Below are 140,332 nucleotides of genomic sequence, written 5' to 3'. Positions count from 1 at the left end.
GTTTTTCATTTTTTGCCCTTAAGGGCATGGCAATTAAACTTTTTTCCGAGACGCTTCATAGATTGTTCCTGGAAATTGCTGCCATTGTCGGTCGTATTTTTTGTTTGTATTTGGTCGTGAATATTGCAGAGAATATTCTGTAAATGACATGCTATAATAAAACATCGACATCTAAAGAATGGGTTTCAACTCTTTCATCAAAAGAAAACAAGGAAAATTGACATTTTTAAACGAATTAACACCACTTTCCCATTAATCCTGTTTTTTTTTTTTTTTTTTTGTTTGTTTAAGGACTGCGCAAGTGCCGCGAGCAATGGCCGGCGCACAGCCTCAACTACGAGCGGGCCTACAACCTGTTCCTGCTCCTGGCCCTTCTGGTCCTGCCCCTGTTGGCCCTCAGCTTCACCTACCTGTTCATCACGCGCACGCTGTACGTGAGCATGCGCAACGAGCGGGCCATGAATTTTGGCAGCAGTGGTCCGGAGGTGGCCTCCGCCTCCGCCTCTGCAGGAGGAGCTGGTGGAGCAGGAGGAGGAGGACCCGGCAGCCAGAGGCGCTCCATCGGAGGCCACTGCCACCAGTCCCTCGACACGATGACGCCGCACCAGCACCAGCAGCAGCAGCAGCAACAGCATCCAAGCCAGCCACACCATTCCCAGTATTACTACGGTGAGAGGTTTTATGTTAAAATTCTGACATTTTTGTCCCCCTTTTTGCAGCCACAGGGGCAAAGGGTTTTTGTGGGCTCGTGGGTGGGTGTGGGCGTGGGCGTGGGGGTGGATGCCTCTCGTGGGAGGTGCCATTCCAGATTAGTCCAACGGCTGCGCTTCACCAACTGCGTCACACACAATTTGCACGGCAAAGTTTACCACGCACGAAAAGCTTGCCGCTAAAATCGAGGAAGTGAATTGGATGGGTATGGGTGCTTGGAGGAGGAATGCTGGAGTAAAGGGGGATTAAGGTTGGAGGTACACCCTAAAAAAAATTAACAACAAATGGAATTCATTAGCTTAACATTGCAATCTACTTGTGACTTAAAGTTATGGCCGATAAATGTATTCTACACACTGCCTAAACTGTGGGAATATAGCCCATATTTTGGTATTTCTATAATGGCTTATATTTAAATGAAACAATGGGAACAATAATAAAGTCTTAGCATTACCTAAAAGTACAAAAACTGCCCATATTTCGCAGGTAGTAAACGTAGGAAATCCAAGTAATTCATACCCAATTTTTGATTTATTCCCTTTGATTTTCATTGATTGCCGTTTAAGTTATTTTAAATATGGAAATATTAAATATTTTCTAGGTATTTTGTTTCACTATATTATTTTTTATTTGGGTTTAGTATGAAAATTTAAATTTGTGGTTTACTTAAAAATGAATTTTACTTACTTTACTTCATTTTTTTTTTGATATTTTAAGGATATGCATGGTCATGAGTTAGTCTGCATTTTCTCAGAGTGTAGGAGATTTAAGACTGGAATATGAAGGATGAAGATTGGAGTGTTAGCCAAGTGCTCCGAAAAGTGGAGACAATGCCCGCCCAAAAAAAGCTCCAGGCGTTTTTGCTTTCATTTGCATTCGCATCGACGGCTTTAAGAGCACTCCCCGTGGCTAGATGGCTCTGATTTCCACAGATGCTGCGATGCTGTGATACTGTGAATAATCCCCAGATTAAGTCAGCCCTAGGCAAAATGCTGGTCCAAATCAATTCTCCTAATTCGGCTTTAATGTTGGCTTAAAGTACATTCCTAATGTATTCCAGAGTCTGCAGTGAATGTAGGCTGTAGGCCCTAAAAATATAGCACAGTGGAGAGGCTGTTTGAACTTGAGATAACGTGACGTGTATGACAACTGCAAACCCCTCTCACACAGCGAACTCATCCATGAGTCCCCGTGGAAATCACACTGAGACGCTTTCATGTTCGGAAATATTACTCTTGTCCTTGGTTCATTCAGCCATGGAAAGAGGTCCACCTCGATGAAGACGGTGTTGTCCCGGAGCGACTCATTTGCATGAAAGGGTTCCGTGCTAAGTCCTTCAAAGTCGGCATTCTGAATGGAAATGGTGGAAAGTAAGCATTAGCATAGACGTCCACTAAGAACTTGAAATTATCACGGCATTCGGGGGCAGCCAGTGATTCATTTCCGGCTCCTGGCATTCCATTCTAGGTGGCTGACCCCCGGACAGTCCACTACACTGCCACTGCCACTACCACTACCAACACTATCTGTCGAGGGCCATGGGAGCACGGCCTGCTGCCGAAAAGGTCAATTTAAGTGCCGTAAATTATGCACGAGACAAGCATTTAAGCGCTCGTTAAAGGCCGTTATCCCACTCCAAGGATTGGCCATGGAGGCTGCCGCTTCACTTTCACACATACTACTTGTGCTTTCAGCATCGTTGCTGTTTGACAATAAATTTGATTAAATTTGTAAACTTTTTCGGTTCGTTTACGGCCATCGCATGACATTACTCTGTCATAAATTTCAGGCCCAGTGCGTAGAGTCTGTATATAGTATACTATATGCGCAAATGTCCTATTACGGGTTGTAATGGCAATTGCCATATTATTAGTACTAAGAACTCGTTTGTTATCGACCGCAAACAGCGCTTTAAATTGCAATTTAAATAGGGTTCAACTCAACTACTTTTCAAACCACTAATGGCAGTGAAATTGCGAAATGATAGGAGGCTTGACGATTAATGGGAACTAAAATCTCTCATTAGGTTTAAACTTACAACCACAATGAAATTAAATACAAGCTATTTGTTTCATGTCGCACCATATAATTTTAATTGATTTAAGTGCACTTTCATCTATCTTATCTAAATAATGTATGTAGTTCATGTTACACCATGTAATTTAAATCGGCCTCAAACAATTTTAAAATGGATTTTATGGGTATATTCCTAGTACTAAATACCCGAACAATTAAGTATAAGTATTATCTAAAAAAAAAAACCCAGATCTATTGGTGAATTGGAGGCAAGAACTTGTTCAATTTCTCGGATTCAATGATGCTCCCTATTGGTGTGACCTCCTTTCCAAGCGCAACCAAATGCCCCGCTTGCTGGCGGTGAGGAATGTCAGCGGAGACACCTCCATCCTGGCCTGATCCTGGTCCGCCAGATGGACGCAGTGGTCCTGCAGGAGTGTGGCCAGGGCAGCCTTGGTCTGGAGCAGTCCCAGTCGCATGCCCGGACACATTCGAGCTCCAGCGCCAAAGCCCAGGAATCGGCAGCCTACTGGTGCCTGGTTTAAGAATCGCTCTGGACGAAACTGCCTGGGTTCCGGATACAATTCAGGATCTCTAAATCGAAGGCCATTAAAGGTACTCCCATACAAAGTGGATTGAAAGAGGTAGCTCACAGATGAATAGCCTGAACGGGCAAAACCAGAACGGTGCCCAAATCCACCTTGAGTTTGCCATTGCAACCTGATTTCTGCGGAGGCAGGGTAAATGATTTGGTGCAGCGCTTCTGCAAGGCCTGCATGGCCGGATGAAGACGCAGTGCCTCCAGGAGGGCCGCTTCAGTATAGCGAAGTTCGCCCAGGGCCGATTGTCCCAGCAAATCTCGGTCCTGGCCTTGACCCACCCCATCCAATTCCAAGTGCAGACGTCCTTGTACATCCTGATTAATGGCCAGTTCGTAAAGGGTGACGGCCAAGAGCATGGCCGAGGTCTCATAGCCCTCCAGCAGAAGCGTGGTGGCATGTCCGGCCAGCTCCTCCTGTCCCAAACTCCTCTTGCCCTCCGCCAGCCACTGAAGCAGGTTATTACCGCTTGTCCTTCTGGCTGCCACCAATTCCCGGAACCAATGCTGTAGGTTAAGGGGTACGTATCTGTAAGGGAACAATAGCTTGGAAATTAGAAAAAAAAAAATGGGTGATTGGTTCACCCACCGATGGCCTATGAGCCTGCCCAACCGGGGTGAGTGCAGAAGGGCAATGGTTTCCAGCAAACTCCAGCCATTTGGCTGGAAAAGTGGGGCCAGCCACTCCAGCCAGCGACTGGGTTGCTCCGACTTTTGCTGGCCACCCAGGCAATGGGCATCCAAGCCAAAGACCACGGAGGCAATCACCTGCAACGTGTAGCGAGTGGCCAGCTCTTTGGCCTCAAAGCATCCCACACTCACTTGATCCCGGAGCAACCGGCAGGCTGTGTCCACATGGGGCAGCATCTGACGCACTCGAAGGGGCGTAAAGAGGGCAACCAGGTCGGCGCGAAAGATGCGCCACCGGTCGCCACTGGCTATGAAAGGATTATGGCTAGCCAGGACATCACGTCGATGGTCCACATAAGCAACATTGTCTGCACAGTCGGCAAAGTTAGTGCCCACCAGGATCTGGCGCAGTAAATCCTGATCCCGGACCAGAAGGGCGGGTTCATTGAACAGGCGATAGAAGCCCACGTATTTCAGACCGGGATTCGTCCTATCAAAAACAGATTATCATCTGTCATTGGGTAATTAATCGGACGACATCGCTCACCTGTATATCCACTCGTAAACCTCTCCATACGATTGCCTTGCCAGAGCAAAGTTCAGCATATTGCCAACCAGTGGCCAGCCGCAGGGTCCTTCCAATCCCAGACGTCGCCAGTGTCGACCATGCCACACCAAACGCACCACAGTGGCCACCAAAAGCAGGCTCAAACACAGTGGCAGCAGCATCGAGTAGGCTTATGCGATTGAGTTGGGTAGATTAATTGCACTACCTTTGCCCCAAAATAGTCGAGAGTTGCGTGACTCCAACCCATTAGCCTCGTGATGGCTGCACTTTACCCTAATGTTTCAATCACGCAAGATTAAAGCTAACCAGCGACCGTTAACATTCTAAGTTTTATTTCAAAAATCAATCTTCATAATGCTCTTTAAGAACAATGGCCATCTTTAAGCAAAATTGTATTATATGAAAAAAAAATTAAAGCAATAATAATTAACACAAAAAGAACTCTGAAGAAATCTGTTTTGCTTTAAATATCAAGAAACCCAAAAACATATTCACAAAATTTGTTCTTATATCAAAATCTTGGGAAATAATGGTCTAATGTTGGAATGTCATACACCGTTAAATTCGTAATAAAATTTCCAATCAAATGGCATTTTGGAATTTCTGCAAAAAATGATGATGTACCCCCTTACAAAAAAGTCAGAAATTTGGACAAAAAACGTATAGCAACTCTTTTGACTTTTGGGTCTTATTTTGGAAAAGTTACAGCAAAAAGACCCGACGGAAATAATTTTGTTTGAAAAATCGCCAAAAATCCCAAAAAACACTTTGAAAACTTGGTTTTTGTGTCAAAACCCTGGGAAATAATGGTCTAATGTTGGAATGTCATACACCGTTGAATTCGTAATAAAATTTCCAATCAAATGGCATTCACAGTTAAAATTTTTTCAGATTTTCGAATTTCGGCAAAAAATGATGATGTACCCCCTTACAAAAAAGTCAGAAATTTGGACACAAATAAATTTTTCAAAAAACGTTTTTCAAAATTCGGTTTTTTTGTCAAAACTAAATTAATTGTTTTCAAACGATCAGGTATAAATGGTATGGGTTGCCAGCTGTTCAAAATAGCAACTCTTTTGACTATGGGTCTTATTTTGGCAAAGTTACAACAAATAGACTCTTCATAAATAATTTTGTTTGAAAAATCGACAAAAATCCCAAAAAACACATTAAAAACTTGGTTTTTGTGTCAAAACCCTGGGAAAAACTGGTCAAAATGTGGAATGTCATACACCGTTGAATTCGTGATAAAATTTCCAATCGAATGGCATTCACAGCTAAAATTTTTTCAGATTTTCATATTTCTGCAAAAAATGATGATGTACCCCCTTACAAAAAAGTCAAAAATTTGGACAAAAATAAATTTGTCAAAAAACGTTTTTCAAAATTCAGTTTTTGTGTCAAAACTAAATTAATTGTTTTCAACCGATCAGGGATGGATGGTATAGGTTACCAGCTGTTCAAAATAGCAACTCTTTTGACTTTGGGTCTTATTTTGGCAAAGTTACAACAAAAAGACTCTTCAGAAATAATATTGTTTGAAAAATCGACAAAAATCCCAAAAAACACCTTAAAAACTTGGTTTTTGTGTCAAAACCCTGGGAAATAATGGTTAAAATGTGGAATGTCATACACCGTTAAATTCGTAATAAAATTTCCAATCGAATGGCATTTACAGCTAAAATTTTTTCAGATTTTCAAATTTCTGCAAAAAATGATGATGTACCCCCTTACAAAAAAGTCAAAAATTTGGACACAAATAAATTTTTCAAAAAACGTTTTTCAAAATTCTGTTTTTTTGTCAAAACTGAATTAATTGTTTTCAAACGATAAGGGATCGATGGTATAGGTTGCCAGCTGTTCAAAATAGCAACTCTTTTGACTTTGGGTCTTATTTTGGAAAAGTTACAACAAAAAGACTCTTCAGAAATAATATTGTTTGAAAAATCGACAAAAATCCCAAAAAACACCTTAAAAACTTGGTTTTTGTGTCAAAACCCTGGGAAATAATGGTTAAAATGTGGAATGTCATACACCGTTAAATTCGTAATAAAATTTCCAATCGAATGGCATTTACAGCTAAAATTTTTTCAGATTTTCAAATTTCTGCAAAAAATGATGATGTACCCCCTTACAAAAAAGTCAAAAATTTGGACAAAAATAAATTTGTCAAAAAACGTTTTTCAAAATTCAGTTTTTGTGTCAAAACTAAATTAATTGTTTTCAACCGATCAGGGATGGATGGTATAGGTTACCAGCTGTTCAAAATAGCAACTCTTTTGACTTTGGGTCTTATTTTGGCAAAGTTACAACAAAAAGACTCTTCAGAAATAATATTGTTTGAAAAATCGACAAAAATCCCAAAAAACACCTTAAAAACTTGGTTTTTGTGTCAAAACCCTGGGAAATAATGGTTAAAATGTGGAATGTCATACACCGTTAAATTCGTAATAAAATTTCCAATCGAATGGCATTTACAGCTAAAATTTTTTCAGATTTTCAAATTTCTGCAAAAAATGATGATGTACCCCCTTACAAAAAAGTCAGAAATTTGGACACAAATAAATTTTTCAAAAAACGTTTTTCAAAATTCTGTTTTTTTGTCAAAACTGAATTAATTGTTTTCAAACGATAAGGGATCGATGGTATAGGTTGCCAGCTGTTCAAAATAGCAACTCTTTTGACTTTGGGTCTTATTTTGGAAAAGTTACAACAAAAAGACTCTTCAGAAATAATATTGTTTGAAAAATCGACAAAAATCCCAAAAAACACCTTAAAAACTTGGTTTTTGTGTCAAAACCCTGGGAAATAATGGTTAAAATGTGGAATGTCATACACCGTTAAATTCGTAATAAAATTTCCAATCGAATGGCATTTACAGCTAAAATTTTTTCAGATTTTCAAATTTCTGCAAAAAATGATGATGTACCCCCTTACAAAAAAGTCAGAAATTTTGACAAAAATAAATTTTTCAAAAAACGTTTTTCAAAATTCGGTTTTTTTGTCAAAACTGAATTAATTGTTTTCAAACGATAAGGGATCGATGGTATAGGTTGCCAGCTGTTCAAAATAGCAACTCTTTTGACTTTGGGTCTTATTTTGGAAAAGTTACAGCAAAAAGACCCTTCGGAAATAATTTTGTTTGAAAAATCGCCAAAAAACCCAAAAAAAAACTTGGTTTTTGTGTCAAAACCCTGGGAAATAATGGTCAAATGTTGGAATGTCATACACCGTTGAATTCGTTATAAAATTTCCAATCAAATGGCATTCACAGTTAATATTTTTTCATATTTTCAAATTTCTGCAAAATATGAATATTTAATTGATTATGAATCATCATGTGAAGTCCTTGACTAACTTATTTGCTGAATACCCTTTCCATTCTGTAGCGGACTACGGCCATTGCGGCAGCAAGCGCCGACTTATCGGTGGAGGAGGTGGTGCCTGTGAAGGACGGAGGCATCTCTACTGCATGCGCAGTGCCTCCGTGAAGTCCCTGCGCCAGCATCAGATCAACGGAGTGGTAGGAGGTGCAGCCGGTGGAGGTGCACCCACTGACTGCTGCAGTCGCATGCAGAGGATGCGCCTCCAGCAGCAGCAGCAGGGATACACCAGCGACAACGAATCCCGGAGAAAGTCCCTATCCCAGCCCAGTCTGCGCATCACGGAGGCGGGTCTGCGAAGGTGAGTGTCCTCCAGTGACCTATTTTTTCGATCCTCTAATTTTGCTCTGCAGGTCCAATGAGAGCAAGAGCCTGGAGAGCAAGAAGCGGGTGGTGAAGATGCTTTTCGTCCTGGTGCTGGAATTCTTCATCTGCTGGACCCCGCTGTACGTGATAAACACGATGACCATGCTTCTGGGGCCGGCTGTGTACGAGTATGTGGGCTACACGTCCATCAGCTTCCTGCAGCTGCTGGCCTACTCCTCCAGCTGCTGCAATCCGATCACCTACTGCTTCATGAACGCCAGCTTCCGGCGGGCCTTCGTGGACACCTTCAAGGGGATGCGGGTGTGCGAGCGAGTGTGTGCCCCCTGCTGCTTCTGGCGCCGCAGGTCCAAGAACGAGACCAACCTGTCCGTGGCTGGCAACTCCATTGCGCTGGCCAACTCGGTCATGTCCAGCCACACGATATTGGAGAGCCCGCGTCTCTGAAACAGCAGCCGCCGGCGCAGGCAGCAGCCACAACTGGCGGAGACGGAGTCGCTCTAGTGGCACACTTGTGATGCAATGCAATGTAACTGCAATCGAAACTGTGTGGTTGTCAACCGTTCTGCCGCGTTCTGAATGTGTGTGGACAAATGCTCTTACCCTCTTAGCGATAAGTATTTTAATAGCTACTACTCTTGTGTGTTTTTAGCGTTGCGCCAATGCGAGTTATTCAGTGTGAGTTATTTGACTTTGACCTCGCGTTCCTGTGTTTACACCTATGTATAAAAAAGTGCGTGCAATCAGCGACCCAAGCCGATGCAAATTGAGATCAGCACACGCTATGGAAAAAATGGGGTGGACCTTAGTGGGTTTAATACTCAAGGGGCTGTACATATTTCACGTCATCATATTTTTTTTGAACTATTTTTCCAAAAGTTAATGATTCAAAATATACAACAAAATCTAGTTTTGAGAAGTAATCAAATTACTACGCATTCAATGATTTCGTAATATATGAAAGTAAGAATTATTTACAAGCCAAATAAATAGAAATAATCTATTCTTTTTTTTAATTGAACGTGTTTAAACACTTCAAATAGTAGTTGTAGATAGTTTGTTAATGTTAATTTTGAACTGTTCAACATGTCGTATGAGTAATATTTACTATATCATTTTGAGACCATTGTGCTACGTTTAAAACATAGAAAGTCAGAACTTTGCTTGCTATTTTACCTTCTAGATGTCAACCCCTAGAGTAGAAATTCCACTGATCACGCAAAAGTGGAAGGTTTCAACGAATCAAGTAGCATTTGACAGCAGGCTGATTTTACAGGGTAGACAGGGATTCCGGTAGGATTCCTCTCATTCAAAAAAAGGTTGTCAAACGGAGCTTACGGAGTGCCCGCCACTCCAAGGTCCAGATTAAATAAACTAAGAAACCCGTATGCTAATCGAAATCACCCAAATTTCAAGTAATTTTAATGTATCTGATGAAGCATCACATGTAAATTGGGAATTGTTAATGGGAAAATAAATAAATGTTATATTTTCAGCTCCCAAACACACACACATAAACACACATTTCAACGAACTTAGCAATTGCAATTATTATGATATTTATATATGAATAAATCTCAATGTTTTTTATGTAAATAAGATGAATGAAAATAAAGGCCAAATAAAACGACATATAAATTGGGGTTCAGCAGCAAAGCGTTGTATACTTTTGGGCATTTGCCTACAGTTTGCCCATCCCAAAGCCAAGGTTCGTACGTAGTAGATGTCGGAGGCTAATTGATTGCCTGCCAGCTTGGCTTCACCTCGGCATTAACTCCTGAGCTCGGACATTTCCAGACTGGGATATAGGATTGTGGCAGGAGAGTGCTGCTGGAGCTGCAAGTCCCCCACACTGTTTACCTCTTACTGCTAATGAGTTGGGCATTAGTTTCGCTGCTGCATGCGAGACTTTGTTTTAACTGGTGGTGGCTACCAAAGTGGGCCAATTATTAAGCTGTCAGCCGCACGACTGTGAGTCCGGCACAATGGATCTGTCCAGGAACAAGAGGAGGTGGCCATTTGAGGCCCCAAGGCGGCGCCATAAATAACAATAATGATGTCCTGTGTTGTTTGAGAATGGGTGCCGAATACCCATATACATCGGCTGGGATAAATCAATTGCCGCTTCGAGGACAGCAAATGAATTGCTCTGTGGCCAAGGGGGCACTGATTGATGAACCCCAAGTTCTGCGCTGAAGTGAAATTCCGAAGCAAAATCCAGCTCCGTTTCAGGTGCGCCGTGTGGTTTTGGTTTTGCCGGGGCAATCACTCATGATTGGACGAATGCCAGACTGCAATGGGCCAACTGCATAGGTAATTTCAAGGATGGGAAGCAAACAGCACATGGCCTATTCCCACGAAAGAGCCCTTTGTTCTGCTCCTGCGGTACGTGACAATTACCACAGCCACTACACGCCATAAACGCAGCTCCCAAGGAGCAGCATTTGGTGTGTGTCCCAGTCCATTGAAAGCCCTAACCAGATCATGGCCAACTGGCTATGCCTTTCGGGTCACGTATGCCAACTCCGGCGATCGGCTGTCCAACAACTAGTCCTCAGTTTGAAATTCCCAAGCAATAGGTCAATTTATAAAGTATTTATTGTTTTGCCAAATGCCAGGAGGGGACTGGGTGGCCACTGATGGGGCTGTAAATTGCAGATGACTACGCTCCATTTCCCTTTGCTAGGCATGGAAATACCGACTGTGGACTATTTTATTGATGTCTTCAGTTTGTGAAATGAATGTCTCCAGTGGCAAACGATTTTTCCCTGGAATTACGTGCCCAACATTAGCCGATTTATTAAACGAATCAAAATATTGACAGTATGACCCACCACTGCTTCTTATATTTAATAATTTATGTTGCCCTTATGATTCACATTTTTCGGCTATTTGTACACAATTCGAAGTAAATGAAATTTTACATTTAAATAGGTCAAGCTATAGAGCCTTACTGAAATTAAATTATTAAACCACAAAGTTATACTAGTTTACAACTATAAATAAATAAATCGAGCACAGTTTTTTAATCAATAATTTCCTTTTTTTCTTTTAATGCCACTTTTATTGACCAAATTTCAATTACATTTTGGCTGCAGGAATAATTCAATCCTCACGTAAATCACTCTACATTGTACATAATTAATTTCAAAAAAACCTTTTAAACTCTGACTTCAACTACCGTTTCTCATAATTAATTTCTGGGTAGGCAGTGCCATCCCTCCAGCTTTGCATATCCCATAGCCCATTGGTCAACCCAGCAAAGTAGTACTGCGGCAAACCACGTGCCGGCCCGAAACACAAAACCCAAATGAAATCATGAGCATATGAAGCCAAAGAGCTCCGCATGGATGTGGATGTTTATGTGGATGTTTATGTGGCTGTGGATGTGCTTATGCAAGCAAATCGCAGTCCCCAACGAGATGTACTATATAGTGAGTGTCGAGGGCATGGGTGTAGATTGAATTTCGACATTTTCGAAAATCCATCCTGTGCCAGGTCATTGCATGCAATGGTTACAATGTTTGCATTGTAAAAAAAAACAGATGCAAATGTAAAAAAATAGTAAAATGCCATGAAAAACATTGCGATATCAAGAACATTTTTTTGAGGGTAACATTTGTGGACTTAAAATAAACAATTTATAGAGGTAAAAAACAAAAAATTGCTGCAAAAGCGACCCACAGATTATTTACCACTGAGCCGTTTAAGAATTCGAGGATTTGGTTAAAACAGAAAAAATAAGTTAATAGGATTGTTTCGATTTTAATTGTGTTTACTATTTAATGGCCCACAAAAAGAAACCAATAAAAAGGCCCAGACAAAAAAAAAAACAATGACAAAAGCATGAACAAAAAATAAAATAGGTTTATTACGATTTAAATTGTATAATACTATTCAATAGACCAACGAATTGAGCAACCAAATTTTGAATAATTGTTAGGTACAAAATTTTCTATGTTGGTTTTACCATATGATTTATTTTCTAAGTGTTGGAGGGGATTGAGCTCATGATGGAACTGCAGATGGGTCCAGGACTTGGCCATTTCTTGGGATAGTGGTAGGGGTAGGGGTAGGGCACTTGGCCCTCGTCTCGTCCATTGGTGCTCCATGCAGACAGTAATCGCCAAAGACGACCACAATATCGAACTGAAGTTAATTGAGTCGCTGAGCTTTGAGCTTAGCTGTCTGGTATTTGATATTTGGGGTCTGGTGTCTGGTGTCTAGTGTCTGATGTTTTGGTGGGTCGCACTGCATAGTAGGGCTGCACGAAGCCAGACCGACCTTGACCAGATTTCGATTGTGGCCTTTTTTCGATTTCATTTTCTTTTTAACGGTGAAGGCGAGTGCAAATACCACATGGAGGCGGATTTGCGCAATGCACACAACACACACATCACACACATTACACGCCCTTTTTGCCCCAAAATTATACAATTGTCGGCGGGCGGGCGGTTTCGAGCCGAGCCGGGCTGAGCTGAGCCGTTTACTTAACGGATCCCAGTTGAAACGGGTTTCGAATTGTATATTAATTATGCTGTTTATCTGGCTAAATTTCGAAACGCTGCGTGAGTATCGCTTTGGTTTATTTCATTTTTTTGGGAGAAGTTTCGCGACAGCGTACATCTGACCTTCGGACGAGCGAAATTGTCGACGGCTTCTTTTTTTTTTTTTTTTGTCATACTATATATACGTTGGTACTACCCATTATTTGTCGTCTTTGATCCATGAATTCCGAGTGCTTGTCACTTGAAAAATTCGGTGAAAGTTTTGTAAGCCTACATGAAGTTGGCCTACAAGTATTCGGCCAGATGCCCAGCTACCTGCCAGGTGTGGCCCATTGCGTAAAGGTCCAAAAAAAAAAAAAGAGTAGAGTGGCGATCGAATCGAAACAGTTGGGGAAACCGATTTCAGGCCAAGAATCCCAGCCACAGCGCCCCTGGTGGCCAACTGGCGCAACAAATGGCAAAGTGCACCCAAGATCAGAACCTGTAGAACACCAAACAGCTACGTATAACAAGTACAAAGTACCATATTGTTTCACCTGGCGATGTTGACCAAGATATTATATACCTTATATGGCCTGATATTTATTTTAGTGCATTTCTAAGCTCTGTTTAAAAAAAACCCCGAATAAAGCTGTAAGTTGCCAGTTCTTAACAAGTAAGACTTAGCAAACCTATTTCTTATTGTACAAAATATCGTAGTCTGGTTATATGTATAATTATTTGTATATATATATTACTTATATGTTAATTCATAAAGTAACCTTAACTGGTTGACCATTTTATTTCAATTAATTATTTAAGAAACACAAATTAGCAAAACCAGGCAGATTCCTTAATTGCAATTTTAAAGAATTTAAATTTGTAATGGGCAAGTATTTTCTTTAGCGATGAATTCTTATACAGCCCAAGGTGTAAGAAAACAATTGAGCACATCAGGGCATTGAGCCTTCTCACCAGATTCTTAATAAAGAAATACAAGAAGCCCTTAAAATCAACACAAAGCTGCCCAAAATCATTTGAACCATTTCGAATTGCATTGTTTAACCTTTAAACAATATTTGCCCAGGAAAGTACAGTAAATTTACATACAGAATGCATAATAAATGATTTTGGTTGAAGGGCGCCCTTTTAGTTGATTTTGTTCAACACATTTAACATTTTGGCTACGGTGCGTATGATTTACACCCACACACTGTGGCTATTCATTATACAAAAAGAGAAATTTAGAGTGCAAAGATTTGATAAATGTGGGAATAAATTGGGCAATTCATTTTTACACCTAACGCATCACACCACAATACCCGCATACACTCTCGCATTCTCAGCTAACCACTGGCCACCACTGCGTATGAGTAATGTTGATGGACAAACCTTTCTCGAGCAGATAAAAGTGCAATGTCAATTAAAGCCACACGTCACTTGCCATCAGGAGCACAAATTAAACGAGTACTAACGGGTCCTTATGTGTCCATTGTTGATGCTCCCGGGGGCACTGGTAAAATGTCTGCAATAGAAATTTAATTAAATTGCCAGCCACCGTCTGCGCATTGTGTGCATTGTGTGCACATGTCGATTTAATCCGATTACGAGAAGCAAACTCAACAATCTGCAGATTTGGCATTTTCAGCCGGACAAAAGGCTAAATTCTCGTTGGTTACTTATTTATTTGGCCAACTCAAGAGCAGGCACTCCATTAGTCTTTGGCTACACTGGGGTAAAATATAAATATTTTTCCTTAATTTTATTTTATAGCGGTTTTTAGTTATTTATTAAATCTTAAATCTATTTATTTTCAGTTTAACACAAATAATTTAAAAATAAATCAGGCAATTTAATATGCATTTTATTTAATGTAAAACATTTATTTTAAACTTAAATAGGAATATTACAATTTGAGTTTAATCGTGAGATATTTATTTGTACTTTTCATGAAATCTCTGATATTTTTGTGCCACTAAGAATGTCAGCAACTGTATAAATATAATAAACATATATTACTATATGACGCACTTTCCCAGTTGTTTTTCAGCAATGTGTAGATAATGGCGGTGAACCTGATAGCTTATTGGGAGCAGCTCGATTCCATCTATACTGTATGTGTTCCAGCAGGTGAAAATCTGTGGCACGAGGTCAAGTAATGATGCGTAATGGACGTGCCGCATTGCCGAATCCGAAAACACAGGTTTGCAAGTTCAAGAGCTAAAAGTACTTGGACTACCCATGACCGCGACGAGTGCAATCAGACACTTTTACGCTGAGCCCAGCACTTTTTCGCAGTGACTAAGGGACTATTTTGCCAGAACTCCACAATGCAACTGCGTCATCCTAGTGATATAGACTATGACTCATTCACCGCTTCTCTTCCTCAAGAAGTTACTCCTTTCTTGTTTGTATTCCCAGAGCCCAGAGCTCAGAACCCAGCAACCAAGAAAAACAAGCCAAATAGCTCATTTGCATGCCTGTAAAACCAAATAGGTCAATGGACATGAAAACAAGAGTAACCTTGAATGCCGAAAATCAGACAAAAACTATCAGACTCAAACTCTGAATTAGAATTAGAATCAGAATCAGAATCAGAACCAAAACGTAAACAGTCGATATTGATCGGTAACCCGTTCGTTCGGCCACCATCGATTGATCGTCCACGCGGTTTCTGTTCTGTTTTGGTCTCCCCACGGATAGTTAAATTTTTCTGTTTTATTTTATTTTTTTTTTTTTGTATTTTTTACAACCCAATACGAGAGGTTTCCAAGCGGATGATCAATGGGTAGAGGCGGGGATACGAGCGCCATTCAAAGAATATGGCAAAAAACCCAGAGCACCTTTCAGTCATCTACATTTTTTTTGGCGGGCTCAGCGAATGATCACCATTTGGCAGGTCGCAGTCCGGAAATCTACGAACGGGCTGGCTCATTCACAGGTGCCTTTGAAATCAGGTATGCCTCGTTTTGGCTGGGAAACAGGAATGCGCGGTATTGGAAATTGGATGTCATTTGTTTTGGCCAAAAATGAATTCGCATTATATATTCGATTGGACTATAACACCCCGTCATTATCCGTTCGCTGCCTTTGATGATCTGGCCGGGGTGTGTTTTTTGTTCAGTTCCATTTACGCAAATCGTCGGCTTCTTACAGATTCGATTCTTCGGAATAAATAAATAAAACGCGTGAGATGGGGATGGGGGATTTTTTTAGCCACCCCAAAGGTGCTTGAACCCCTGGGTTCATAGCTCCAGACACCACCACCTATAGGCCTAGCCACCACCCAAACCCAAAGCCCATAGCCCATAGCCCGTAGCCCACAGTCAGCCCGTTATGGCGCAATAGCCAGAACCACGGCAAGAATGCTAAACAAACCGCTTGAGATTGAGACTGAGATTGGGCATTGACGTGTTGCCAACTCTGGTCACCGGCGCAGCTCAAGCTCATGCTCATGCCCATGCTCATGCTCAAAAACACAAGCTCGGTCCGGTGATGCCTGGTCCGGCTCCGTTTGGAGGTGTCAGCGTCCGCGCTCAAGGCCGTGCCCACACTATAGTAGCTCTATGTCTATGTCTATGTCTATGGCTATGGCTAAGTCTGTGGAGTGGCGCATCGTCCGTCATTATATAATCGGCAGCAGTTCATTTGGTAATTATAATGAGTCTTTCGACTCGGAGCGCGGGAATGCGCGGCCAACCCGTTTGAATAATTACGGCAGGGCCTCCCCCTCGCAGAGGTCATTGCCACCCAGGCCCACATCTGGGGATCATCCAGGGTTTGCCCTTAGTAACATCATAACATTCTTCAGGGGGCTCTGAGTATCAACACACAAACCCTTTCAGCGAACAAAACTTTTAGGTTCTAAAAAGGTTCCCGAAGAAGGTACAAGTATTACCTAGTGAAAGTCCCAAACATCTTGTACTTTCTTCGGGACTCTTTCAGCTTTCAGGAATTTAAGTAATTCCTTTTTATGCCATGACCTCAGGATACCTTTTGTACAATCACATTAATACTGCTTAATTTTCTAAACAATTTGTCATTTTACCCTAATTTATTTATATTATTTTATTTGCTTTAATATATTTGCTTTTGTTTTATTGATATTTATATTAAGGAAGCTCTTTTAAAGGAAAATATTTTAGGTTCTTAAAGCAAATACATCTTGGACTTTCTTTAGAATAAGATTATTTCAGACGCCATGATAACAGGATAATATTATTATTTTATATTTATTTATTTTTATATGTGATGTTTTTTTAATGTGATTCTAAATTAATAAATATATATAAACATGCCCAAATACAGCAAATATCAGTTGTTCTTGAAATTATCTGCAAGCACCCTTACTTTCTTTGAAGGTTTCCCCCAATAAGTTTGATCTTGAAATGCTGAGGCTTAAGTGGGTTTAAAGGCAAAATATATGGTCTGGCCTTTCTCCCAGCAGCATTTTCACTTTCTTCGGGGCTACCTTTGAGTTTATTTATTCATTTTGACCCTGGGTCTGCTTCTAATAGATGCGCAGATACGCGGAGATACAAGGGCTGTGGACAGGCAGCCCCCATGAGTCACGAGTCATGGGACCACGAGTCAACAACAGGTTGAATGACGTCTAGAAACAACCATATATTATATATGTATATATGGTATACCCGTACCCCACAGCCTCCGAACGTGCCCTTCTACCACCGGCTTGTCAGATCTACAGATTGTCAGAATGTCAGAATGTCAGATCATCAGATTGTCAGATCATCAGATCGTCAGATCATCAGATCGTCAGATCGAAATGTCGCAGTTTTGTTTACGGTTTCAGCCGGGCCCTTAAAGCTGATCAACAATCCAGCCGCCGCTGACAGTTTAATGAACCGCATATTCTGTGCATATTTACGAGCGGACCGCTCTGTTTGGGTGTTTTCGTTATTGTAATTTGTATTTTGTATTTTTTTTATTTTTTGGCCGCGAATTGTGGACGACGCAATGGGTCCCACCCCCACCACCAGAAGTTTTTAGTTGCATAATGCAGCGCATACAGTTTTTGTGTTTTTTTTTTTTTGTTGCTTAGTTTGTTTCCCGCCCCAGACGGGTTCAATGAATTGCAGGCATTTTCACACGTATATTCCTAGTTTGTTTCACAACACGAAAAAAAAAAAAAAAAAAAGCGAAATGAAAAACCAGACTTTTGCAAAACTGCAAAAGGAAAAAAAGGAAGAGATTCTGATGATCGTGCGTTTTTTAGGGTTCTTTCACGTCCGGCATGAATGACTTGGCTTACGTAAAACAACAATTTACATTGTAGTACAGGCCAAACTTCGTTTTGTTTTGGCCATCAAATCCAGAAGAAGCGTCCAATTTCGTTTGGCTTGGGTGACAACTTGGGAAGTGGTCACAAAACGCCCAGTGTTTGCTTGAAAGGATATACCCAGAGGGTAAAGAACTTCCGCAGAGTCATATCTGTTTTGATGACAAGGTGATAATATGAGCCCTGGTATTAATTGAAAAAAAATATATATACCTGCTTAACATTTTAATTTCTGCTGAGAATTCACTCGATAATCAAGACCTCAAGAATTATCCTATCTTTTAATTGGTAATATTTTAACGTGATATTGGTAGTCCATGTGTTTATATGAATGATGTGCCTGAAGGAGTTTTATTTACGAAAAGTCTCCACAAAATCATGTAATTAAACTTAAAGAATGAAGACTTCCTTATATGCACCACAGAATCATGTCTTACCTTGTGATAAAATGATAATATGCAATATAAAGTATATTTATCCTTGTTTAAATTTGTATTATTTAACTTTATAAAGTGCTTACATCTTTAAGAAATCTTTAAGAAAGGAGTCACATATTCCATCTGGTGACAAGATGATCATATGAACTCTGGCAATTAAATAATATACTATTCCAAAGGAAAAGTAATCTCGCCGAGTTGAGTTCTTATCTGGTGGCAATTGGCATTATTCGAAGTGAGTTGTGGCGATTGTATAATCGCGGTTCGGTGGCGCACCTGACCGCATACCAGCACGAAGCTCTTCACATCTTTTGTCCGCTCAATTGCCGTGAAATTCTCAAGACGTCTCGAGTGGCGGCGTTTTTAGATTCTGCTTCTGGCCCGGCTTCGCGACATCGTGATATGATGGTGTTGATGGTGCTGATGGTGAATGGAAACTAATGAATGCTCAAGGCCACAAGGATGAACTGGGCGGCGGGGGTTCAGTGAGAGCGAGGGGTGCGAGGAATATGCAGATGAGGCGCAAAGCCATTCGATTCGATCCGAACCGAATCGATTCGATTCGATTCGATCAGACGGACTGATTTATTTTTGTTATTGTCGCGAATTTCATAATATTCCACTCGATTCCCGTTCCACAAAGTCCAGATCAGATGAGATCGGATCGGATCCGATCAGAAGATCGCCCGCCTGCGACATCTTCGTCTTCGTTGTCATGAGCGTCTCGCATTTATTTCTGTATTTATTTGTATTTTTCTCTTTAATTCTTCGCTGTTGTTTATGATTCTGTTGCTTTGGTTACCAGGAATTCGAGTCGCTTTTCAAGTTCAAGAGCACCTCGATAATGAGGTGCTGCTGGTTATGGTGGTGCTGGTGGTGCTGGTGGTGCTTCTGCTGCTTAGCATATTTCGCGCCACTATGGAATGGTGTGTTTAGTGCTTAGTGCCATTAGCCAATAGGACTATTTATATGGGCCTTCTTCTTCTGCGCAGAACTTTCGGGAAGAAGTGGGCAAAAAATTGTTTACACTTGTTTACAAATTCCATCAAAGGGTCATCGTCATCGTCATCCCATCCGCATTTCCAATAAACAACGGGTCGGGGTTCAAGGTGAACCAACAGGATGCTTAGATTTTTGGTTTCGGGTGTGGAATCATGGCAACGTTTTGCCATAATGGCTTTCGCACGCATTTCAAACTACATTAATCTTCAATGAAATGTGATAACAAAAGACCCATTAAAGTGGAAATATTGCTCTGTTGAATGCAAACATATGTTGTTTTTTGCAGGTCGATAAGCTGCTTATGTTTGCGTTTATTTCTTTTTTCCCCCATATTTCGACAAATTGATAGTTCAGTATTAACATTTCTCTGTATGCTAGTATATATTTTTAATTAGCCATAATTAGGCACATAGCCAATTGTATTGAAGCACATTATATATGTGTGACTCAATAATCTTTTATTTGTTGATTTATAGTATTTAATTAGACTAATTAGATTTAAAGGCTTAAGTGCTTTCCTCCAAGTCCTTAATGATGTTAAATATAAACGAATTTCTATTTGTTTTTAAGTAATATTTTATCAAACAATTATTTGCGGATTTGTAATTTATTGATACCTTTTCAATAACCCTTATAAACCTTGCCTCAACTTATATTTAATTTCAATTAGAGCCACACTGTAAATGCAATTATTGGCCAACAGTATCACTAACAATTGATATTTGTTTTTGCTTTTTAATGGCAAGTTATAACAAAATTTGTCTATATTTAGACCTAAATTTAATTTGCCTCATTTGATTAGAAACACTCGACAGTTGTGAATCGTATTGCAAATGCTATTAGCGCACATGGAAACAATTGGCCAACAATATCAGTAGCAATCGTTGATTGTTTTCGCCTTTGTCTCCGTGTTCTGTGTTCTGTGGAACTGCACGTATTTTGGGAATGTTGAAGGCGTGCAAAACTTTATGCGTTCATTCAAGACCTCTTTCCACTCCACTCCACTTCACTCCACTCCATTCGATTCAATTCTATTTGATACCGAATATCCCCATACCCATCCCCATCCCCATCGCCATCCCCATCGCCATACCCATTTCAATCTACGCTTGTGGTGGTTAATTCCGAGTGTGTGTGTGCCTTTTTTTTGGCAGTGGCAAATTTGTTATTTATTGCGTTTTGTGTTTAAGTATAGAATGGTGCTTTGTTCGGTTTGCCAAGGTCGTGCCGCGCATTAAAGCATCGCCGTCAGCATCAGAAAACAATTCTAAATATTGCATCACGAGCCAAGGAGCAAAGCGACATCGAAGATGCGATACTCTTACTTCCCGCAGAGAGTACTCAATATCGCAGAGCAGAAAATACACCCGACCATAGAAATTGACGCATTCTAAATTCCCACATACCACATACCTTAGATAGGGTGCTTGCAAGATAATACGCATTAGAATATATTGATAGAATTGTGTTCGCAATCGCTGGCGGGTCTTACTTGCGCATTAATTCAATGTTTCCCCACATACTATATACTATGTACTATATGTACAATATACGCGATGTGAAATCATGTTACTCACTATACTATATATGTATACTGGTAGTGTGCATAAATCGCACCGAGAGATATGAGAGCGTGTGGCGAAAACACGTTATCAAATCGGACGTGTCGGTCCACAATTAATGACAATCGTAGATGAGGTCTGTTGCCACGTGGGAATCACCGGCAATTCCTGGAATCGCCACTATCCTTTGGCCCCTATCCCACATCGCATATCGCATATCGCATATCCAATGGACAATGTCCAGTAAACAGCTCTTCACATTCCAGCAAAGTCTTGGCCCGTCTACAGATTTCCTGATTTGATGCATACCTCGACTGTGAGTCATCCAGCTGAGTTGCCCAGCGGCATCCTTGAAGGCCCTTCGTGACTGTACGCCAACACTGAGGAAAATGTTCCTTCATTTTGGGAATAACTACCTAAACAAGGTGTGAAATATGTTACTTTACATTTGATAACTTTATCCTTCTAGCCTTGGTTTAAGTTAAAGGTAATGTTTTCCTTAATAACTATAATTCATATTTAATATTATTGTTTACAAGTTCACAATGATATATATCTCATAGGATTTTGTGTTTTGTTTGTTTCCTTATTTAATAATAATTTACATAATTTAATTTACATTTATAATATATTTTGTTATGTCATTTTTTTTATCGAGATCCACTTGATATGGCCAAGTCTTAATCTATTACCTAAAAATATATATTCGCAAAATTAAGCAACATGTTTCCAAAATCCCCCTAAGATATCATATTTTTTTAGTGTAGAGTCGATTGGGTTCCATTGGGGTCTGGATCTGTTACCAGTTGCCTGTTTCTGTTTCTGTTTCTGTTTGCAAGTTGCCTGTTTCCAAGTTGCCTGTTTCCAAGTTGCCTGTTTCTGTTCTGCTCGCAGCGACTAGCGACTGACTAGCAGTCATTAGCCTTTTGGCAGCAGTTCCTGGAAACTTCTGCAACGCAATGACCGCACTCAAGGCCATTTAGATGAGAGCGTTGAAACAGTTTTCCTGTTCTCGTTTTTCATTTCTCTGCTTCGTTAATCCTTAGCATAGCCATAGCTGCCTGCGCCTGCGATGTGCATGTGGACAGGTCCTGCTCTCGAGTCATTGACCCTCGGGGCCATTGTCTCATTTCAAGTGGCTTGTTCTTTCGGTTTCTGTTTCTGTTTCTGTGTCTGTGTCTGTGCGTGTTTCATTTCCTAGGCAGTATAGTGTTTTAGTAACCTAAGGCTAAGTCGTAGGCTGCAGCCGGCGATCGCAAGTCGGGTTCAATGACTACTTTGTGCTACACTGTGTCCCAATCCCGGCCATCTGAAATCTTTACCTGCCTCCAGGGCAAAGGGATCGAGATCGAGTTCGAGATTGAGATTGAGATTGAGATCGATATTCCCTAGCTGTGTTACTCATCGAGTTTCTCTGGCGCGTGTTGGCCTTGATATTTGCATCTTCACATTTGGCATTTTGCATATCGAATCGGGAATTGGAGATTGGGCATGGGATATTTTGTATTGTGGGTACTGTGTGCTGGCTACCCCATCTACTCCTCTGGCTCGTGCCATCTCAGTTTTAATGGAATCTAAATCGAGACGAAAACTGAACAATTGCCTAACAACACAGAGATGCAAAAGATCGTTACGATCCAAACATCAAAAGATCCAAAGATCCCCAGATCTCGGGTCATTCGTATTTTGCGGTATTCTAATGGCGATTAAACAGAGCCGAATCGAAATTGAGCAGATGCAAATTAGTTCATTGGCCGCAGAACAGTATATAAATTGTTCAAAAAGCAAAAAGTTTAACCAGCTGCAATTTGCATAAATATTTGTTAATTGTTTCTGGACACAACCGGATCATAGCTTTTTGTCATGGCACCCACCATGCATACCCACCGTCCTAGGGCCAAAAACAAAAAAAAAACCATCATATAACAAAATGAAAAACAAAGCCTTGAGCGATTCCAGGTAGAAGAACTGGGTCAAAGGTATCGAAATTTCTAGGGTTTTCCACTGCGACAACCTTCGACGACTTGACTTGCCCGACTTAGGTTTTGCTCAACTTATAGTAAAGCCAAAGCGATTCCAATGACAACATTTTCATATGCATATGAATATTGTATTTCGAAATGTCTTTTGACTGTGCGTATTTTCCGTATTCGACGTCAGCTCAGACGAGCGTTCGAGGGTCGAACCTTGTCCTTAAGCTAAAAGAACCGGCATAACAGATGAATATTAAAGGCCAAAACAGCCGAAAACAAACAAAAGCCAAAACGAATTGAAACAAAACAGAAATTTCTGCAGAATTGATTACAGATGCATTTGAATTTGAATTTTGAATTCCGAATTCCGAAAATGAGCTCAAATGGGTGTCTGTTATTGTTATTCGATGGTTTATTTCGTTATGTTGATTATTAACAATCGATTCTGAACTTGAATATACACTGCAAGCCGTTGACGTCACGCCAAAAAGCTTCAAATTGAGATCCAGAAACCCGTTGAACGGCCTGTGGGAGTTCCAGTGTCCAGTGTTCCATCATTCCAGCTTAATTTCGAGCCCCCACTCTAGATCTAGATCGGCGATTACTCGTCGAAGGCTTCGCTATTGACCCAAAATGCAAATTTGCATTGGATTTCGGTCTTTCGATTCCGCGTGGCCCGAGCTGCAGATGATGATCCGCGGATGAGGTCTCCGTCTCCGGTGCAGCAGCTTCCGCCTTGCGGCTCTTCGGGTGCTCTTTATAAAGCCGCCATTTACCTATCGGTTCGAATCCATTACCATATCGTATCACAGTAGTTTTCCGGTCGGCGTGGCAATATGTGAGGAAATCACTTTCACAGATTTGCAACCTTTTCGAATCAGTTCAGAAAGCTTAAAGTAATTCAACTGATGCACGAATACATGTAAGTACAAAAATTTATTAATTTTCTACTTAATGTATAGAACTTAAGATACAGGCTTCTTAATGAGCACTACTTTTTAATTGGGCTTTAAAGATCTAATGCATTTTTGTATATGGACAAATATGGTTAAAAGAAAAAATATTTCAGTTATTCAGTTATTATATTTATTAAAAAATGTTTGACTAGTAAACTGTTTTTATTTTTGTCAAAATGTAAATCGCAGTAAGAAAGAAAGATTGGAAGCAATTATGTTGTTTAAATATTTTTATACAAATTTAACAGTTCGATTATTTTGAATTAAATTACGAAAATATGGGGTTTTAACTACGTTAGGAATCTTAAGTCTAAAGTTTTGAAAAGTAATATAATCGTTTTAATTCCCATTAAGAAGAAAACTTCTAAAATAGTAAAACAGAAAAAAGATTTTAGACCTGCTAATACATGTAAATAATATGTAATTAGATTCATAATTAAATCAGTGCGGAAATAATATTTTGAAAAACTATAAACTTTTTTAAATAATACTTAACAATAATTAAGAAACACAATTCTAGAATGTTTATGCAGACGAAAGAGATTGTCGCGTTATTGAAGATTGCAAATGATCATTTATTAGAATGACTTAAGGAAGAGTGTGAAAGTAGCAAGTTTTGAAAGGCTATAAACTTATCAAAATACCCAAAAGGAAGTACTTCTTAAATACAAAATCAGATAGAAGATTTTGGAGTCTTAAAGGAAATTAATATAAAGTTATTAATATGAAATGACTATTGCAATTAAAGTTAGGACTTTAAACTCATTTAAACCAATTTTAATACCTATAAGGAGGATTTTAGGATTATTTTATAATTAGTTTTTAAAAAATAATTAAATAAGTCTCTAAAATCATTGAATTTCTACCTGGCTAACTAAGAGAAAGAGAGAGTGAGAGTTGTTGACTGTGCGATCTCTTGAGTGCCTCTCTGTTTCGTTCCACTCAAACCGAATGGATCGCTCGAACATGTTGCGCTGGGTTCGATGCTGGCTTGTTTGCCGTGCGCTGCTCGATGCAACCGAGTGATTGTGGAGGAGTATGGTATGAAGGGGTGGTTGGGGGGTGTCGAGGGGTGTTTTCGGTTGTAGGTTGGAACTTGTTGAACTGTTTGGCGCTGCTTCGTCTAGAGAGCTTGTGTTCCATGAGCAGGAGGGGAGTGGCAGCGGTGGCAGAGGGCAGAGGGCAAACACCCCCCCCCCACACACACACACCCCCCGCCCCCCTTACTCTCGCAAGATTCTGAGACGGCGGGCAGAGCATAGTGGGCCTCTGCCGGCGTCGAGCCAAAGTCAGAGGCAACAGCCAGAGCGTACAGACCCCAAAACAGACGTGGAGCTGAAGAGCTGAGGTTGAGGCTTACGCTGAAGCTCTGGAGCACTGAGGCTGAAGCTGAAGCTAAAGCTAAAGCTGAAACTGAAGCTGAAACTGAAGAGCTGCGGCGGCGAGGTGAGGCGGTTTCGGCGGCTTCGGCGGCTTCGACGACTTCGGCGGCTTCGACGGTTTCGGCGGCATCGACGGCTTCGGCGGTTTCGACGGCTGAGGCGGCGGTCGTGGTGGTTCCGCCGAGAAGCCGAAGCCGAGCGCGCTTCGATCGCCGTCGATCACGATCACTCGTTTGGCTTTGGCGCTCTGCTCGCTCGCTCAATCGCGCGCTCGAAGCGGGCTCGAGTTGTTATAAAAGTGGCAAGGACATACGGTCGAGCCATTAGTCGAAAACTATAAACGCTCGACGCGAAATCGTCTCCGGGTCTCCGTCTCCGACATCGACTTCGACTTCGCCTTCGATTTCGACTCCGTAACCCGCACAAAAAGCGTCAATCAACAAACAGTTTTCGTTTCGTTTCGTTTCGTTACGCCACAAATAAATATAAATATAAATATATATTTTATTTGTTATATTTTTTTTTTGTTTTGTATTTTTGTTGGCGCCTATACCCAAACATTTTTTGTTCAAGTGCCAGTCAAAAGCGAGTAAAAGCAAAAGTGACCAATGGCCGAGGAGTGCAGTAAATAAGAGACAACAGCAATCAAGCGCAGGGGAAATTAGCGAGCTAACTAAGCTAACTAAGCCCAACTAAGCCCACAAAACCCAAAAGCCACAAGATCGGCAGGAAGCCCCGTTTAAAAGCGAAAAGATCGAAAAGGATCCAACGATCACCATGCTGGCCGACTCGTACCTGATCAAGTTCGTGCTGCGGCAGCTGCAGGTGCAGCAGGATGGCGATGCCCAGCACCTGCTGATGGTCTTCCTGGGCCTGCTGGCCCTGGTCAGTCTGCTCCAGTGGCTGGTGAGGAACTACCGCGAGCTGCGCAAGCTGCCGCCGGGGCCGTGGGGACTGCCCGTCATCGGTTACCTGCTGTTCATGGGCAACGAGAAGCACACCCGCTTCATGGAGCTGGCCAAGCGCTACGGATCGCTATTCTCCACGCGACTGGGCAGCCAGCTGACCGTCGTGATGAGCGACTACAAGATGATCCGCGAGTGCTTCCGGCGCGAGGAGTTCACCGGCCGCCCGGACACTCCCTTCATGCAGACCCTCAACGGATACGGTAAGTTTTGGTCCAAATAGCTGGTCAGTTGGTTATGATATAACCAGGCACCTGATAATAGCCCACACATCTATTATTTTTAGACAAATTAGTTTTTACTACTCTGTTTACTACGTGCTACCCGTAAATATTTTCCCTTCAAAACGCTGCCAAGGCAAAAAGTTATCAAGGCATCAGGGCGGCGGGAGCCAAGTCCAGATATATAGTATGCATATATATGTATATATATATATATATAGTATGCAGTACCTGTAGTGAGATTGTAGTGAGATTGCACAGAATAATCATGCCTTAAAAGCCCCCAATTAAGTGAAGAAATTCCGCTGGCATTTCTTTGTCGGCGGTTTATTTTCTTTCCGCACTCTCTTTGATTTTTGATTTTTGATTTTCGATTTTATTTTCATATTATTTTTTTTTCACCCGTCTTAATTTTATTTCGATTTCGATTGCCTTTAGCTGCACTTATTAAATTTATATATATAAAAATGTACTGAATGATAAGGCATTCCAGGCTTTTGTTTCGTTTCGTTTTTTTTTTGTTTTTGCTGGGATTTCTTCTCTGGTATTTCGTTTGCAAACAATTGGCAAAGTGGGGCAGCCTACCTCAATTAAATGCCACAAATAGCGACATAAAAAATCAGAAATAAAGATAAGATCCCTATCCGCTTGCAGGCATTATCAACAGCACTGGCAAACTGTGGAAGGATCAACGTCGCTTTCTGCACGACAAGCTTCGCCAGTTTGGAATGACCTACATGGGCAACGGCAAGCAGCAGATGCAGAAGCGCATCATGGTGAGTTCAGCTAATCCCGACCAGCAGTCCGTGGAGCAGCCAGTAACGCCCTTTTCCCCCCTTCCTTCCTTCCTTCTCACCGAAACAGACGGAAGTGCATGAGTTTATCGGCCATCTGCATGCCAGCGATGGCCAGCCCGTGGACATGTCGCCCGTCATCTCGGTGGCCGTGAGCAATGTGATCTGCAGCCTGATGATGTCCACCCGGTTCAGCATCGATGACCCCAAGTTCCGGCGCTTCAACTTCCTGATCGAGGAGGGCATGCGGCTCTTTGGCGAGATCCACACCGTCGACTACATACCCACCATGCAGTGCTTCCCCAGCATTTCGACGGCCAAGAACAAGATTGCCCAGAATCGGGCCGAGATGCAGCGATTCTACCAGGACGTGATCGATGACCACAAGCGCAGCTTTGATCCCAGCAATATCCGTGATCTGGTGGACTTCTATCTCTGTGAAATTGAGAAGGCCAAGGCCGAGGGCACCGATGCCGAGCTCTTCGATGGCAAAAATCATGGTAAGTTGGAGTCTTCCTTTCACTTTTTTTAATTTTTTTCTAAATGCTTAAGCAACTTTAAATTTGAGTCACACTGACCGTTGAATCCTTGTCTTGCTTTGGCTTCTTGCAGAGGAGCAAATGGTCCAGGTGATCATCGATCTGTTCTCCGCCGGCATGGAGACCATCAAGACCACGCTGCTGTGGATCAATGTGTTCATGCTGCGCAATCCCAAGGAGATGCGACGCGTCCAGGACGAACTGGACCAGGTGGTGGGACGCCATCGCCTGCCCACCATCGAGGATCTGCAGTACCTGCCCATTACCGAGTCCACCATCCTGGAATCGATGCGTAGATCCAGCATTGTTCCCCTTGCCACCACACACTCGCCCACAAGGTAAGCATCGATCGAGATTAGGGGATTGCGATTGGGTTTGGGATTGAGATTAGAGCAGTGGGGAAGCTGGAGGAGCTATCAGCAGATGAAGTGCTTACGCATTGGGTCGTAAAGATCTACGCAAATGCCGCGAGGTCCGTTCATTCACACCAGATCTCGGCGATTGCCATTCATTGTCGTGGCTGCCCAGCTTGCAGCTCCCCATTCAGCTGGCTCACCCAGTGCGTGGCCCACTTTTCATTTTAGTAGATTAGTGGCAGTGCGCAGTGCGCAGTGGGCAGTGGGCCCAGCCCCTAGCTGATAATCAGCGATGCACAAAAACGTGGATCACAAAACTAATCACAGCTTTCCCCTTCCTGTCTACCCCCCGCCTCTCGTTTGAACAGGGATGTGGAGCTCAATGGGTACACCATACCGGCCGGCTCGCATGTCATCCCGCTGATCAACAGCGTCCACATGGACCCCAATCTGTGGGAGAAGCCCGAGGAGTTCCGGCCATCGCGGTTCATCGACACCGAGGGCAAGGTGCGCAAGCCGGAGTACTTCATCCCCTTCGGCGTGGGCAGGCGGATGTGCCTGGGCGATGTGCTGGCGCGGATGGAGCTCTTTCTGTTCTTCGCCTCCTTCATGCACTGCTTCGACATTGCCCTGCCCGAGGGTCAGCCGCTGCCGAGTCTGAAGGGCAACGTGGGGGCCACCATCACGCCGGAGGCCTTCAAGGTCTGCCTCAAGCGCCGCCCACTGGCGCCCACCGCCGCCGATCCGCACCACATGCGCAATGTGGGCGCCAACTGAGGCGGTACCCTCGATCCGCTCCAGATCAAGAGCACGGTTTTGTTCCTACACCAAAATACACACACACAAGACACACAAAAACAGAAACACATTTGAGGAAGGAGACAAAGGGAGAGAGGCCCCCAATGCTATCCATTTAGCCATTTAAGTTAGTAGTTATCCGCCCGCGGGAGGAGCAGATCCTGTCCTGGCCAGATCCCGGCCAGACAGGGAGCAGAGCAGCCAGAAGCTGTGACCAACCCACACAGAGGACTGCAACCAATTCTATTCTTTCACCCCCAAGAAGCTGTGTTCAACTAATTGTAATTACAAAACAACCCCTAGTTATATGCACCCTAGTTACGTTCGATTCTATTGCTAATGTTAATGTTTTTTATTATTATTAATATTATTATTAATATTATTATTATTATTATTATTATTATTATTATTATTATTGCCGCTAATATTAGGATACATATTGCTATGTGTAAAGCCAGCAGGCCGATTAAGTGTAGTTAGCTAACGTTCTTGTTTATTCCTAGTATTAGTGCTAGCTTAATGTCCAAACAACAAACAACAAAACAAACTGTGGTTTAGTCTTACAAGCACACATCAAAAAATAGGCAAACGATTCGCAATAAAGAGAAACGTGTGAAAAAAACTTGAAAACAAAAACTGGGCCAAAACCCTTTTGAAATATTTTATTGAAGGGCACACAATTGATATTTCTAGCTACGGGAATGTAAGCCACTACAAATCGGGAGAATTTTGGTTTTATAAGCAACGAAACTCTCTAAAAAGATATATGGCCAAGCCTTCTTATTATTTTGGCAACATAGTTCAAAACAACCCAAACTTTTTAAGCCACCGGAATATCAAAAAACGGACATTATTTGAAACACATTGATTTTTTGAAGAGTTTGTAACGTTTGAAACGTTTTTAAGTTTCAGCTTTCATTATTAAACTTCATGAAAACTTTTGACAGTTTTATAGTCATTAAAATCTAAAAATCGAATTAAACTTTACAAGGTAAATGCAATTTTTGCGAATTTGTGAAATAAGATTTTAAATACCTACACTGGTAAAAAGAACTTTTATTTTCATATATTACGGTTTTTTTAATTTTTCATTTGACTTTATTCCAACAATTTTTTAATTTTTTGAAAATTTAATTTCAATTTAAACATAATAAACTGAAACAAAATTAATATTTTCCTCATTAATTTAATATGCATTGAATTTAAAATATATTTATATATATACATATTATATAAAACATTTCAATAACCAGTTATTTATTTTTGACCATTCCACACTTTGTAAAAGTGTAAGGAAAAGTTCTCTTGCAAACCCAAATAAAATACCCAATCTATAGTCCATCATACAAAAAAGGTTATAATATACTGTCGTTACAGAAGTAAAAAAAAAATAGGGATAAAATAGAGGCTTGTCCAGCCTAGTTCTCCTCCACTTTGCCGTCGGGTGCTTGGCGCAAGTAGATTGCCGGCAGCTTGGTGAATCGCAAGTTGTGGGGTGCGGGGGTCAGGGTGATGCCACTCTCGCCCTCCATGTCCACCTCGCCCTCGCGGGGCAGCTCCAGGTGGAACCGCCTGAGGATGCGACCCGCGAAGAGCGTGAGGATCATGCGGGCCATCTCGTCGCCGGGGCACATCCTTTGGCCCGTCGAAAAGGGGATGAACTGCGGCGGCGCCGAGTAGGCTCCTTCGGGGCTAAGGAATCGCTCGGGGCGAAACTGCTCCGGCTCGGGAAAGGCCACCGGATCCATGTGAATTGCCCACTGCAGGGGCACAATCATCGATCCGCCCTTGATGTGATAGTCACCAATGGTGAAGTCCTGTTTGCTGCCGTGCGGAATACCCAGGGGCACCACACTGCGGATGCGTTGCGTCTCCGAAATACAGGCCTTCAGATAGGTCAGCGGCTCCAGTTCCTCGAGACTGGGTGCCAGTTGCAGCGGCAGCAGCTCCTCGTGCAGGCGCCGCTGGCAGCGCTGCTCCCTGGCCAAGTAGAGCAGGAACCATCGCAATGTGGCCAGTGAGGTGTCCACTCCGGCCCCAAACAGATCGGCCAGCAGGTGGCGCAGCTGGTCGTCACAGTAGAGCTGCGAGTCCGGATCCCGGTGGATGAGGAAGTGCTCCAGTATGCACCGCGGTTCATACTCCTCCTCGTCCTCATCTTCGTCACTCTCCTCTGGCTCCTCTTCTGGCTTTCCAGCAGGTTCCTCTTCTGTCTCCCCTTTTGGCCTCTCTCCTGGGTTTCCTACACTGTTGAAAAAAAGGAATGTTAAAAATAAATATCTGTTTATTATAAACAAAATCTTATATTTGATATCTAATATTTAATATAACATTTATTAAGTTATTATTAGAGAAAATTAAGTTTGAAATTAAGCTTGAACTTGGTATGTTTTCTTACCAGTTTAGGGGCTCCTCCTCCGGCCTCTTCTCCTCTGGCTCCCCTTCCCGACCAGACTCCACCTCCTTCGCCTTCTCCTCCTGCCTCTGCTGCTCCCTCTCCAGCTCCCTCTCCAGCCGCCTCTGCTGTCGCCTCAGCTCCTGCTGCTCCTGGTGCAACTTCAGCTGCTCCTTGAGCCGCTTGTCACAGGCCTCCACGATGCGATCGTAAATGGCGTGTGTCTTGGCCTTGCCCTCCAGCAGGAAGCGGATGTTGCGCTCGCTGGCGGGCAGGTGCCGCAGCCAGGGTAGGAAGTTGACCACGCCCGACACGCCGATCAGCTTGACGCCCTCCTCCTGCAGCCGCTGCAGGTACAGCCAGTCGGGGTCGTCCCGCTTGTAGGTGACCCCGAACACCAGGTCGTTGATGATGTTGCCCAGCGAGTGGTGCAGATCCGGTTGCGGATTGAACTCAGACGAACTGCTGTTCTTCGCCGCGGCCTCATAGAGCTGCAGGAGCAAAAGAGTGGGCAATTTTAACATCACTAACTTGGTTTCCCTAGAGTATAAGTACTATACCATTTAAGATTATGTTGTAAACTTATTTTGGCTTAAATCATGGAAAACTCAGCTCATAAAGTACTATCATCTATCATTAAAAACTTATTAATTTTTTTTACAAATTTGTAATTTTAAATAAACAAAATTTCCACAAAATTAAAAGCCATAAAATATTAATGCAAACTAATAATGAAGTAATCGTTATAATCTAGTGAATATTTATTTTGTCTTTTAAAACAGCAAACTATAATAGTTGTCTTAAACGAATTTAAGCTTAACTCATTATTTATTAATAGATGACTAAATTAGGTCTATCGTTATTTTATTGATATACCATCTAGAATAATCAATATACCATTTTAAATACTCATTACTTGCAGATTTAGAAAATTATTTGATAAAAGAACAAAAGGTAAAAGTTATTGGTTTTAAGTTACAGCCACATAAAGTATATATGATTGGGTGTGTAGAATTTCTCATTAAAATTAAATTACATTTTTTTTTTGGTTGGTAGTAATTGGTCAGCAAAGAGTGAATGGAGGGGAGCCACTTACCCGGACGCACTCGTCGACGCCCCGAGAGATGCGCTGCTCCAGCCCGGCACGCAGTTCCCCTGGACGACGGGTCATTCCCAAGGCCTTGAGCCAGTCGATCACCTCGCGGCGCGCATGTCGCCAGATGTCGCGCTGGGCGCAGATGATGCCTGCGGATCCGGAGGATGAGAAAGTTCGAAAAGTGAGCTAGGACAGTGCTCACCATATCCGCCCATGATTCCGTGCGTGAGGTAAAGCGGCGCCCGGTCCGTCATCACATCACGGCGAAAGAAGTCCCGCACCAAAGTGGCATCCGACAGGATGACGGTACGCACATTGCCCATTTTCAGCTCGAAGATGCCACCGTAGCGTTTGGCCAGTGCCTGCAGCGACTTGTGCGGCGCACGGCGGCTCAGAAAGGGCAGATAGCCCAGAATGGGCAGACCCCAGGGTCCAGGTGGCGAGACGCCCAGTATGTCATCGTACTGGTGCTCGCACAGATAGAGGATCACCAGGATGAGCAGCGAGGGCACCACCAGCAAACTGAGGCACTGCACCGAGGGCATCCAACCGGTGTAGTTAATGTCCACGATGATGGCCGACATCACTTTCGCTTTCCGCTTTCCGCTCGCCGTCACTCTCACTCTCACTTTTACCCTGTTCTTTTCCTGTTTTCCTGTTTGCTTGCCTGGTTGTCTGTTTTTTTTTTTTTTTTTTGCTGTTTTTGCCTGTTATTAGAGCCTCTCGAGTCCCGACGTCCAGTCGCCAGCAGAGCTCTGCGATTACTGGAATTTCTTTAGAATTTGAAACGAGTCTCTCCTCGCGGCCAGAAATGCAAACAGGGCAGCGGCGACGTCTGTCTACGTCAGCGGGTCAATGGAGGAACGGAGGAACAAGAACGGCAACGGCAACGGCAACGGGAACGGAGGAAGGCCGCCAGACAATGGTAGAATCAGCAATATCATCGGCCATACCCTGGCAGAGCCTGGTATTTTTGGGTTTTTCAACAGCGATTGCCACCGCGACTGCGAAGAAGGAGAGTGCGAAAGTAAAAATTTGAAAATGAAATCATTCCCGGCCACACGGATGTTTATCATATGCACATTCATTACACCCACTCAACAACAATCTTGGCTGACTGAGTTTGAAACACTGAGTTACCTTTTGGAACTTACCCTTAGAAAACAAGCAAAAATCCAACATTTTAGGAATAATTACCCAAATATGGTCTAAATAGCTATGAGTATATATATTTACATATAAGCAAATATCCTACAAAACCACATTCCACATGTACTTTAGTCAGGTAATTTTTTCCAAATTATCGTTAAGATTATTTTTACTAAAACTAATGAATTGTTTCATAAACATATAACAATACATTTTTTGTCAGATTATATACCATACATATATGGCTGGTCAAATCCAGGGTATCCAGCTACCCTGCTGGCCCATTCAGACAACTACCTAACATCGCATACATTTATTCAATCGACTACCTTTCCATTTCTATATCTGCCACATTTGCACTTTTCTTGTGTATTCCTCAATTTCGTGGACTGCTGAATTGGTTTCAATATGGGTTTACCTAAGCCACTGGCAACCAGAAGGAGGCCTAAGAAATTGGCTGGGTTTACCCCAGCAGATAAAGAAAAATGTTTGTGATCTGGATCGGATATGAGCAGATATAATAAAATATGAAGAAAATATGGTTAAGTACTAAATGGGCTTAACCATTAAATAGGGTTCGTATGGATCATAAGAGAAACCATTAAATTAAGTGGTCCACTCTAACTGATTTTTATACCAAGTAAGCTGAGGAGCAAATTTATGAGTTTGTTATTAACAAAAATACCAAAATACCAAACAAGAAAGAAAGCAAACTTCGGCAAGCCGAAGTTCATATACCCTTGCAGCTATTGCAAGAATTAAACATTTTTGAAAACATTAAAATTATGATTTACTTTCGTATATGTTTAAAAACATTGAAGCTATGATGATTTGCAGCTCAATTATTTGATAGTTATTTTATATATTTTTATTATTTCTGAGGGAGCTATATGATATAGACGTCCGATTTTGATAAAATTTAAACCATAATTCTGAAATATTTAACCATTGCTATATGTCGAAGAACTACACAAAAAATTAAAAAACAGAAAAGTTATAATTTTTTTCATTTATTTTTCCGATTGTTCCTATGAGAGCTATATGATATAGTCGTCCGACTTTGATGAAATTTAAACCGTAAATCGGAAATATTTAACCATTACTAAATGTCGAAGAACTAAACAAAAAAATAAAAAACAGAAAAGTTATAATTTTTTTTCATTTATTTTTCCGATTGTTCCTATGGGAGCTATATGCTATAGTCGTCCGATTTTGATGAAATTTAAACCGCAAATCGGAAATGTTTAACCATTACTAAATGTCGAAGAACTAAACAAAAAATTAAAAAACAGCAAAGTTATAATTTTTTTTCATTTATTTTTCCGATTGTTCCTATGGGAGCTATATGCTATAGTCGTCCGATCCGGCTCGTTCCAAATTATATACTACCTGCAATAGAAAGACAACTTTTGGGAAAGTTTCATGCAGATAGCTTTAAAACTGAGAGACTAGTTTGCATATAAACGGACGGACAGACGGACAGACGGACAGACTGACAGACGGACGGACAGACGGACAGACGGACATGGCTAGATCGACTCGCCTAGTGATGCTGATCAAGAATATACATACTTTATAGGGTCGGAGATGTCTCCTTCACTGCGTTGCAAACTTCTGACTGAAATTATAATACCCTCTGCAAGGGTATAATAACGATTATTTAAGATTAAAATATAAGACACATGTAACTTTTTTCAGATCTTATTCATAATAAGATCTAAAATAACAATCACTTCAGATTCAGATCTAAAATAAAGATTATTTGTGCGTTTTGCTTATAAAAATTACCATAGTTACGATCCCTGATTAAATATTATTAAAACATTCTATTGTTCCACGAATATTATACTGTAATCTACCTTGGTTTTTTTTTCTGTGTGGGAAATACAAGAAGCTTCTTGGATAAGTCCCTTTGGCCTGGGGATTTCCAGCAGCCTGCTGGGTCTTCTGACTCATGTCATGTGCTGCAACTTCTGAAATGAAATGGCGAATTGCGAGTTGCGAATGGGATTGAGTATGAGAAATACGAAATAAGAAAGGAAGTGGAAGTGGAAGTGGAAAGGGCTCGCGAGGCTGGACAAACAAGTTCAGGGCCAATGGCATGCGCTAAAATAGATCCGCCGGCCATTGACTCCTCGGACAGGGCCGGACAAAGGAGCAGGGCATCGAGATCTACGATCAGTGGGATCGCCGCCCCAGCCGTGGCATTAACTTGAAATTTACCTGTACGTTTTAATGACCCGCCAGTGGCAACGGGGCGAAAGAGAGATCTGGCTGCGTGCAGCGGTCGCCGAACCTTTCCATTGTCCAGACACTTGGGTCCAGTCCAGTCCAGCGCTCCAGTCCATCAGTCCATCAGTTCTTGAGTGGCAGACGGTTCAACAGACGCCAAGATCATTGGCCTGTCGGGGCAACATCCTATGGCAAAGGGAAAGGACATGAACCTGAACCTGAACCTGAACCTCAACCAGAACCTCAAACCCAAAGACAGCGAGCGGATGCTGGCTGTCAACGCGGCCTGAATTATTTTTAAACTCTTTTGACTGCCTTTTGACTGGGCAGTCTGGTTAAAAAAAAAGAAGAGCCAAGAAAAGACTGGATTTGGCCACATAAATGGTCGGGATCACCAAAAGCCTAACTTGACTATAACAATAAAATCCTGAAATGATATGTAACATATAATTGATCAAAATTAAAATACGAACTAGAAACAGCATTTTTTGTTTAAAATTTAAAACAGTTATCGGAATGTATTTTATAATTGAGTAAAAATTAAAAACAACTATTTCAATAAGAGCTATGCATTTTTAAAATATGTCACCTTTTATCAAGAATTCAAAAGATCTGTAATGTCTTTCCAAATAGCCATGTTAGTTATATTGCATTCATTTTAAATCAACTTATGCCTAGAAGTGATCTGCTTAAAAAACTAGTTTGAATTGCTAAAAAAAACCCTTTCGGTTTTTTCAAGTGTGTGGTATGGTAAATGGAACCCCCAAGGATGGAGCCTCGAAGATCGAAGAAGCCACTGAGATTGTGTGTTGAGTTGGTCACATTCAGGCAAAGAGATAGCGCTCGACGCATATTTCCACACGCTCATTCACTCAGGCTGATATATAATGCGTCTAATCAGCGCATTGCGCACGAAATTTCGGAGTGTGTTGGAACTGGAACTGGAAATCGAAATCGAAATCGAATTGAATCGAATCGGGGTCACCTCATGGCACCCAGCTCACGTGGCGTATTCGCGTTCTCTTATCAGGCACACACAGTGCGACACACGGGTTTCGTCAAGCGTTTTATTACAGTTGCAACAGCATATGGTATATTGATACTGGGGGGGGGGTTGGGTTGGCTTGTACTATATATGGCTGGATGACCACCCCCTCAATACCCCCTCAATCACCGCCCCCTCATCCTTTGTCTCTTTTCCTTCTGTATGACCGCATCCCATTTATGTTATGTTTACTCTTTGCACACCCAATATTTGTTCAAAAGCAAACAACTGCTGCTGCGGCTGCAGTGCAAAAATATGTGTCAAGGTAGTTTGCATGCTTTATTTTTTAACCCAATTCCAATGTTTATACACTCATCCAGCATATATATGTGTGTGTGTGTGTGTGTGTGTGTGTGTGTGCTTCTATGCGACGAGGCTTTATGGCACGCGCCGCGAATGGAATGGTAATCCAAGCCCATCCAAATGTGCTGCGTCCGATGGTTTTGCGACATTAATGGAGCATCTCTCGCAATTGGTTGGCAAAGTCCAAGGTTGAGCCCCCAGAGCCGCTGGCCAGGCCCTCGTCTGCTCTTTCACCGACTGTCAGCGCTTTTCCACTTTTCCACTAAGACACCGACTTGGAGTTGGACACCCCAGCTGACTAAGCTCTATACGACAAGTGGAGGCAGTGCATCCGGCAGTCGGCGCTGGAATTCGCCGACGCATCAAGTTAAATCAAGCTGCCCATATGGTCATCCGATCCAGATTTTCATAAGGGGGCGGGGCAGGGCAGAGCAGGGCAGGGCAGGGCAGGGCAGGGCAGGGCAGGGCAGAGCGCATCTGGCGTCTCCCAAAAAAAAACTGCGACTTCGGCAATTAGTGGGCTTTGTTCGCTGCGATTCGTGTGATTTACATTTGTGACTCGACTGCGAGCACGACGGAATGGATGTGATTGGCGTACGAAATCGAATACGAATTTTACAGATACCTTGACATCTTTCATAGGCCAAGCGAGCGTTCGTTTAACCCATCCGACAGACCGATCGACCGTCCGACCATTCGACCGTTCGACCGACGGCCAAAGAACGTGCCAGCGAATTCCAGCGACTGCATTCAGTCGGCTCTTAGATCAGCCAGCAGCCAACAGCCAGCGTTGGCAATAAAATTAAAAGAATTTACATTCGGTCACATTTTCACTTCATTCTCGGTTTCAATCGCAGTCCGCAGCTTGGGAATCGGATTCGAATTCGAATTCAAGCTATCACTCGGATGCCTTTGGTCGATTGGTAGGACAGTGTTACCTTTATTAGTTTAATAGTATAAAGATCAAAATACTGCAGTTTTTGGGCCAAATATACATAGGTACTTATTGGTGGTAAATCATGATTTTTACTTTTGGAGAAATAATGGAGATCGTCGAAGCCTTTTTTGATTGTAACCTGGCCAAAATAAACCGCACAGCTACAAGACAAACTGTTTTGTGCACCTAATATTTGTATCCAATTTAAAATTGTTGTTTTGCGAAAATGCATCAAAAATACAAATTTCAAGGGTTTTGTGCCAATCGAAAGGTATATTGTGCAATATTTTTCGGGTCTTAGAATAAATAACAAATTTTTGAGAGCTTGGAAAAATTCAACAAGGTATGGCATTATAATGTCATTATTTATATTTTTCTGATAGATTGCATTTAGGCAAATGGAGGGTACCTGCCATTCGATGCATATGCCATCTAGCATTGCAAATGTTGGCATATTACTTATGAGAATAAGTTCTGTGTTCTGTTCTGTTCTGTTCTGTTCTGTTCTGTCCGATCAGATCCGCTCCGATCGGAGGCGATCCAAGCCAAGCCAGAGCCACTGCCACAGCCAAGCTGAGCCAAGTCGAGCCAAGTCAAGACAGAGGCACAGCCAGAGGCAGAGGCAGAGCCAGAGCCAGAGCGACTGCAGCAGTTCAATGGCTTTTGAGCCATTTTGAGGTCAATGCACCCGGTGCAGTGCCAGTGGGCTGCTGGGGTGGCGGGTGGCCAATGGCCAATGGCCAATGGCCAAAGATCGGGCCCCACAGCCGAAAACCTTGCGCATGAACGGATCCATGGACATGGACACTCACTGGCCGGGCCAACAAGTTGCCGAATCAGAAAATGAGAGCTGGCGGATATGTGTTCGTATCTGTATCTGTATATCCATCTGTATCTGCATCTGTAAATGCGTCGTATGCAAAAAAATGCATTTCGAATGTAAACTGGGGACTTGGCCGCGTGTCTAGTTGGTTGCCGCTGCTGCCGGTGGACAAATTGCCGCCTCAACTTGTTCTGACACTTTTATTCGGGCGCGTTTTGCTGCTGCTGCTGGCGTTACCAATGTGGCAACATTCTAATTAAGTTGCGCGCCACACATTGTTTCGACACGACACCTGCGCCCGCCCAGCACACAAACCAAACAAATATATAAACAAAAATAAAAAACATCAACAAAAAAACATAAAACAAACGCATGCACGTGCCGCTCACAAACACAAATAGCCGATACGCTCGATCTTTAATGAAGTCATCGTGGAAAATAGTTGGGGGTTTTCTGGCCGCGTGCCGGGGAAGCACCGCCAATCTTGGCCAGCACCTCAGTCAATTTGTCCTAGCAGCTTACAAATCTGTACTCATTTCAACTGACTTGGCCGGAAGAATTGGGGGTTCCTTTTTTAAATACCTCCACATATCATTTCAATACTGATTTAATAAATTAAGGTGCATTGTAGACAAAAGTTTATAACTTAAACTATAGCCATTTGCTTAATAACCTACTGAAATAATCCAATCCATGTAGGAATTTATCTACAACGATTTTTTTATACAAAACAAAGTAAAGTTTATGTAGGACTATTAACACATTTTTAAGGTGTTTGTCATCTGGGTTATTAAGTCCTTATTTTTTAGTTTAGTGTTTCGAATACATATTAATGTATATTTTAAGCTCTATTGAAACTCACTGAAAAATATTAATATTATTTATTTGATTTTATTTTTATTGTTGTTCGCTTTTGCTTTATACTTTTAATATAAATTGAAACAAAAAAAATATAAACTATAATGAGTGACAATTTTCACCGAGATCTTCTACTTTCTAGTGAGCATTTCAAATACATGACAGCCGGATAAGATGTCTTTGGAATGGTCACTTAACAGTCCTACTGTCCTCCTCATCCGGGGATTCTGCATGTTGGCATTAGAGGAGTGCCCGAGAGTCGGACCTACATATGTGGAGCAGCAGCGACTTATGCTAATTCCAAGGTTCTGCATCGGCGGGGTCAACGAATCGCAGCGTTTCGATGCTGAAACTGAATCTGAATCTGAAACTGAATCTGAAACTGAAGCAGTTCCAATTCCAATTTCAATTCGAAGCCACATCGAATCGACGCTGCTTAATCGCTCATAACCAGCCCACTAATCCGCTAATTATCGCATATATTAGTGGCAGAATCGAAAGAAAACAGCGCGAACGACGACAGAAATCAATATGCTGGAGACAAAGAAAAAGGCGGATTGTATAGTATTCATTTCGTTTTTAGATTTCGATTTCAATTTCAATTTCCTATTGAAAGCGTTCGTTGATCTCGGCCAGGCATTCTTGGCCCATCTTGCCGAGTTGGTCTCACAAAGAGCAGCAAAGCCGAACTTTATATACCCTTGCAGCTTGCAAAGTGGACTTTTGAATGAGATTCATTCAGATATCTTTGAAACTGAGAAACTAGACTAACGGACATGTCTAGATCGAGTGATAATCAAGAATCTATACACTTTACAGGGTCGAAAATGCGTTAAAAACCTGTTAACTGAAATTATAATACCCTCTGCAAGAGAATAAAATGAGCCAAGGTTGTGGTTCAGCTTTTGGAAATTCATGGGTACAAAGTTTGGGTATACACCCAATGGGTATATTCCACAAGGGCAAGGGCTGCAGCTTCCTCAACCTGGCCAAGATCATCTCCCAGCGCGCCAGTGATTACGCACTCCGCGCGTCTAAGGCGTTCGCTTCAATAATAATATGATAATTTCGACTGGGCCTTGGACTAGGCATTGGATAATGCCAGTGCCAGTGCCAGTGCCATTGCTAGTGCCAGTTCCAGTGGCATTAGCAGTGCCAGAGCCAGTGCCAGTGCCAGTGCCAGTGCCAGTACCAGGATCGATCGATAAAGCGATCGATTGATCGATCAGCGACTAGCAGCTCCACTGACAAGCTCAATGAAACGCGCCGATCCATTCTGATTGTGCAACGCTCCACGGACTCGCATTGAATATGCTGAAAATAGGATAGGGGGTGATGGAGGGGTCCAATCAGGGGACAAGATTAGCACATCTCATCTTGAACGCTTCCATTTCCATTTTTCCCATTTGCATGAATTGTTGCGCTCTCTGGCAATTACAATTACAATTACAATTACAATTACAATTACAATGTCAGCGATTGACAACTGGCAATTGGCAATTCAATTACGGCGACAAATGTGAATGCAAATGCGTCGACACTTGCGGCTGCTACCCTGTAACCACATAGTGTTATATAGTAACTAGAATGCGAGGGTGTCTCCAACGATTCGGGGCCCTGAACTAGGGGAAGCACCAGGTGCACTGGTGCACTGGATTATATGCATTATATAAAGTGACAAAGTGACAAAGTGACAAACATCGACGGCCGGAGCATGCTAATCCGCATCAGCATGCAATTGCGACTCGCGATTCATGCGCTGCATGCAAATTCATTGGGCCCCAAAACATGGTATCCATGGCATCCAAACAGCTGAGACTGAGAAAGTATCTCTACGAATTTCTGTGCCCATAAATTACTGAAATTCACGTAATCAGCAGGCTGAATGCATCCACCATTGATATATCACGTGTGATAGCCCTACTTTTCTGATCGTGACTGTTTGCTGGGCTCTGCTTTGGCACTTTGGGCCAAAAAGGAAAATACATTAACAATTACAGGCCAAATAACAAATTTATACTTGTTCTTTAAATAAATACACTACTTATGTTAATTCTATGATACTTAAAGATAAGGTCAACTTTTTTAGATAAGTATATCTACAAACTCCATGCTTATCGTCTTTTCCTAATATATATGTGTACTGCTTGAAAACCCTAATAATTAAATTTAAAATATTTCAAGGATACAATTCTAGAGCTGACATAATTAATTGCTTAATAATAATAATAAGACATAATAAGCTTATGCAGTTTGTTTCTAAAATATTAGAAACTAAACAATATCAGGATTGCGCAATCTAAAATTGTTTGATAAGCATAAAATGATTTATTTTTGCTCTTAAGGCAAATAAAAGTATAGTACTGTCCGAATAAAACACTAAACTCTGAAAAAAGGGGATGGTAATTGATGCACCTGGGGACCAGCTTTCATCCTGCAACAATGTTGCACGGCACGAATGCCGCATTTACGCCTCTGACCCCAGCGGACATTTATTGATGCTGACCCGCGCTGAAGATTGTGGCAGCCACTCCAGGTTTTCTCCTCGCTCGGCTGCTGCGTGGCGGCTTTTTTGAGGCCAAATTTAATTGCAACAACTGCAGCAGCATCAGTTGAAGCAGCAGCAACAGTTGTAGCAGCAACAGCAGCAACAGCAGCACAGCAGCAACAGCAGCAGCAGCAGCAACAGCGGGAACAGGAACCACAACCAGTGCCTCGTGAAACTCAGAAAATTGACGCTGCTTCAATAATAAGTAATTGCCAAATTCTGTGCCTCTTCGTGCTGCTTCTCTCATTATGGTTTTATTATTGCTTCATATCCGCAGCGGCGACTTTCGCAAGGTAATTGACATGGATTGAGAGCACCGTGCACCGAGCACCGAGCACCGATCACTGAGTACTCAAGGGATCTGGATCTGAATCTGAATCTGAATCTGGGATACCCATACCCCGGGAGGTATGCTACATTGACAAATGGGTGAAATGCCAAAGTCTGGACTCTGGAGTCTGCGTGTACAATTACCCCATTAGGGCGCGAGATAATTACCGCCAGGCAGGACGTCGGCCACTTCTCTTCTGGGGCGACTTTAATGCTTTAATGCTGCGGTGCAGCAGCTTGGCGACATGGTCAAATGACAAGTTGGTTCAGTGGGTCGTTCAACTGGTTGAGCTGCCGCTGCCGCTGCCGCTGCCGAGCGGCGGCGACTCTGCGGCTGCTTTTTGTCGTCGGTCTGCTGGCGGTCGTTGACCGCTGGCCTACAACCGTAGGCTATTGCTACGGCTATGGCTATGGCTATGGCTATGGTTATGGCTGTGGGTATGGTTGTGGCTAAAGCTTTAACTATGAGTATAGCTATTGGTATGGTTATGGCTACGGGTATAGCTTTAGGTATAGCTAGGGTTATGACTATGACTGTGGATGTATAGCTATGGATATCGCTATGGATATCGCTATGGATATAGCTGTGGATATAGCTTTGGATATAGCTATGAATATGGGTAAGGATATAGCTATGGATACAGCTATGGATATAGGTATGGATATAGCTATGGATTTAGCAAAGAATATAGTTATAGATATAGTTATGAATATTAATATGCATATAGCTTTGACTATCGGTATGGTTGTGAGTATACCTATGGGTATACATATTTCTATGACAGTGGGATAAGTTATTGGTATGACTAGGGTTATAGCTATAGCTATGGATGTGGGTATACCAATAGATATAGCTACCCATATCTTTCACTGTTGGTATGGATGTGGGTATATGGCTATAGTTGTGGCTGTTACTTTGACTATGAGTATAGCAATGGGTTTGGTTGTTGGTATAGATAAATCTATGTCTATTACTGTGGATATAGCTTCGACTAGGGGTTTGATTATGGATGTAGCTATGGTTTTATCTATATCTATGGCTTTCGGTATTTCTGGGTACCTTAACACTCATTCACTCACTCACTCACTCACTCACTCGACCAACCATCAAATAATACAGAAGCTGAAAGAGGGGCTTGGCCTGCATTCTAATTCCCCAAAGTATTGATTTTGAAAAAAGCGAAAGACTCTCGACTCAGTCATTAAGTCAATCTGTTTTCCGGTCACTGTGTCATGCAATCCCCATTCCCCATTCCCCATTACCCATTACCCATTCTCCATTAACAGATCCCCAATCGTAGTCCCATTACCATTACCATCGCCATCATTCATACCGACCATTCCCAAGCTAAACACGCACTACTGCCAAATGGAGCCAAACACTCGCACTCAATGGCGAGATCAATGCACTCCGCCAAGTGTTGACAGTGAGTCGGTTGCCTAATGCATTGCAAAAAGGTTAGAAACAACAACAAGTGGCTTACCTACATTCCCATTCCACAGAGCAAAGCGGTATGTGTGCGAATTCCATGCTGCACACGCTTGCTTTGGCAGCACACAGCACACAGCACACAGCACAGATCACACGGCACAAGACGCCCCCACTGCTGCAGTGGGAGTTCATTGACTTTTGCGCAAACGCAAACGCACAAGCCTCCAATTCCCCTCGCATGCCACAATCCCCCACCCCTGAAACCACCCCCTCCCCCCTTCACAATCCCCCAATCCCAATCAATGCAATGCACACTCGCGTAGGCCGTCAACTTGTCCAACAAGTTGGGTAGACGACAACACTGCCAGCCAGCAGCAGCCAGCAGCCAGCAGCTACCAGCTAATGTTGTCGTCATCAGAGCCGCCGATCTCTGGGTATCCGCGTCTCACTCTGGCCTCTTGGCCACCAGTTAGATGGCAGGATAACACTGCGGCGTCGCAGTTGCCTCAGTTGCCTCAGTTGCCGCAGTTGACGCAGTTGTCGCAGTTGCCGCAGCCACCGCGTCGGCCATGCCAATGGCAGCGGCGTCACTGCGTCTCAGCCGCAACGGTCAATGACCGACCGACTAAAAAACAGCATTGCTAGCACCACCACACACCACAACACCATACAAACACACACACACACACCGACCACACCGACGAACACACACACTCACCAATGCGACGACTTCCGAGGCGAATGCTTTTGGCGGGGCCAAAATCCTTGCTTCAATGTCAAGGAAGTCGAAGCGCCGCGAAGGCGACTTCCTTGTGCAGAGCAGTGGGAGTGGGAGCGGGAGTGGGCAACGGGGCAGTCGGAGGAGGGGGGAGGATCTCATGCCCATACCGAAACCCTCCTCCCCCCTCCACCGCCTCTGCAAGTGGGCAGCATTTGAAATGTGCGCTGCACAGAAAAAAAAATCATTGAAAGCCACGTTCAAATGTGTACTTTACTTGGCATTTTAAGTCCAATGCTGGTTAGGATATGCATAAAAACAATAATATTTTCTGATTTTTATTTAAACAGAAACAATATTTTTTTAAAACAAGCAACACTAGCTGTGGTAATCGAACTCTGTGCATCACAGCCTATAACAGCCTTATTTAGCATTTCAAAAAGGTTTCGAACTGCATATTAATTACATATATTCAAAAATAACAACATTACTTTATTGTTTAAACAAAATAACAGTTTCTTTTTTAAAGCAAACATTAAAAATTCCTAAAGCACCAGTGGTATACTAACTTATGTCTATTACAGCACAACAGCATGTTTGTTTTGTGGAAATACTTCAAATGTATTTGCTTTTCCTCGCACAGATCTATAATAATGTTTTAAATATGTTAAAATATTGTTAAATAAATCAAATAAGTGAACAGGAATAATTGTTTGTTAATAGGAATTTCTAAAGAATCACAAATAGAGTTTAAAAATCACATAAATCGGATCATTGCTTACTCTCCAATTGATACTAAAAAATATCAATCAATTTACGCTGTGAATATTATTAACCACTTGGCGTTTCGTTTTTTTCGCGGTGTACGTTGTCTTCGGCGACGCTGACGTCGTCGTCAACGTTGGCGCTGCTGCTGACGAAGCCGGCAGCAGCGTTGACTTGTAAACAGAAAAGTTCGTAAACCTTTAAAAGTGAAAGTAAAATCGGACGTAGACCTACATATACCACTGCGACGAGCGTGTGCCGGTGAACCAAAGTTGTGCGTGTGTGCTTTGCTTGCGTGTGTGTGCGTGTGTGAGCGTGAGTGTTCCCAAGAAGCAGCTGCCAAACCAGAAAACATGGCAACACGCTGGAGAGCTGGAACACTGGAGAACTGGAGAGCTGGAGAGCTCATATGGCGGTGGAGGTGGAGCAGGGGGAAGCGTTTGGGGCCGAGCTGTGTTGGCAACCAAACAGAACAGAGCAGAGCAGAGCCGAGCACAACAGAACACACAGCACACGCCGTCTCTGTCGCGCCCAGCACTCCAGAATATTTTGCGTTCTCTTGGGCATGCAAACGAAAGACTTCAATGGCACGAACTTGGTGGCAAATCGAATTGAAGTTTCTAAAGCGTTTACAATTTTTGAGGGCTTGTTCTTGCAAACAAAAGATTTCAATGAACCTATGACTTCTCTGGGCGCTTTACGTTGCATCCTAAGCCTATTTAAACGAAAGACTTCAAAGACACGAACTTGGTGGCAAATGGAATTTAAGTTTCATAAGAATTGAGATTTTTTTGTGGGCTTGTACTTGCAAACGAAAAGACTTTAAGGCTTTAATGTTGCAGCCTTAGCATAATTTATCGAAAGACTTCAATGACACGAACTTTATTCTCTTAATTTGAAGGTAGTATTGGCACTAGTACTCAAACGAAAGACTTCAATGACACGAACTTGCCATCTAGAGGGTAAATCTATTTATTTAAAGGAAATGATGACACAAAGACACAGCTTTACCCTCTAACCCCTTAGCAAACTGCCACCCAGCAAACGAAAGACTTCAATGAAACGAACTTGCTGGCCAAGATCCATTTGCTCGTGGAAAGTAAATCCCTGGCAAACATGAGGACTCTACCCCCTAACCTAACCGACTTCCTCGAGTGACTGACCAACCTTGGGCGTTCCGGGCAAGTGCAGCACGTGCTCCACGAGCAGTCACAACACACATGCGACAACGACCCCGGCTCCGGCTTCGGCATCGGCATCGGCTTCGGCTCCGGCTCAAAAACTGGAACCCACCGTCTGCCGGCATTGAATGAACTCCTGCGGCAAATAAACCGCATCCACATCCACAACTTCCTGTCGATACCGTTACGTATGCAATATGAGTCCAGTCAAAACAACAACAATAACAACTACAACAGTGACAGCGGATTGCGCAAACAGCGGCGCCAACTGGCAAAAAAGAAACAAAAACAACCATTACCCACCCCAACAATAATGCGTTGGGATCAAAAGTCAATAAACTTTATGCGAATTTTTTTATTTATTTTTATTTATTTTATTTTTTTGGCAACCGTTTTGTTGTGTTGTTATCTTAACTGTTACCTTAACTTTTGGGCAACTTTCTCGATCAGGCATCACCCCCTTTCGCCGCCAGAAAAAACTTTCATCATCAATGTGGCGCAGCATCCTAAAAAAAAAAAAAAAAAAAAAAAAAAAAAAAAAAAACAAACGAAAAAAACTTAAACTGTACAGTCAATAAACTCAAAAATTGCGTTGACTTTTCGTGTTACATAATAAGCGGAGCCACTCAGCTGATCTCGGCTGGCAGAAAAGCCACCGAAAAGTTTGTCAACCCCGGGCGGCGCAGCGATCGAAAACAAAACAAATCGAATACAAATCACCGCGATTTGTGGGTGGCTTGGCGTCTGGAGATTCCGTATCCCATTTCAATTTCAATTCCAAAAGGTCGACGACGTCTCGAGTGACCGGAAGAAGCGTGCCAAAAATATCTAAGCGCCGTGCCCGAAATAGAAGCCACTTGATTTTCAATTTGCCCCGTTCGTTGATCCGTCCGGTCCGGAGATGATCAAGTCCGGTCCGGTCTGCGCGAGAGTTTGCTCAACCAACGACCAACGACCAACGACGAGCGGGCGAAAGAGAAGGCAATGAACGCGTCGGCCGAAAAGCGGAAGCGCTCTTGGCTAGAACAGCTGGCCGAAACAGCTGACCCAGGAGGGGTTTTTTTTTTTTTTTTTTGGAAGGTAGGAGCACACTTTATGATGAGGTGTTTCCTCTCTAGGTTCCTGGTTGCGTTGCATATTTGGCTTACTGAAAGTGGGGCCAACGGACAGGCAACAGCAACAGCAGCAGCAGCAGCAGCAGCAGCGCAGCAATAAACTTCAAAAACTTAGCCGGTCAACGAACCCGCATCTGTATTCAAGCCAGGTTAAGACAAACCCAGTCCGCTGCCTCCGTTGGCGTCGCTGCCTCACAATTTCGAAGCTAAAGTCGCTGCCTCGGCCTCTGCCTCCGTTTCCGTCTCAGTCGGCTATATGGCCAAGTGGTTTTGCCAATCGAATCGCCATGGCCGAGGCTGCTGCGGGAACTTCTAATCAGCTGCTCGGTCGCTGAGCTCTCAGCTGGCAAGCAGCAACAACAATTAGAAAGCCACCTCAAGAGCCATCGCCATCGCCATCGCCATTGCCATCCAACGTCATCATGCGCCAACTCTCGCTTCTTCACTTTTTAGTGGGTCTCCAGCTACAGATACAAATACAGATACAAATACATTTACAGATACCGATACAGATACAGATAGCGATACAGATACAGATACCGATATAGCTAGAGATAAAAATACATTTACAGACACTTTGAATATGAAAGCATTTCGAATGCCCTCAGCTTTGGGTCATTGAAATTGGAGCATAGGACTGGCATACATAAGAGCATATATATCATACATATCAATAGCAGGCAAAGCCAAAGAAGCCAAAGCCAAAGCCAATGACTTACTTAGAATCAACGAACATCATCAGCTGGCCGACAAAAACGAAAGCTCTAAAGTTCAAAAACCCCAAGCAGCCAAGATTCTTTGTGGCACAATAAAGGTTGATGGCTGTAGATTTCTGATTGCCGGCCACTCACTTCACTCGCAGCCATTTCACTTGGCGAGAGCGAGAAAGTTTCGGCCCGATCGGAATTGGAATCGGAATTGGTATAGGTATTCGAATTGGATGTGGATGTAGATGTAGATGTGGAATTGGAATTGAACTCGGAATCGTAATCGTAATCGAGTGTATGTGCACTTGGCCAAGACAAATGATACGACAGGCGTATAAATGGGGTCTCGTTCATCGTCATCGTCATCGCCATCGCCATCCATATCCATATCCATCCGAGCGGAACTGGAACTCAACCAGATCTCAATTTCAATCGCAATCTTAATATCGATCTCGATTTGGGTGCTGCGGATCCTGGACAGGAAGTGGCGGAGCTGGCCAAACGGGTCGGGTAATCTCCGCCAGGCTTTTCGCATACTTTCAAAATTGCGCTCAACAGCGAGTAAGCGGGTGGACTAGGAGTCACTGACCGCTGCATCGAAACACATCAATGAGTTCTTCTTGATTTCACGTTACATTTATACAGGTTTCCCGTTCCTGATGCAATTTCTCCCATGATCTTAAACTACGAAAAATTCTATCGAAAAGGAAGCTTTCAGCAGTTAAATTTATTTGCAACAATATATACAACAAATGTATGTCATACCAAAAATTAACCAAAAATATATATACCTTAACTAAAACTTGATATTAGGAGTGGTGGCAAAAAATCTGTTTTCGTTTGCATTTATTTCTTTAAATATTTATTTTCTTGTTTATCGTTAATATAAACTTTATTTAAAGTTGTATAGCTCTTTTGTGTTGTGTTTGAAATATTTATTTTTTTTTTTATGGTAAATTAAAGCATAATTTAAAGCCATTATATATATTTATAATGTTTTTTAAAAAATGTTTAAAAGTTGGTGCTTTGTAGAGCTTTCAACAAGTATGCCAATAATAATATGTTTTGTGGTGTAGTTTTGAAACTTAGGCAGCTATAGTTCAGTTTGATTTACTCTACATATAGTATATGGTACATGCTTCAGTGAACCGCAACTGCTTCCCTTAGCATATCACTCATACGCACTGTTGGTATCATTTGGACTGGGAGATGCAGTCTGGTTGGATTCTGTTTGGGATCGGATACGCCAGCTATATATTCTGATTGGCGGTGGTGGCTGGTGGATGGTGGTTGGTGGTGCAGCAGCTTGCTTGACAAGAACTGCATTTCGCTTCACACCTCAACTGCAGGCAACAACAATGTACACATGGTAAACATACAACACATACTACACATACTATTCATACCGTGCTGTGTGTTTGTGTGTGTTTACCTGTTTTAAAAGACACTTTTTTAGTTTATTGAACTTTTGTGCACTTTGAGCGTCACCTCGCAACGCCCCCTCTATCCCCCTTCCCCCACCCTCTTCCCCGCCCCCACCACCGACTTCCACTTCCCAACAAACGCTGGTGCGTTGGCGGTGGGGCGAGCGTTCGATCCGATCCGCTCCGCTCCAGCTTCTGGTCTCCGTGATCTGGTCCATTTGGGTAGGAGGGGTAGGAGGGGTAGGTAGGTATTTAGGGGTAGGAAGGGGGGCTCTCCACTATTGCGCATGCTTAGCCTCGTTCGCCGATCATTTTCATACCGCGATGGCCTTCAAAACGATAATTCAAGCGCTTAATTTTTATCCACGCTCTTTGCAAAGTTTGTTCAACTTGCTGCGCTCCATTGGATGGACTTCTGTCGCGAAAACGAAACTTAAACTGGGATCGGGATAGGGTGCAGTGGATGTGCATCCTTTGGAACCCTTTGTTCTAAATTACAAATTAGCATACAAGCTATCAAGTTAATAGCTGTTACTCATTTTATTTTACAATATAAAAAACAAATATATTTGAATAAGATATAAATGTATTATCACATAAATTGTAAAGGTACCTCACTAAGCAATATATTTACATAATATATATGTGAACATGCTTCTTTAAAAACTCATTGATAATATAAATCAATTGTGGCTTTAATAACGTTTCCAAAAAAAACACTTTAAAAGGTAACATTTTTTTTTTATGGTCGAATGCAGAATCGGTATTAAATGTTCCCTGGCTATTCAGTGTAAGAGCGCCAAAACTTGAAACGATTATTTAATTTAATTTTAATTGGAGAAAGTGCAAAGCCCCCCAATACATACAGAAAATAAAAATAAAATCATAAAGGCACACGCACACAGAAACTAAAATTAAGTCGGCTGAAAACCAAAAATTAAAAACCCAACCAAAGCAAACCAAAAAAAAAAGACAAAACGACGTATACAAAAGCAAAAATGCTTAATCACTTTAAATTACAAACGCATTCGATGACAAATTATGAATGTTGACAACGAAGCCCAGACCCAAGCCCAAACTTAAGTCCATGACAACGGCAAACAACAGCAAACAATCGGAGTGTACAACCAGTTTTGATTTAAAAACGAAAATAAATAAAATTAATGACCGCAATGGCAACGAAATGCAAATAAATACAAAGCCAAACCAATCCAATTCAAGTCAAAAACCAAACCAAACCAAACTTAAACTCAAACTCAAACTCAAACCCAAAACCAAAGTCGAACAAAAATTTCTACTTATGCAAAGTGGAAATATTGCCTAAAGAGCCACCGGGGGCGACCCTAAAAGCATGTCACAATCTGTCCAAAGCTGCTAATTAGCCAACCCGATCTGCGAATACCCTGTATATTAGCAAGAGCTTTGCATAACGAATAAGATGAATATCTGAAACAATGTGGCCACTGGCCAGAGAAAATGGTTGAGCTGAGCCATTTTTAGTGGCAATTTTGGGAGGACAAACTCACCGATTATTCGCATATACCCTTTGCACTTTTAAGGTAGCAAGTACAGGCGCATTCAAGCGCCAGTTACATTAATTTTCGAATGATTTTTTCATCGATCTTTCTTGTCTTGTCTTTTTTTTTTATTTTTATTTTTTTTGGTAGGCATTTGTATTATGCAAAACATGGAAAACACTGAATTTTAAATTGACCAACTATAGTATAATATAAGTTAAGCTGCGGCCGTTGATCTGGGCCTCATCTCTGTCTGGCTAACTGGCTATATGGCAATCTGGGTTTGCCACTGGGGGCGTGTGTTGGACGACATTGGACAATACTACTTTTATGCGACTATGACTACCAAATTAATTTCATGCGCATTGTGCATAAAGGGCCAAAGACTTAATGCGATTGGATTGAATCGGATCGGATTGGATCAACTTGGGCTTTACGTAAGGCCCTTGAACGTGCAGCGATCGTTAACTTACAAAAAAGCGGTGAAATTTTTTCTACTCTCTGTATTGGAGTGTGTGTGTGTGTGCGTGTGTGCGTGTGTGTTTCTCTTTGTTTTATTCGACTGTAACGACACTTGAGTGTCTGTCCGTGGGTCTATATAAGTCACATAACCATCGAATGACTGACTGACTGACTGACTGACTGAATGACTGAATGGCTGAATGACCCACCAGGGGAGGCCCACTGCGGTTGCAGCATCATTCAAAAGTTTCGATCATTGCCCTTTATTTGGGTGATCGTACTCACCGTCGTATCTCTAGTCACGTGGGGTTGTATAACCTTCGTTATCGGGTTGGACAAAAGGGCTTAAGTATATCAACCGCACCTCAAATATTTGCCCCGAACATTTTGACCGACTTTTCGGCAACAGAGAGATACAGATATAGATACAGATACAGCTACAGCTACAGATAGAGATTCAGATATAGAGTGGCACTTCTGCTGATAACAATGGCCGGCAAACATGGAATTCCACAAGGGCGCCAGGCGCACTCGACTCGACTGCCCACTCCCATCCCTCATCTCCCATCTCCCAACTCCCACTTCCACTCCCACAAATTAATGAGATGAGCACGCCGGAGAAAGTCTCGTGAGCCGCGTAGAGCCATGATCGCAACGAGAATGAGAATGGTAATGATGAATGGCGCCCAGCTGAGAACCCCCGTCCAAGGGTTCAATAAACTGTGTGTGCCAGAGTTGGCCAAAATACAAAAAAAAAAAAAGAGAAACAAAAAAACCAAAATACCCAGCGTCGACTGCGGCGCCATGGAGCAAACTTGCAACGTTTTTGTGAAAGCCATGCAAAACCAGGCGCAAAAAAAAAAAAGGCAACCCAAAAGCCGAAAAACCAAACCGAACTGGTAAGTGCGTTTGCATTGCACTCTGGCCATATGACATCGTCCCGAGTTTCCACCACCCTCCCCCCTCCCCTTTCCGCCCCTTTCCGCCCCTTTCCACCCCTCCTTGTCTCTGCCCCTGCCCCAGACTCTGCTGCCGCCGACGTCACTGCCAACAGCTCTGCCAACGTCTGCGCGACTGCGTTCGTTGACTTAACGCACTACTAACTCAGTGCCACAGTCACCGACTTTTGAAATGTGTGTTGTAAACACAGACACAGATACAGATACAAATACACGGTACACAGGTAGAGCCACAGATACAGATACAGATACGGATACACAGGTACAGATACAGATACAGATACAGAGATACACAGGTAGAGCTACGAGTGTGTGTTCATTTTTTTCACCATTATTTATGCTAATGATCATATTCACGTTATTGCCTTCGTTTTGGCCCCGTCTTCCTTCTCCGCCTCTTTGGTTGCCACACCATACCCATATCCATATCCATATCCATATCCATAGCCATAGCCATATCCAAATCCAATCCAGATCTAGAGATTCGCCCAGGATTTAGTGCAATGCGATCTGATCCGGGCTTTCCACACTTTCGATGATGATGATGATGATGATGGCCATTCGATGGGTAATGCGGATGCAGTATGCAAATCGCACACGGAAGAAGTCGCCGAGCAGCAGCAGCTGCCTGGCAAATTGTTGGCATGGAAGTTGGAAGAAGTGAAAGCATCTCCGAAAGTTGTTAAATATGAAATGTGCAGACTTAAGCCACTGGCTTGCGGTTTTGGACAAGAAGAAAGCTCATCTAGGCGGTGGGTTCTTTGGCAAGAGGTCCTTAAAAAGAGGCAAAAAGAGAGCCGCAGAATCATGTTTAGATTGGCTTTGGATTGGGCACTATATACATATATATAGTGTAATGCCTTCTGAAGGTAGGTCATGATGTTTTGAGAAATACAAGGAAGAGAAATTTTGCAGCACCATCTTTCTCTTTTCTCTCTCTCTCTCGCTCTCTCTCTTTTTCTCCCTCTCTTCTCGCTTTTTCCCTCGGCTGCTGATTGTTTGTGTTGGCCAAATAAAAGCTGGCAAACAGAAAATGTTCAATCAAATCAAACAAACCCCTCCTCCCTTGGCCACGCCCACCCGCATGGGCGGCTGCCGTAATAGTGCAAACAATTTGCCGCAGTTTTTAATGCAAATTGCTGGGAACTAAAAGCAAACACTGCGGCACTGCGTGGATTTTTGCATGGCTCGAAAAACGAGAGAAGAAGAAAGCCAGATTTAGGCCTACACAAATCGGGCCCAAAAAAAAAGGCCCCAAGAAGACGACAACGGTACATTTTTGGCCAAACAGCCGTAATACAACAGGCAAACAGACAAACGGACAACAGACAATCGACAACGCAGCTCGACAACTTTTTAATTGCCCTCAAAAAAAAAAGCGACTCCAAAACTCAAAAAAAAAAAAAAAGGTAGGTACTTTTAGAGGGGACAGCGGAAGCGGATCGTAGACGGGGCCTCGGCGGCGGCAGCGGCACCGCCAACAACCACACCAACAACCATACCAACAACCATACAACCAACAAAAACAACACCAAACCATCTCTTCAGATAGGCCGTAAAAATTTCTTTCTGCCGTTGCCATAGCGTTGCGGCTGCAGATTCTGCGCGCAGCAGCAGCAGCAGCAGCAGTTCTTGTTTAATTTTAATGTTTCTTATTTCTTTTCACACTTTAGAAAGTTTGGTTATAAATTTGCTTTTAGGCAGCAGCAGCTGGCGGGGATCTTCGCTTGCCCAATGCCTCATTGTCTCTTCATTTTTTCGTTTCCTGCTGCCCCAGCTAAAAGTGTCCTGAAAGTAAAAGTGAACCAATACAGAATGTTTAAGCAACCACTTGGCTAAGCCCCTTCCTCAAGACATATTTAAGCGGTCACCAACACTTTTATTTTTCAGGAAGTTTTTATAATGTTTACTTACTAAAATTAAAATTTCATTCGAACTACAATTACAGTTTATTGCTTAGTTAGATCTTGTTTTAAAATATCATTTTCAATTCTGCAATATATAACTACGCATAAAATAGTAAGCAAATGGTTATAAAACGTTTGCAGGCTTATTAAATCAACTGAAAGATAAGTATTTAATTGTTTTATCGTGAAAAACATATATGCCTCTTCAAAACAAAAAACTATCTTTTTTCTGAAGCTAAAATTAAATTATTTATTAAATGTAAATCTCTGTTAAATTTAACTTTATTATTCACTACAAAAGTGGTTAATGCAAAGTGGCCAAAAAAAAAGAAGTTTATTTGTAATAAAAGTTCCCAAAATGTGTTAAATAATAATATTTTTATTTAATAAATGGATCATGTTTAGTTGCTATAAAAATATTTTATAAAAATTGTCCATATTTGTTGGCTAAAACATATTAATTGTAAAGCAAATTTGTAATAAAGGTACCTGATCACCAAAATATGTTAAATTATTATATTTTTAAAGAATGTGATTAGTGATTAGTTTTTGTAAAAATGTTTCATAAAAATTGCCTATTTATTTGGCCTTACGGGTTGACTTTTCGAATTGAAATATAAGTAGGTGAAGTGTCATTGAACTCGCCAGCTGCAGAGGCAGAAAAAGCTGTGAAAATCAGAAGGATTAATAATGGCAGGATATAAGGCAAGTGACACCGCTGCCACTGTCGACGTCGCTGTCGCAGTCTCAGTCTCAGTCGACGTCGCTGTCAACGTCTCAGTCGCTTTCGCAGTCGCTGTCGCAGTCGCTGTCGCAGTCGCTGTCGCAGTTGCGGTGGCCCCGCTCGAGTTCAATGCACTTGATTTGGCATACATTTGGCATTCGGCTTGTTATCAGACATCAGACGCAACTGGCTGCAGTTGTAGTTGCAGTTGCCAGTTGTCGAAGCTGTTCATGCTGTCCGAGTTGTCCAAGCTGCCAAGCTGTCAAGCTGCCAAGTTGCCAAGTTGCCGCGATGCCAAGTTGCGCGGCTGCTCGGTTGGAGCCGCGTCTTATCAACGCCGCGGCGCGTTGCCGAATGGCTGGCCCCAATCGCGTGCCAAGTGATAACAGCGGCGGCATCGAGCCAAGTCGGCGGCTCAAACATGTTCGAGCCAAAGCACTCAAACCGCCAGGGAAAGAGTAAGATGCGGCGGCCAAAGAGTTGGGCCAAAGAGAGCTGGCCAGCTGAGGATCGGTGGCGTATGCGCAATGTGGCACAAACCTGGACCTGCACTTTTTGAATGGCAGCAGATTGTGTGGAGCATGTGCCACATTTTCGGGGATTCGCAATCGGATTCGGATTCGGCACAAGCGGATGTGCTGACTCCTGCAATTTATGCACGCAAAGTTCATAAACATTTGATAGAGCAGATGGCGGTGCAATGTTCTGCTTTCGCTCTGTCTCTAATTGCAAGAACCCCACCCCCACCCCCCCATCCCCATGCCCCTGCCCACTCCCCTCGTTCAGAATCATCTCAAATTGCACATATTATAATTTCTCTGGGAGTAGAAAGTTGGTAATCAATCAATTGCAAGATAACTTTCGCTCTGCTTGCAAATTGCGGCAACTTTTCTAGCAAGTTCGTTGTCTAAGTCTTTCGTTTCGTTTTGGATTCCCCTGGAAAAGTCTTGCCAAGTCAGCGGAACCAAAGGCATTAGTTTGATAGCAATAAGGGATGTGGAGAATTTTGGAATACCTTACTCTACACTCGAAGAAAAATCATAATTCAAAAAATCATTTTTAAAACCTTGTAGAAATAAATTTATTAGGCAAATTATGACCAAAGAACGAAGTTTTTAAATAATGAATCAAATATATTTAATAATATCACATTAGACTTAAACTATTTAACTTTTAATTATCATCCAACTCAAAGCCTCAAAATCTTAAATCTGTGATTTTAATAATAGATTTCAAACAGGGATTAAATTTAAATAAAATTGTAAATTAAAAGTTTATATTTGGTATTTGATATTTATTAATATTTGAATTGGTTTTAATGTTCAACATAGATTACATTTAAACATTACCATTTTGCTTAGTTTTTTTAAATGTCGGTATTCTGCTTAATTATTACCTTTAGCTTCAATATGAATAAATAAATGCTACATTTTTAAATGGCTTTAAAGTTATAAACGATATGATTTTTTTTGATTTGATAATTACTTAGCTAAGATAATATACAATTTGCTTTGGCAGTCAGAGCTTATATGCATACCATTACTGCTTTGAAGCATAGATTTTTTATTTTGGCCTCTAAGGAATTTTGTAGAATTAAAAGGTTTCTTATTTTCGACGACAAATAAGACTTAAGTCTTATGCGGCACTGGTAACATGTAATTTCATATCTAGTTTTACATAATAATGCTACAAGCCAAAGTATTTTTTAAAAAACTTTTTACCCTAAGCTTATACTTAAGAATGACAAGTAAATTAGCAAATAATACCAAGTAAAGAGGTGGCATAGGAAGTTTACAAGTATTTGCACACAGTTTAAGTTAAATTTACCTACTTTTCTCTTTAAATGAGTGGCGGGAAGTTGGCCAAAGGTAGTTGAGTGCAAACTACAACACAGATAGCTGATGGGCAGCCGCTGAGCTTAGCCCTTTGGGCCATAATCATTGAAAAGGGGCGTCGCTAAATAAAGTCTCATTAATCAGGCTCCTCTGGATGACCGAATTTGGCTAGCCGATACTTTCGCCCAATGCGTTGTGCAAAGCGCCACAAATATCCAATGTCAATTTCACCAATTAAACTAATGTCGAGTTGGCGATAGAAATTTCTTGGAAAAGTCCACCAGTCCAGTTCGTCACTCGGCCACTGAGCCACTCAGCCATTCAGCTCCTCAGCTACTCAGTCGACCAAATGTCGCTAACGCAAAATGGGAAGCGATGCTGTCGGAAAAGCACTCGAAAAGCCAGGCCAAAAGGCGGCATCAGCCAAAATCAGGCAAAAGCACACACAAAATACAAACTACAAACTACTGGCCACTTTTGCACACCGAGCAAACAACAAACAACAAATAGCAAACAACAAACACAACAAACTACAAAATACAAAATACAACATACAAAACAAGGCAGTCAGTCGTGACTTTTTTTTTTGCCGGCCTGACTGCCACTATTGCCACTACTGGCCCACTGCCGCTGTGGCACGTTCGTTGCAACGTTGCTGTTGTTGCTGTTGTTGCTGCACATTTGTAACCATGAACGTGAAAAATCAGCAAAGTGAAAAATAATTGATTCCGGAAGGAAACTGCCGCAACTGGTTTCGGTATCGGCTTTGGATATTTTGTTTTTATTTGGCCAGTTGCTGTGTCGAAGGCGGTTTTGTGCGCGTTTTTGGTGCCGTAACAGGGGAAGCTGTGGAAAGCCAAGTCGACGCTTTTCCGACGGGTGAAATCCGAACGCATTTCTGGTCTATTAAGCAGTGGAACCCTTCAGTTCCATTCCATTCCCCTCGAGCCCCCTTCGATTTTCGTCGAGATGACAGTTCTGTGTCAGCCAAAAGTGGTGGCCAAAAGGAAGTGGAGAAATCTGATCTCTGGAGCTCCTAGCTCTCGATGGCTGAGCAAATAAGGCCCGTTTCTGGGCCAGTGGCGCAGAAAGTGACGGCCGCCAAAAGTGAAAAAGCAACAAACAACAACAGGCCAAGAACGAACCCAAACTAACCATCCGTATCCACATCCATATCCACATCCACATCCACATCCACATCCATCCACGATGCACTGCAGCCGAGTTCTCAGCGCCATGCAGGAAGTCAATTACCGCCTGGAGCCAAAGACTCTGAAACTCTGCATCTCTGCATCCATATATCTTTGCATCTGCGGCCCCGCTTGTCGCAAATTCACAATCTCTGTGCGCTAAACTTTCTCAATTTAAAATTGCATTTGAAACGATGCTGATGACGCGACTGCCAGTTAGCCAGCTAACCATCTAGCCTGCTAGCTAGCTACACTGATAAAAAAAAGTGCAAAAGTACAAATAAATATATGGTTATATGGTTAAATATAAAATCATATCAAGCATGTCTTAATATTAAAATATTTTAGTTTACTTTAAATGCCATATTCAAATTAAATATATAATCTTAATATAATAAATAATGCGTACTAAATTGATAACTTATATGTTAGCATTGAGTTTATACTTAAGATTAACCTGGATTAAATTTAAACTAAATTTTAAATAACTGATTATTGAATCCAAAATTGTATATTTCATATAAAAATTAAATATAAACTCATAATATTGTAAACAATGCGTATTGAATTGCATATTTAAATTTCAAATGCATTAAACAAGGATATGGATTCAATTCAAAAAAAATTTACCAAAAAGTAGTGAAATAAAATGATAAAAATATATGTATTATAACTAAATAACTAAAACCCGAAATGGCTGACTATTAAAGCGGAAAATATTTGAATTGAGTTTCATGTGGCAGCATTGGTTTTTACTACTTCTACCTATTTTCTACCAGTGTAGCGATTTCCCTCGAATTTTCCGCTGTCGAGAGCTGGAAGTCGTTGCCATTTGCCGCCAGTTGCCGCCTGCCGTTGACCGAAAAAAGTGTGTCAAGTTTTCGACAAAGATCAAGTACATCGCAGATAGTACGTCAAATGTGTTTTGCTGTCGTTGCCCCTGATTTTGGTGGCCCGATGCCGGGAGTTGCTGCATCCGCTGTTGTTGGCTGGTTGGCTGGTTGGCTAGGCATTTCCAGTTGCCATGACCAAAATGTTCTCAAAATCCATTGCAATGTGGCTTAGATTTCGGTGCAATTTCGTAGTGAAAGTGCAGCGGCAGCGGCAGCGGCAGAAACTCGTTAGAAAGAAATGTGTTGGTAATTGGTGAGCCAAGAAAGCTGCCGTGGATCTAGATTGTGGCCCACAGATTGGCCAAAATGGATGCTGCTGGCCTGTGGGCTGTGCTCTGTGGGCTGGCCAATAAATCGCATTCTGATCTTGTGGGTGCCCCTGCGACCCACTTGTCACTACTCCAGAGTGACCCACTCATCCGGGTCTGAGTTTGGGTTTGGGTTTGAGTTTGGGTTTGGGTCAGAGAAAGGGAGAAGATGCCTGGTGGCTGGCGTTCACTTTTCCCACCGACAGATGCCAACTGTCATTGGCCATCATCCATCGACAGTCGACATGGGGGTCAAAGAACCGACGGCTTTCCATTGCGGACGTGAGCGATGTCGATGGCGATGGCGATGACGATGACGATGAGATCGCGTTAAGCGTTAAGAGATAGGATAAAAGACAGGAAGGGAAATGACTTTGAGTGCTATTTTCATATGCGCACATCGTCGCTGCCGCTGATAACCCAATATCCCAGTTTAATTTGAAATCAAAAGCCGTAAATGCCGAGGCGGGGGAATTTGAATGCGCGTCGAAAGAGAGAGCCAATAAGTCCGTTATGTTATGCATAAATCCGTCGGCGTGGGCGTCAGTCGCGCTCAGTCCGCTGTACATAGTACTCAGTACTCAATGCCCAGTACTCACTCGTACTTTCAATTGAAATTGCCACGCCCTATATTTAGGCAGTCCCATATAAAAGCGTTGACGCGGCCCAGCCGGCGTTTCTTTTGCCCCAAACAATGGCGAGGAGTGCGCTCATCGTTCCCGCTCTCATTATTTGGCTGGCGGCCTTGGCCCTGGGCGCCACTTTGCAGGAGACACTTAAGGAATCGGGGTCACCAGCCACGAGGAGGGGCCAACTGCGCAGTCAAGCGGTGCCGCCCACCCCGAGGTGGGGCGCCAACATGCAGATGCTGCGCCGGCACAACAGTAGGTACCCAATTAGATACCGGAAAAGCACTTTCAAGCTAATTCCAACTAAATAACAATCAAATTACAACCAAAATACTACCAAAACCCAACAAAATTACAACCAAATTTAAAAAAAAAATTATAAAAAAAATTCAAAACAACGTTTCAACCCAATTGCAGTCAAATACAATCAAAATCTATCTATTTTCCACCAAATTCCAAATACCAATCAAATTTCAATATATCAATATTTTCAACCATCTGTCTTAAATCAAAAACTGACTTTTAGTTTTATGGTTGCCGAAATGTTTATGTTTCAGCTGAAATATTTAATAAGTATTAAAAAATTATAATTATTCCAAAGGTGATTTAAAGTCATTATTAGTTTTATGGCTGCCGAATTGTTTGTGTTCATTAAAAATATAAAAAAAAATTTAATTTATTTCTAATTTGTTGACTTTTAAGATAAAAATAAAAGTTAATTCATAAAATTGTAATATAATGCAGTAAGTGAGTTGTACAGAGAAAACATTGTCTTTAAACTATGGTTTACATACCCCATACTCACCCCATTGCCACGCCCACCAGGTCCCGCCTTCGACTTCTGGACGGAGGAGAGCGAGACGAACATCTGGGAGCACTGCGGTCTCTTCGAGGGCGACATCATGCTGCACCGCGAGCTCCTGAGGAACGGGTTGCTCAACGAGCGGCTCACCTGGCCCGAGGCCGCCGTGCCCTTCTACATAGATCCGCAGGACTTCAGTGAGTAATCCCCACCAGCCAACCCCGCTCCGCTTTTGTAAGCCTACGAACTTCGTCTCCTCGAGCAGCCGTCAACCAGACGATGGTAATACTGAAGGCCTTCAAGGAGTACCACGACCGCACCTGCATCCGCTTCCGGCCGTACGAGCAGGGCGACAAGCACTGGCTGCTCATCAAGGGCAACTACTCGGGCTGCTGGTCGAGCGTGGGCAGGCGCTCCGGCGGCCAGGTGCTCAACCTGAACACACCGAAGTGCGTCACGCACGGCGTGGTGGTGCACGAGCTGCTCCACGCGCTGGGATTCTACCACCAGCAGAGCGCCACGGAGCGCGATGAGTACGTCAAGATCAACTGGGAGAACATCCTCGACGGGCACGGGCACAACTTCAACAAGTACGCCCGCACGCACATCACCAACTTCGGCGTGGAGTACGACTACCAGAGCGTCATGCACTACAGTTCCCGGGCGTTCAGCAAGAACGGCAAGGCCACCATCGAGCCACTGGTGAGTGTGTAGTCCCTAGAATTTGTAATGGACTGTAGAAGTTGTCGGTTTGGAAATAGGTTACAATATCTGCTTAAACATCATAATCTTAATTAAGCATTTATTGCTGATGCTGATACAATAATTGTAATAATTTTAATACTGCTCATTATTGGAGATATTTCATTGACATTCAGTGAATTTGCCTATTATAGGCAACATTATCTTATTTTAACAACATGTTTGGACAAAATCATCCATTATAAATGTTAATATTGATCCCAGATGATCGTGTCAGTGGTAAAAAAGCATTTTACATTAACAAAATCTATTTGACGATCCATTATAAATGTATTAAACTTATTAAACTTATATATTATTGGGCATCAGTAAGAGTTCTCAGACATTTAAAAAATAAACATAGGTCCTTCAAATATTTAAGTTCAACAGTGGTATAGGCATTCCTTAATCGGAAAATGACTTAATTTAGTCATAATTCGTTTCAGGAATCCCTATCACATTTATACACAAAGTACTTTGCTCGGATGCAGATATATTCCTTTTAAAGTTGGATGAATTCTTAAAGAAAGTATTATAGTTTAGAACCTAATATTAGTTTCGAAGGGAAGAGAATGCCTTTCAGATGTTTCCCCAAAGGGGAGTGAGATTCTTTAGGAGTTCTAATAGATGTTCTTAATGATAGTATGCCTATTCCTAACTTTCGCTGGCAGGATCCGTACGCCTCGCTGGGCCAGAGACGCGGCCTCTCCGACAAGGATGTGTCCAAGCTGAACGAGATGTACGAACAGGACTGCAGCGAGGACTACCTGCTCAACTTCGACCGCTTCGGTAGCTACTTGGACGAGCTGCTCGACTACTTCCAGGGCAACATTCAGGATCTGCTCGGGTAGATCCGCCGCAGGCCAATAAACGAGAGTGCCGGCTAGGTAACGAAAAAGGTGAAGTGGCTGATCTCGTCCAGGGTCTGGGCGGCCTCGCCGCGGAGGGCCGGGTACGAGTGGTGCTCGGACAGCTGCTGTAGCGCGAACCGCAGCTCGCCGCTCCAGATGCGCTGCACGCCGCGCAGGCTGAAGCGAGCCAGCAGGCGCAGCAGCTGGCAGGAGCGCTGCCGCAGCAGGTGGTGGCGGCTCTGCAGCAGCGAGGCGAAGTTCAGCCGCGCACTGAAGACGATCCGCTCCACCAGCTCGGCGTTTTCGGGCAGCTCGCGCAGCACGCAGCCCATGAGGGCCAGCATGCAGCCAGCCAGGCGCACGGAGGCGGAGTCCGAGTCCGAGTGCCTGAAGTCTGTGGGTGAACAGCAGAAAGGGTTAAGTCACACATTGCTTAGGAGGATGGGTTAAGAATAGCTGGCTTACCATGGGTTAGGAAGTTCAGGAAGAGATCGCTGGCCGCCAGAATGGCCACGGCATCGCAAAACTGGGTGAGGAACTGCTGCTGCAGATGCACCAGATGGCAGACCAGCTCGTACAGGCTGCAGGCCGTCTCCAGCTCCTCGAGCGTGAGCTCCGGAATGCTGCGCAGCGTGCGGCTGAGCGAACCGGCTGTGAGTGGGGCCGAGGCGGCCGAGTCCGAGAGCTGTTTGTGCGACAGCAGCAGCTTGCAGGCGTACATGAGATTGGGCACCAGCTTGACGTCCACGTAGACGTTGCGTATGAGCTCGAGGTCGACGAGCAGCACGGGATCCACCAGCACGAACGGCAGCGACAGCAGCTGGGCCACGCTCTTGAGCACCCGCGGAATGGCCTTGGAGTTGCGCAGCGGCGCCACAATGATGCTCACCAGGTTGTGCTGCTTCAGTGAGTCCAGTTCGCCGTCGAGCAGCTCCTGCACCGACCGGTTCAGGAAGGCCAGCCACTCGTCGTTCTCGATGGGCGGGCTCTGCGACTCATCGCAGCTGTCCCAGCCGGGCAGCAGGCATGGCGGTGTGTTGCTATAATGGGAGCACAAAGAATAGGAAACTAAGTTCAAAGATCTGTGGAATGCTATGCTTTAACCACTCACTCGCTGCTCAGTTTCTCCTCGTTGGTGGAGTGCATGGAGTGCTTCAATTGCTGCTGCTGCTGCTGCTGCTGCTGTGGATTCAGTTGGGCAACAGGCGCCTTCTCCGGGCTAGGCTTCTCCTTTTCCTTTTCTTTCTCCTTCTCCTTTGCCTCCGTGTCCATGCTGTGGCCCAGGCGCACCGAGAAGTTCTCCAGATTCTGGCTGAGCTTGCGCTTCTCCAGATCCTTGCTGCGCGACTGACGCACGGCGGGCACGACCTTCGGCTTGGCCGCCGCCGCCGTCGCCGCCCGCAAAGAGGCCTGGAAGTCAAAGTTGTCGTTCATGTGGTTGAGGATCATGTTCGAGTTGCCGCTCACGAAGCAGGTGTTCGAGTTGACCAGCGGCTGGTGGTGTACCGCCGCCGGCATACCGCGCACACTACTCAGATCCCGGAAGGAGAGATCTGCGAATGGCACCACGACGCGTTGCATGTTGTCCTCCACATCGGTCTCCAGATGCTCCACATCGCTGGGCGCAATGGCATTGATGCTGTCGCGCGAGGTGCTCAAGTTCTCCTTAAGTGCCTCCTCGTCAAAGTTTAGGGCGGCCAGGGCCTCGTCCAGGTCGCCGCCTGTCTCCTGCCCGGAGGAGGAGTGCTTGGCCACCGACGGCTTCGCCTTGGCCGCCGCCGGGTTCGTGAAGGGCGACTCCTTGGCCGCCTCCGCCTGCAGCTCGGCAATGAAAATGCGACCCTCGATGAAGGGATGGCACAGCAGCTGCGTCCACGAGATCCGCATGCCGGGGTCCTTCTCGAGCAGTCCCTGCAAGAAGGAGCGGCACTCGCTGGTCAGCGTGCTCGGCCACTTGACGTCCTCGTGCTTGATCATCTTGACGAGGTGCAGAATGGAGCTGGCGCAGAACGGCGGCTGCCCGGCCATGCTCTCGTAGGCGATGCAGCCCAGCGACCACATGTCCGCGTGGTGGTCATACGGCTGCTCCGCAAGTAGCTCGGGCGCCATGTACAGCGGCGTGCCCTTGATCGAGGTGAGCACGTGGGTGCCCAGGGTCATGTTGCGGGCCAGCCCGAAGTCACAGAGCTTGGCGTGCATGTTCTTGTCCAGCAGCACGTTCTGCGGCTTGAGGTCGCGGTGCAGGATGCGGTTGGAGTGCAGGTAGTACAGGGCGGACACCAAATGCCCAATCACCCGGCGGGCGGGCTCCTCGCCCATGGCGCCATTGTAGGACAGGTAGCGGTGCAGGTCCATCAGGGCGAACTCGGTGACCACGTAGAGGTCCGTCTTCGACTCGAACGACTCGATCATCTCGATGACGTGCGGGTGCTTCAGTCGCGCCTGGATGTCGCACTCCCTGCGCAGGTTCTTCAGCTCCTTGGTGGATCTTCCGCGCTGCGGGACATGAGCACGGAGCACCTGAGTACTTGCACTTGTTGCATTTGCATCGCCCCCACTGGGCAGCCACTCACCTTCGAGATCACTTTGATGGCCACCACCTTGCTGTCGTCCTTGCGCGTCGCCTTGTAGACGCAGCCAAAGGATCCCTGGCCCACCAGCGAGCTTACCGCGTAGCGGTTCATGGCGATTTCGTGATTTTTCCGGGCTTTTCCCTTTCCCTTGCTGGAAATAGTATTGTACCTCAGTGCGACCGTAGCGGACTGTCCCAAAAATACCACTGCCTGCGGGCAGTGTTTCAGTATTTAAGGACATGAAAATACTAGAAGTGCCAATGGGAATACCTTTCTATTGAAATTAGTTTTTGTAATAAGCACTTTGCAAAGTGAATTTCGTCCTCATGTCAGGCTGAAAGTAAAATTCCATACATTTTCTCATTTGAAAACTTACTTTTAGCTTACTGAGCGAACCAAAAATTGGACCTTATGATAAATATATTTGTTTTTAATGAGATTATAAGCTATTGGCGAAAAGTAATATCGTAATTGGCTAAAGTTCATTAGCATATGTATGTATTTGGATAATACATACAATCGTTAACACTCAATAACTAATAAAATTAAATCGTTCAACCACTAATCTAATACATACAATCGTTAACACTCAATAACTAATAAAATTCAATCGTTCAACCACTAATCCCTTTGTATATCCTTTTTTGAAGTTATAATAGTCTGAAGACCACCAAAAATATTCAGAAAATGTAATCTTTCAAAACTTGAACAGGCTTCAAGTACAAATATGTATATTGAGAGATTTACCTGTGTAAGGTACAAAATACTGTGAAAATGTACCTAGGTACTTGGAAGAACTTACAAATTCCGCCAGTGTGACCGACTGGCCCTCATTCAGGTATTCCAACAGCGGCCCGATACGGTCACACAGCACTGTTACGGCCAAAAACAGCTGATCGGTGTGTCTGTTTTCTTATTATCCAAAGGGAGCAATAATCGTTGTGAAATAAATAATGATTGCCACTGCAAACACAGCGACCCAGTGAGACGAGTCCAGAGAAAGCCACAAAGCACAGGCAGCACGATGCGCGAGCCCAATCTGTACGTGATCCTGTCGCACGCGCTAATCGGTGAGTGTGCCAACCGGCAGGCGCCCCTGCCACGCCCCCTCCGCCTTTTGACGGGGGGAGGGGAGGGAATTATATATGTACACAGCTCTAATCTGGAGCACCCAATTGGCCATGCAATCGGCAGGCTCCGGCTTCTTCTTCCTGTACGTGCAGCATGTGCGCGTGATCTTCGAGACGCGCACCAACATCCAGCAGTTGAACCAGCTGGAACGGGAGGCGCTCCTGCGGCGCGAGGATGCCCTGTACTACGCCTTCTACAAGCGGCTGGCCGACGGTCCGGACTTCTGGCACGGCTACGAGCAGCTGAAGAACGTCACGGACATCGAATATCCGCACAGCGTCAATGTGCTGCAGCGTTTCTACGTGCTGCCCGAGTTGGTCACGGCGTAAGTGGACTAGATTCGCTGGAAGACTTGCTTATATAAATACTATTTCATCTCGCCCCCCCCCCAAAAAAAAAAGGTACTTCTTCCATGTGGTGCGCGCCGGCTTTAATCCCATGGTGCAGCCCATGCAGTTCTATCTGGAGTTCGTGTGGCTCATGGGCGGCGTGACCCTGCTGGTCCTCTATCTCTACGGAACGCTGCTCAGCGAGAATGTGTTTGGCGGCATATACGGCGTGATCTCGTACCTGATGTTCCACAGCTTTGTGGCCAAGATCTACGAGCGACCGCTGGCGCGGGAGAACTTTGCCTTCCCGTTCATATTCCTGCAGATGTTCTATCTGTGCATCTGCATTGGCAGGATCATACACCGTCAGCGGCACACCTCGCGTCTGTTTATGGTAATCTAGTAGTGCGCAGCATCATAGACACAGAGCATTTAGTGATAACTGACTAACTGACTAACCGACTAACCGCTTGCAGATCTTCGCCATGTCGCTGTTCACCGCCTGCGCCCTGCTCTCCTGGCAGTTCTCCACCTTCATCTTCACCACCCAGATCCTGATCGTGATGACGTCGTGGAACGTGTGCGCCCTGCCCACGGGCCTGGCCAACGCCTTCGCGCTGGACTACTCGCTGTCGCATCTGCTGGGCCACGCCCTGGCCTTTGTGATGTCGCACGGCAACAGCCAACTGCTCTTCACCTGGCAACTGAGCGTCTCGCTGTCGCTCTTCCTGATCACGGTGGTGCGCCAGCTGCGGCAGGTGCGCAGCCGGAGGCTGGGCCATGCCCACGATCCGCTGCAGGGCGACTACTTCTCGCTGAAGTTCATCCTGCTGGCGCAGCTCTTCGCGAGCAGCATGCAGGGCAAGCTGCTGGAACTGCTCAACCGGGCGGGCGTCGTGAGTGCGCCGGATGGCGCCCACACCCACTACTGCGACCTGTTGGCCCACTGGGCGCTGCAGGTCAACGTCGGCTTCGTGGCCCACGTGTCCGCCTGCAATCCGCTGTACGCGCGCATCGCCTGGTCGGAACTGTGGCAGCTGGTCAAGACGATGATCGTGAAGCCATACTGCATGTACGGTGTGGTCATGCTGGCCATGTTCTTCCGCCGCTGGCGCAAGAGCGGCGCCCCCGCCAGCGCCGCCAGCGAGGAGCAGCGCGAGCGGGCCCGCAACTATGTGCTGGAGGATTTCCTCGAGGAGCATCGCGTCTCCATGGGCGACATGTCCAACCGGCAGACGGAGCAGCAGCTGCAGCAGTGCTTCAAGCTGCTCGAGAGCTGTGACCACGACTACGAGCGGTACAAGCGCGCCCAGGCACGCCTGCGCCAGGAGCAGCCGCCCACCCGCGACGACTTCATGCAGGACATACGCCGGCTGCGGGCCCAGATCCATCGCAACAGCGACAAGCAGCGCAAGGAGCGGGCGCAGGGAACCAAAGACGACGAGGAGAAGCAGCCCGAACTGCACCAGGATGAGGATGAGGCTGTGGCTGAGGAGGAGGCTAAGGAGAAGGAGAAGCAAGAGACTGCAGCAGATCCCACAGAAACTCTGCCGTCCAAATCCCCCGAAAAGGAGGAGGAGCAAAAGGACCAGGAGGAACACAAGCCCAAAACCGAGGCCGACTCCAGTTCCAGTTGCAGTGGCCAGCGACGCCGCAAGCGCAGCGGCTCCAGGCGCAGCTCCGTGGTGCCCACGGCCAACGCACAGATCCTCAACCTGCACTACATGTACAGCTTCCTGCAAATGCTAGTCTTCACCGTCATCGGCCTCGCCGTCCGCAAGCTCTTCTTCCTCAGCTTCACGCAGGGCTGCGTGATTGCGCCCACCATCTGCTCGAAGGTGTGGTACCACCGCCAGCGCAACATCTTCTGGTCCGTCTCGCTGGCCGTCTTCCTGCTCAGCATGTTCGATCCGGGCATGGTGGTAAGTTCTGATCCAATGCCTTATGCTATATATATGCCTGTGCTTATGTTATGTACTCCTTCATCCCATCAAGAACATACGCGAGGAGTACTTCCCCACGCGATACACCCAGAGCGGCGACGACCTGGACAGCATGCTCGAGTGGATCAAGCTTAACACGGAGCGGGATGCGGTCTTCGCCGGGCCCGTGGAGATCATCGGCACCGTGCACCTGACCACCAAGCGGCCCATTGTCAACCATGCGCACCTGGAGATGCGTCAGATGGCGTGAGTAGACGTGGTGGCCCCTTCTAAACGAACGAGATAGCTTATCTTTCCCGCTCTCTTTGGCGTCCGCACCCATCTCCATCTCCATGTCCATTCATACCCACTTACGGACGATTCTTCCGCCTTTGCAGGGACCGCACGGAGCACGTGTACTCGGTGTACAGTCGGCAGCAGTCGTCGGACATCTACAACCAGTGCGCCCAGCTGAAGATCCAGTACTTGATCATATCGCTGGACGAGTGCACCAACGAAGTGCGGTGAGTAGCTAGAAGTAGATGAAGCCCTCGAGACGGGCACTTGGAGTGAACGATGGGCGAGCAAAGTAGTGATTCTTAATTAATTTTACTGAACCTAAGGGACATTAGGACATTAAACGCTTTAACAAAAGATTGACTAAGAGGTTCCCCTATTTAAGTAGAAAAAAACTGCTAAACGGTTAGAAACAATCAATCTTTACTCTAAAATCACTTATTTTAAATTCAATTTGGTCAATTTTGTATGACAAAACATTAAATAATTATGTTTTAATGCTAAATGTCCTTTCTCTGATTTTGTTTTGCGGTGATCGTCTAAAACCAAAAAATCAATATATATCAGTAAAACAAAGGATGTTATTTTGGTTATAAAATATAAATGTTCTATATTTTTAAGGACGCATTATAGGATAGCTTTACCTCTAAAATATGCAAAAAAATATCATTAAACTTATAATAACTATCCACACAATATATACTAATTTATGTTCCGCCTTTCCATTGCAGCGACGATTGCGATCTGCTGGCCATTTGGGATGACAAGCAGCCGGCATACCAGAAGTACCCCCAGTTCTGCCACGAGCTGCTCCACAAGAACGTGCCCAGCTTCCTGAAGGTGTACGCCAACGAGCACTACGGCATCATCAAGATGTTCTCGCAGAGCGTCCAGATCAACCTCAAGCACAACAAGATGCCCGAGATGTCCATATAGTAGTGGCTGGAGGCGGGATGATGGGACGGGTGGATGGATGATGGATAATGGATGATGGATGATGGATGATGGAGTAACCGACTGTGTTGTGTTGTGCGTAGCTGTATGACTAGGGACTAGCATTTTACGATGTGTGTGTATTATGATTACGTTTAGTATTGCTGTTTCCCGTCCCACGATTTCCGCCCTGCTCCACCTGCATATATAGGATAAAGGATGGCAGGAGGAGGCCCTTCCGCTAGATAGCTAGATAGCAAACTGAATTGGATGCATTTAGCAGCTTGACTTGTTTCTGTTCCGCTCGACCTCGTTTGAATTTCGATTTCGATTTCGATTTGGATTTGGATTTGAATCATTCCCCGCGCCCCTCGCATTCGAATAAGTTAATCTAGCTGTACGGACCGACTCTAAACTCTAAACTCTACAATCTAAAATCTAATTACTTTCGTTAAGTTTAAGCTAAGCTTTTTACATTTATGTAGTATATATATTATGACGTGTGGTCGGAGAAGTGGCAGGATGTGGATGTATCTGTGCATGTGTCCCCGGAATCCACGATCCCAGGCCGAAAAGTTAAACTGGGCAAAGCGCATTTGCCATGCAATAAGTGAAATAAAATGATAAAGTTGAACAGTCAGGTGTGCTTTTGTTTCCCTGCCGTTTTGAAATTTAAAGTAATATATTGTAATTTATTTTGATTAGCTTAAAATCTATTTGTATGTTCACTTTCCCTATAATTGGTTTCAAATTTGAACGATTTTAGAACATTTAATATGTACTGTAATTCTTTTTTAAGAAAATAATTATTATTTATTTATAATTTGCTTTTTTGTTTGTTCAAACTTATTGGGACATTTAGAACCAATCAAGAAATACATATAAAAAACATTTTTATAAATATTTTATTTTACTTATACATATAAAAAATATATATTTGTTTTAAGTAACTACATTTTGTATTTCAAAATTGTATAAATCAAATAGTAAATATTGTAACGGTATTTTTGCAGCCATGATGGATTTTCAAACTGTTAGTACACGGTCACACTAATGTTTACCAACACTGGACAAAAACAGACGCATTTTCGCAATCACACAAATAGAAATTATTGTGAATTATCCGCAATTAAAGCGGCCCAACACCCATTGCCAAGATGCTTTACCTGGAGGACTACCTGGAGATGATCGAGCACCTGCCGCAGGAGCTGCGCGACCGCTTCACGGAGATGCGCGAACTGGATCTCGCCGTTCAGAGTGAGTAATCCTGACCAGCTTCGAGATCTGTATTTACCATTCCACATCTGAATCCCATCCCTCGACCAGACAACATGGACTCGCTGGACAAGAAGGCACATCTGTTCTTCAAGCAGTGCAAGCGCGATGAGCTGCAGCACGAGTCCATGGACACGGAGTTCCACAGCCTGCGCGGCGAGTACTTCAAGGTGATGGAGGACGCGGACGAGAAGGTGGCCATTGCCACCCAGATCCACGAGCTGGTGGAGCGCTACCTGCGCCGCCTGGACAGCGAGCTCTTCAAGTTCAAGTGCGAGCTGGAGGCGGACAACAACGGCATCACCGAGATCCTCGAGCGTCGCTCCCTGGAGCTGGACGGCAACTCTACGGCCGCCACCGCCCTGCTGCTCAGCATGAACCAGAAGGAGAATCGCTACTTCGGCGCCAGTTCGGCCAACAGTCTGGTCAACAGCTCGGCCGGCGGCCATGGTCTCCCATCCGGCCCATCCGCCACCGGCTCCTCCGCGGCCATTGCCCTGGTCAGCGGTGCCACTGGTGCCGGCTCAGGAGCCCTGGCCAGCATCTCCACGGCCCAGCTCAGCTCCAGCCAGCGGCACCGCAAGCTGGAGAAGCGGCGCGAGACTATTTGCACCGTGCCCGTGCAGGAGAAGCGCGCCAATCTCAACCAATCGCTGCCCGTGGTCACCACTGCTCCGGTGCTGGCCTCCTCCTCCGCCTCCGCTTCTGCCTCTGCGGCTCCTGGTGCCCTGGCCAGCGTCACAGCCGCTCAGTCGCAGGCCTCCAATCACATTGGTGGCAGCCTGGCCACCACACATCTCAGCCTGTCCGTGTCCGTGGGCGTCAGTGTGGGCGTGGCCGGCGGCAGTGGCAACCTTGCCGGCAGCAGCAGCTCGATGGCAGCCGGAACGGGCTCCCTGGTGCGTCAGCTGCCCACAAACCTGGCGCATAGCGTGCTGAACAGCACAGGCGGAGCCGTAACGGCAGCGGGCGGAGTGACAGGCGGCACTGGAGCCACAGCAGTGGTCACAGGAGCCACTGCGGGCCATGGACATGGCGGCGGTGGTGGTGGCGGCGGCGGCGGAGCCACAGTCACCTACAACCTGCAGCAACTGGGCGGCGGAGCGGCCGCCTCCAGTGCCATTGCGGCGGCAGCCAGCCAGGCGATTGTGGCCACGCAACAGATGCAGCAGGGTCGGCGCACGGCCAGCCTGAAGGCCAGCTACGAGGCCATCCACGGCACGGCGGGCACCACGGCGGAGTTCTGGTCGCAGGCGGGCCAGGGCGGTGGCCTGCCGCAGTCCACGGGCGGAGCGGTAGCCGTGGCGGCCGGCACGGCACTAGCCACCAGCGGAGCAGCTGGAGGAGCAACTGCCACCGGCGGATCACACCACTCGCACCACTCACAGTCGCACCACAGCGGCAGCAGCAGCAGCAGCAGTCATGGCCACGGACACGGACACGGACATGGTCACGGACATGGGCATGGACATGGGCATGGCCATGGCCATGGGCATCACAGCAGCGGCAGCGGTCACCACCACCAGGAGAAGAAGCAGAAGAAGAAGCTGACCACTGCGATGGCGCTGCCCTCGTCGCTGGCCGTTCAGCCGCTGGCCGGCTCCTCGTCCGGCAACTCCATTGGCTCCGCCTCCTCGTCGATGAGCGTGGAGTCGGTGGACATGCTTTCCACGGCTGTGGCTGCGGCGGCGGCGGCGGCAGCGGCCTCAACAAATCTTTCAACCGGTGGATTGGCCCATGGAACGCTTGCCATGGCGGGCGGTGGAGCCGTAGGGCCAGGAGCTGGCTTGACGACGGCCAGTGCCGGTGGCAGTGTCACCGGCGTGACTGCCACCATGACCCTGCCCACCAACAACAGCGGCAGCACCGCCAGCGCCACAGCCACCGCCGCAATGCCGCCCGGCACCAGCCTGATCATCAACGAGAACGGACTCATGGTGGAGCAAACGAACGAGGGCGAGTGGTCGTACGATCCCAACGAGCCGCGCTACTGCACCTGCAACCAGGTGTCCTACGGCGACATGGTGGCCTGCGACAACGACGCCTGTCCCTACGAATGGTTCCACTATCCCTGCGTGGGCATCACGCAGCCGCCGAAGGGCAAGTGGTTCTGTCCCAAGTGCACCGCCTCCATGCGACGGCGCGGCAACCGGAAGAACTGAGGATTGGCTGCGCTGCTGGGCAAACTGGAAGCGTTGGCTTAATGGCTGGGGTCCTCCGCCCAAAAAAAAAAAAACGAAAAACAAATCGGTATTCTTTCAAAAACCATATTGATAGACCTTAAAATAGAACAGGAATGCAATGAAAAAGGTTACTTAAATAAATCATTCAGGGCTGCTTTCTCCACTGCCCTTCTCAGCGAAATACAAATCACTTTGTTGTCACCAGATAAATATTACTTTAAATTCTCGATTCTAAATATCTTATTCAAATCTTGCTTATTTGTGCGCACTCCGAAAACTATCGCATAAAGTGCACTCAATCAATCATCGGATAAGTGCACTCCGAAAATGGTAAATACGTCGGCGTTTCGCCACCACGACTGGTCACACTGGCAGGAAAAAAGCATCGAAAGAAAGAAAATTCCCAGCGTCATTTGTGCAGCAATTTTGGTAAACAATAAACAGAGGTCGAGGAAAACGAAGAACTGCGATTTGGAGCCCACAATTCGACGCAGATCGGTTCGAGAAACGGCCTCAAGATTGGCAAGATACGCAAGAGCAAGAAAATGAGCTACAACGAGAAATCGGAGGCCATCACCAAGGAGGAGTGGCTGCAGCGCCTGGAGCAGTTCCCCTTCAAGCAGGCGGACATGAATCGCCTGATCATGAACTACTTGGTCACAGGTGAGCCAGAGCCCCAAGTGAGCAGTGTCCCCCGGCAATCAGCTAATCCCGCGGGGAAATCTCTTCAACAGAGGGCTTCAAAGAGGCCGCCGAAAAGTTCCAGCACGAGGCGGATCTGGAGCCCAGCGTGGAGCTGAGCAGTCTGGACGAGCGCATACTCATCCGCGAAGCGGTCCAGGCCGGGCGCATTGAGGAGGCCACCCAGCTGGTCAATCAGCTGCATCCGGAGCTCCTCGGCAGCGATCGCTATCTGTTCTTTCACCTGCAGCAGCTGCAGCTCATCGAGCTGATTCGCGCCGGCAAGGTGGAGGAGGCGCTGGCCTTCGCCCAGAGCAAGCTGTCGGAGTCCGGCGAGGAGGCCATGTTCGAGCTGGAGCGCACACTGGCCCTGCTCGCGTTCGAGAAGCCGCAGGAGAGCCCCTTTGCCGACCTGCTGGAGCAGTCGTACCGCCAGAAGATCGCCAGCGAGCTCAATTCGGCCATTCTGCGGTGCGAGCACAGCGAGGACTCCACGCCCAAGATGATGTTCCTGCTCAAGCTGATCTTGTGGGCCCAGTCCAAGCTGGACAGCCGCTCCATCAGCTATCCCAAGATGAAGAACCTGGAGACGGCGCACCTGGAGCCCAAGTAAAGGGGAATCGAATGTGCTGCAGCGCGTTCCAAACCCTTGGACCGCCCTTCGACTTCGACTTCGTTTGCTAATGCCTATTGCTATTGTATCTCTTTTTAATAAGTATGTATGTATGTATGCTGGATGTTCGCAGTGATTATTAAATAAGTAGCCGGAAAAAGACAGCTTCCCAGCCTCTCAGCTTCTCAGCCCTCTCACCAGCCGAATATGAGGTCCATGGCCTTGTTCATCAGTCCGGAGCTCTTTTGGGGCACATCCTTTGAGGGCGAGATGGTGTTTTCGTCGCGGGCCAGCTTGTACGACTGCTGGGCAAACGGACGCACAGCGTTGGGGCTGCTGGCCAGTGCATCCGATGCATTGGCATTGGCCAGCCCGCTGCTGTTCTCCTTGTCGATCACCGAGCGATCCGTGCAGCGGGTCACGCCCACCATCACATTGCCGGCAATCACCTTGTGGTTGTAGTTCAGCGCCTTGTCGCTCTCGATGCGCGAGGAGAAGCGCACATGCATCCAGTTGCCGTTCTGGGGGGCATGCACCACGTCCACGATGATGCCGCACAGTGTGAAGTGCTGCAGCACCATGGAGCTGGCCCCGGGCGAGAAGCCGAAGATGGTGACCCAGAAGTCGGCCAGGCGGGAGTTGCCCGAAGGTGTTGCTCCTGCTCCTCCTACTCCTGCTCCTCCTACTCCTGCACCTGCTCCTCCTGGTGAGGCGATGGAGCCCAGGGGCGAGTACATGGCCCGCATGGAGGCATTGATGCCATTGGGTGGACCGGGTACAAACGAATCGTTGGGCTGGTAGCTTTGGTAGCTCTGGTTCGGTGACTGCACCTGCAGCATGCTCAACTGATGATTGCGCTGCTGCGGCGTGGCGTTCGTTTCCCGCAGCGAATCGAAGAGACCCTGGGTGGGCGGTCCCGCCTGGTGGTGGGTCAGTGTGTGCGCGTGGCTGGGCGTGCCACTGCCTCCGACTGGGACAGGCTGGGAGAGATTGTGGGCGCCGCCAGCAGCAGCGGCAGCGGCAGATTGGGCGCCAAACAGTGTGCGGGTGTTCAGGGCGGAGCGGTTGAACTCGTGCGGACTGCTGCCGCCGGGGGAAGTGGCTGTGGATGGTATAGACAAGACACTTGAATTCAGACCACCCAACGCAACGCCAATTATCCAATTATCCAGCAGACTCACCAAAACTGACATTATAGCGGCCGGTCTTCGGCGACAGCGTGTTCTTGTGCGGCGTCAGGCCTTGGGGATCGCCCAGGAGGAAGGGCGGCAGGTACTGGCTCTGGTTCGAGCCGGGGCTGTTGACCGGACTGCCCAGCGTCATGGGTTCCATGGTAAAAAGTTTTCTAAAAGTGCGCTTTTTAAAAAAATAACAAAGGAAACGATTTCAATTTTTAATAAGGACGCCACAGCTGTATGGACTGAGTGTGACCAGGCACTGGCTAGTCTAAGTTCCCCAACTCTCGTTATTTTTCCTAGGTATTTCGACAGCACCGTATGGGGGCAGGTATATTTCAGCCACCCCGATACGGTCACTCTAGCGGCCACTTTCAACAACTGCAGCTCGCGTCGCGTCTTTCCCTTTTTTTTTTTAACACTCTCCTGGCATTTCATATTTCGTAGTTTCGTGTCGCGCGTGATTGACAACCGAGAAAATACCGTGTGCGCGTACGGTGTGTCAACAACAAGAAAAACGTAGTTGGAAATATACTTTGACAACAACAAATTCCAAGGGACAAACAGCAGCAGCAGCGCCAGCGAGTATACGAAAGGCAGGACCTTCGCAACTAGTTAAAAGGATCGAGAGACCTGATCAACGGGATACAGGGTGCCATGTGGAGTCCGACGCACTGCAGTGTAACGGGTGAGTGGGAGCAAGAAGCGGAGAACAGGGGACAACCGTTTTTTACGGCGAATAAATCGCATTAAAACTTAAACTCGTTTGCCGTGTGTGTGTGTGTGTCTGTGTGTGTGCGCCTGCATTGGTGTGTGCTTAAAATATTGTCATGACAGATTTGTTGTTGTATCCGCAGGTAGAGCTATTCGAAATTTCACTTTCTCCCCCGCGCGCTCTCTAACTTTTTAGCTCGCTCGCTCTCTTTGTGTTTTCCTGATTTCAGCGATTTTTTATCAGACATTTTGCCTGTTCAGGCTGATAAGATAATTCCATTCTTACTCATCGCTAGGAAATTGCTAATGTTTGGTGTGCCGCTCCCCCCCTCCATCTGCGCCCCTGTCTTTTAACACTGCCCTCTCGCATTCTTGCACTCGCGCCCATGGCGGCGCTTGTTTTGGGGCCTCTTGTTTTGCCATTGTTTTCGTTTTCTTCAGGGCTGAATGTCAATGAGAAATCGCAAATTCCAATTCGTGACAAAACACAAAGCGCGCTGTTCCCACTTGGGCCCTGCCAATTGGCAATTATGAAAACAAATAACGAGTAATTACTAATTACAGTCAAACTTTCCTAAATGTATCGAGGTATCTGGTACTTTATCTTGGCAGCTAATGGTTCAATATGTACAAGTTCGACTGTAAGCAAGTCGCTCTCTGTGTTTGTGTGTGTGTGTGGTTTGTTTAAATGGCCAAAGTCAAAATGAGTCACAAATAACGAATCGTGAATCCAAAACTCCATGGAATGTGCACACAAAATCAAGAAGATAAACACAGGGGCTTCAAAGATAGAGATAGATAGAGATGGAGATTGCCCCTTCCACCTTGAACTTGCCCCGCTATCAGCTCGTACGTTCTTTATTCCACTTGTCTCCTCATTTATTTTGCATATTTGCACAGCGCGCAATGTTTTATTCCGGCGATTAAAAGTCAGAGCTAGAGCCAGAGTGTTTACGTCACGGCGAATGAGCAAACAAATCATCGCCGTGTCTCTCCCAAATTCGCCTTGTTTGCTTTTTTGTCAATATTTGCCAATTTCTTGATGAGAATATATATGTGGAATATGAGGTGAGCGCACACGCGTCGGAAACAGCTGTTTTCGCTGCTGTTCTCAGGTGCTGTCTGTTCCCTCCCTTTGGAAGGAAACCATGTTCCCATACAGAGTGAAAAATTATTTGCATTTAAAAAAGATTTCGAATTCCTATATATAAATATAAATATATTTTAATATTGCAAACATTTAAAATTGATTTTAAAATGTCGAAATAACATGCATTTCAAAAAATTTAAAAATGAATTTGGCAGAAAATGTTTATAATAAAATATACAAATTACATTTGTTTAGTCAAAAAGTTATTGAGCATTATTAATGTTTGAACTCGGAAGCTCTACACTACGATGCCGACTAAATGTAGAATTCATTAAACATTTTTAAATTTAATATCGAACTCCTTTTTTCCGTGTGCAATTCTTAGAGGTTTTTATGTTCCTCTTGCTTGTCCCTTTTTCGTTTCCAGTGTTGAGTCACCTGGATTTTTAACTTCCTATTTTAGTGGGGTGTTGCTGTTTTGGAAGCATTTTGCTCGGGAAAGTTTCTTATCGACTGTGCTACTCCACCCCAAAGTTGGCCAATTGCGTGCCTTATTTTTAGCCGTAAATTCTTGGCGGCCACTCACTCACTCGCACACCTACACGGACACACCTGAAAATGAAAATTCCGCAGCGGGAAATTGTGCAATGCGCGGCGGGCAGCCAAGCAGACCCAAACAAACAAACGGCTAATTTTCCTTTTCATTTCCATTTCGGTTTTGGTTTTAGTTTTGGTTTTGGCTTTATATTTTGTTTGCTTTTGCAACGCATTTTAATGCGGTTGCAGTGAAAATCAGAGCGCACATCTCCATCCTTTTTTAATGATAAATAAAGGGGTCGGCACAGTAAACGACTGTTAAGGTGGAAATATCCTTAAGACAACTGAAATCGATAAAATAACTAAGCCAATATATTCATTCATTCTGTGAGACACATCGGATTCTCGAGGGTTTTGAAATTTCAAACAATCCATTAAACCAAGTTAACTAGTTTACGTAACAATTTAAAATTTGAATCAATTCTTGAGAGAAAATATGTGAATTTAGTAAATGTTAAAATGTTAATCCTAAGAGAATTTGGTTAGGAAGGTAGAAACTTTGGAAGGATTTAGGGACTTGTAATTGAAAATTAAAAGGTGTTATCATAAACTACATTTCAGTCTATAAATTTCCTTATTAGTTTAACTTTGGCTATTTGAATCACTACTGATGTAAACACATAATCTGATTCACTTAATCTACAGTATTGCTGCATCGATAAGGAAATCAGTGCGATAAGCGGTAACGAGGGTGCACTTTGGTCACGGCAGAGATGGGAGATACCCACCTATACCGCCTCATCTTCGTAATGCCCATCTGCGCATCTGCGCATCTACATCTGTGTTACTATTACTACATCTATGTGGGACCGTTTTAATGCGGCGCTGTCGATGCACTTATGCGAAACAGTTACGTTCCATTGCCCGACCCATTTAAGCTAGAAAAGTATGGTAGAAGTAGAAGAACGAAACCCAAGCGAATCGGATCGAATCGGATCGGATCGGGAAAAGGGGGTGGGAAAAGGGGGGAAAAACAGGTCTGGCATTGGATTGAAACTCCAAACGAAACTCTCTTCGCATCGTGGCCACTGGACACTGGCCACTGGCCACATTCCTCCATGCGCTTCCCAAAACCCACTCCTCCACTCATCCACTCATCCCCTCCTGAATATTCATGCTGGGAATCGGATTCTTTTGCAGCCCCCCTGCCCGCACTGCATTCATATTCAAAACATGCCACGATAAACAGAAGCTAAGTTGCCTCCCCCCTTCGACGCTTTAAATGCTAATTGCCTTTCATTTGGGAAAACTCTGCTGCTCTATGTTTTCCATTTTCCATTTCCATTTCAAAATCGCACGGCTTCGTGGGTTCATTGCTTGCAAGAAAGAAAGAAATTGTTTATGCATAACAATAAACGGTGGGATATAGTGTGGATATTGTAGTGGATCCATTGATAGACTGTTTACTTTGATGGCCGCCTTTTCGCATTTTCACATTCTCGCATTTTCGCATTTTCGCACGATCTCCGCACACATGACTCGATGTTGCAGTTGCAACATTAATTGTAGCTAATGCTTTTCATCAAACGGGATCTGTGTGCTGTAATGCGCGGGGCCATAAAGTTATAGAGTGGTTGTGGCCCCAGTTGTTGGGTGTATAAATTTATAGCACGTGCTGCTGACCCCCGACTGGGGCATAACCTTTAACCTCTTGCTCCTTAGCCCGCTGGCTTTCGATTGAGACATCGAGTTTTTCTTGGGAAAAAACAGCCACAAGATCGGGTCGAAACTTAACCAAAGTCTGTAGAAGAAGTCTCTGAAAAATGGGAACGCAGCGACACTGGTTGGCAAGTGGCTCATTAGCATGCGTGGTTGGATGCCCATGCTTATGCCCATTGCCCCAAGGAGCATTGGCCTCTCAGTCGGGCGGCGCACATTTTGTACATTTCTGTTTCTGTATGTTTATTTCGCTCTGGCATTCTGCCACGCCCCCACACCACACCACACCGCTCCGCCCCGCCCCCTCGAAAAGAGTGCGAGAGCTGAGGAGTGGAAAGTGGAACATGAAAGTGCGTGCTGGGAATTTCACGTTTCCCATATCGCATAGCAATAACAAGAAGAGCCACAGAAGCTAGATCTTTTTATGATCACACTGCACTGTGTATGACTATAATGCTATATCTTGGGCGAGGGCTGGCGGGGATTGGCCACGCCAATTGAGTCTCACACACAATCATTGTCCGGACATGTGTAATCCCCACTGCCCAGTTTCTCTTTGGGAAATGGAGATGGAAACGGTCACCTGTGGTGCAACGTCCACAGAAACCAGAAAAGCAGCCGGAAAATCAAACAAACAACCCGAAAGTACACCGAGAAATGATTTCATTGAAATTAATTAACCCAAAAGTTGACCTCTCCTCAAAAAAAACAGACACACACACACACACACAGGCACAGAAAAGTCAGTAAGGTCGTCAATATGCGATGGCAGATGTTTATTCTATTGCTGCCGTCTGGGGTCGCATTAAACAAAAAGAATAAAGGTGCAGTTGCTTGTTCGACTCTCCACTCCAGCTCCCCCGTGTATTTGTGGAAGCTTTTAGCTATAATTGAATGCAAACCAAAGGGGGAAAAGCGGTCTGGGGGAAAATTAAATCATTCTAGTCGAGGGTTATTTCTGGATCTGTATCTGGATCTGGACTGCTAACTGGTAACTGGCAAATGGTAAATGGTAACTGGTAACTGGGAATCGAATCGGCGCTAAAACAGTTCGATCGCACTGAGAAATTTCTCTTTTTTGGCATCGAAGTCGACCGTTATTTTCGGCGGCGTATTTGGGCCACGCGCAGACGACGAACGACGAGCGACAGGTGACTCATTGTGTAGCCTATCCAAAGCCCAAAACGCATGAGTAATCCCCTCCAGCCGATCCTTAGCTGGGCCCAAAGATAGCTACATACATGCTTGTTATAGATAATTGCGTTTGACTTTGTCGATATTAATTGAGTTTCAGACATTGAATCATCCGCCCGCCCACCTTCTGTTTGTTTCCCTCCCCCCACCGAAAAACTCTCGATTACGTCCTCCCAATGCACGTGATTAAATCGAAATTGAAATGGGGGAAAAGTGCAAAAGTGTTAAAAGTGCTGGGCTTCTGTTTTGGCAGTGATTTTATCGCCTCTCTATCTGATCGAAGCACTCGGGGGCAGGGGCACCAAGCTCACATGCTGATCACATCGCCAAGCGAAAAAAATCAAATGCGCAATGGCACAGTGGGCGGCAAACTGGTTGATCTCGGGCAAATTGAGAAGGTCTTCAAATGTTTTTTTTAGGTAAAAGGGATTAAAAGCAATTTTGCTTCGAGAGAATGTTGCATTAAGATGTCCAATTAATATTTATTCATTAAAAGAAGGTGTACAAATCATTTGGGCAGCTATAATGGTGAGTTTAGTGGGTTTTGAACACGGATTCCTCTATGATTTAGCCTATGTATTTTCCATTTTAACATTTTTCACATATCCAAATTATATAAAAAATCCACATTTTTTTTGTGTGTAATATTACAACGATCTTCTTGTCTGAAAAATGCGGGAAATAAAGCACTTTTGGTCCACTGTGGGGGCAGCGTCATTAGTTTCGAGAGGCGTTCATAAAAGCGGACCAACTTAACGGTTTGGCCGTTGGTAGATAGCCGCTCTGGTCCGCTTCCACTTCCACTTCCATCACCCATCAGCCATCAGACATTGCTATTTGGTTTTAGTTTTGGTTTTGGTTTTGGTTTTGGTTTTGGCTCTGCTTGCCTTGTGTTTTCCTTGCCTACCATTTGCCATTTGCCATTTAGCATTTGGCATTTCTATTTTGGGTTGCCCCTCCATGCAAAAGCACATACTTACTTGTAAACATCACGTTATGAGGGGCAAATAATGACAATAAGGGCATGGCATTCGCAGAGGAGAGGAGTCCATCGATCTCTGGGCGGATTTGCATGTCTCGCCATCCGCTGAACCGCTGCACGAAATTGCCGGGCGGGTTATTGACAGCCATCGGTATACATAGCCATCCATCCATCTTCCCAACGATCCATCCATCTGGGCATCTCATCTCGCATCATTTGCCGCAGAAAAACAAAGTCAAGAGCGATTAGAAGTTCGATCGCAGGTGGGCTCTCACTCATTGATCTTTGGATGTCTGGATGTCTGGATCTCTGGGGGCAGCCGCTTGGATTATCGATATTAGCCGACGGCTTTGCTCCGTCTTTAGACTCAATTATGGGCCACAAAAAAAGAGGAGAAACGGGAAGGCAAACGGCAGATATCCCAAATTGGCTTACAGGCATGCAGGCAAATGGAAGGACGGGAAAAACTGTTAATGCGATAATAATTACGAGGCGGCCACCCTGGTAGTAGGGTGGCACTCGAAAAGAGACAGAAACAGAAACCGAAACTTAACATCTGCAGGCCAGGCGGCCCATTGTTTTTGTTAAGCTTTCCCGCTTTTCATCTAGTCGATTTTCACCGCCTTGCGTTGACACCACTTTTCACTTTTTTGCTTTATTGTTTATGCCCGGTAATTGCTTCTTTTCACCACAACTTACTCATATATATATATATGTATATATCTATTTTTTTTTTTGGCATTACGAAACTCCGCTGGCTGGAGGGAATTGCGATTGCGAAAGCAGACTTCGTGCAAGTGCACAGTCACATTTGAATAATCGAGTGTGTGGCAACTGTTTTGGCGGAGGGAAGGTTTCCACATGCGGGGTGAACATCTGGGCGTTGGATGAATGACCTCTTCCCGGGCCAGCCCCAAAAATAGATATGTGGCTCTGGTTCCGATCAGTTCCGTTCCGTTCTGTTCTGTTCTGGCAATGACTTAATTTTCGTTGTCGTCTTCATTTACATTCCCATTTCCGGCACAGCTGTGGAATCGGAGCTACGCGAAAATACAAATACAGAACGGCAATGGCAAAGCCAAAGCCAAATCCAAATAAAACGCGAATCTAAGCCAGCGATTGTCGCCATTCGGTTGAGTGAATCACTTCCCAAATTCGCGACTGATTCGCCGGGGGTCCAGCCAGCGGACCTAAAAACCAAATTTCGAGTTTCACTCGAGCGCCTCGTGACCTCGAGCTCCACCAGAGAGCATCCGGCAGATATGAAAGCCATATGAAATCACCACGCAACTGCGATTTGGATTTGGATTCGCATCCCAAATCCGAAATCCCAGCATTGTTTGCCGCCGACCGACTCCTCCAGATACATTTATGCATGGTCTGTGGACCGGCGGATCTCTTTCTTTTTAGCCGCATTTGTTTTCCCCCCATAACAACTTGATGCTCTAAACTCTTGGTTCTTAAGTCAATCCCTTTGTCTTGTAAAGTTCGAAAGCTGCAAACTCATATACATTTTGTTTATTTATTTATAATGTTATAAACAAAAGCTACAGAAAGGTATAAGCTAGGTATAGGCTAAAGTGTATTTCATTTAGTCCATATTCATTCACAGTCGATTGTAAATATTATATTTATTAGTTTAGGAAAGCTGAAAACTTCAAACCCATAAACATTTTGTTTATTTATTTATTTACAGATGGTAAACTTAATATTGCAAATTAAAGACTCAATTGTTGTTGAATTTTAACATTATTATCGTTACATTCCGTTTTACCATTGGTTTAAACTAATTAGTATTACTGAGTTTAAGGCTTGAGTGTATTTCATTTAGTCCATATTCATTCTTATTAAGTTGTTTATTTATTTATTTATAGGCTGTAAACATAATTTTAAAAATTTAACACTTAATTGTATTTGCATTTCAACATTATTAATGTTGCTTCATTATGGTTACATTCCGTTTTACCATTAGCTTGGACTGTTAATACATATTCATTCGTATTCCTAAGCGAATATTACATTTGTTAACTTATATGGCTCTGAATGCCAGACTTAGGGCTTAACAATAATACTTAATGGTCTAAAGTCTTGGCTCCCAAGATAATACTTAGAGCATGGGCTTTGTCTTATTACTCTTATTAAACTGACAAGCAGAAAATGTCAAACTCATGTACATTTTAGTGAGAAATAATCATTAGAATATTTAATGGGAAACATGGGCGATATATTTTTCCACATAATATACAAACTTGGTTACTCATTTCCTTGCCTGACTAGTTGTTTTGCGTTTGGCTGTGAGTCTGTGCGCTGGTCAGCCAGTAAAGATTGCAAATCTCTAATCCTAATCCTAATCCTAATCCTATTCCTATTCGTAATTACAGTGCAGCGGGCGCGTGGACTGCTGACCAAGGGAAAGAATGGCACCAACAACTGCTTCGTCACCATTGCCCTGGGCAAGGAGAAGTACCAGACGTCCGTGAAGGACAAGGCCGAGACGAGCGTCAACTGGAACGAGGAGTGCGAACTGTTAGTATGCAGTATAATTATTATTATGTTGTATGGCCACTAATAACTATTATCTATTATCTTACAGGAAAATCCCCGACCAGGGCAACCGGGCCGAGCTCACGCTGACCTGCCTGCACCGGAACAACCTGGGCATCGATGAGTTCCTCGGGCAGGCCTCGCTGCCGCTCAACGAGATGGACGTGTACGACCGGCCGCGGGCCAAGTGGTTCAAGCTGGAGAGCAAGCCGGGCAAGGAGAAGAAGAACAAGGAGCGCGGCGAGCTGGAGGTGCGCATCGCCTTCGTGGTCAAGTCCGGCTCGCTGACGGACCTCAGCAAGAAGGACAAGCACAAGTCTTCCATTGGCCAGCTGGCCAGTTCCGTGGGCGGCAGTCTGCTGTCCATCGGCAACGGCGAGAAGCGGCGCAGCATCAAGAAGCTGGCCGGTTCGCTTAGCTCCAAGCTGCACATCCGCAGCAAGAAGAAGCAGGAGGCGGGTGGCGGTGCCGACGACAGCAGCTCCTTCGGCGGCTCCTTTGCCAGCCTGGGCACGCCCAACAGTTCCACGGGTCGGGGCCAGAACGGCGGCAGTGGCCGGCGACGCGGTGGCCAGCGGGCGGGCGAGGCCGATCCCGGTGTGATCAGCGAGGACGAGGACGAGTTCGTCTTCGACAATCTTTCGCACAAGAGCTCGGGCAGCTCGCTCAACATCCAGCGCACCGGGCTGCAGCCGCCGCCGCCTACAGGTACGCCCAACTTTGCGCCACGCCACCCATCGCCCCTGCTGAGCAATGGAGTGGCACTTGGAGTGGCCGGAAGCGGAAGCGGAAACGGAAGCGGCAGCGGGAAAGGTAAGCCAGCGGTTTTGCCAGCAACGCTCGACGAGGATGCGTCCATCGATGCGGAGATGGAACAGCTTGAGCTCGATTTCAGTGTCCGTGCCCATGCCCGCGCTAATGCTAATGCCAATGCCAATGGTAATGGTAATGGCAATGGCAGCGGTAGCGCCAGCACCCTGCCGCCTCCCTCGAAGCCACCTCGCATACCGCTGTCGCAGGTGGACGAGCAGCCGGCTGCTGGGAACTTGGAGCAGGCGAAGCCAAAGGAGCAGCCACAGGACAAGGATGAGTGGGCCTCAAAGTTGTATGGCGGTGGCAAGTACCTGGAGATCGGCAGCAGTGACTCCTTGAAGCGGCGCAGCTGGGAGGATCGCGTGCCGCTGCCCGCCAGTGTGGAGGAGCCACCGCCGCTGCCGCCGCCGCCGGCAGTGCCCACCTCTAGCTCATCCTCATCCAGTTCCAGTTCGGACAGCGATGACGACGATGATCGGCACCCACCGCAAATGGCTCCACCACCAGTGCCAGTGCCCGTGCCTGCTTCTTTACCCGTTCCAGCCGCTGCTGCTGCCGCTGCTCCCGCAGCTGCCACTGAGCCAGTGGTGGCCACCATCTCCTCCTCGCTCTTCTCGCCCGACGTAGAGCAACGCAACTTTGACACTTTCAATGCCAGCTTCGCCAAGTACGAGCAGCGCAACAGCACCGCCATCTTTGCCGATGAGCCAGAGCTGCTGGACGACTTGACCATGGAACTGGATAAGCTGGCTACCCCACCAATGCCCACGCCCACGCCCACAGCACGTCCAAAGCCACAGCCACGCGTAATGGCGGACCTAAAAGCCGAGGAGGAGGCTGCGCGGCTGCAGCGCGCCGAAGAGGATGCTCGCCTGGAGGCGGAGCTGCGCCTGAACGAGGAGCGTCTGCGCCAGGAGGAGGCGGCCATGCAGCGAGAGTTGGAGGAGGAGGAGGTGAGGGAGAGGGAGCGCCAGAAGCTGGACGAGCAGCAGCGACGTGAGGCCAAGCGCTGGGAGGAAGACCAGAGGTTGCTCAGCTTCGCCAAGCGGTCCACTTCCCTCGAGGAGGAGCAATCGCCGGGGATTGTGACCGAGCAGGTGGTGGAGGAGGTGGAAGCGGCAGAGCCGGAGCAGGATCACAACTTCCTAACGCCCGAGCAGTCGCCCAAGGAGTTCCAGACCAATGGCAGCGGCCGGGAGAAGCGGCTGGGCAAGTTCAAGTACGGCAACAAGCGAGGTGAGCTGATCAACCCGATCCGAAACGAAACGAAATCCTGGGCCACCACAACATAGAACACAACTCCTCCTGACCTCTCCAAAAACCAAACAAAATAGAAAGGGAGTGCGGCGGCAAAACGCTGGCGGATCGCAATGCGCACACGAAACCGAACCAAGCTAACTTCCAGTCAACGTCGTCATCTGTCGCGTCATCCTCCTCCGAAGCGTTTTCCATGCCCCCCCAATATTTCCCACTTCATCTTACCTTACCTGTCTGTTCTGTATCTCCTGTCTGTACTTCCCCCCACCGACTGTTTTCTGTTGTTTCTGTTGTTTCCGTTGTGTTTTCTGCATCCGCCAGTGAATTTGCATCGGAGCTTGAGCTCCTTCCTCATCCGCGCGCCCCTTTTTTGCTGGTAACTTTAACTAAGCAACTCTATTTGGTTTGCTCGCCCCACAGATAAATACAACAACGACAATGAGAGCAGCTCGCCCAGTCCCAAGTCCACGGAGCGCATCATAATTGGTCACGAGAAGTCGGGATCGCATGCAGAGCGCCGCTCGGAGATATCCGCCCAGCTGGCCAAGAAATACGAGGGCAAGTCCCGGGAGGTAGGTGTCCTTTTTATCATATATGGAATATAGTGAAAGTACTGATCGATTTCTGTGTATCCCATTGCCAATCAGGAACTAATGCTAATTGCCAATGGAATGGAGAACGAGGCTCTGTTGCAGCGACAGCGCGTCAAGGAGCTGGAGGACTACCTGGACAACCTGCTGCTGCGCGTGATGGAGACGCATCCGAAGATCCTGCAGAATCCCTATTCGCGCACCACGTCCGCCAAGAGGTACGGCACCTGGTCGTTCTGGTCGCACCCACGGACCACGCGCACCCACTAACAAACTGCATGCCCCTGACCGCCGGTAGGATTGTTGATAGTCTCGATAGATGATAGATGAATAGCTGATAGATGAATAGCTGAATAGCTGCTGGCAAATAGCCAGCCCCTCGAACAAAATTCGATGCCGCTCTGGATGGAATTTGATGTTGATACATATATATATATTTTTTACATGATCTTTGTTTTGTATGTGCTCAGTCCAAGTCCATTTGCCATTCAATATGAACAATCCTACTACGATCTGAATGCTCTTTTCTCTATTAACCAACCCTGTGTCTTGCCAACTTACACCATTCACTATCCAACCACCTAACGACCCAATCACCCACCACCCACACTTGCCGTTTAACAGCGATGTGCTCCGTTCGTGTTTCTGTGTTCTTTGTGTTTTGTTTGCCTTTCCTTTTTAACCGAATGCATTTTTGTGATTTCTCTTTATTTAGTTATAAAAATTACATCAATATGAATGACTTTCTAAAGTAAGTGCCTACGCATGTTTGCAAGTTGCATTTAAGTAGACACTTAACCAACAATCCCCAACAACAACAACAACATCACCACCAACAACAACCAACAACAACAACAACATCACCACAACCCCCAACAAGAACAACAACTGTAGGAAGAATTTAGGCAACTCCTCCTCCACCTCCGGCTGAAAATATAATAAAAAGAAGAGAAGAAACCACTGTGGCGGAATTGGGATCGAAGTAAGAAGAACCGATGACCCACTGACTTTTCACCCCATCATCTCCGCTCGCTCGCTCTGTCTCTGTCTCTGTCTTTATCGAACGGCTTGCCTTCTCTTTTCTTTTCGCTTGTCTGTTGATGTGTCGATGGTTTCCTATTCCCCTAGAGCCTAAGACTTTCCCCCACCTGCACCCACTCACCACTCACCACCTAGCACCTGAAACGCCTGCAAAACTTGGCTGTACTTACCCCCATTCGTTCTGTAATTGCAGTGGTTAAGCAGCCAAACTGGTCAACCGACCAACCGACCGTCGCCAATCGGTTCGACTGTCCAAGAACTAGAACAGCTGGAGGAGATCGGCGAAGCCTCCGAGGAGCAGTAACCAACAATCGAGAACACCACAAGTTGCCTTTGTCGCGAACAGCGAAATTCAAGTGCTTTCTAAACCGTAATACTAAGAAGCGGGAAACTAAATGTACACGTAAATCATTTAGGCTTAGGGAGTCCCAAATTTGATGTTAAAACTGATATTTCCGTAGCATTCGTTGTTTTTCGTTTGCCTCCAACTAAACCGAACTAAATTTATTGTACTATACTACTGCTACTGTTTAACAATCGCAAGTTCGATTGATTGAAATTATCTAAAAGTATTTTGTTTATTTTTTTTTTAATGTCAAATTTATTTGTAATATTTTGTGCAAAACGTGTTTGAGAAGTTTTTGTAAAGGCCGCGAGGGAAGTGGCCTTAGTGGATTAAGTTTTAAATTATTTATGTTTAGCTGTTAAGCAAAAGGGGGGAAAATGGGGCACAACCTGTGTCCCCTGCGAAAACACCACACACAGTTGAAACATGTTGATACTACAATGATTTTACTTATTGATATACACACAAACAGAATAAAAACATTTTTAACCTTATTACACACTCGTATACTTTATTTTAAAATCATAAGAATGTATGCTAACTAAAGTTACAACAAAATGACTTTAGGGTTTTGTTTTTTGTCTCCAAAGTCTCCAAAAACCCCCCAAAAAAAGTATTCAAAAGCAGTTTTTCCGTCAAAACGTAGAGAAGTAATGGTCAAAAGATGGAATGTCAACCCACGGTGAATTCATCATTAAATTCCCAAGCGAATGGCATTCTCAGCTAAAATTTTTTCAGATTTCCAAATTTCTGCAAAAAATGATGATGTACCCCCTTACAAAAAAGTCAGAAATTTGGACATAAATAAATCTTTAAAAAATCGTTTTTCAAAATTCGGTTGTTGTGTCCAAACTAAATTAATTGTTTTCAATCGATCAGGGATGGATCATATAGGTTGCCAGCTGTTCCAAATACCAACTCTTTTGACTTTGGGTCTTATTTTGGCAAAGTTACAACAAAAAGACGCTTCAGAAATAATTTTGTTTTAAAAATCGCCAAAAACCCCAAAAAACACATTAAAAACTTGGTTTTTGTGTCAAAACCCTGGGAAATAATGGTCAAAATGTGGAATGTCATACACCGTTGAATTCGTAATAAAATTTCCAATCGAATGGCATTCACAGCTAAAATTTTTTCAGATTTTTAAATTTCTGCAAAAAATGATGATGTACCCCCTTACAAAAAAGTCAGAAAATTAGGCATATATAAATCTTTCAAAAAACGTTTTTCAAAATTCGGTTGTTGTGTCAAAACTAAATTAATTGTTTTCAATCGATCAGGGATGGATGGTATAGGTTGCCAGCTGTTCAAAATAGCAACTCTTTTGACTTTGGGTCGTATTTTGGAAAAGTTACAGCAAAAAGACTCTTCGGAAATAATTTTGTTTTAAAAATCGCCAAAAACCCCAAAAACACATTAAAAACTTGGTTTTTGTGTCAAAACCCTGGAAAATAATGGTCAAAATGTGAAATGTCATACACCGTTGAATTCGTAATAAAATTTCCAATCGAATGGCATTCACAGCTAAAAGTTTTTCAGATTTTCAAATTTCTGCAAAAAATGATGATGTACCCCCTTACAAAAAAGTCCGAAATTTGGACAAAAATAAATTTTTCAAAAAACGTTTTTCCAAATTCGGTTTTTTTGTCAAAACTAAATTTATTGTTTTCAATCGATCAGGGAGAATGGTATAGGTTATTCTGGCCAAGTAACTACAAAAAAGACTCTCTTAAAATGTTTATTATTTTTGTCAAATTGATTTATTTAGTTTCTACAAAATTAAGGTTTTACAATAAATTTTAAAATTTATTTAATATAACTGCGGTTGGAACGATCTGGTAACCCAAATCGAAACACGGCATACTTTCAGGCCCGCGGAGAATGTGGTCGTGAGTGGGATGGGACTTCGGATTCGAAATCGGAATGTGAATCGGGATCGTCGTTTTTCCCGAGAGAGGAGGAGAGTGGCTTCGAGTTGAGGCACCGGCACCGCGTATAGAGGCACCGCCGCAGTGGGCAGCCCTCAGTCTCTCACAGCCAGCGAATAGCTGCGCATCGCTGCGATCGAGCGCACAAAGAAAAAAGAGAAAGAGAAAAAGAAAGAACCGAGGAAAGCCGAGGAAAACGTATTTCCCACTTGCCCTAACCATTTTCCAGTTGCTGCTCGCACTCGCGACGGCCACAAAGTGCAGTAGTGAACGAATATCTCCACGAATTGCGACATTTTTTTTCCTGTTGTCCCCGGCCAAGTGCGAAACGAAAAGAGAATAAAAGTGCTAATTGTGCAATTGATTGACACAACGATCGATCTAATTTATCGGTGGCAGTGCGAGGATCATTAGATCACTGGGAGTAGTGTTCGCGTTTCAAACATGAAAACATGAAGCCTGCCGCGAATTGAAAGGCATATTAAATAAGAGTCAACAGCAAAAAAAGGCAGAGCAGACGCAGAACGCGCAGATCGCAAACAACAAACGAGTGAAGAAGCGAAAAAGTGAGTGATTTATTTATTGCACAGTCACAGTTCCAGTCAGAGACTCAGATACTCAGATTCTTGGATACTAAGATACAGATACAGATACAGATACAGATACAGATACAGACACAAGCTCAGGTTTATTATTTGTGTGGCCCGTCCGCCGGCAAATCGCAGCCAAAGTGAAGCCCACTTGCATCTCCGATCTCCATCCAAATCCACTCACGGCTGCTTATGCTATGTATGCTATATATGCTATATATGCTATATATGCTATGTATGCTATGCTGTGTTATGCTGTATTATGGTTTATGGCTTATGGTTATGCCTGTCCGTCCGCCCGTTTGTCCGCTTGTCCGTTGTGTTCTGCTTCAGCTTCAGATTCAGATTCCGTTGCTGTTTCTGTTTCGGAAGCGGCGGCGATGATCTCTCGACTTTGGGGATCGGGGTAGAGGGGATTTGGGGATGCGGACACGGACGCAGACACACCGAAATGGAATGGAATTGAATTAAATCAAATGATAAAAAATATAAATCGAGCGCAGAAACAGTGGCAGCCCTCTGTGTGTTTTTTGCGGCAGCAGAAACAAAAAGACACGGCAAAAAAAAAAAAGAAGCGAAAATCGGAATCAGATTCGCGCGTTAAAATAAAGGGAAGGAACAGAGTCTGGATCCGAATCCGAATCCAAATCCGAAACAGAAACCGAAACAGAATCAGAATCAGAATTCAGAGAGACAATCATAATCACAGAACCCCCATACAGGGCGGACAACTGACGAGATGGATGGACAGATACAGATTGGCTGTGCCATTGGGGGGCTACTACTCCGACATGAATTCAGTTGCACATACAGAGATACAGATACATTTACAGATGCAGATACAGATACAGATACAGCAACAGCAACAGCAACAGCGGAAGGAAAAGATGCAAAGGGTAAACCGGAGGCGTCATCCGCACTTGTTGGCAGCTCCTGTATAATAATAAAATAGAAAAATGGGAATAGGATAGACATGCCTAGAACTCCGCGTCCAATGTTGCTTTAAAAAATAAGTTATGTGCAGTTCACAATATCTAGATATATAGCTACATATGCTATAGATGTACTTTTTTCAAACCATGATTCTAATTTCAAAACTTGCAATTACATTATTTTTTCGCTTTGGTATTGCATTTTGCATTTCGAGGAGTTGGTGCTTGTCATGCTGTTGTTGTTGCAGTTGCACACACTGTTGTTGAATGCACACTTGGGTAAACATCATCGTACATTTTCACCGGCCAACTTTATCTTCATGGAGATCCAATTCGGCTGCCAACTGAAAAGCCAAAGCTCTGGGCACTTCCAATTCCACTAAATTGCTGCTCAAATGCCAAATGCCGCTTGATCGGGTTGCGTTGTTGTTCTTCATCATCATCATCATCATGATCAGCAGCAGCAGCAGCAGCAGCAGCAGCATCAGTTGTTGTTTCATTAAATTCCCTGCTCGTTGCCCCATGAAAAGTGCTTAATGGTTTTGTCGCGTTTTGGAATTTACACAACGACAGAGAGTGAGAGAGCACACAAAAACAAAAAAAAAATAAGAAAAAAAATAACAAAAACCAAACAAAAAGTGAAAAAAGCAAATAAAGTCCAACAGCAGATTCAGAATCATAAAATTCGTGAGCGTTCAGCTGACAGTTTAATAAATGCCTCTGCCTCTCGCTCTGGCGCATTCATCAGCTTCCAGTTTTCAGCTTCCATTTGGGGCGATTGTTGGGCATTGCTGGGATTGCTGGGATTGTTGGGGCTGCCAGTGGGCTGCCAGTGGGCGGCAGAGGCTGTCAAGATCCAAAACGAGAAGAAGCAGCCCCTGGAATTCCTCACAAAGCTTGAGAATCGCATAACCAGCAGACTGGCTCACTTTTACCCAAAAAATCATCTAAGTCGCAAGTCTTTATCACAATTTTTATTGGATTGGATACTCCTTTTAATTCAAAATCAATTCTTTAATAAGTATCATCATGTAACCGTTTTAAGCTAACCATTTGGACTTTCATTTGCTATTTATTTCGGGTTTTTCTTTGGGGTTCCTTAGAGCTTTTCATGTTTTATCCATCCTGTAATTAGTGCTCCACTTTTCTAAGCTAATCAATTGGTTTTCCCAGAGACATTTAGGTAAAAGTCTTGGGTAAGACTTGATTTTTATAAGCTCTCTTCTCTTTTTTATCTAAAACATTTGCACTACATTTTAATATTTAAAAAGAGAATCACTTTTAACATACCACACATGTGCAATTTAATTTTTGGTAGTGTAGTTCTCTTTCTCTCAAGAACTACTGCCATTTAAAGTTTGTAACATTTATCCAGCTGTTCACTTTAGCTTTTTAATATATTGCTTAGCAGAATTAAATCTTATTTGTTAAGCATTCTTATCTTCTGCCATTTATAAGTCAAGAAGAGAGGGCCCAAAGTCATCGCCAAGATCATGACTTCACTTACTGCAGCAGGCACAACTTTGGCTGCAGTTTCATTTCGTTTGATGTTGATGTGCATTTTATTTTAGGTCGCGAGTTAAAAATACGCCAATCTCTCTGGCTGGTGCTTTATTTTCTTTGGCAGCGACAACTGCCAGCAGAAAAGCAGAGAAGCAGAAAAGCGAAGGGATGCCGCCTCCTCTTTCCTTTGGACACATTTTGGTAATTGCATGGGAAGCGTGGACACAAAATGACTGTCCCAGATATTGTGTGTGTGTGTGTGTGTGTATCTGCCATTTCCATTACCATTTCCATTTCCACCTTTCTTGGTCTTTGGAGACCAGAAGAGAAGAATCGTTCAGCTGACCCATTTAGATGGGCACCTCCGTCTCCTTCTCCTTCTCAGCCTCAATTAGTGCAGCATAAGAGGCAGAAACGCAACATGATTTAAATTGCTGTCACTGTCAGTTGTCAGACAGCGGCGACAACAGCAACAGCAGCACGAGCTACAAAAACAGCAGATAGCAGACAGCAGAATGTATCTTATAGATACACGGCTGCTGACATAATAATCCACTGCTGCCGCAACCCCTTTTCATTCCTTTCCTTTCCTTTCCTCTCCTTTGCTTGCCTCCAGAGTCTTGGCCAGAAGTCAGCCACATGGGCTAAAAATGTGCTGCTTCTGGGATACACCATCCACCATACACCACACACCATACACCATCAGCCATTCCGCTGTCACTCAAACTTTGGCTGGCCGAGATCAGTGATCGCTTTGGGTGCCGCAGCCATGATCCACATTCGGTTGAGCAATAGCATTAGCCATTCGAAACGTAAATGTATTCGCACAGAGAAACTACTGAGAAAGACGGTTGACAATTCAGAGCACGATCTGTGCACTGTTTGTAAGGTAAGGGAATGGTGGAATCTTAGAACCACGATCACGATCATGATCGGTGGAGAAAGCATTACAACCGGAACCATTATGCCATTAGACAGGTTTTGTGGGTTTTCAAAGAAATGGCAGGGAAATAAAATCCAATCAGCATAAACAAACGAGCTTTTAATGACATGGCAGTTTGGGGGGCGAGAGGAAGTGCCTTCTGGGGAGTTTCCGATACGAAATGGGGAGTTTCATTTGAAATGAAAACAAATATGAAACACACTTGTCGCCCATGCTAATGAGCTGCTCCTCCTCTTCCCCACCCTCCCCCAATCAATTGATCGCCAATTCCAATTTCACCCGATCGATTCGTCTGCTGGCGGGCAACTCAATCCATCCGCTTGAACTCGAGCCCTGCTACAGTGAAGCCCCGCTATACCCGCCCCGGTATACCCATGCTATACCAGCCTAACCCCACCCGCTGTTATATGGTGACGGTGGCCATAATGGTTGATTTTAATTAAATATTTCTTCTTCCTGTTGTTGTTTCCCTCGTTCGCGTTCGTGTTTGCGTTTGCGTTTGCATTTGCTCTATGGGTTGGCCCTGGATGAGCCCCCTTCCCCACCATCCGCTTCCCAGGGCACGACAAGTGCACGACCCCACCCCATACCATCCGATCCGATCCCAACCGATCCTAACCGATCCCAACCCATCCGATTCCGTACTATACCATACTATCCCCATCCCATCTTATTCAGAGTTTGGTGAATGGGCTCTGATTGTGGCAGAGAAAAGTGCAGATTTTCCAGGGAAAAACCACGACATGGCTTCTGGTTTTTCGGGATCTTCAGTTTCCCTGGGGGGACGACCCTCTCTGCAACGGAAGTGGCCAGTGTAGCCTGGCCTTCTTGTTCTCCACTTGGCTTGGCCGTCGCGTCGCGTTCGCCGCATAAATAATAATCGCTGCCTATAATAGTTTGTCGTTAATGCGCCAAAGGAATCAAAAAACGAATCGAAACATAAACAAACAGAGGAGCAAGAGGATGAGTATGGGTATGAGGATGAGGATGAGGATGAGCATTGAACCCAAGCCGCCGCTTGTTGATAGTTGTGGCAAAGTTGGAAAAACAAAAAAAAAAATAAAAGGGAGTCGGTAATCCGACTGGTCGGTGGTCTATAGTAGGGAACTGCCGCCCCAGCACCCGCCATCATTAAAGTTGATTGCAAACTGTACGCATTTATGATCGTGATGATCGTCATGATCATAATGATCATAATGATCATCATCATCATCATGGCGATGGCGTCGCATTATCAGCAACTGCAACAGCAACAGCAACAGCAACTATGACCGTTGGCCGTTTATTAGTTTGCCGTTGCGCGAATTATTTTTATAGAAGATTGCTTCTGGTCTCCAGCTGGCTCCTAAGTGCCTTCTATATCAATAAGCGCGAAGTAGCAGTGGTTCCCATTCAAATTCCCATACCCATACCCATACCAATACCAATACCCATTCCCATTTCCATGGGAAATAGTGGCCCTGCAGCTGGTTCCCATCAAATTCGCCCATAAAAGTATCGTTTCTCCTCTTGCGCTGTTTTTATTGCAGATGATGCCGCCAAGACTGCCAGGCCCTGGTGCCGGCGGCCAAGGAGCAGCAACGACGAATCCGGCAGAGAGTGCGAGTACCAGTGGCCACCACTTAACGAGAAGGCCCGCGAACACAACGTTTCACAAGCGGCGACGAAGGCGACAGATCGGTGGCAGCCACTTCAGCATCGGCATCAGCTTCAACTTCAGCTTCAGTCCCAGTGGCTACCTGGCCCTGCTCTTGCTCTCCGCCACTTGCTCCCTGGTGGCCACCACCTCCTCCTCCGCCTCCGCCTCCGCAGACACAGCCATTGCGCCACCGGATCCGAATCCGAATCCGCATCCGCATTCGGATGCAACGGCTAGCCAGCAGCCCGTGGTGACCAGCATCTCCTCCAGCTCGCCGTGTGCCCCGCAGCACTGGTGGGACTCGCAGCGGGATCGCTGCACCCCGTGCACCCGCTGCCAGGGCGAGATGATACCGCTGCGGCCCTGCCAGCTGCACACGGACACCATCTGCGGCTCCATATACGACCTGAAGATCGACTGGGTCGTCCTGGCCAAGACCGAGCCTAATTGGAAGGAGGTGAGTGGGCATCCAAAGCAGTACATATGTTTCGAACGTGAACATTTTAAGACTCAGTACACCCAGTACCAAATGTGTTAACTTGCCTTTAAACAAAAGTTAAGAATTTTATTTAAAATAACGAATTTAATATGTACAAATTAGACAAATATTATTTTCTATTTCGCACATGATTGTAAGAGGCATAAACAAATAGTGAACATTTTACTACATTTCAGTACATATAGAATAAAATACAAATAATTAGTATTTAAAGTTACAAGCAAGCAGCTGAGTTAGTCGTTTACTTATAACATTTTTTTACCTTTTTATTTGAGATAAATAATGAGGCTTACAATCCTACAAATAAAGTCGCTCTTTAACCATGCTTAAGAATTAGCAATCTTTTTACTATTTAAATGTAACTTTTTGTTATCTACAACATTTTAATGAGTTTAAAGGGCCATGTTTGGTTCAACATTCTTTAGCTCAAGAATTCGCGATTTTGTTGTTTTTTTGTCCTAAAGCCTTTGAACCCCATCAATCTACTTTTTAAATTAAAATTTTAAAAAAAGTTATATTTAAGTTTAAAGGCAATGGCATGTTAGGCATTCTAAAGCTTAAGAATTCGCGTTTTTATTTTGTATCCTATAGCTCTTTAAGTGCAATCTCATTAAACTTAAAAACTTTACTATATCCACAGCGCCGAAAGTCCTCGGAGTACGAGCACTTCGAGCAGAATGCCAAACTGCAGCACCTGACCCACGAGCAACTGCAGCAGCTGCACGAGGAAGCGGCCGCCGCCTGGGTCCTGGACTGGCAGACAGGAGTGCTCTACGTGGCCGTGCTCACCTGCCTGGTCTTCTTCTCGGTGGCCGCCTGCATCCTCATCCACCACATGCGCCAATGGCGCCGCATGGAGCGTCGCCTGGATCAGGGTGAGTACGCAAGTCCTAGCCCACTTTAGTCCAAGTGCTTTTCACACGCTCAGTTGGGCACATTTCACCTGCCGAATCGTTGCGATCCAACCATCCATCCATCCATCCCCTCCTACTACTTGTTAATTCAGAGCGCGTTCATTTGGCCAAGGGCCCGACAGTAGTCCCAAATCCCAGCCAGATCTGCCCGCCTGCTTGGCATTCCCAACGAGTGGACGGTCGACCGCTGAGGGAGAGACATAAATATTTATAAGACGACGGGCCCAGAACACGACACTTTGATGTATGGAGGCCCGCCAATTCGAATCTCTCGCCGAGATTTCCACCGAATTGCTGCACGATCAGCTGGGCAAAGGGGCATATTAACGAGGAGCCATAGGACTAGGCAGTGGCGTAGCCACTTTTGCACTTCAAAATGCTCTCATAATCCCCTACACGAAATTCTGGTTAAGCCACAGGGCCTTGGCCTTAGAATTGGCCTGCTGCTCTGCCATATTGATATAAAATGTTTTGCTGAAAAAGCATGCTTTAAGCAATTTTTTCTAAAACCAAACCTCCAAGCCCCCTCAACAAATTCTAAAAACCACAGTAGCTTGGCTTTTAACATGGATTGTAAAAGTGGAAGTAAAATCTCCCTCATTTGGGTAAAAATTGTTAGAAATTGTGGTAATGAAAAAGCATGCTTTAAGCATTTCTTTCTAAAAACCAAACCTCGAACCCCTGGCACCAAATCCTGAATACGCCATTGGGACTTGACTTTAGACTTGGATTGCTCTTGCCAAAGTATAAATTAAAATTTGATTTTAAACTTTAAGATAATGTGGTAGTGAAAAAGCATGCTTTAAGCAAGTTTTTTTAATAACCAGGTTTCGATCCCCTTGCGCCAAATCCTGAACACGCCACTGGCACTTGGCTTTGGACTTGGCCTGCGCCTGCGCCAAAGTAGAACGATATGTCCAAATATTTTTGGCGCATGCGAGTTGCGACTCGCGATTTGCATGCCAAATGGCATGGGCATCGGCATGAGCACAATTAGCAGGCATTGTGGATAGCCGACCATGTATGTAGAACCTGAGCGAAACATGGTACAGTTGCCCTTGGATCACCGCTCAAATGGAGCATGTCAGACATCCCAACGGGAATGGACGACTGCCTGTCCATTTGGGGAGTGCTGTGCTCTGCTCCCAAAAAGAGTTCTGTGCTCGCACAGACGCGGACCACATGTTGCCAGAATACAGAATGCAGAATTCAGAATACAGAATGCAGAATACAGAATCCAGTGTTCAGATACCATTCTAGCTGTTAGAGAAGCCAGAAGAGAAGAGATTTATGCCGTGTTTTGATAGCGCTTCGTGTTGATCCAACCCGAGATGTGTTGTTCCTCCGCATGTAATCATAATTCAGGGCGTGTCGACACAACGTCCCACGCGTGTCCAGCGTGGAAAATTTATGGATCTGCGCAGCTGAGGGAAACCCTCGCTTCTGTGTGTTAAGTTCCTCGAGAGGCACTTGCAACCGGAAACGAATCTCTTGCGGCAGGTAAAAATCTCAGGTCTGCAACCCCCCCCTTCCCCCATTTGCCCCTCAACAAAAATGTTCGGCCCCTTCCGCTCAAGGACAAGCGGATGTTTGTCGATACATTTCCGCGGGCATGTGGGGAAAATTCGGAAATCATGTCACACAAACCCGGGAAAAACATGTTTTCCACACAGCACAGCAGGCAGGAAACGAAATTAAATGGAGGCAAAGGAAGGGAAAGGAAGGGAAAGGAAGGGAAATGAGAGGAAAGGCCCAGGGAGAATTTTGGTGATCATCGACAGATTTAAAATAGTGTGACATGCGGAGGTAAAGGGGCAGAGATACAGATACAAATGCAGATACAGATACAGATACATATAGTGGCTGCACTTGAAGCGATGTTTCCCCGCTAATGGTGGTGCCCCCACTCCAGTCGCTTCCGCCTGCAAAGGGATCTATAAATACAGATACTCCCTGCCAAACTAAATGATTGAACCAGCTGCGGGAAACAGTTGCTCTTGCAACAGTGGGAAGTGGGAAGTGGGAAGGTGCAACTGCAATGCAACTGCCATTGCAACTGCAACTGCAACTGAAACACTTCCCGTTCAAGCGCATCATTGACAATTGGGGAGTTCTCTTGCCACGCGCTACTTCGTGGCCTCCTCTTCAACTTGAACAAGGAATCTGCAGACTGCAGCCTGCAGCCTGCAGGGCAAGGCAATAAATTCTCAAGCCATGCAGTTGCCGGAGGATGAATGTTGCACATTTGCACATTTGCCATAAATAGATCGGTTGTATGGGATCCAGAACAAAAAGCCAGGCACTCCGCCATTCATCGATTTTGTCCCACTTTGCGCGAGTCCGGCAATTCATGAAAACTTTCTAACTTCCTGGTCTTTGATTTTCCACGCTGCCCGTTTTTATGTTCACTAATCTTTTCCGTGGAAAATCTCAGCAGCTCAGCAGCTCAGCAGCTCCTCAAAACAATCCCACAAATGAAACGAAACGCAGCGAAAGGCACACCTCATTTGGGAGCCTCACATGTGGCCACAAAATGAAAATTGTAAATGGTAAATGGAAGATGGGAAAATTGGGCGGGGGAGAACAAAAAAATTCGAACATTCGAACATTCGAACATTCGAATCCAATTGAACTGCGCAAATTTGAAAATTGTGTTTGGCCTCGCTTCGCTTCGCTTTTTTTTCCCTGGCGTGTGTTGTTGTTGTTGTTTTCTTTTCTATTTCCAAGAGATTTTATTGTTCGCGCTGCCGCTGGCCGATTGTTTATAATAAAAGGCGTTGAACGATGGCCCGAAGGCAAGAAGACCCCTCCCCCTTCCTTCTTGGGCAATGGAACTTAATTTTCGTGTTCAGTTTATAAATAAATGATAAATTATCTGCTGCTGTTGGCCTCGTTCGCCGATGCCGCCCACTGGCCACCGAAATTGGAGGACGGAAAATCAAGGGGGGAAAAGGCAGGGGCGCCGCCGCCTCTTGTTTACAATTTGCAATTCTCTGCGGATTGCGATTTCCTGTGTACTGTGTATTGTGTACTGTGTATTGTGTATTGTGTACTGTGTGCCACCTAATAAACATTGAAGATCGATCGAAGGCCCTTTTTCATCCAATGGGGGGGTTGTATTTGCTTTACCGCATATCTATATATCAGTACTTCAATAACTTAATGTGCTTCAGGTTGAGGCTAGCCAGCTTTTCAAATAATTTTTATCCCTATACCCTAATTCCTCATAATATTAAATTAATTTAAAACGCTAAAACGCCCCTTTTTTTTGCATCAAACCAACAAAATAAACATGAACATCAAATTAAAAACATTAAAATTAAAAAAAATCACATAAATCAAATTAGTTATTGTCGGCAACAATTAAGAAAATAAATTTGCATATAATAATAAGAAATAAAGGGGCTTTCCACTCATCATCTGCCATCTCCCGTCCTCTTTTGCAGATGTGGAGGAGCTGTCGACCAAGCTGATGGCCAAGCTGGCGGAGGTGCAGAGCCTGGACGGAGGCACCTTCTTCATCGGCAACGCGGACGCCTTGCGAGGACTGCCCGCCTCCGGAGTGGCGACGCATGCAGCTGCGGCGCAGTCGGGAATCTTCCAGCCGCAACACGTGCTGCTGCCTGGTAAGTGTCCTGCCAGTCTAGATTCTAGATGCCTAGATCCCTAGATGACTAGATGCCTAGATCCTTGATCCTACACCCTATGCACCCGGACCGAGGTCAGCCACTTGAGGAGCCTGGCAGGAGGCGGAACTCTCAGCGGGACTGAAACCAAGGGGGCTAACAAATAGTTGGAATTGCATTTCAGGCATTAGCATAGCACTCAGCTGATTCTAAACCTCGTACTTTTATTCGGAATATTAGAATATTTGAGCAAGATTTGATAATTAGCAAACTGCCCTGCAGAGTTCAAAAAAGGATGATACTTCATGAGAAATACTACTTTACTTTCACCAATTCGGAATTTTAAAATATATGAACAATTTGTGACCATTAGCAAAAAGTAAAAATAATATATATTCATAAAAAATAAAGCATTTCGAATTTAGAAATATATTATGAGATTTCGTGAAGTTCTTAGAAACAAATGTTATGCATAAGTCTTTTTATTTTGTACTTTATTATTTACTATTTTATTTTTTACTTTGATTATATTGTTAAAAATTTTATAATATGTATTACATGTTCTAATAGCCAGTTGACAGATTACTAAACATTCCATTTTATGATCAGCTGAAGACCATAACGATATTTCAAATTGGGGCAGTAACTCATCCATCTACTGTTCTTCCTGGTCTTCTTGCAGAGAAACGCGGCAAGCACCAGGAGCGAAGGATCCTGAAGACCCTGCAGCCCGGCAATGTCTACATCGAGGAGAGCAATGCGGGATTGGGCGTGGGTCTGGGCATGCGTCCCAAGGGCTAGGCAAAGGGGGCGACAGGGGGTTTGGGGGGGGGGACATACTTAAAAAGTGGCGATGGAGGAGCAAGGACGAAGCATCAACCGGAAACGGAAACGTAACCGGAAACCGGAGACCGGAAACCAGAATCCGGATGGAGAGAAGAACTTTGTACAAACAGCCGCTTAAAGGAGAAACGGAAGGGAACCGAAACTATTATTATTTTTTTATATTATTAATCTTATTCTTATTATTACGACTTTTTTTTTGTCCTAATATTTAATTGAATCGTTATGTTGACTTGTTTGTAATGCGGATTCCCGTTGTGTGGGAATCCCGGCAGAATGCGGCAGAATGTTTTGTACATAGAGATTGAGTTGAGGAGGCAGATGTGGTGGCACCCACCCACGAAGTATATAGTATATGATTAACACGATTATGATTAACAAATTTCTACTTAATGTAAATATTAAGGCGATCGAACCCGCGAACCTAACGTAACGAAAACGCAATCGATTGGATTGGTATGGCATCGAAACCAAGCAATATCGGCAACATATCAGCTACTATATACACCGCATATAGACGCGCGTATTGTTAAACATCATCCATACACACAAACTCACACACACACACACACACACACTATACACGTACTATTTGTACACGTAACCAAGTTAAAATATCAAACGAGAGCATTTTCCGGCTAGCTGCTACCGAGCTTAATCGAATTAACTGTAACAGTAATGGTAAAGATACAGATATAACTACTTATAATAAAGATAATTAACGGATAACTATATCGATAGGGAGAAATGTCTATGTCCTAAGTGCTATCAGTGTGCAAACAGCAATAAAAAGTTCTACGAATATACGAGATATACCTGTGTTTTGCTTATTATTAATGGCGCACTCAAATGGAAAGGTGAGCAAAAATAATTTATGTGACAATGAGTAAAAATATTTAATTTGTGAAGCAAAAGAAGCTATACATTTCTTATTTTGAGGCTTACAAATTTACGTTTTTTTTAAATAAATCATTGTAATTGATCTTTATTTTGTGTTCAGTTTTGTGGAGCAGAAAAGAACATTTGTTTCAAGACAAATGTATAAAATAGTAGTATATTTGCTATATCATTGTAAGCATAAAAATTAATAGCAACATTTTTGAACAGGCTTGAACAAATTTATAATTCTTCCAAATATGATCAAGATAGATCTATATAAACTAAGCTGAGTTATTCAATAAAAACAAATAGATTAGTTATTTATAAAGCTGTGACTAAGATAATCATTCTGTGGAAGTCTAGTTAGTGGCTTTTTGTTCGAATAATTTATGTAAGTAGGTATTTTTCCAACTAGCCAGTGCTTTCCCGGCCCCAGAGTGTCTACAATCTCAGCATCAGCATAAATGCAACTGTCGCCTTGGAGCCATCGCCATACACAAAATGTGCAGCGGAAAACACATGTGGGTGCAGGCATAATTGCGTGTTTTCGAATGCCAAAGATCTTTACGGCGGGGGAGGAGTGCCAGGAAACGTCTTTCAGTGGAAATGAAAAAGAAAATGGAAATGGAAATGGAAATAGGCGGCTGCGTTGGGTGCACTTTGCATTTGGCATTTGCATTTCTACAGAATTGTCTCCAAGTTAACATTGAAAATGGTCAGCAAATGACAACGAAGACGACAACGAACGGAATGCCTTTGCATTTATTAATGTTGCTCGTTGTGCAGTTACACAATCATAAACGATGGCTGGCTATATGCATATTATTGCCTATAATATTTGTAAATGAAATTCGTTTAGATGGCGACGGGCCGACTGCGAAACGCGCAAAAAATTTCCAATGAAAAACCTATTCCCATATACTATTGACCATTCAGCGCACGGAACGCGAGAGTTTCTGATTGCCCACAGATTGCCCAGCCATGGGCTTTGATGGCCTGGCCAGCAGAAATTAATTAGCCGCGACGTGGCATAAATTAGCAATGGCCAGCTGAAGAGTTCACAGTCTATGTTAGTGGCAAGCTGGGGGGAAAGAAAGCCAGTCATTTCACAGATCTTTTTCCAAAAGATCTCTTCCAAAGGCCGGGAAAATTCGCTTTCACCCGCAACTCGCACAGGCGCTTCTCCACTTTTCCAGTTTTCACACACTCGGAAAAAAGCCCTCCACAAAATCTAGGTACGATCATACTTTAATGTATCAAAAATGTTGGTTCCGTTTGCAACAAAACTATATAATATGTAGTGTCAAGCTCCTAAAATATGAGTAAAACTCTTAAAACAGGAACGATTTGAAAAAATACTTTAGAAATAGTAGAAACTAATAAGTTATTTCATACTAAAACAATAAATAATTTTTGCATAATTCCAAGCTATCATACAAGTGTTAAGTTTTTAAATTAAATGTAAAACTCCTAAAACAGAAACGGTTTGAGGAATTATTGAAAAAATACCATCGAATTAGTAGAAGATAAAAAAAATCCATTAACAAAGTACCTTTCATATTTAAACAAGATGACATCTTGGCATTATTCGAAAAAACAATTCAATCTGTAGTTTTCATCGGCGTGTAAGAGAGAGTTTAATTGATTGCTTCAAACTTCTTTTGAGAATATTTCAAACCTAACAATTCAGGCTTGTATTAAAATATCTATTTTTGCATGGCTTTAGTACAAATTTTTCTTGGCTTCATAATAACTTCAAGTTAAAAACTTTAGTTATGAATGATACTATTTTCAAATAAGAAATTCAGAAAAATTGTAATTGGCTTCTTTTCAAGCCCGCTTTTACCACAACAAAGCTGAGAATTCCTGTACTTTTCCCCGAGTGCAGCTGCCGCGGCACATGCCAAACTCATTTGGGATATTTTTAACATGCAACTGGGAGGAGATTTGTCGCAGCTGCTCGAGATGCACTTGTGTTGGATGAGTTGGATGAGTCGGATGAGTCGGATGAGTCGGATGATAAGTCGTAAAGAGCAAAAGCGGAAGGAAGTGGGCATTAGCATTAGCATTAGCATTTGCTAGGCGATAGTGGGCCTGGTCGCACAAAGCCATTCGGTGTCGGAAATTAATAGCCCATGGCTGCCTCCTCTGCCACTGGCAAACATTTTGGGAACGTGATTGCCAATTGCTCAATGAATCAAAAATAGCGCCACGAGTGCGGCACTTGAATGGGGATCGTAGATTGGGGATTGGGGAGTGGGGAGTGGGGATCGGGGATCGGGGATCTCGGGTGACTGGAGAGTAGGGCTTTAGCTTCAGTGGGCTTTGGAATGCGCACGTAGATCGCTTTTGGCACTTGGCACTTGGCCATCGGGCGATCGCGTTGGCGATGGCAATGGCACAACCTGTCCAAATGCGGTCAACATGGCATTTGATACGCTTTGCCGGCGCATTTGGACTTCGATTTCGATTCGATTTTGGCCATAGTGCTGGTGATTGTGTGATTTTTGGCCTGTGTTTCCGTTGGCCGAGAAACGACGATGGCGGCGGAAATGCAAACGCGCGCGCGCAAAAAAAAAACAAAACGAAAATTGCAAAACGATCGAGTGGCAAAAGGGGGTAAGCGGAAAAGCGGAAAATCGGGTTTATGGGAAAAACAAACGTTGCATATGCGGGAAAACCCGCAGCGGAAAGGCGACAGGAAATGAGTATTCCCCACCCCCGATGTGTGGCGGGAAAATGAATGATCTGGTTGTTTTTCCCAACAACCTAAGCTGATGAGGGAGCTGGAATTGGAATAGCCGCATTTTTGAGGAACTTGAAAGCATCTATGGCGGTTTGTGTCTCCACTAAGCGAGTCCTGGCAGGAAAAGACCCACAGATGGCGCCAGGTGTACTGGAATTGGTATTGTGACCGACGCTTCGTTTACAGCCAGCTTTAAAAACTCACTTCTCAGCCATGCTGTTCCTGAAGATCTTCAAGTTCAAACAATGGCACTTCCTGTCATGACCCGAATCAAGGTCTACCTGTGGCCCCCTTAAAACCTCCATCCTCCCTGGCTCCTGCCTGTTGTATCCCTCTGTATCCTTTTGTGTAATTGCACGTTGCGGCACGCGAAATTAAACAGAAAGATAGCTCAAGTGGGTGGGAGTTGTGGATGGGGATGGGGATGAACAGATAATGAAGCGGTTGGAGGACCCACAGCTCGAGGGGCTGACTAAATGGCGAAAGAATGACAAACGCCTAGAGGGAGCAAAAGTTTGCGCTCTGAGCAAAAAGTCCAGGGGGTTTGGGCAACGGGAGTGTCATATCTCCGGCGTCCTCGTTGTCTATTGTTCCCCAAAGTGTTTTTATTTAACTCGACCAACTCGGCAGCTCCAAGAAGTTTCCACGGCCTCCTTCTAGGAGTCCTTGCCATTTGCACAGACTTTACGTTTGTTTCATTATCTTTTATTATTGCCTTTGCTGCTTTTGTCTAATTTCGCTGTTGTCTTTTTCTGGCATCCTCACCACCCCTTGTTGTCGTCTCGTTTTTCCCTGTTTTCCCCGTTTTCCCTGTTTTCTCTGTTTTCCACGCCCCCCACCTTCCTCCCTGGTGCTAAATTGGCCGTTAAGATGCTAAAGATGCGGATTTTGGTGATTTACCAACTTGCTGCCATTGTTGTTGTCCTGGCCTTGCAGAGGGTATTATTGTTTTAACCAAGTTCCTGATGATTCTGTGAGGACTGTGATTCCAAGGTTTAAGAACCCGATTTACATTGTATTGTTTTATACTAGCTGAGGTCGAAGGTTTTTTTTTGGCACTTACTTATGAGACTGTGCCATTAAAATAGGAAATTTTATTCAGCCAATTCAGATTGTGATAAGCTGATGATCTGAACAATCCATCCCCGGTTGATTTTGAAAAATTTCAAAAATTTTTTATATTAGTTATATCATGAATTTTTGCGAAAATTTCTCAAAAATAAAAATTTCTAACTGTGAATGCCAGATATGATGTTCCAAATTTCAAAAACCAATTTTTTTTATTGTTGTTTGCCCTTTTATAGACTTGACAAAAAAAAACATATTTATTGAGAAATTTTTTGTTGTTACTTGACCAAAACAAGAAACGTTGCCAAAAGTTTGCCATTTTTGTGCATCATATCGTAAAGGGCGTAAAAAAACTATATTAAACAATTAAATTATAATCTTTAATATTACATCCCCAAAGCTTTCTTTCCGACTGTTACCCCACACAATTGATGTCCTTTTTGTAAGGTATGCCCCCATTCAAGATACGCTTTTGTCCTTGCCAAAAGGATTCTTGGCCCATTCAATGCTTTGTATGCTGCCTCGCCTTGTTTGTCATTGTTTCCAGCTCCTTTTGGCCAAGAAGTTGCGGCGGAAATCGCGCTAATTTCGCCGCCCCTTAGTTTTGGCCACATGACGGTAGTTTGCGGCAGGTGGTTTTTCCGAGGACAGATGGGATCGGATTGATTGCGGCCAGACGCGGAAGTGGCTGTGCGGATTGCGTTCGATGTTTGGTGTTTAGTGTTTAGTGTTTGGTGTTCGGGGCTAAGTGGTTGTGGGGGGTGTCCTGCACTCCTTCATACCACTTTTTGGCAATCCAACTCTGGCCGACGGTCTTTTGCCGCTCCCGATTTGCATAGGCTTCATTAGCTGCGTTTTTCTGCGGGCTGCGTCCTTTTTCGATGACCCTTCCATGTGACGGTGTTGATTTTCACACAACGCAGCGTGAAATTAGAAATCAACAACATGTCCTGTCACAGCCACCGCACAACCGAGTGTGGGGATTGGAAATGGAGGAGCAAAAGGACGGAGGTGGTCAGGTGTCGCTATTTGGCAAATCAGTTTTGTCTGCCTGCGCTGCAGTTTGCCAGCTCCTGCATTTTGCGGTTTTCCGTTGGACGTCTGCCGCTGACAGACCAAATTAAAATGTCCCCGGCTGCAAGGACCTCTCTGCAGGATGGGTTGGATTGGATGTGGAGGGAGAGGGGAGGGGAGGGGTCCTGTCTGCGTGTCACTTAATGACCAATTTGCCAGGCGGCCCAGTCGGCCCAATTGGACGCCCACAGCTGTCGCATTTCGTATTTCGCATTTCGCGTTCAGTTGACTTTCGCTGCGATAAATCTTCAAGTCACAAAAATTGGCAGGCAAACACACGAACAAACATGGACAACAAATCTTAAAATCAAGACAAGGACAACAGCAAGGAGCAACCAGCAGCCACAATCGCTAGCTAAGAGAATTACAACATGTCGCAGTTTGTTCAAAATTTGAATAAATTTCAAATTCGTCGGCACACCAATCTCCATGTCGCTCGCCCCTCTGAAAAGTTTGCGCTCGGCTACAATTAACTTTTAAGTATGCCATTTCACAGATACCGCAGATATCGCCGCGATATAAAAAGAGCTGTATGCAAAGTCGGGGTTGAAGTTGCCAGCAGCAGTTGAGGAATAATTTCCAGCAATTTATCATGTCACAGCGAGCACAACAATGGAACAAAGGCCAACAAACGGGGAACAACGAATTGCGAGTACTCTGTAATTAAGTGTAAACATGTTTTAAGTTTGTAAATACAACATAAGGGGATTCCACTTGTACTTATACAAAATGTCACAAGTTATAAAATTTTAACTATAATATATTTCAATAGATTTCCTTCATCTTATTATAATTATAAGAATTTGAAACTCATTGCTTGTAAAAATATATATATATTCGTATACAAATATTTTCCATGCCTCAATAAATAACAATATTAAATATATTGAAAGTAATTGATTTCTTTTTTTTTAGTGCCAGTAATATATAAAGTTAAGTACAAATTCTTACTATCTAAACAGTGTGTAAAAAAAAGCAAAATATTTAAAAATCAACTTTAGATGGATTTGAAGTTTCCCTTTGTTGTAGTGTATATAAACCAAAGTGCGTGCGATTTCCGTTTCCGCTCCTCTGGCAGCCATAACGAATTTTTGCATAAATACCACAGGATGGGAGGACTTAGGCAAAGACAGCTTGTTAATCGCCGGCCATTTATCTAGCTTAATGAAATTTGCGAGAAATCAAAGTCGGCTGGCCGTTTTCTCGGTCGCTATTAGCCACAAGCTGCAACCGATGCCAGTGTCCTTGTGTCACGTGGCGACCCCCCAATGCCACCCATACCCATCCATACCCATCCATACCATACCCATCCTGATACCCATTTCCCATTCAGAACCACGTGCGCAATTAAATTGACGCGTTCTTGACGGATTCCTTTCGAGCTGCTAAACACCCAACGGGGAATTGGCCACTTGTCGGCATTTATCAAGACTCCACTGTAGACTGAGTTGTTTTTCGAATTTCTATGCCATCCAGGTGGGCCTGGAGAATTAGTTTGTAGTGCCCTGACAGTTGGAATGATTCTGGACAGCAGTTCGATTGAAACGAAGCCAGTGTGTGTATCAGCATTAAAGAAAAAAAAAAATATTTACACAAAAAAAAAAAGGAAAAAATCGTTAAAAAGTTGAAACGAACTACTACACGTAGAAGCCATTTTCATAACCAAGAATCAAGAAGCGAGAACCGAGAACCGAAAACCATTTATTGACCAGACAGCTTAGGCCAGAGGAGGATCACAACCAGGTGAGTCGTCTATACACACTATTTCTGCATCAAATCCTTTGTCCTTCCGTGATGTCCTTTTGTCCTTTGGTCGCCACTTTTGGCCACGCGTAACCGTAACTAAACATTTGCATTAGGCGCCGTGCCGCAATAACCGCTAAACAGGCAATGCAAACAGTTTAAATGACAGCTAGCGGCTATTTGGGATTTGGATTGGGACTGGGATTGGGATTGGGATTGGGCAGCAAAAGGGGTGTGCGGCCTGTGTCGCTTAAATAAATTTTGTGGCAAATCGGAAAATCGCAAAATCGGAAAATCGCTAAAAGGGCAAGCCCTGCGCCATGCCGCAATTGGCAATCGAGGCCGCAAATCGCGTTTTAAGCCCTGCGTGCGATTAGTTTAATTGCCAAAAAGAAGGGGGGAGGGGCGGGGGTGGAACGTTTGGTGCAACAGGACAATGCAACATTTGCATAGCGGTTGCGGTGGTCCTCGCTTAATGCGAAAATAAGGATTAACCAATGAAATTTATAAATGCGCAGCTCCAGCCGGGCAGCACTGCAAATTGAGTGCATAAATTGGCCGCACCGTCCGTTTGTTTGGTTGTTATGTAGGGAAATGGAAAGCTGGATAGCTGGCTACCGAGGCCATGGAGACCTGGGACTGGCAATCTATTTTGGATTAAATCAAATCGAAATAAACGATTTTTAATGGCCCGGCCGACTCTGTTGTCCGTGGTGTCTGCTCCGGGTGTCGTCGGCACAGTGGCAAAAACGAGGTCATTAATTATTTCTTCAAAAGCAAAAGATAAGCCCAAACAGGCTGGGGTTCATTTGGTTTGGTTTGGCTCGGTTTGGTTTGGTTTGGTTTGGTTCGGTTCGCATCCTTTTTGGCGTTTTGTGTCATTAGCTTAAAACCGAGACCAGAAAGGACCCAGGACAATGGTCAACAGGGACACACAAGCACACACGCATCAGCATTATCCTCGACGGCAGCCGCATGTGGCAGCAAAAGATTAATTAATCTTTAAGGACTCATTGTGCGCTGTTTTTGCTACTGATGCTGCTGCTGCTGCTGCTGCTGCTTCTGCTGCACCCACTCCACTTCACTCATTAGGACATTTGGACAGGACATTTGCATGTGCAGCGGGCCAAAATGAATTTATGGCCTGGTCAAAACGAGCAGGGATTTGTGGCAGCCAAATGAATGCCCCCTCTCAACTTTTTGTGTCCCCTTATTTAAACCTAAGCTCGACATTTGTCACACACACACACACTTTCTGCATCCCCTGGCATTTATTTTGATTAGCCATTGGCATTCATTTCTATTTGTTGCTTTCTTATCGTAAGCCCCCCATCGCCATCGCTATCATCATCATCATCATCATCATCATCTTCTGGTGGCCAGGATGACCAGCCAAGTCCGCTTCCTCCATCATCAGCTAGGCCTAGATTAGTGTGGCACGCAACTTAGCAAATGCCACACATAGTTGTCTCTGCCACGGGAATTTCGTTTGTCAAAGTTTCACGTATAAAATATTTACAGCTGATTATTTGGCCAGGTTAATGTTTTCTCCGAGGTTGTGGGTGGGCGGGGTCGCATTAAGTGGAGCGCAAAAGTTATCCTTTGATGCGCTCGGGCCGCATTCCCTCTAATTTATTAGCTGGCACACGTGAATTATTGCTGCGTCTGAGAGTTTTCAACTCTTCGACTTCGACTTCGACTTTGACTTTGACTGGCAACTGGGAATTGTTGTGGCCCAGCTGTGTGCGGCACTAACTATTCGGGTCAGAGGTGGGGCTAAGAGACCTCAAATTGGGCTTTGATGGCAGAATTCGAATTTTGGCTTTGAGCTGGGGGACATCTCCAGCTTCCCAAGCTCTTGGATTTAATTAGTTTTGGGGGCCAAAGTAAAGTAGTAGTAATTTTCATTTATTTGGAATTATTTTTATTTTTACATTAATTTTAAAAAATATTAAAACAATTTTGCTATCAACAAAGATTTCCAACTCATACATTTGTGAACCACTAAAGAGAAAAATCTAAGAACTGGGGATTTATCTATATTTCCTGAAATGTAATATTAAAATAAGTGCGCATGAATTAATGGATATGTGTGCCATTATGAAGTCGATAATTTCTTTAATTTATAATTTAAGGAAATATATTCTTTAAGTTCTTGATATTCTAAATCGGGTTTATATGGATCAGCTTATTAACTTGAAAGAATAGATTTAGAGAAAAGTAATTGAATTGAATTCATTGGGCTACCACATTAACAACATCCCCCCAAAAATAGCTCATTTACCTTTAAGTCTAGATATAGTTCCTCCGATTAAAAAAAAAAAGACATGTTTAAGAAATGAGCTCGAAAAAATTGAACTATTTTTGCGGATACTATATGCAAGTCTTGTTCGCCTCAATAGCCATTGCATTGCAAGACGCGACCCCCAAAAGTATACAATAGCGACTCGTAACCGTGAGTTACGTTCCTTCGGTTAATGGGAGTTCGGCTTTGGCTGCCGGCTTTAATGGCCCAAGTTTACGGAACTGAACGCAACTGAACGGAAACTAGACAAGCCACACACGTGGAGGAGGCCAACTCCTTTGGCGGGCTGTTAAAATGATTAATGGAGTGTGTGTGGCGGGCACGTTAACGCCCTTGCGAGCGGAGCAAGTTACCGGGACAGATGTTGTCATAAATAAAAAGAAGCTGAAAAGAAGATGAAGATGGCAATGGCAATGGTGGATGGTGGATGTGGAATGTTGGATGGATTTTGGGCAGGAGGGGGGGTACTGGCAACATGTAAATAAACATACATGTGTGCGCAGTTATTTATGCATGTGTGGGCGAGTCTGTTTGGGCCACATTAATGTCAAATCAGCCGCATAAATTGCGTAAAACGCTCAATTTATTAAACGAAGCGTGCTCGACGGGGGCGTGGGCGTGGCCGTGACAAGTGTATTTGCCAGTTAATAAATGTCGCAATCACTGGGGAGCATTTCGCGAATATAGCAGTCCACCAATCCACCAATCCACAAGTCACCTTAGAATGGGGGAAAAACTGATTGCATAGTTAAGTGAGGCCTTCAACGCCTGGGCGCATCCTTTCGCTGAAGCATCCTCCAGTTGAGGATTTTGGCCCACTCCACTCTACTCCACTGTACTGCACACCCAACCACTCCACTCGATGCCACCAAGTGGCAATTGTTCAATTCAGAAATTGCCATCAATCGATTTGGCTTATTGTGGCCGGGATCGTGGTGCTCGGCAGGAATAGTGACAAAGGCAATCACAACAGCGAAGATTCAGATATGCCTGGCCAAAGGGCTCATAAAAATTTTAAATCGCTTTCGCCACAAAGTTTCGCCTGCCAAGTCGACCGAGGAACACTCTTAATGGAATAAGTCTTCAATTGAAAGAATTCACATAGTTGTATAGCAGTGTTTTCTTTTCCTTCTTAAAACTCACAAAATCTAATAGAGCTTTTACAAGAAGCAACACCAATTTGTAATAAATAAGGGTAACAACTTGGCAATCGTGACCCTAAATGAATTTCCTTTGAATTTTCTGAAGAATAAATATATATATTTGCATTTTATGGGTGGTATTTAGCCAATGGGTGGGAATATACAAAATATACATTCAAAAGAGCTTTATCTAAAAGCAAGAACTTAATTAACTGTTGCACATAAAAATATAAATGAAGCATATTATTATTATTTACTAGCAAGTATTAAATTCTATTTGTTTCTATGGCTTAACTCTGTTGCACACAAGAACCAAAATTGTTTGGGTAAATTTCTTTGTTTTAAAAGCCACATTTGTAGGGCAACCTTAGGTCGTATATTCCCTGGAGTTGATTTGACTTGGATTTGCTTGTTTCGCGTTTTGTTTCGCTCTCGTTTTGCAATTGCACAAAGCTGGGAGTTTTGGAGTAGCAGGGACGAAGGACGAAGGACGTGCCGGGCTCTCTGTCTTCGCATGTGTGTGTGTGTGTGTGTGTGTGTGAGTGTGTGTGTGTGTGTAGGTGTCAAGGGTGCTGTCCTGGCCGGGAAACGAAAGCCCCACCACCACCCTGGGCGGGATTGCATATTTTGCTGCCTCACGAACATGAGCGCTCGTTAAACGGATGAGTTAAAAGTCAAAAGCCCTAAAGGATTTTATTTGAATTGCGGTCTGCGTCGCGCCGTTCGACGTCTCTCCTCCGGGAGCCAGAATCCTGAATCCTGTGAATCCTCCCGCTCCGCTCCTTGCAACCCCTTCCTTTGGCCCTTTGTGTGCCATGTTTTATTTAAAGTTTATCTCCAGTGCCCCTTTCTCCCCGGCCCTTTTTCGTCTTTCTCCCTTCTCCTTTCTCCTTTCTCCTTGCTTCACGCTAATTTCGCGCCAAGGCGAGGCAGTAAAAAATATGCGCAAAATAAAATGTGGAAAAATATTTTGGCGCAAGATGGTGGAGAACAAAAGGGTTTCATCCTCGTCGGCACGTCGCCGTTTCAAAGCCGTGTTGAAAAATATTTGAAATAATTGCAAAAATGTTTTCACAGCAGCCGGGCACAGACAGACAGACAGACATTCACACAGGATCTCCGGCAGGGTGAAAGGTTGGTAGCTGGAGAGCATTGTCTTGTCCATGCGAAGCACGTCCTTGAGCTGCAGCTTACGAGTGTGGCATGAGGAGAGCTGCGCCGATCCCTGAACAACCTTTTCCCGAAACAGCCACAGAAGCGTAAGCGAGTCGTAATCAAATCACACACATCAAATGAGGAGTCACAACAAAATTGGCCTCTTATGAATTTAGGAATCGATTGTCTTCTTTGAGCATGACGGAACCGGAAGTGCCCACTGTGCCCGAACTGGACAACCCACCGAACTTGGCCCATTGCTCCGCCAGTAAGGCTTTATCTTTTCCCATTCTAAACAGCACACTCATTTCTGCCCTATACTCCCAAGCACTAAGCGCAGCAGGTCTTGATCCAGCTCAGGATGCAGAGGTTCAACCAGAACTGGAGCCAAAACCAACCTTAGAACAAGGAGCTGAGCCCTGTCCAGAACTAGCAGCTGAAACAGAACCGCTAGAAGAAACCCCATCTGAGGCACTATTGGAAGACCCGCCACTAGAACCACCACTAATATCAATTCAAATGGTGGTTCAGTTGGAACTGGCATTAGAAACACTGCCAAGATCACCAGCAGAATTTCTGCAAGAACCACCATTTGAACCACCACTTGAAGCGCCACTAGAATCACCATTAGAATTACCTGTACAATCACCACTAGGATCACCACTAGAATCTCCAATAGATTCACCAATAGAATCAACAATAGAATCAACAATAGAATCACTAATAGAATCACCACCAGGATCACCAGTAGAATCACCACCAGGATCACCAGTAGAATCACCACTAGAAACAACACTAGAATCACCAATAGAATCAATAATAGAATCAATAATAGAATCGCCAATAGAGTCTACACTAGAATCACCACTCAAATCACAACTAGAATCCCCACTAGAATCACCACTTAAATCACAACTAGAATCATCACTACAATCACCACTACAATCATCACTGGAAGCATCAGCACAGTTACCAGAGACGCTTAGCAGCCCCAGTCCCAAGAGCCCTGCCCAGAATGAGTCAGGTCAGATGTCACCATACGCACCCGTTTTCCATCCAAAGCGCTCCCATGAAGCCAAAAGGCGCGAGAGCGGAGGACCGCAGAGCGCAGAACAACAGCAGGAGTGGCACTTCTTCGACTTGGGTTTCGAGATCGGAACTGGACCATACATCGGACCCGGAGGAGACATACCGCGACGCTTTCAACTATTGAATAAAGCCCATCGAGAGCGCAACTGCAACAGCTTTGGCCTGGGCATGGATTTGGAGTGCGGCGATCCGCGACGGTTGACGCCGCCACCAAAACCACTGGCGGAGCGACCTACTCCGTGGGTGGCCTACTTCAGACCGAATGTGGTGAATGAGCGCCAAGCTCAATTGTCAGAGGCGGCGGGGACTAGCAGAAACGGCGGTCGCAATTGGACTTTAGGAGGCACAGAGACGAGGACGAACCCATTGGTGGTCAAACCGGAGCACGAAAACGGCCCGACGTTCCCGCCGTACGAGGATTTTGCCAGGCAACTTGGTGAGTTCGGCTTGCCGGCCGACGAGTATATGGGCACACTGCGCAACCTGCTGATACGCGCCAACGATCTGATGAAGCCGCTGGTCCAAGGCCCCTTTGAGCACATGTCGCCCGCCCAGATGGCCGAGTACACCACCGCCATTTTGGCGACACCGCCGCTGCACCCAAGCCTCTTCCTGCCGGCGGTAAGATTGGCACTCCAGTCCCGACGACCACCTGACCACCACTTGACCTCTCTCGCAGAATACGCCACGTCCCTGGTCGATCGCCACTGAACTCGGCCTGCCCTTCGACAGCCATCCGCACAGCCTAACGCCCGAGGATCGGGCCCGCATCCAGGTGAGTAGGTTGCGGTTCGAGGACAGCTCTACCTCCTAATCCTCCTAATCCTAATCGCCCGCAGGCGATTCCCAAGCTGGTGGATGCGACCACCCAAACGGATTTCTGTCCCAGCCTACCGGCCAGCTACTACACGGGGCCACAGCTTCTGTTCGAGATGCCTCTCCACGAACCCCGGTCACCAAACGGAGGTAACGCTGGACCAAGGGTGCCGCAACCATATCCACCCGGACCACCGACTGGACCAACTCCGCAACAGTACGGCTACTGGAACAGGAACATGGGTAGGTTACTACTCGCCAACGAGCGATAACTCACTCAAAAAAGTTCTATAACTAAATATAGACGGCATTGTGTAAATATTAGATTTTTAAATTATTCATTTGACTGTGCTTAGAGTTGATTTTAATATATATTTTAAAATTTTATTTAAAAATTTAAATCATTTCTAACTTAAATATAATGCATTTTGAAGAGATATAACCCATTTGGAATAATTAATTTTAATATTAATTTAATGTGCATTGTATTTTATATTTTGATTTTAAATTTATTTTAAACATGAAATTTTTAACTAAACGTTTAATTAAAAAACCAGTTATTCATCTTTGCTGTTCAATTTTTTTGATCAAATGTTGTCGATTCTGTAATGCACGCACCCCTTCGATACTTATAACCGAGTCTTCTACAGCAATGCCAAAGCGCCCACGTCATATGTCGCATCCCCATGCGCCGCCGCCACAGCATCAAATGCCCCCCCATCCACAACATCTTCGTGCCGCATTCCAGCAACCTTGTCATTCGCATCAGAGAATGCATCCGAGAATGCAGTCGGGAATGCAATTGGAAATGCACCCGGGTCATCCGATGGCGCAGAAGCTGGGCGGAGCACTGCGCTACCCGGAGGAGGGTCGCTTCGGCAACCAAGTGGGCAACTTCGGTGCGGACAAGCAGTGCCGCTACGGAGCCATCGGTAGCGGACGTCCCAGCCAAAACAAGGGCCGGAACGCTGACAACTCTCCGAACGGGAGCTACGGCAACCGAGGTTATCTTACCGCCGTAAGGCCCACTGGTAATCCCACTGGACCGTCCAGTTCTGGCGGAAATCCAGCCCAACCTGGTGCGCTGGACATACAGCTGCGGCTCAACGAGGAGGGAGTCTATACCGCCAGGAAGGAGAACGCCATCAGCCCTTTGCGGACCGAAGGCGGTGAGAATGATCCCCAAGGCAGCGAGGAGAGCAGCTACGTCGATGAGGAGGATTCCGGCGAGGATGACGACAACGGTGACGAAGAGGAGGAAGACGAGGGGGATGAGGAGGAGCAGGAGGTGAAGGATGAGGAGGAGGAGGAGGGGGAGGAGGAGGAGGATGAGGAGGATGTGGAGGGGGGAGGAGGAGGAGGAGGACGAAGACGAAGAGGAGGAGGAGGAGGATGAGGTGGAGCTGGAGGTTGTGGTGGAGGTTGAGGTGGAGGTTGAGGAGGAGGAGGAGAGGCAGGAGGATGAAGAGCAGGCCGCAATAACCATTGAGGCAATAGAAGCACCTGCCGTCGCAGGTAGCATAGTGCAGGATCAGCAGTTGGCCGCTCCCGAGCCCTTCCTCTTCCAAGGGGTGGAGCTCTTAAACTACATCATATCGGAGACCCCCATTGTGCCCAATTGCTATCAGCCCATCGGCTATGGTGCCACATGCCAGGAGCACGGTGGGCCGCAGACGCCGCGCGGCAATGTGCCCTGCGCCCAGGTGCAGCCGCTTGTGATGCCGCCCACCCATTTCCCAAGCTTTGCCCAGGCTGCTCGAGATCACCCTTCGCAGGCGTCCGTGCATCCTCCCATGCATCCTCCCATGCATCCTCCCATGCATCCCCCCATGCCTTCTCCCATGCCCGCTGGTGTGCCCCCTTTTGGCATTGGCATTGGCATTGGCGTTGGCCTCCAGGGCCAAGCCGATTACCAGCTGATGGAGCCCGAGCACCACTACAATGGCAACCACTTTAACTACCGCCACCACCGACCCAATCCCGACTTCAATCCGGCCATTTTGAGCTACGAGCCGGGTCCCAGTGGGCTCTACATGATAACACGACCACAAGCACCACCTCCACCACCACCGCCACCACCAGCACCAGGCGTTTTTCTGCAGCCGACCATGTACCAATTGCGAAAGGAGCGGGCCAGGGCACAGCCGATCATGTTCGAGACGGATGGCCATCGCAGCCACAGCGCCGGCCCTGGACCTCCGCTGATGATGCACAACGTGGGTGGCCGAGAACACATGCATGGTCATGGTCGTGGTCACGGTCCGAGTTTCAGTCGGGGACCCCATGGCCCGCCCGGCCACCACATGATCCACCCACAGCATCCCCAGGGCATGCCCTTCAATGGCCAGAATATGAGGCCCTCGCATATGCACGGCGGTCATGTCAACCAAATGGGCAGAGGAGGCATGGACATGGGCAGGGGCTTGGGCGTGGGCGTGGGCGTGGGCGTGGGCGTGGGAATGCTGCCCCTGCCTGTCCACATGCTCAGCACTAACCGAATGCCGCAATCCAACATGCAACAGGGTATGCCGCAGCCTAATAGGCAGCATGGTATGCCACAAGGAATACAACAGGGTATGCCACAAAGTATGCAGCAGGGTATGCCACAAAGTATGCAGCAGGGTATGCCACAAGGAATGTTGCAGGGTATGCCACAAAGTATGCAGCAGGGTATGCCACAAGGAATGTTGCAGGGTATGCCACAAAGTATGCAGCAGGGTATGCCACAAGCCATGCTGCCACAGGGTATGTCACACGAAATGCATCATGATATGCTACAGAGTATGCTACAGAGTATGCAACAGGATATGCCACAAGGAATGCAACAGGGTATGCCACAAAGAATGCAACAGGGTATGCCACAAAGTATGCAACAGGGTATGCCACAAGGAATGTTGCAGGGTATGCCACACGGAATGCAGCAGGGTATGCCACAAGGAATGCTACCACAGGGTATGCCACAAAGAGTGCCACAGGGTGTGTCACACGAAATGCAACATGGTATACTACAGAGTATGCTACAGAGTATGCAACAGGGTGTCCCACAAAGTATGCAACAGGGTATGCCACAAGGAATGCAACAGGGTATGCCACAAGGAATGCAACAGGGTATGCCACAAGGAATGCAACAGGGTATGCCACAAGGAATGCAACAGGGTATGCCACAAGGAATGCAACAGGGTATGCCACAAGGAATGCAACAGGGTATGCCACAAGGAATGCAACAGGGTATGCCACAACGAATGCAACAGGGTATGCCACAACGAATGCAACAGGGTATGCCACAAGGAATGCAACAGGGTGTGTCAAGGGGCATGCTGCAGAGTATGCAACACGGAATGCCACAGGGTATGCCTCAGACTATGAACCAGGGTATATCCCAGTCTAATATGCAGCAGGGAAGGCCCATGAATGTCCCACCAGTCCAGTCCAGTCGCGGCATGAGTCCTTGCGTCAATCTGAATGCGAGGCAAAACTACCCGAATCTGAATAACAATAATGGCAATAACAATAATACGGAGCTGATCCATATGCCACTGTCACACATAGAAGAAGGGAGCAACGTGGCCAGCAGAATGACAACTGAAATGTCGATCGGTGTTGATCCCAATCCCAATCTTAATCTTAATTTCAGTATGTCGTGGTCGAACAAGTCGTTTGGCATGATCACACTTGCTCCCGGATCGCCGAACGTGACAAGTCAACCAGTAAACACCCAACCGCTTGGAGACGGTGGTCCTGTCCCAGGAGCGGCAAACGGCGAACAGATCAGCCAGCCGTCTTACGCCTCCCTTCTGCAGTAACAAAACAGCGGAGGAAAGTCATCATCAGTTATCATCATCATCACCGAAGAACAGGTTGCCAAATTCTAAATTTAATCTAGTCAGATCGCAATTCAACTACTCTTCCACAAACGAATCAAATTTCTTTGTTACTTCTTCTTTTTCGTACTTGTCTTTCATTTGTTGGTTAAATAAAACACGCACACTCCACACATATAAATTCCGGTTCCATTGAAATCCACCCCCTCAGTCGCTGGTCATTCCATATTCATATAACGATGTGCGAATGGCAAATCGCGGCATTAGCCGCAGATATGGATGATGATGCCCCTTCTTGCGAGGCAAAAGAAAAAGAACAGGGGAACCGACTATTAGATACCCGTTGAACAGCTGGCAACCTATACCATCCATCCCTGATCGATTAAAAACAATTAATATAGTTTTGACACAATAACCGAATTTTGAAAAACGATTTTTTAAAAATTTATTTATGTTCAAATTTCTGACTTTTTTGTAAGGGTTACAACATCATTTTTTGCAATAATTTGAAAATCTGAAAAAATTTTAACTGTGAATGTCATTCGATTGGAAATTTTATTACGAATTCAACGGTGTATGACATTCCACATTTCGACCATTATTTCCCAGGGTTTTGACACAAAAACCAAGTTTTTAATGTGTTTTTTGGGGTTTTTGGCGATTTTTAAAACAAAATTATTTCTGAAGCGTCTTTTTGTTGTAACTTTGCCAAAATAAGACCCAAAGTCAAAAGAGTTGCTATTTGGAACAGCTGGCAACCTATATGATCCATCCCTGATCGATTGAAAACAATTAATTTAGTTTTGACACAATAACCGAATTTTGAAAAACGATTTTTTAAAGGTTTTTTTTGTGTCCAAATTTCTGACTTTTTTGTAAGGGGGTACATCATCATTTTTTGCAGAAATTTGAAAATCTGAAAAAATTTTAGCTGTGAATGCCATTCGATTGGAAATTTTATTACGAATTCGACGGTGTATGACATTCCACATTTTGACCATTATTTCCCAGGGTTTTGAAACAAAAACCAAGTTTTTAATGTGTTTTTTTCGGGTTTTGACCAATTCACCGATGTATGACATGCAATCTTTTGATTTAAACACAACACTTCTCGGGGCTAAGTCAGTGCCAAAAATATTTAATTCAAATTGAATATAAGTCCAAAATATTTGCTTTTACCATGATTTTGCTCTGTGTTTATTAAGAGCCAGATTTCGAGATTCTGGCTGGTGATACTGATCAAGAATATGTGTATATTCTTTAGAGGGTCGAACACGCTTCCTTCTGTTACATTGTTTTCAACGAAACTATATACCCTTTCACTCTACCGTAACGGGTATGAAAAAATAATGCGGGAAATGTGTTTACGCCGTAGAATTCTCAAGTGGGCCACCAGGAGCAGGGTGGGCTGTGAAGGCTGTGAACCCTTTGAACTAATCGGGCTAATCTTTTACGCTGCCTGCATTCTAAAGAGTCCTTTGGCAGCCGCCTCAAGAGGTAGTCCTGTATCCAGTTTTGAAGTTTTGGAGTTTTGCAGTTTCGAAAGTGGGAGTGGGATTCGCATGCAATTCGCATGCATTTCGCATGCATGCTTGCGGCTCTTCTCATGTGAGAGGCAAATGTAATTAAATGCAAGTCGCGGGCATTATAAACATTTAACATTTAAAGGGCGAGCTCGGTGTTTACCCAACGCCCATAGTTTGACCAGACATTTAACGCTTCTGTGAACCTCAACCGCATTGGCTACATTTTTAATCTACAATTAACCACAGCTGCGGTGCAATTGGAGTGGATGCCACCGGGCTAAGGGCATGCCCTGTAGAGGATCACGGGGGGCAGTATCAATATTGATTCTATTAATTATAAAAACATTAAGTGCCAGCCAACAAATGTAATTAAACGCGTTAAACAATTGCAGTGGGCGGCGGGCAATGGTAATGGCAGAAAAATGCAATCACCCAAAGCCAAAGGCAAAGCCAATACCAATACCAATCCGAGTCCCAATCCCAATCCCAATCCCAATCCCAATACCAATCGCAATACCAATCCCCCAATAGCAGTCCGGACGGAGTCCACTCCGTCCGTTGCTGATGTGCGGCGATAAGCACGTTTTCAATTCATCCGACCAGGTGGCAGCCGGAGGAGTGGAGAAATGGAGAAATGGGGAAACGGAGATAGGGAGAAAAGGAGATTCGGTGGAGAGGTGATCGGATTGTCGCACATTAATGACGAAATTATTGTTTCAATTGCTTTCAACCGTTGTCAATGCAAATTTTATGCAAATACTTTCGCGATTCCGATTCCAATTCCAATTCCGATTCCGAGCCGGGTGTGCTGGCCTCTCTTAAATGCCATTGTGGCCAATAAGTCAATAATAATTATGGCCCGCCACTGTCCATTGTTCTGCCCCCCCGCCTCCTCTCGCCATTTCGAAATAGGCGTTAATTACTTTTATCTGGCCATGGCCATGGCCAAACAAAACAAAATAATAAAACGGCAGTGCAACGTTTAGCGCCTGTGGCCCCCGTAAACTCGCCTCGAAACAAACAAATGCATATTTATTTATAAACAATTAATATTATGGCCATTGTTGTTGCACGAGCTGCGCATAAATTAAGACCGCCCAATTATTATGCAAAATTGTCACCGGGGAGAGTTCAGCAGATAAAGTCAGTCGTCAACTGTCCGAGCCCTTTTCGTTTTGATTTTATTTGGGTTAAGGTTTGCTCTTGACTTATGGGGAAAAGATTGAGCTGAATAGCACAGAAATAAAATGGTGGTTATATGGTTAATTATTCCATGTTCGCAACTACATTTAAAATTCAAAAGAGAAAGCTTTTAGTTGTGTTAAGAGCACAACACAATGGAAAAAGTTGGATGTTTTGTAGTTTCGTTTCATCTTCCTGCAAGTGATTAAAAACTAAGAACTTGATACGATGACTATGGACTTAAATGTTACCAACAAAAAATGGTAAATCAAAATGTTGTTGTTTATTTATTTATTTTCTTTTAATTAAAGTTGCTGTCAAATTTATATATTTTATATGCTTGTATTGATTCATTTTCATTAACTGATTCTTGGTTAATTGCTCAGCATTAGAAATACTTTTCTCTGTTTTTTTGGTAACACCTCATAATATTATTATCGTAACAAATTGATTTATTTGTAATATAAATTAGACCCACTTTAGCAAGAGGGTAATGAGTTTTGAGGGGCCATGTCAGAGTGGCGAAGGACTCATCCCCAAAGGGCTGCATATCCACCTCTGCTGGTGACTGGCGAATGGCGACTGGCGACTGGTCACTGCCTTCTTCATGGGTCATATAATATAATTAATGCTATGAATTACTTGAGAGGAGCTCCGCAACCTGCGCATCCTTTCGTGCTTGGGTCGGTTCATGCGGTCACTCCAAACAGGATATTTTCCAGCCATCGCCGTGTGCAAGCTACAGTTCGGCCAAATCCCGATGCAGTCTGCGGCATCAACAGCAGATAAACTCTACCGCCTCAGCTCCCTTTCCAGCCAGGACTCTGGACTCTGGACTCGGTCGGCTTGGGTCAGTTATCCTGGCTACTGCTTTTGGCTGGGGACAGGATGTCCTGATATTCCGACACGTTGCTGCTTGGTCAGCCACATGCACTTAATTGCTTTATGAGGCGGTCATTCGCTTGTTATGGACTTCAATTTGATTTTTCTGCGAGGCGCGTGTGTGCGGAAAAACGAGACGCTGGGGATCAATTATTTTCCGGGGACCCAAAACCGGAGACCGAAAACCGGACTGCAATGCCTCAGGCCAGAGACGTCGGTGGCGCAGCCGTTGACCCCACAAAATGATGTTTTAAATGCAGATTTCGTTGGCACCCCAAACTTTTTTAATCATTCCGATGGCACTCTCCATCAAAACCGGTTACGATGCTGCCTGCTGGCTGCTGATGGTAATGATAATTGTGATGAGGATCGCCGGGACATGCGAACTGGGTATTGGGAATCTGGGAGCTGGGAACTGGGAACTGGAAACTGCGACAAGGAGCACGTCAGCAGGTCCCAACTTTTTAATGTCAGTTCCGCGCACTTTTTCCCCATCGAGGTGTGAAAAGAAATTGAGGCAGTTAGCAGTTGGCCAGTAGTCGAACTTGAGTTACCCTATAAGCTCAGAGTTGCTCAACTGGATGGTGAAGTGAAGCCACCTCGAAGATACCCGGCCTCAGGTGGGCAAAACTTTGCCAGGAAGCTGGAAGTTTGTAATGGCTTTTTGTTTGCGACTCACGCACACAAATCATTGCCCCGCAACCCTTACTTTGTATTTCGGATGAGGAGTTTCCATGGCGGCCAAGTTGTTTGATACAAGTTTTTCGCAAGCATTCCAGTTTTTCTTTTCTCTTCTTTTCTTTTCTTTTCCTTTTTTTTTTTTGAGCTGGATTCCTGGGCAGGAAAACATGGGTGTGCGATGCAAACACTTAACATAATTTGCTGCCCCCATGACAATCGACTGACTGACTGACTGACCAGTGGCCAGGACAACGTCTGGGTCCATCCGCATTCTGATTATATTAAAATTGTTGCACATCATTTGATTTGATTTAAGGAATGTGAGTCGTGCGTCTTTTTCTTTTTTCTTTCTTTTTTTTTTTTTTTTGAGCCATTGAGCCAAAGTGGGAAAGCGTAAAATTGGGAATTGGTAACCATGGCCACCCCCAAGCCCACAATTTATACATTACATGCACGGAGTGTGTGGAGTATTTAGATATGCCCACGCCCCGGCTACATGAAATTTCCATTTTGGCACTTAAGTCAGCCAAAGTCAATTATAATCAACGCCTACCCAGCAGGCATTTTCCGGCCAAGACAAAGCATCCCCGGCGCAGAAAGGATTAAAAAGCAGGAAGCGGGCATATGCATGAGTTTAACTTATGCGAAAGTGTTTCAAGACTTTTGGCTGATTGCCAGCCCAGATGAGGTGGGATTTTTCAACGGGGGAAGGGGGTGGTGGGGGCAACAGCCGACGGCACACACACACACAAACACACACGCTTTTATCCATCTCTCATTACCGTCCATAAATATGCCACAGAAAGTGTCAGTTTTCGCACTAACCAAACGTAACTGCACTCCTCATCCTCAGATGGCAGATGTCCTGATATCCACCGCAAACTTAATTGCTTTACTCCGGCCAACAGGCAGCAGGACTTCTTAATGTCGCCCTGCGAACTGCGTTCTTATCGCGGCCAGGCCAAAAAACCATCAAGGAGGATGGAGGATGCTCTGCCCAGCTTGGACTCAAAATTCGGACTCCCATTCAGATTCAGATTCAGTTTCGGTTGCAGAATCAGTTTGTGTTTCTGTTGCGGTCTGTGGCACGCAAATTATATGCAAACGAGCTTAATATCCGGCCAAACAGAGCCACGGCATACGAACAGGAGTGGAGAGCCAGAGTCCTGAATGTCCTTTTTTGCCTTTTCTTGCCATTTAACATCAAGTTTCAGCGCATATAACTCACTCGCACAGCAGCACAGCAGCACAGTAGCACTGAAGCACAGTAATCCCCATGCTCCGCTGTGCAACGAAGTCCACTGATAATTTCACTGCACTCCACTGATAACAACATTTAATTTAATGCCCGAGGTCAGCAATATTCCATTTATTATTGGATTAAATTCGGCAGCAAAGTTTTTTGCCCCATGCGGAGGCGGATGAGGATGCGGATGTGGATGCGGATGCGGATGCGGATGAGGGACGTCCACTATCAGGAATCCCTGCAGGAATCTTGTCGAGCCTCGCTCCTTCTCGCCATGTGTGTGTGTTTGTGTGGATTTTTATATGTGGCACACACTTGTCGCACTTGTCGTCGTTGTCGCAGCATGTCCTGGCTGGCTCGCTCCTCGTCCTTTTTATCCTGACTGGCCCTGCCTTGCGACTAGACGACAGGAAATGTATTTACAATTTTTTATGTAGCTCTTTTTTTTTCTTTTTTTTCTTATTTTTTTTGTGCTCTGCCAGCCGCATGAAATTTGCATGACTCGCTGACTGAGTGACTGGCAGGAGGCGGAGGCGGGGGCGGGGGACAGGAGGTCCTGGCCAGGACAAAATGCCCATAAGGGATTAGCTACTGCTGCTGCTCCCCTTTATTTGGCCTCTTTTTCGCCCCGGCTGTGCGTCCTGTCGGAATTTGTTGCAAAACTCATTTAAGCCAAGTTATGTCGAGTATGTAAATTGTTTTGGCCGCTTACCGTTTCTCGGCTTGCCATGAATTTTTTTTGTGTTTTGCCAGCCACGAAACTTAATTGTTTTAGATGCAAAGTCATCAGCGTGGCCAGCGAGGATCAGGAACAGAGGAGCAGAATGGCCAAATGGAGAAATGGCAAAGTGGCAGAATGGCAGAATGGCAGAATGGGAGTGGCAGTAAACAAACAACATAACGGAAGGAAGTATCTCACTCGAATCTCAGTCAACCATAAAGCCCAACACACACGATGAATTTATGCATGAAATTGTCGACGCCCGCGTCCTGTCCCACGTCCTGCCCCACATCCTCCACCTCCCTCTCCCCCCTCCTCTGGCCACCCGATTTTCGGGATGTCTGTGGCCTATCGAAAGGAAATTGAAACAAAACCTCATTGCAAACAGTCGTCGGCGGTGGAGGGAGGGAGGGAGGGAGGTAGCGGGCGTGTTGGCTGTGTCCTGGCTTCTGTTGCAGCCAGACATTCCACTTCCGTAAGCGTGTGATTGTGTGCGTTTCTGTGTGAGTTCTCATTCGCAGGACACTTTTTGCCCAAGCTGATAACAGTGCTCGTCTGCTCCTGCTCCTGCTCCTGCTAATGTGTCACATGTAGAATGCGGGTGCCAGGATTCATTTCTCTCACTCGCTGCGCATCTGTGTGTGTGTGCAAATGTCCTGTCTGTCTGCTGTGTCATGTCCTGTTTGTCCTGTTTGTCTTGTTTGTTACCCAGTCCGCTCGTAAATAGAGCATAAATGGTTAATTCAATCATCTTTTTCGTCTGACAAGACGAATTACACTCGCAGCAGCTGGCACAAATTTAAAGTCAACAGCCCCAGTACCCAGATTTGGGTACACAGCCTCAACCCCCAACAACTTGGGAGTGGGCCACTTAATTGAGCCATGAAAAGGTCGAAAATCCAATGAAATTCCAGGCCAGTGCATAAACTGCAAGAGCTGCAACAGACTTGGCTTCAACCCGCTGCTGCCGATAATGTCTGCCTGGAGAATCGGTTAAGGTTTAGTGGCTTCGGCACTCAATAGCCAGCCAAATGGATTGAGCTGGACTGGGCTCGTTGGCTGGGCCCCCAGCCCGAAAGTGGCCCGCACATCCGGGCTCCATTCAAGCAAATCGCATTAAGGCTCATTTGTTTTGGCAGCTGCACATTAAGCACCTCACTGGGTGGAAGTCGGAGGCCGAACAATGCAATCTAGGCAGGGATTAGGCACAATTGTCTATACCCTACGCCTGTATAGTTTAAGAACACGAATAGTGGTGTATTTACAGTGAGGAGTGCCTATCTTGTATACCCTATATACTTTTGCCAGCTGGTACTACACATATCTGGCTTTTTCCAAAGACCAACAAAAGGGTTTGCCATACGTGGTGCCCCCGATAACATCTTCTTCTGTCCTTCAGTCCAGCATCTTCATCACACGTTGCGCCCACAGAAAGTTTGCCCAGCTTTGCGGGAGGCATCCCACCCGAAAAAGGATGAAAAGGATGAAAAGTTCCCGAACAAAAGTCTCAAATTTGTTCCAATGTAAACTGTCGCTTGGCTGGGCCTTATCAACAATTGCCCAAGACGCAACCCGGAAGACGCTCTATACTCTAAACTCTAGACGATAGAAGCCATAGGGCCCCGTCCAATGGAATAGTTTTAAGCTGCTTAACAGCTTCTTTGCATGCGCCGGCGAAAGTTTTTGGACGTTGGCAACTTGATTTAGTGCTCTCTGACCTCAGTTTAAACATAAACAGCCGCGTCCAACCCTTCTCCTTCTCCTTCTCCTTCTCATTCCCACTCGGGTGGGACAAAAGTTTTCCACTGGCAAGTAAAGACATAAATGGGATTATGATCTTATCACGTGCCCAGCAGCCAATGCCAATGCCAATGCCAATGCCAATGCCTATGCCAATGCTGGCCCAGACATATTGGGGAACATTATAGCAACACCTTCGCTCCTCCGGTGGACAACTTGTACGGCGACTGCTTGGACAAACAAGTTTGCGGCTCAGCTTTGTCAAAGATTTATTCCTTGAGGTTAAGCGACGGCTGGCCAGGAACTGAAGCTGGAGCTGGAGTTGGAGATGGCCCATCCTTCTTTCCAATTTGCCCAACATTTCAGTTTGCAGCGACTTAATATGGAAAATTGTAAGTACATTTGCCCTGGACGGCAAACTTTGGTGGTGGCAATCTTTAATTAAGAGCGGATTAGTTTGGACATGGGTTCGATCTGCATCTGCCTCAGACGGAATGAATCCCCCTGTCCTTTGCCCATCATGTCCTCTTGGAGTGCCACTTCCAATCTTTGCTCTTTTTCGGTTTTGCTCTGATTTGCATCTGCGGTTTTGCAACCACCAGCAGCAGCTGGCTTCATTAGTTAGCCCACTGCCACTGCCACAACGGCTACGACTACGACAACTCCTTCTACGAAACGTAGTATACTTCTTCTTCGGGGCAGACTTTTTGAGTGCGCCATTAAAATTTAATGCTTGTAAGAGATCAGCGGCAAATGGCAGTCTCTCCAGTCTCGATTCCAGATTAGCTGTCAGAAGTTGTTCAATTTAATTTCACGCTCCTTCTTCCTGACCTGGCGCCATCTTAATGTTCCTCGAGTTGCCAATTTTTTTTTTTTTTTTCCATACCCACGAAATGATAACGCTGTATCTTTCTAGTTCGCTTTTTAATGGCTTTGGGAAATTGCACGCGCCGTTTACGCGCTCGTTAGAGAAGCTCCAGAAATGTGCCCATCATTCTGCGTGGAGCATTATGGTTATTGATAAACCAGAACCGGAAGTCGATGGCCGGAGGAAGCCATCAATGGGGGGCTTCCTTTTTGCAGTGGGTGGGTGAGGGTGCGGCATGCAATTAACCCGAAGCCAAGGCACACAATTGGCAGGTTAAAGTCGGAGAATAACGATACGAGTTTTTGGTTATTCAAGAGCAGTAGCAGTAGCCGTAGTCACAGTGCGTAGCCCCCATCCACAAGATGTAAATACTTTCTTATAATTTTTACAATTCTAATTATGCAGCCGCCGAATTACAAGCGACAACGAGACGACGCTGGCGATGATTATGGCGGGCACTTGGCATAATTAAGATGGAAAGCGGAGCAGTTACTCCATGTGTGTGTTCCCAGCATGCATTAAAAATAAGAGATAGAGGACAGAAGACAGTAGACAGGCGACAGCGACGGCATTTTAAAAGTTTCACAAATTAAGACGAGCGTCAGACACAACCCCTTGACTATTCCCGTTCTGGGCAGGACGATCCACCCTAAAGGACCAAGACCAGGAAACAGGAACCAGGAACCACCCACTCTGAGCTCATGTTAATCAGGTTATGATAATTATTTGTAACAAATTGTTGCCAGCCAGCCAGCCAGGCAGCCATCCAGCCAGCGAACTGGAGGGGTTGCAATTAAAATGTGGAAACAACTCCTCCAAAGTGCGTTAAATCGGGCCAAAGCTGGTGGAAAACGTAAACTTTATGGAAATGACAGGGCGGGCAAAGGCATTCAGAGGCATTCAGACCCGGCGACATTTTCATTTAGACAATTAAAATTTAAAGTGGCGTTAAATTATACAGGCATTAACGAGGTGGACTATGGATGAAGTGGGGGGAGGGGCAGTCCATGAACCATGTCCAACTATATGGCTCCAAAGAGTGCCCCTCAATTATTCAGATGGCACTAGCTCAAAAACTTTTCTCTTTGCACCTTTTGTTCCCCAACTCCGCCATCGCGTGTCACTTTGTCAGCTACGTAAGTTGTAAGTTTCGCCCACTTTACCACCACTCCCCACTCACCACTCCCGCTCACAATTTTCTTATCTGTCAAAATGGTGGAAATGAACTCGGCTTTCCACTATCTCCGCAAGTCGGGAAACTCACTCAAAGCCAAACCGCAAGTCGGCAAGCCAAGACCAAGACTCAGATAGTTTTATTTGGCCCAGGGAAACAGGGAGCATAAGTTACAGGCAGGTGCCCGATAAAAGTTTTGAGTTGACAATTAAGAAATTAAGTTGCCACTTAGGCAAACTGTCAGTGTCAGTTTGACAAGCAGTCACATAAGCGACTCTGCAGATAAAGATAGGGATACGCCGGAAGACGAATACATCATGCACACCAGCACTTCACTTCAGATATCCTTTCTAAGGTTATTAACTATTTCGTGGAGTTTGAGCCACAAAAATATGGGATGTTCTAAAGTTGAATAGTTATTCCTTGGGTTAGACCTGAAGGCTAGAAATAGTAGATCGGGGTCACCAAAAATTGCTTTCAAAGCATTACAACTTGATTAAAATTCAGTAATTTTATTAAAATTAATTAATTATTAACAAAAAATTTAAACCTACATTTTAATGCAGATTCATACTCAAAATCGCGGTCACCACCTCATTAAAAATGGGTTAGAAATTAAGAAATGTTTATAAGAAGCAACATTCATCACAACATTATAAATTTTAAAATGTTTATAAAAAGCAAGATGTTCCCCCAGCTTTGCTAGGTAGAATACTTTAACATCCAATAATTGTATAAATAGTGGTCACCATTCTTTTTGTTTGTGCTCTTAAGGAGAAGAATTTTTTTTGCTCACATTCCCCAATTAGAGCATTCCGCATTCGCCTGGCTGGAAACTTTTTTTGGATCGCTTCGTTTACATTATCAACAGACTAACACCTTGGCAGTCCGTCCGTGTGCGAGTGTGTGAGTGTGTGAGTGTGAGTGCTACCTGATATATCCGTTGCCGCTCTTGGCTATAAATGCCACTCATAATTAAATCAAATGTTTGTCTGCTGCTCGCAAAGTTTAGCTCGCACTTTGCGTGAAGCTTAAACATTAATTTCCTACGTGCTGCGCGTTAGTTGTTGCCATTGCTACAACTGTATCACGGCCAAAAGGTAAATAGAATGCGGCAACTTTTTCCCCAGGGGAGGCTTTTCATATGCCTTCTTTCCTTAAAACCCCGCCCCTCAGTCACTCCAACTTCAACCATAGTTTGCGCTCTAATGAGCGTTTGTCTGTGGCAAGCGTATCATTTGCTGCCTCGTCTTGCGTTTCTGTAAATTTTCAGCCTAATGTTTTCATACCTTTTCCCATCCTCCCATCCTCTGAAATCGCTTGGCATATTGCGATACCTTGCGTGTTCGGATGCGTTTGGCATGCCAGAATGATATTAGTCACACACCGATGGAGGGGGAAAGGGGGTAGGAGGGTAGGGGGAATGGGGAATGGGGGACAGACAGATGGAGATCCATTTGCACAACAGCATCATTTGGCAGTTCCATAGTTGCCAACGCCATTCGAGAACGAAGGGAGGTCAAAGCCCCTCCTACTCCTACTCATTTTCCACATTCTGGATTGTTGGAACACTTTTGGTGCGCCATATGAATTTCTGGGCTCTAAAGTACCGGTTTTCCGGGTAGCCCGCCAACTTTGACATTATTCCTCCTCAGTCAAAAGAACACAAAAAAAAACAAAAAAAAATTGAATAGCGAGTAAATGTTTGGCAACTTCCGGCTTAAAATGGCCATCCCAGGAGCCATTTTTGACAAATCTACGGGCCAGTTGTGGCAAGTGGCAAGTGGTAAGTGGGAAGGGATGGCATAATGGATGCGGCGATAAAAGCCAGCAACAAAAGAGCCACGAGGACCATGTAAACGATACATAATTTCCGCTGCAAGGATCTGCAGGATGGGCAGGTATCAGGTATTTAAGGTTATCCTGGGGTAGGCTGTCTTGCATTTTATTACTCCAACTTCAACTCCAACTCAAACTCCAATTCCAATTCCAATTCCAACTCTGGAGAGCCTCGGGCGCAGTGAGCCGTGAGCTTTTATAAACTTATCTCATAACATTAATTGTGGTCAACACTTTTCGGCCATTTAACCCAAAATGGAGGTGAGGGGGGCAGAGTAATGCTCCATGTGTGTGTTTACATTGTCAGTGATTTATGCAAGTGCGCCACATGAGCCATAAATACCGAAATGCCAAAACTTTCACCCTGGTCAGGTGAGGGCTACGTGTGTGTGTGGAGTGTGTGGAGTGTGTGGAGTGTTTGGTGTGCTCCCAAGTGGCCAACTAAGCGGTCAAAAGGCTCTGGCCCACGCAACGAGTCACACAAACGGACCAAAGTTAAATATTTAAGCAGGCCAAAGCCAAAGCAGAGCGAAAACAAGTCAATTAATTTGAAACGACCCTCGGCTGCCGAGAAAGTTCTGCGGCATAAATAACAGTGCTCGATAAACGGCATAACTATGCACTCGGAATAAAGTTAGCCCCCTGCAAATTCGTCATGCTTTTATCTTCAATTGATTTTCGTGTAGGTTTTTATCTTTCTCATTCGAATGGTACATGGGCTACACTTGATGCACAAATGGCATGGCAAGTTTTTTGATTGATTTTGCTCTAATAAATTTTATAGTAAACAAATCAATATAAACAATCGTTTATAATTTAGAGAATGCGAATTCATTTTGTTCTTAGTGTGTTTGATATATGCCATTATATCAATCTAATAACGTATATCATTCTTATTTCTCTAAAGACTAGATAAATGGTTTGTTCAAATGGTTTTGTTCAAAATGTAATATTCCAAAGAGAATAATATCATTTATATATAATGTTATTTTAATATGTCCTTTATTTTCCAATACAGTTTCTAGATTTCGGAAAAGGAGTTAATTTTTCCTTAGTGTGCTCGAGATATGCCATTATATCAATCGCATGAAGCAATGGAAGGAGTGCGAGCCCAAAGGCGGGAAAAACAAATATCGCTGCATGCTTTTTGGCATCGTCAGCATGGCCCGACAGACGAAAGGACGAAAGGACCAAAGGACACGGACACGAACACGGACACGGTTACAAGCTCATTAAACGATTCGCAGCCTCAGGTGGAGCAGGGGGTGGCCGAATAGAGCCGTTAATTTCTTTTTATGAACCAGCTGGGAAACATTCCGAAACGGACGAAGGCCAAAGGGCCCAAAACAATAGGCGAAAAAAATTAAGAAAATAAAACTTACACTCGAGATAGAGATCTAAGACGCCAGCAGCAGTTCTGGGGGGGCGATGGAGGAGATGGAGGAGATGGTGTCCCCCGTTTCCACGACCCATCCCGGAGATGAAGCAACAACTGAACAGCGGAGCAAGCGAACAACTGCTGTAATCAGCAGTTAACGAAATATAAAAACAAAAAGGGACATTGGACTGCCGACTGTGCGCTAACGAGCAATTAGATTTCATTCTAAGCTGGGGAATTAATTGCACATCCTGCCTCGCCTTGCCGCCCAGCGTGAGTCCTTGGGGCAAAGTCTTAGACCCAAGGATTCTGCGATCCCCGCCATATGCTGTCGTCTTCGCTTGGTCCTTGCTCCCTGCTCTCTGCTTCTTGGGACTGCGACCCGTGGTCCGGACGTGGGGGAAGGTTGTCAATTGGCCCGAATCGTTCCGAGGAGGGACCACATTTTCACACTACTTGACAACGTAAGCACCTTTCGAAATTGCACATTAGCACATTAGTCTAGTCTGCCAACCCACCCACTGCCCACCCATCGTAATGAGCTTCGTTTTGTGATTAATTTTTTATTGTGTTCTGGGCCAAATAATTGGGGTTGGCCCGGGCCAAGATTTGTTTTGGCTTAGATGGCCCATTTGGCCCATTTTGAGCCATTTTGAGCCATAACGAACTGGCCCCAAAATTAGTATGAAGCTTATGGCCCCTGTAATTCCCGCCATGTGCCGTGTGTGGGCTAACTTCTTTTGTCGCCCCGACAATTTGCAACAAAATTCGGTTGCCATGCTTTAAATTGTCAACCCCTTCCTGCCTCGCGCGCCCCCCGTTGACTGTGGAAGTCATTTAACCAAAAAGCGATTAATCTATAAACACATAAACAACATGCCCAGCCAGCAAAGGAGACTACAGCTACAGCAAGAGAAAAAAAACGAAAAAAAAATAAAAACAACGATGAAAAACAGGCGCAAACCCAGCGGCGGACACTGAAAAATGGTCAAAATCAGTGGGAAAAATCGAAAATCGAAAATCGCGCCATAGGCAATGGGCAATGGGGCTCTTGGCTGGCAGTTTATGCAAATGTTTTGGGCCACATGCAGTGTGTCGCAGCCGATTTCCGGCCATGTGTGACAGTGGCCAGTGGTCAGTTGGTGGACAGGGAACAGGAGACAGCGGACAGCGGTCGGGGGATGGCGGAGGCTGGGAGGCAATAAAAGTAGCCGCCGCCGTCGTAAATAAAAACAAAAAAAAAAACAAGAATGAAAGCCAACATCGGCCAGACGAAGTATATATACCCTTGCAGCTTTTGCAAAAATTAAATATTATTTATCACAACTATATTTTGATTTTTACGCCTATAAAGCAGTATGGGAATTATGATTTTTGTTGTTTGTTTCTATGACAGCTTTATGATTACCGTTAATAAAACTAAAACCATATAACTATTACTATACCTTAAGGAATATTACAAAAAAATAAAAAACAGGGAAGTTAATTTTTTTTTTATCTATTGGTCCTCTATGATATGGTCGTCCAATCCGGCTCTTTCCGACTTATATACTTTCTCCAACAGAAAGACAACTTTTGGAAAAGTTTTATGCGGATAGCTTCAAACTGAGAGATTAGTTTGCATGGACAGACGGGCATGGCTAGATCGAGAATATATATATACTTTATAGGGCCGAAAATGTGCCCTTCACTGCGTTGCAAACTTTTCACTGAAATTATAATACCCTCTGCAAGGGTGTAAAAAAACCAAGCCACCAGGGATCCGAATGCCTAGTTGGGGATGCGAATAGAGGGATACCCCGTGAAGGGATCACCTCAGCCCGACGGATGATCAAATATGGTCTCTAAAGATTTCCATTTCAACCTCTGCCGCTTGGGTATTATTTGCAGGACATGAGGAGTTACCTCTTTCCGTCTAGTCGGGATTATCTTTCCAAATGCCCATGCCATGGCCCATCCGCTGTTGTAACTGTTGTGGCCGGCGCCCATTTAACGGTATTTGGCCATTTGCAATTTATGGGAAGGACCTTCGTCCTCCCAACGAAAACTGGTCGAAAACTGGGCTTTAAACGTCTCCCCATTTCCCCGTTGACATTTGCATGCAGGCCATTTCATATGCAGGCCATTATTGTTAAATGACTTTGACTGGCAACAACTTGAAGTATTCCCAGACCTTGATAACTTATGAATGTGGGGAATCTAGACCTTGGTCACTCATAATTTCCCCATTTCCGCCTTATTTTAATGTTAATTTAATGATTGACGAAGAAAATTAAATGGCCTGGCTAAGTGCGCCCCCAAGGATTTGGGGGGACAAAGGAAGAGAAAGCTGGAAAAATAAAGAGCACGACCAGAAAAGAGCTTGTGAAATGAAGTCAGAAGCCGGAAATATTTTCCCAGGCAAAGGCGGGCAAGGCGGAAATCACAAAATAAGCAAATTGTCTGGCAAAATAAAAATTGTTTCCGCAACGCACGGACGCCACTGGTCCTGGGATGATGTCCTGCAGGACAACTTGTTGCAGTTTAAGCTGAAGTTGACAGGAGCTTAATAAGTACAGTGTAACGAGAATAAATAAATAAATATTTCAAATTTTATATATGTTTACAATGTTGGGAAGTAGCTAGTTACGAAGTTAAGTAAATATATATAGGGCTACCTATTTCCTTACCTAGCTAATAACTTTTACCATAAAAAATGCTGAGTTAGGATAAAGGTTTTAAACAATTAAAATTACTTTTGTTTAAAACTAACTTAATAATATGTAAATCCATTTTTTTTGTATTTTTGTATATATTCTTGTAAAAATAGATAAATTCCAATGCAAATTTAAGAAAAGCTAATTCAATTGCATATTCCCTTAAAATATATGTTTCTTTTCAAAAGTTTCCATAATCAGACATAGTTGTTCATTTTTTTTTCTTTAACACCATTACTACACCTTGTATTTACCTAATTTTCTTTGTTTGTGGTTGCGGGAAATGTGAAAACAGGAAAGTTTTTCTTCCGTTTGAGTTCCTATTTCCCTGGCTCATCCGTGTAATTATGTTTCCAGAGCTCCATCTCCCATTTTTGGCAACCGACTGACAATGGAAACCCTAGTACTGTGCTTTGATCTAACAAACAAATTGGCGCATAGGTGAAACCGGGGGGAATGGGTGGTGAGCAAGCGATGACAAAAACGTAGCCCCTCAGAGGAGGTGTTCCAATTATGTGGATTGGAGTGGGGGCGGGCTGGAGCTATTAGCGCCCATTTCAAAACATTCTAATGAGTTGCCTGGCAGCCTTTGGACATTGAAATGCGAGTGCTGAAATCTGTTCCTCCTCTGTTATTTCGACGCCTCACTTGGTATTGAATTTGATGTGGAGATGCGGAAAGGATGGGAGGGGAGGGGATGTTCATGTGTGTGCTCGTCTTGTTTTTCTGGTTTATTGGGCTAATTCAATAACCAACAAAACCGAAAGCAGGCAGGCGGTAAAAAAGCGATGCCAAACAAGGACATGCCTTCATGTTCGGGGGTTGGAAGGCGGCAAACAGAGGCAGCTATCTGGCCACAGGATTTCCGTTTTAGATCATCACACACTGGGAAAACAGACACTGGAGAGGATATTTCGGGGCCATTGGCTGTTCGCACTCAATCAGATAGCTCCAATCTCCTTAGCCAAAGGAATTCGGCAACCGCAAGCCACAAATTTCGGGTGGGTGTGCGATGTGCGATGTGCTATGTCCTTTTACAGCAGGACTTCAGGCATAGGCATATATATATATATATATTTGCATGTGTTTTAATTTGGCAGGCACTAAATCAATTCCCACCCCCGAATATTAACACACACACACACATGAGTTTATAACTTTATCAGGCATAACGAGTGCATTATCCTGGCACAGGCTGGCACACGTCCTTCCACCCATCTCCACCCCTGGGTGTTGTCTTGTTTTGCTGCGGCATTTAAAAATAACTTTAATGGAAAATTTATCGATCTGGCAGGGGCTTGCTGAGTTTGGCTCTAGGATGTGGGGCTCCTGTTGCTGATCCCCGTACGAAGATAAGCGGCAACGCACAAGCACTAAGCCAATGTGTGTGTGTGTGTGTGTGTGTGTGTAGGCAGTAAATCGCCTGAAAAGAAATCAACAAGGATATTATGTGCCTGCCTGTATCCTGTATCCTTGGCCATTTTGCAGGTTGATTTTCCCCCTTTGCTGCTGATATGCCCGCCCCCGCACCGCCCCGCCCACAGAAAACATATTAAGACATTTTAGTGCCGTTTTCACTTCATTAGTTTCGATTTGGCAGCGATTCGTTGTGAATGCATTTCCAGATAAAGGACAATCGATGGTAGGGATGCAGCTGGTGGTTCCTACTCCCACCTACTCCTTCCTACCAACTCCTCCAACTTCCCACTGCCTGCTCACATTTTTATGAACTGCTCCCAGCTGGCATCCAACAAAGTTCACACTTACCCACCGAGGAGCTACTTCATTTCGCTACCGCCATCCTGGGAGCCAGTGCAGCGGCAGGAGTGGCAACAACTTGCTAAACTTTCGCCAAGTTAAACTCCCAGTGGCGCACGAATCGGCGGGGTGGTGGGTGATGGGGGGTTTGGAAGGTCTTAATCATGGCGCGGGAATTATGAAATGTGCTGCGTAAGACCAAGGGGCTGAGACCTCTACACTGGTAAAAAAAAAGCGTAGTAAGTTCAACTATCTTAAACTTTGATTTTCATCCATTGCCTTTTTTTGTAATTTTAAATTTAGATTCATTAAAATTTTTTATTTGCATTTAAAACACATTAAAATTTTTTGCACATCAATTTACATTGTTCAATGATTTTTGATTTGACTATTTTTGGAATAGATTTATATATATAAAAATTAAGTTAAATTTTAAAACAAAATTAAATTAATAAGCACTCAAAACATAAAGGAATCTTTTTAAATCTAATATTTTTGCACATCAATTCAAATATTTTAATACAAAATCATTTAATACCATGACTTAAATTTAACATTTTGAATACAACAGCCGGATATTTATTTGTACAACACAAATTTCAATTTTTATCAGTGCAGGGCCAGTTTTTGCTGTTCCAGGAAAGCCATTAGACTAATGTACTAGCTCAGACTGTTTTTCGCCAAAGAGAGAGTCCAGTAAAGGATCCTCCAATACTAGAGTTTTTCCGATGACTAGTGTATTTCCGCTAGATGAAGTTGAGGAGCTCTAGCAGACCAACAACAGATACAGAGCATACAAACAGGATAGACCAGGACCAGGCACTTAACCTAATAACGAGCACTGTCCGCAGGATGACAGAACGTTAAGTAAACGCCATTTGAGCCATTTGAGCCATTTAAGCACTTGGCCGGGGAGCGGCGAGGGGCGAAAAAGTTTTGAAGAACTCGCATAAAAATGACAGGCGCAGGACTCGAGTCCTTTGTCTGATTTGATGAAGACGTTACGTAGCACGACGACCAGGCGCAACCAAAAAATTCCGCGACAATGACAACAAACAAACAAGGAGTGGAAGTTGGGGACACAGCAAACAAAGATGCAAATCCGCTTAAGTATCTTGCAATGATTGCCGTCAACGAGGAGCAGCAAAAAAAAATAAGGACCCCTCAGCCCCTTTTGACTCTGGCGAACCACTTAAAGTGATCAAGAAGGATTCACAGTTTGTAAAATGGAATTTTATGGCTTAGTTAGAGGATGGGGCGCTGAAAACGAACGAAGACGGCGGCGAAAAGGAAAATATTTTTGCGCGGCCGAAGGGAAAAAGTGAACAAATCACACCCCATTACAAAAAAGGGAGTGGAGGAGGAATGGCCAGGACACGCACTTCACAGAGAGTTGGGGGGGTGGGGGTATATCCAAGAAGGACCAAGAAGGAAATTCCTCAGCAAGGACGCCTTTTTTCCCCGCTTTTGGCGTGTTTGGCTTTTTTGTTTCCTCGCAGATTTGGAGCGGCTTATCGCGCGACTTCATTTGAATATTTCGCCATCCCGCACTTTGTTTATGCATTTGTTAATGTTGTAACGGAGATTTTTACGAGTGGAGCGGCATAATAACAATAATGAAAAGCTATTATGTGCCCGGAGGATAATGCCGGCACAGGAAAAGAAATCCACATCGACACGCCCACGCATCCCACGTGCCATTGGGCCATATTAAGCGAATTAGACGATGGAAAGTGAAAGTGGATGGAGGACAGGTCTCCTGGATGAGATAAGGGACTCGGAATAGAAAAATAGACTTCATAATTCGACTTTATAGCCGCTAATGGCAAATTAGGCGACACATTTCCTACTTTGTCTGCTTTACTTTCAAAGAAATTGATAATACAGTGTACGCCAATTACACTTCAACATTAATAAAACAAAAAACAATTTAAGCTCGCCCAACTCTACTTTATAGCTTCCATATATGATATTAACAAATGGCAGTTAACATTTTATTTACTTTTAAAAATTAATTAAAACGACCACAAACGTACCTTTAATTTAAAATAGACTTTGTATTGTGTACGTTTAAATAAGTGAAGTTTTAAAGCCCAATCTATTCAGTTAGACCATTTAAACAAATTGAATTAAGCCATTGATGTATTTTATAAAAAGCCTATTATTTAGCAAAATGTTAGGAAAGCTGACACTATAAAGCGAGAGAGCACTGTAGATGTTTGCTAAAATTTATCAAATATGGCCATTTCCTGTGTACGTAATATTAAGCATTTTTGAAATAAAAAAGCAAGAGAAGCCTAATGGAAACGAAATTGAAGTCTTATGGGTGGGCAATAGATTTATTATTCCGGCCCGGAGGAAATGTTAAGAGCCCGCCTGCCCAAAAAACCAGGTGTTATGACCTCCCCTCACACCTATGGCCCGTAGCGATTCCTTTGTTTTATCTCGGCTGGGAAAATTCTTTTGACTTGGGAAATGTGCGCATGAATAAAATTAAGTTGATGGCGTTGCCGTTTCCATTTCCATTTCCGTTTCCTGCCGGAGGTGGAACTGGATTTGGGAGGAGGGAG

At 44.6% G+C, this 140,332-nt stretch overlaps 13 protein-coding genes and 1 long non-coding RNA gene across 23 annotated transcripts in view; 9 read left to right on the top strand and 5 right to left on the bottom strand.

Annotated features, from left to right (window-relative positions):
- The window catches only part of LOC108136370 (gastrin/cholecystokinin type B receptor), a 22,536-nt gene extending 12,697 nt beyond the window's left edge, over nt 1-9,839 (top strand). The window contains exons 3-5 of the mRNA XM_017257483.1: nt 292-669; nt 7,913-8,207; nt 8,260-9,839. Of these exons, the coding sequence (XP_017112972.1) occupies nt 292-669; nt 7,913-8,207; nt 8,260-8,677 (1,091 nt within the window). The 3' untranslated portion in view covers nt 8,678-9,839. The remainder of the gene's footprint in view (nt 1-291; nt 670-7,912; nt 8,208-8,259) is intronic.
- LOC108136626 (probable cytochrome P450 308a1) lies at nt 2,565-4,916 on the bottom strand. 2 transcript variants are annotated; one of them, XM_017257945.2, is made up of 4 exons: nt 4,503-4,916; nt 3,915-4,445; nt 3,381-3,854; nt 2,565-3,321 (listed from the first exon to the last, which is right to left on the bottom strand). In XM_017257945.2, exons 1-4 carry the CDS (start codon nt 4,682-4,684, stop codon nt 3,036-3,038), a joined length of 1,473 nt encoding a protein of 490 aa, XP_017113434.1. In that variant the 5' UTR covers nt 4,685-4,916; the 3' UTR covers nt 2,565-3,035. The 2 variants fall into 2 exon arrangements, with proteins under 2 accessions (XP_017113434.1, XP_041565790.1); XM_041709856.1 differs by having other exon boundaries at nt 3,381-4,445.
- A 15,808-nt stretch (nt 9,840-25,647) lies between the features above and the next one.
- Nucleotides 25,648-29,623, top strand: LOC108136620 (cytochrome P450 18a1). Its single transcript, XM_017257938.2, has 5 exons — nt 25,648-26,496; nt 27,169-27,290; nt 27,379-27,808; nt 27,921-28,185; nt 28,572-29,623. Exons 1-5 carry the CDS (start codon nt 26,106-26,108, stop codon nt 28,978-28,980), a joined length of 1,617 nt encoding a protein of 538 aa, XP_017113427.1. The 5' UTR covers nt 25,648-26,105; the 3' UTR covers nt 28,981-29,623.
- Nucleotides 29,624-30,333: 710 nt separating this feature from the next.
- Nucleotides 30,334-33,436, bottom strand: LOC108136631 (cytochrome P450 306a1). The gene is made up of 4 exons (XM_017257949.2): nt 32,695-33,436; nt 32,493-32,641; nt 31,400-31,887; nt 30,334-31,248 (listed from the first exon to the last, which is right to left on the bottom strand). Exons 1-4 carry the CDS (start codon nt 33,074-33,076, stop codon nt 30,420-30,422), a joined length of 1,848 nt encoding a protein of 615 aa, XP_017113438.1. The 5' UTR covers nt 33,077-33,436; the 3' UTR covers nt 30,334-30,419.
- Nucleotides 33,437-54,562: 21,126 nt separating this feature from the next.
- Nucleotides 54,563-55,966, bottom strand: LOC108136410. Its single transcript, XR_001773959.1, has 3 exons — nt 55,778-55,966; nt 55,498-55,570; nt 54,563-54,785 (listed from the first exon to the last, which is right to left on the bottom strand). It is a non-coding gene; the product is annotated as an uncharacterized LOC108136410 (long non-coding RNA).
- Nucleotides 55,967-60,430: 4,464 nt separating this feature from the next.
- LOC108136603 (zinc metalloproteinase nas-14) lies at nt 60,431-62,877 on the top strand. The gene is made up of 4 exons (XM_017257921.2): nt 60,431-60,738; nt 61,309-61,482; nt 61,551-61,987; nt 62,698-62,877. The coding sequence occupies exons 1-4, from the start codon at nt 60,549-60,551 to the stop codon at nt 62,875-62,877; spliced, it is 981 nt and encodes a 326-aa protein (XP_017113410.1). The 5' UTR covers nt 60,431-60,548.
- Nucleotides 62,061-65,648, bottom strand: LOC108136602 (serine/threonine-protein kinase fused). The gene is made up of 4 exons (XM_017257920.2): nt 65,451-65,648; nt 63,989-65,373; nt 63,343-63,917; nt 62,061-63,271 (listed from the first exon to the last, which is right to left on the bottom strand). Exons 1-4 carry the CDS (start codon nt 65,559-65,561, stop codon nt 62,910-62,912), a joined length of 2,433 nt encoding a protein of 810 aa, XP_017113409.1. The 5' UTR covers nt 65,562-65,648; the 3' UTR covers nt 62,061-62,909.
- A 664-nt stretch (nt 65,649-66,312) lies between these two features.
- On the top strand, nt 66,313-70,696 carry LOC108136615 (C-mannosyltransferase dpy-19 homolog). Its single transcript, XM_017257933.2, has 7 exons — nt 66,313-66,520; nt 66,645-66,906; nt 66,983-67,304; nt 67,387-68,832; nt 68,906-69,099; nt 69,231-69,356; nt 69,861-70,696. Exons 1-7 carry the CDS (start codon nt 66,475-66,477, stop codon nt 70,063-70,065), a joined length of 2,601 nt encoding a protein of 866 aa, XP_017113422.1. The 5' UTR covers nt 66,313-66,474; the 3' UTR covers nt 70,066-70,696.
- A 402-nt stretch (nt 70,697-71,098) lies between these two features.
- Nucleotides 71,099-73,701, top strand: LOC108136640 (inhibitor of growth protein 3). Its single transcript, XM_017257959.2, has 2 exons — nt 71,099-71,319; nt 71,389-73,701. Exons 1-2 carry the CDS (start codon nt 71,220-71,222, stop codon nt 73,497-73,499), a joined length of 2,211 nt encoding a protein of 736 aa, XP_017113448.1. The 5' UTR covers nt 71,099-71,219; the 3' UTR covers nt 73,500-73,701.
- Nucleotides 73,702-73,869: 168 nt separating this feature from the next.
- On the top strand, nt 73,870-74,978 carry LOC108136633 (glucose-induced degradation protein 8-B homolog). The gene is made up of 2 exons (XM_017257952.2): nt 73,870-74,183; nt 74,255-74,978. Exons 1-2 carry the CDS (start codon nt 74,066-74,068, stop codon nt 74,812-74,814), a joined length of 678 nt encoding a protein of 225 aa, XP_017113441.1. The 5' UTR covers nt 73,870-74,065; the 3' UTR covers nt 74,815-74,978.
- On the bottom strand, nt 74,892-76,252 carry LOC108136632 (nucleoporin Nup35). Its single transcript, XM_017257951.2, has 2 exons — nt 75,996-76,252; nt 74,892-75,916 (listed from the first exon to the last, which is right to left on the bottom strand). Exons 1-2 carry the CDS (start codon nt 76,144-76,146, stop codon nt 75,009-75,011), a joined length of 1,059 nt encoding a protein of 352 aa, XP_017113440.1. The 5' UTR covers nt 76,147-76,252; the 3' UTR covers nt 74,892-75,008.
- An 86-nt stretch (nt 76,253-76,338) lies between these two features.
- LOC108136529 (rab11 family-interacting protein 1) lies at nt 76,339-89,310 on the top strand. Of its 9 annotated transcripts, none has more exons than XM_017257812.2 (7): nt 76,339-76,677; nt 84,607-84,751; nt 84,819-85,582; nt 87,260-87,411; nt 87,487-87,647; nt 88,145-88,411; nt 88,664-89,310. In XM_017257812.2, the coding sequence occupies exons 1-6, from the start codon at nt 76,647-76,649 to the stop codon at nt 88,182-88,184; spliced, it is 1,293 nt and encodes a 430-aa protein (XP_017113301.1). In that variant the 5' UTR covers nt 76,339-76,646; the 3' UTR covers nt 88,185-88,411; nt 88,664-89,310. The 9 variants fall into 9 exon arrangements, with proteins under 9 accessions (XP_017113301.1, XP_017113300.1, XP_017113298.1 ...); XM_017257811.2 differs by having other exon boundaries at nt 87,487-87,723; XM_017257809.2 differs by having other exon boundaries at nt 84,819-86,818.
- A 1,525-nt stretch (nt 89,311-90,835) lies between these two features.
- On the top strand, nt 90,836-102,217 carry LOC108136544 (tumor necrosis factor receptor superfamily member wengen). The gene is made up of 5 exons (XM_017257842.2): nt 90,836-91,310; nt 96,242-96,808; nt 97,491-97,725; nt 101,211-101,390; nt 102,073-102,217. Exons 2-5 carry the CDS (start codon nt 96,242-96,244, stop codon nt 102,189-102,191), a joined length of 1,101 nt encoding a protein of 366 aa, XP_017113331.1. The 5' UTR covers nt 90,836-91,310; the 3' UTR covers nt 102,192-102,217.
- A 7,335-nt stretch (nt 102,218-109,552) lies between these two features.
- On the top strand, nt 109,553-120,053 carry LOC108136369 (histone-lysine N-methyltransferase 2D). Its single transcript, XM_041708975.1, has 8 exons — nt 109,553-109,743; nt 114,268-114,449; nt 114,522-114,613; nt 114,674-116,055; nt 116,114-116,209; nt 116,274-116,493; nt 116,901-117,538; nt 117,630-120,053. Exons 2-8 carry the CDS (start codon nt 114,394-114,396, stop codon nt 120,051-120,053), a joined length of 4,908 nt encoding a protein of 1,635 aa, XP_041564909.1. The 5' UTR covers nt 109,553-109,743; nt 114,268-114,393.
- Nucleotides 120,054-140,332: the final 20,279 nt, after the last annotated feature.

The sequence above is a fragment of the Drosophila elegans genome, unplaced genomic scaffold, assembly GCF_018152505.1.
Source record: "Drosophila elegans isolate 14027-0461.03 unplaced genomic scaffold, ASM1815250v1 contig_149, whole genome shotgun sequence".
NCBI classification, from domain to species: domain Eukaryota; kingdom Metazoa; phylum Arthropoda; class Insecta; order Diptera; family Drosophilidae; genus Drosophila; species Drosophila elegans.
The sequence above is the reverse complement of the archived record's forward strand: the minus strand, read 5'-3'. Positions and strand labels throughout refer to the sequence as shown.

Bases quoted from the DNA above. Each gene is read 5' to 3' on its own strand.
- LOC108136626 (XM_041709856.1), bottom strand. From the start codon at position 4,684: ATGCTGCTGCCACTGTGTTTGAGCCTGCTTTTGGTGGCCACTGTGGTG. The intron at 4,446-4,502 runs GTGAGCGATGTC...TGTTTTTGATAG, and splicing joins GTTTACGAGTGGATATACAG to GACGAATCCCGGTCTGAAAT. The intron at 3,322-3,380 runs GTGAGCTACCTC...CCTTCGATTTAG, and splicing joins CCCGTTCAGGCTATTCATCT to AGATCCTGAATTGTATCCGG.
- LOC108136620 (XM_017257938.2), top strand. From the start codon at position 26,106: ATGCTGGCCGACTCGTACCTGATCAAGTTCGTGCTGCGGCAGCTGCAG. The intron at 27,291-27,378 runs GTGAGTTCAGCT...TCACCGAAACAG, and splicing joins AGATGCAGAAGCGCATCATG to ACGGAAGTGCATGAGTTTAT. The intron at 28,186-28,571 runs GTAAGCATCGAT...TCGTTTGAACAG, and splicing joins ACCACACACTCGCCCACAAG to GGATGTGGAGCTCAATGGGT.
- LOC108136631 (XM_017257949.2), bottom strand. From the start codon at position 33,076: ATGTCGGCCATCATCGTGGACATTAACTACACCGGTTGGATGCCCTCG. The intron at 32,642-32,694 runs GTGAGCACTGTC...CCGGATCCGCAG, and splicing joins CGGAATCATGGGCGGATATG to GCATCATCTGCGCCCAGCGC. The intron at 31,249-31,399 runs GTAAGAAAACAT...TTTTTTCAACAG, and splicing joins GAGGAGGAGCCCCTAAACTG to TGTAGGAAACCCAGGAGAGA.
- LOC108136603 (XM_017257921.2), top strand. From the start codon at position 60,549: ATGGCGAGGAGTGCGCTCATCGTTCCCGCTCTCATTATTTGGCTGGCG. The intron at 60,739-61,308 runs GTAGGTACCCAA...CACGCCCACCAG, and splicing joins GATGCTGCGCCGGCACAACA to GTCCCGCCTTCGACTTCTGG. The intron at 61,988-62,697 runs GTGAGTGTGTAG...TTTCGCTGGCAG, and splicing joins AGGCCACCATCGAGCCACTG to GATCCGTACGCCTCGCTGGG.
- LOC108136602 (XM_017257920.2), bottom strand. From the start codon at position 65,561: ATGAACCGCTACGCGGTAAGCTCGCTGGTGGGCCAGGGATCCTTTGGC. The intron at 65,374-65,450 runs GTGAGTGGCTGC...CATGTCCCGCAG, and splicing joins CCATCAAAGTGATCTCGAAG to CGCGGAAGATCCACCAAGGA. The intron at 63,272-63,342 runs GTAAGCCAGCTA...GTTCACCCACAG, and splicing joins CCTGAACTTCCTAACCCATG to ACTTCAGGCACTCGGACTCG.
- LOC108136615 (XM_017257933.2), top strand. From the start codon at position 66,475: ATGCGCGAGCCCAATCTGTACGTGATCCTGTCGCACGCGCTAATCG. The intron at 67,305-67,386 runs GTAATCTAGTAG...AACCGCTTGCAG, and splicing joins ACACCTCGCGTCTGTTTATG to ATCTTCGCCATGTCGCTGTT. The intron at 69,357-69,860 runs GTGAGTAGCTAG...TTTCCATTGCAG, and splicing joins GAGTGCACCAACGAAGTGCG to CGACGATTGCGATCTGCTGG.
- LOC108136640 (XM_017257959.2), top strand. From the start codon at position 71,220: ATGCTTTACCTGGAGGACTACCTGGAGATGATCGAGCACCTGCCGCAG. The intron at 71,320-71,388 runs GTGAGTAATCCT...TCCCTCGACCAG, and splicing joins ACTGGATCTCGCCGTTCAGA to ACAACATGGACTCGCTGGAC.
- LOC108136633 (XM_017257952.2), top strand. From the start codon at position 74,066: ATGAGCTACAACGAGAAATCGGAGGCCATCACCAAGGAGGAGTGGCTG. The intron at 74,184-74,254 runs GTGAGCCAGAGC...TCTCTTCAACAG, and splicing joins CATGAACTACTTGGTCACAG to AGGGCTTCAAAGAGGCCGCC.
- LOC108136632 (XM_017257951.2), bottom strand. From the start codon at position 76,146: ATGGAACCCATGACGCTGGGCAGTCCGGTCAACAGCCCCGGCTCGAAC. The intron at 75,917-75,995 runs GTGAGTCTGCTG...TACCATCCACAG, and splicing joins CCGCTATAATGTCAGTTTTG to CCACTTCCCCCGGCGGCAGC.
- LOC108136529 (XM_017257805.2), top strand. From the start codon at position 84,432: ATGGGAAACATGGGCGATATATTTTTCCACATAATATACAAACTTGGT. The intron at 84,520-84,606 runs GTGAGTCTGTGC...TCGTAATTACAG, and splicing joins TAGTTGTTTTGCGTTTGGCT to TGCAGCGGGCGCGTGGACTG. The intron at 87,412-87,486 runs GTAGGTGTCCTT...ATTGCCAATCAG, and splicing joins ACGAGGGCAAGTCCCGGGAG to GAACTAATGCTAATTGCCAA.
- LOC108136544 (XM_017257842.2), top strand. From the start codon at position 96,242: ATGATGCCGCCAAGACTGCCAGGCCCTGGTGCCGGCGGCCAAGGAGCA. The intron at 97,726-101,210 runs GTGAGTACGCAA...CCTCTTTTGCAG, and splicing joins GGAGCGTCGCCTGGATCAGG to ATGTGGAGGAGCTGTCGACC. The intron at 101,391-102,072 runs GTAAGTGTCCTG...GTCTTCTTGCAG, and splicing joins GCAACACGTGCTGCTGCCTG to AGAAACGCGGCAAGCACCAG.
- LOC108136369 (XM_041708975.1), top strand. From the start codon at position 114,394: ATGAGGAGAGCTGCGCCGATCCCTGAACAACCTTTTCCCGAAACAGCC. The intron at 114,450-114,521 runs GTAAGCGAGTCG...TTATGAATTTAG, and splicing joins CCCGAAACAGCCACAGAAGC to GAATCGATTGTCTTCTTTGA. The intron at 117,539-117,629 runs GTGAAGGATGAG...GAAGACGAAGAG, and splicing joins GGGATGAGGAGGAGCAGGAG to GAGGAGGAGGAGGATGAGGT.